The sequence below is a fragment of the Haplochromis burtoni genome, unplaced genomic scaffold (genome assembly GCF_018398535.1).
Source record: "Haplochromis burtoni strain Fernald_Lab_line unplaced genomic scaffold, NCSU_Asbu1 Contig_109, whole genome shotgun sequence".
Lineage (NCBI taxonomy): Eukaryota > Metazoa > Chordata > Actinopteri > Cichliformes > Cichlidae > Haplochromis > Haplochromis burtoni.
The window spans coordinates 987,715-1,095,652 of NW_024582470.1; the positions used below are offsets into that span (position 1 = coordinate 987,715).

At 41.5% G+C, this 107,938-nt stretch overlaps 1 protein-coding gene across 1 annotated transcript; it reads right to left on the reverse strand.

Annotated features, from left to right (window-relative positions):
- Positions 1-9,836: 9,836 nt before the first annotated feature.
- dchs1b (dachsous cadherin-related 1b) lies at positions 9,837-93,361 on the reverse strand. Its single transcript, XM_005928055.3, has 29 exons — positions 92,699-93,361; positions 78,802-79,647; positions 78,520-78,717; positions 77,082-77,855; positions 31,910-32,098; positions 29,927-30,158; positions 29,565-29,801; positions 27,951-29,012; positions 27,550-27,737; positions 27,231-27,327; positions 26,970-27,127; positions 24,353-24,793; positions 23,737-24,032; positions 23,530-23,645; positions 20,488-20,727; positions 18,829-18,954; positions 18,484-18,693; positions 17,731-17,987; positions 17,435-17,641; positions 16,950-17,346; positions 16,721-16,834; positions 16,382-16,593; positions 16,095-16,246; positions 15,796-15,926; positions 15,343-15,629; positions 14,693-14,834; positions 14,413-14,584; positions 13,917-14,326; positions 9,837-13,814 (listed from the first exon to the last, which is right to left on the reverse strand). The coding sequence occupies exons 2-29, from the start codon at positions 79,627-79,629 to the stop codon at positions 11,767-11,769; spliced, it is 9,921 nt and encodes a 3,306-aa protein (XP_005928117.1). The 5' UTR covers positions 79,630-79,647; positions 92,699-93,361; the 3' UTR covers positions 9,837-11,766.
- Between the last annotated feature and the right edge of the window lie 14,577 nt (positions 93,362-107,938).

Below are 107,938 nucleotides of genomic sequence, written 5' to 3' on the forward strand. Positions count from 1 at the left end.
CCGCCATACCCTGCCAGCACTTGTTTTTCCTCAATCAGCAAGTGTTTAAGCCTGTGTTTTTCCACAGGAGATATAATTCAAACTGACAGTGCACTGTGTGATACAAAAGGGCTTTGGAAAGGTGCAATACCCCAGTGTATCTATCTAAATCTCTATAACTATCAGAGTTTAGGGAGAAGGGAGGTAAAGGGAGTTAGCAGAAGAGGACACAGTAGAGGAGGTGACAGTGATGAGAGTGAACTCTTATGCTCAGGTTACGGGGGGAGTAAACTTACTGGACATGACAGGAAACATGGGAGCCATGGGGGACACCTCGAAGACATCCACAGCACCCCTGTAAATCTTCATCGCTCACAGCTCACTCCGCCTGATATCTCTATTATACAGTCGGTGGCTCTCATCGGTTAAGAAGCCAAACCAATTTTTCCGTTCATTAAAAGAAAACACTCAATTTTATCTCCAGCTACACCACCCACTTTGTCTGAAATAATCCTTTTACGTCTTTTGACCTTTTAAGCACCCCGAATGACTTCAGAATAAGCCCCCCCACCCCCCAAAAAAGTAATAAATCCGTGAAAATAATCCAGGTTTTTATTAGTCAGAAAACAATTTTTGGAAGTAGCCAAACCTTGTAAATTTATATGATTTCACATCTCTGCAGTACCACGGCTCTTCTCGCTTTCTAACTCCTTTCCGTGCGAGAGAGAAGAAATGTGGTTTCATTACTCATTTGGGCCAAAACAGATTGTCCTTGTTTTCCTGATTTTTCACCACAGAAACAGCCTATGAAAGAGTCCCTGGGAGCGGTGTAGCGCTCATACACACCGGGTTATAATCAAACACAGGAGCCACAGCATCCTGAGTCAGCTACTACTTCTACTGACAGCTGTGATGACTCAGGTTTTTCAAAGACATAGTTGAATGTCATTTCCAGTAATGATTTATTATATATTGGGCACACTGGATTAGTCAGTTTCCCTGCTGAGTTTTTTAAAAGTTGGTCTGTCTTCATTAGCTATACCTGAATTAAGATTACAATGACATAAAGGCAGGCCCATTGTGTATGGCATACACTCCTAGGTAAGTTTGTAATATCCTGTAATAGTATGTTATTATTTAGTATGGACCCAACTGTACAGTAAGTGTAATCAGTCTGACCAACAGTGGGCAAAATGGGGATCTCCAAGCAGAATTGTATTCTGTCGATCAGACAAACACTTAAATCAGAAGGGAAACAGTCTCGGCTACATTATTTAACATAGAAAAGTTAAGAGGGATAAACAGTCGAGTGTCCCACTTGCAAAAGGGACAGAACAGCCAGCTGTGCTGCAGGTCAGTCACCTTCTCTAGTATGCTGACAACCTCCACAGGGATCTGTGGGTCAGCCCAGCCTCAGCAGGCCAGCTCTGCCTCCAGTCTGCAGCCTGTAGAAGGCCTTGGTCTACACAAAGAAACAGGAAAACAGTATTCAGCTGGATCTTAACTGTACGACTCAGAGGACCACAAATAAGTGTCTGCTATGAAAGTATTGATTTTAATCTGAACAACCAGTCTAAACTGTATAACAGAACTGCAACGGAGAACCAGGAAAATGTGAGGGAAGTGCTCGCCGTGTGGTGCATAAAAAGACCAGCCTGAGCACATCCATTCACTACTAGCAGCTGTGAAATGCATACAAAAGCACTCCAAAAATCAACACTAATTGTCTATAGCCAATGTGAAGGTGAGCTACTGGGCAGATAATGCCAATCTACACTGTTACACCAGTGCGTACCTCAAACCCAATTCCAGAAGAGTTGGGAAAATCTCTCAAATGTAATCATTGATCCATATTTTATTCACAACAGAAAATTCATTAAGGTTCAAACTGAGAAAATGGACCATTTTAGGAAAAATATCAGCTAATTTTGAATTTGATGGCAGCAACATGTCTCAAAAGATTTGGGACAGGACCATGTGTACCACTGTGTAGCATCCCCTCTTCCTTTAACAACACTTGTAAATATCTTGGAACTGAGGAGACCAGTTGCCTAGAGAGGAATCTTGTCCCATTCTTTTCTGATGTTGGAATCTAGCGGCTAAACAGTCCTGAGTTTTCTTTCTCATATATTTCATTTTGATACTATGCAAGCTAACGCCATCCATCGATCTGTCCTCTTCCACTTATCAAAGTCAGGGTCACTGGAGGCTGAGAGGCAGGGAAACTGGTGATCTACCATATATTCAACTGATATTTATGTTGTTTGAGTCTCTCTCTTAACTCTAAACTCAGTCATTTTGCAAACATGATGTTGCTGTACATGTGTCTGTCATAATACGCTTTGCTTGACTTGTAGTCAATTTATTTAAGTGCAAATGGTGTGGATATAAGCCCTGCTGCTTAGCAATACGTCCCCCTTCAGCTTAATCTAAACAAAGCGTTGAGCAAGTTTTTCTGTGCCTAGAGTCCTTAAGTGTTCCTGTGCTATAAGCTGAAATGACAGGCAGTTGGCTTGTCTGAGTGATAAGTCCGATCCCCGTCTCTTCTTGGCTAAAATTCCCCCATACAACTGATCTCCCTCTTCCCATATTTTTCCTTAATTCCTTGTTTTTCTTCTCCACTTTGGACAGAATCCTCTAAAATGACATCGTGTATTAAGTGAAGAGAGAAAGACGCAACGGCTCTTCTCATTCAGCCATTAAAAAGTTTGCAGTAAGTTGCATTGAATATAAAATATAGCTTTTTCTGGTTCAAGCACAGAAAGGACACTTGTGAGATGAATCTGCTAATAATCATTTTAAATTCTTTAAAAAAAACCCAGCATCTTTGCTTTTCGATTGATACATAGAAATAATTTTATTTTGGAGAAACAAAAAAGGAAGTTTACTAAAATCGTAAGTAACCTGTGTTCTGTGGAGAGAAACTAAACAATGGTCTGTCTTCCATCGAGACATGTCGTTTTGCTTTTCATTGTCGAAACATTGCACTCTATTCCAGCATTAAACATAAAAATGCTTCTGCAGAATAGCTGCATATTAATGTAATTAATAGGAAGCATGTTTTGAAGAAAACAGGGTATTTGCTCTCACATTTCAACTCAGACTTGAATTGAAAAGAAGCAGAAATGTCAGTGAAGCCACAGCCCTGCGGATGCTTGCACTTGACTGATTGGGGATTTCATTCTATTTTCTCAATTTCAATTTTTGTTGATTAGAAATTTTTTTGTGAAAAAGTAAAAAACAATACAGCATGCAATGGTTTATTAAGCAAGCTAACTTTCATTATCTTCAACATGCGTGGATATTTATCACACTTGTTAAATACGAGTACAGGATGGACAGTTCTGGCGAGCTACCTTTTTACTGCTTTTATCTAATTCCACTCATAAAATTCCACTCTGATCAGTCTCTCGGAGAGTGTCTGCTGATGGGTACATGCCCGCCAAGCAGAAAATTTACATGTTCAGAAGGACAGATGTTGTTTACAAATGCCAAGGAATAAAATTTAAATAATTGTAGGAAAGCCATAATAGACCAGGGTGAACAGAAGTTGCCACAAAAGAATTCTGAAGGCCAGTTAACTCAGTGGAAACTAATTATTTATGGCTTAAGTTCCTGAATAAATTTGTGTCAGATAATGGTCATGGGAGATTAGAATGAAAAGAGAATTTATTCAAAAGGGAACTTGCAGAAAACTCTGTGACTATGTAAAAAAAAACACCACCTTCTGCAATTGTTTACACCGCATATGGCCAAAATGCAAAACAGCAAATGGGTGCACTGAGATCTGCTGTCCCCACTGATTTGCTCTGCTCTAATTGAATCCATTATGAAGATTTATATGCATGAGGTTTAGCTCAAGAGTTAGTATCGAAAATGCCTGAAAAGAAAAGTTTAAAAATGAAACTAACTGTTTTGGATTTTATGGGGAAAATCTGTGGAGGACAATGCCTGACATTTCGTACAAAGAGAGGAATCACTGACTGTTATACCTCCATGCAAAATCTGGGCTATCACAGAGCAGAATAAATAGCAGGTGTTCACGTGATCTGCAAAGCCGCTGGGAAATAAACCAACGACTGTGATGTTTTAACATGCTTTAGATATTCAATGCAGCAGTATAGACTGAATTTCTCCATGTAAGAAAAGGCTTGACCTGCAGTCTATCAATCTATCAATCATAAATCAGCATAATAGCTTGTAATGTGAAACATATTTTCACTTCAACTATAATCGCAGTTTTTTCCTTTTATGGGACGGCGCGGGGCCTTTTTTGTTTGCGATACCAGAGAGAAGTGGTTTTGTTGTCCTCTTGCTTTGCCCCGCTGCCTATGGTGTTGGTTTAACCTTCATGATTGAGGGCCAAGAGTGTTTTCTTAAGTTCTGTATCTCTGTCAGACCTTTGGCTCACATCTTGCACGCAAAAAAGAAGGCAGAAAATAAATTTGAGCTGTGAGAGAGAACGAGGGAGGAAGAAGGTAGTTTGACAGTGGAATAGATAGAGGAGAAGTAGAGACTGCCACACGACAATAGACTGAATGCAAGAAAAACTTTTGATAGGAAATTATACATGCATATATATGATTTTAGGAAAGCCCTCATGGACGGACAGGGCTGTTAGCAGAAGAGCTAAAACCAGTATCAGTTCCCCTGCTGCTTTTAGGTGCTGTGGAAATATGCAGTCACGGACAGAGTGAAGACAATGAAGAGACAAGGTAGAGAGAGGTACGGAGCCCATTAGACCTTTTGCGAGAAAATAATCCCAGCAATCACTCAGCCAACCTCCCTCCCTTTTCCTCCGTGCTTTCCAACTGGAAGCCATCCACATTACCTTTGAACCCAGTCTAAGCAGCTGTGGCCTTTAATTCATGTAAATAAAGAATTACTAACCAAAAATGTACTCCACCCATAATGTCTTGGCCAGTGACACCAAATCATACGCATGTTCAAGTGTCCTATTCTTGGTCAGACCATGAGATCTTGAATATGTGCTTTATTCTTCATAATGAGTAAAAGCAGACAGAAGTCTTGGGGATAGTGTCAAATGATGAGTGTATTTTGACCTTCTGCTGTCTGGTGAGTGTCTTATTCAACCTGCATCACACCTCAGGTGGGAAAACCACAGGGAAATTTGTGAAACGTAAGTCAAAATGCAAAAGACTATTAAAAGGATGGTTATTAGCAAAATATAAAAAGGGAGAATGGTTTGAAATAGCAAATTGATTTGGGTGTATTATCTCATCACTAGGAAGTCTTGCAGTCATGCATAAGAAATGGTCGAAATCTAATAAGCTCATTTAGGGTTTTGCAGTATGTTACTGTATACTGTAATGTTGCATTTAAATATCCATCCATATGTACAACCAATTTAAAATCACCTAACCCCATGCATATCTTTAGACTGTGGGAGGAAGCCAAAGTGCAAATAGAGAACCAGTGCACAGCCCCAGCCAGCCGATTGATTAAAACCCTGGACCCTTTTTTTGTGAGGCAACAATGCTGATTACTGCACCACCACGCTGTCCTGCTTAACTTCAACTGTGTCTGCCAAATTTTAAATGCTTAATATGTTAGTTTTCCTACTTAAAGGTAAACTTGACATCTGAAACCTTTGATATGAAAAAACATCTTTGTTGAAGTAAAGAAGGGATTTGATTGGTTCAGCTATGATGGCTCATGCTGGCAAACTTTAACTTGGTACAGATATGTGATGGAAATGGTCAATTTGCTGTCTTTATGACTACACTTTATGACGCTTTATGGCTATAAAACACTTTCTATGAGGCACTAAAACACACTGTTACTACTCTTGTGCTTTAATCACGAGAACAGTAAAATTAAAATTGCATAAACTGTAAAAAAAAACATCATACATCTCACACATCATACGAGGAAAAAAAAATAGACTGTTAGGTTGTATTGTCACATAAATGTAACAGACATTTGCAAAGATTTCCTGGAACAGCTTGGCATAGTTCATATATTATGCCTCGCTCAAGGTGCTTTCAGTCTTTTGAAAGCCAACAGATTGAATTACTGACCATAAAGGAAATGTTTGGACCCTCACCAGAATGTTTGACACCTGCACACTCTCACAAGGAAACATTCAGTTCAGGAGTTGGGGTGAAATGAGCTTTATTTCTCAGAAGCTCAGTGTATTTTTCATACTTTATACTTTACAGACTGATTGCTCTACACTGCAATCTAGAGAAGAGTTTATTTTTTCAGCATTTAAAATTAATTATTGCTGCGATTTTAACAATGTACAAACAACGTGCATTAAACACTCACTCAAAAATGTATTTAGAAAGGCTTGAACTGAACCCCAGTCTCTGTGGAATCATTCCCTTCAATCCTTGTAATTTCTCGCTAATTAACAGAGTAGCAGAGTTCAATCGCTGGCTTGTTATTCTGACTCTGGAACACAAACTTTCATTTGGTTTTTATGACCAAACAGGTACTGTGAGGTTTTTTGTTTTTTTGGACAGTCTCCCTTGCCATGTCCACAGCGCCCTCTCCTCCCCTCTACTTCACCCTCCTTTTTCCTGCAGTGTGAAGTGTGAGTGACACTAGTGAGGGAGTCCTGTAACACAAGGTCAGCACAAATGAGAACCAGCCTCACACTGACTCAGCTGGCTCATTTCTTCTGTCATTTTTCCTCTGCTTGACACCACAGAAAAAAAAGTGGAAACTCACTATAAATAGCAATTTGGAGGCCAAGAGCCAAATAGCCCCGGCGACTGTTTTCCCTCCATGGATCCTGTTAGTCATGAAAGTGGCACGACATAAATAGGAGGGAGAAATGAACTCTGCATAGGCAACAGAAATGAGTTCAATGTTGGCAAATTTTGCACTTAAAGTTTCGAGAATTCTGCAACTGTTTGTGGCTAATGAAAACCAGGTGAGGCACAGCAACCGATCAAGCTGATATTTGAAAGTTGATCACATGACAATGTGCTCAGAGATGAAAAACAGGGAGACAAACATCTCAGCCTTTCAACACATATGGGCAGGACACACATGCACAACGCTCCCTTACAGCAACAAGTGATGAACAGCATGAAACTGGATCTTGGAACCAAAGGAGCTCCTGTGAGGCTTCGAGTCACGAAACGTAGGGATGAGTGTGCGTTTACGGTAATTTCTCCAGGTCAGCCCTGACCTTGGAGTAAAAGCTGATTTAGCCAACTTCCACAAGTCCTCTTTGTAGTTCTGGGACTGTGTTCAAAGAGATCTCTGGTTAGATTGGACAGAATCAATTGAGTTATTCTTATAAAACCTTACATGGGACGATCAAATTGTTGACTCCAGTGAAGTGAAATGGAAAATGATGAGCCGATTTTATTCTGAATGCATCTCTTTCAGTTCTATAAATGTCTTTTTAAACAGGATTTCTTTTAAAGGCCATTCCAATGAGGATGAGAGGTTCCCAGTTTGGATTAAGCAGCAATAACCTTTCCCACAATGCCATTTAAAAAAAGACTGCTTCTTATATAGTGCTTTTCTGCCGTTCAGGAGCACTCAAAGTGCTTATGTGCCCATTTACACACATGGGCACATAAGCACATACAAACACTTTATTCTACATCTAAGTACTTTCTATCTAACATAGATACTCTAATGAATTCACTGGCAGAAACTCAGGGCTCAGTATTTGGCCCACGCCCAAGGTACGCACACTGTACCACCAACCATCCTGCTCTACCTCCTGATCCACAGCCACACTGGAAGTGTGAAGTTTGCTTCTTTCAAAACTCATGTTTCCATTTTATAATCTGTATATTTGTAATTTGTAGTGCTAAATTGTCCATGCAGAAAAAATAAAAGCTTTGGCCTTAAAAAAAGCACAACATTACTCATTGAGACCCATGAAAGAAATCATAACTATGGTAAAATGTTTTCATAGTCCGTCTGTTCACACTCGTGTTTCATGTGAAAAGTGGGCGCTGTGCTCCTTAAAATATTTGATCACCAAATATGTGCGTTGATTCACAATATAATAGGAAAACACAGTAGTTTGTTAGTTCGGGTCATAGGTTTTCATACTTTGCACTCATTTCCGAGTACAAGACAAAATAATTAATGTCTTTGAACTCTTCTCCCCCTTGGATGCCTACTTGGGGTAACCCGTGTTTTTACTATAATGCTCCAGTTGAGCCACAGATGCCTTGTTTTGGTCTTAATTTTCATTTTTAATCTTTCTTTGGTAAATAATAGTTTATACTGTAAATCCCTGAAAGAACTCAAAGCTAGTTAAAAGTTTCCCCCCTCTCTCTCTCTCTCTCTTTCTCTCTGCACTGACCTACATTAAAGAGTAATGCATCAACTGATAGAGTGCATTTATAGTGTCTCGTACTGTATACAGTACATCATCCTTACCAACAGCATGCATATCTTATTTTGAGGTATCAGTACATTTAGGTACATGTACCGATTCATCACTTAATGAAACCGAACTGATCAAAGTCAAAATGAGAGAGCACCTGGGTTTTAACTACAGTGTGGGCCAAGTTTAATATGATGTTTACAGGCTTGATTCCCATTGAGTGCAGCTGCAGATTACCCAGACCCACTGGAAGGAAAACAAAGTCTTTAACAGTGTGTACTTTCTTGGAATGTAATGAGTGGAGAGAATAAGATTTATCAAAGTTCCCGTTTGCCAGAGCTTCCAAACACTTGGGATCCCTTATCTGATAATTACAGTTTTATGTCAAAAAAACAGTCCAAATTTTCCTAAAACTTTTAGGCTTAAGCCTTAAGCTGGTCTCATTTTTCATCCATTGAATCTTAGAAGATGAGATTAGGCAAGACTGTCTTTATAGACCATTAACTCACAGCATGCCCAGTGTTCATTGTATACCTGTGAAGTTCTGAGGGGCCTTAAATCAATTTGAAGGGTAAATGTAAAGGAGGAAGTCAAATGGACATCAGTGATGATTCTGTGCATCTTTTAATTTTTATTTTCACGAGCTACTATTTCAGTTTTGATACTCTGAGATTTCTTGGGTTACAGGGCTTTCTTTTATCTAGTTTAAAGCATATTTAAATGCTGCATGTTGTTACGGCTCCAAAAAAGTCTAACAATATTTTATGACACAACAGTACTGTACCATGGATTTCAGACTTGGCTTACGTCTTGTCCTGCACTCGGCTCCGCGTAGATTTCTCCCAGATTTTGCAGCTTGAAGAACCAGCCAAGTATGTGCCTGTCGGAGCTGGATCGTAGCCAATATCAGCTGGGGCAGATTTGTTTTGGGCCATGCGTGTCACTGTGTAGTAGCCTCTAAGTACATGTGTGGTTGTGATTATTTGAAGTTGTGTGGGGTTAGTGAAGGAGTCTTGGGAGAGCAGGCTGTACACACAGCTGTGTGTGGAGGTGAACAGGCAAGCTGGGGCAGCAAGCCCCTTTATTTTTCTGGCAAGGCCACAGTTTGGGTTATATGTTTCATTTGCAAAGCAGCCAGATGAGCTACAGTTGTCTGTTTAATATCAGAAGAATGCATTTATCTGTGTGTAATTGCCCCTGTGATATGTTCAAGTGATCATGTTGAAGTGATCATCATCACCTCTCATTCGAGGCCTTGCATTTCTCTCCTACACTCAGGAGCTTCTGTCTCTGGCTCTTTCTCTTGGGCCTTGTCATAATCCATGTCTAGCTCCTTCTGTACATAGCAATAACAAAGAAATGCTGCGAGGCTGTGTGTGATGACCAAATGAGGCAGAAATCCCAAGCAGCTATGCAAACATGCCTATGCATCATATGAAATAAACATTTTGCAATTATTCATTCAGATCAGTCGCTTCTCAGTTCTCCTCTCACTGTCTTGACTCCTGAAAAAGATGAAGTACGACTCCAATTTGTCAAAAGAGATCAGTAGGAATTTATTATTTGCTTTAAAAAAAGAAATACAGCTTCTTCTTTTTTTCTTTCTGTCTTCCGTTGCTCCACTGATCAGTCACTGGCAGTCATCTCAAACTGAACTCCAAACTGCGGTTCTCAAACAAAGAAATGTTTCTGAAACAGCCAAAGAGCATGTAGTGCTGGAGCTGGGCTCGTGACATGAGTAACTTTAAGCTGGACCGGTGCCAGCTTTGCATGATGGGGATTTGCACGGTTGAACACAGAACAGAGGTAGAAACCAAATCTTGAAAACATCAGGACATCCAATCACTGCAATTAAAATGATGAGTTTGATGATGAGTATATATAAAGAATGAAAAACAAAAACAACATTTTAAGATTGTTAAAACTGAGTCTGAGCAGTGGGTGTGGGTGGGGGGGCTGGTGTAAAACACCTCATCATGCTACTGACATTCTCGATGTGTAAAGTCACAGACATAAAAAACAGCACTGGTGGCTAAATCCTTGTACATTCATTAGGGCTCATGTATTCAGCCTTTTGGTTGCCACTTGTCTGGCTCGTGTGCTACATCTCTCCGGGTTTTGCCATTTGAGAATCTCATCCTGTTCATCGTTGTTTTCTTTGTACTGAGATGAACAACTTCACAGTAAAACGCATTCAGGTGAATGAGTGATGTAACTGATTTTTAGGAAGCACTTTCTTTGAAAGACACAGAGGTGAACAGCAAACCGAGTTGTCCCTGAATAACAAAGGGAATCTTCTGTCACGGCGTGGCGCAAGTGCAAGTGCAAGTGCATGCCACGACAGTGCTGAACAGCTGCAAAGTGGAAATACAGACTGATCACAGATTTTTCTTCATCTGATTTATATGTGTTTGATTTAGGATGATCAACAGTTTGACAAAAAAAAAATCTCAACACAGCATAAAGTGAGCTGCTGATGGTTTCCAAAGCTTGTGGTTGAAAGTCCTCTTTTCTTATTATAAATAATGCTAAAAACACAAACGCCTCCCTGTCACTCAATTCTGAACAATCACAAGTCTCTATAAACCTAGGAGACACATACAGTACACATAATGTAGCCCACATACATACAAATACACATATATTCAAATACTCAAAAACAATAACCTCTTCATGTGAAATAATGGATCTGAAATCATAAATTTATATAAAAATATAAAATAAAGGTTAAATCCAAACGAGTGTTGTCCGAAAGGTGAGAAAAATAATAATCTCAATTGTTTTTTCACTATGCGATGCATTGGCAAATCAATGAATCAGTGTCTCTGTGAACACACACCGTTTGTCTGTCCATATGATCCGCCGGGTGCGTCCAGAGACCATTCTCAGAGTAGCCACTAGATGGGTTTAATACTGGAGGGTAAAAAAACAGAAGTCCACAGACACAAAGAGAGGAACGAGGTCCTTAGCTCTCTGGCCAGCCAGCGAGGTAACATGAAAACTACACATTTATCTATCTACACACTAAGGGATCTCTGACTGCAGGGCATGGTAAGTGCACATTTTCTATTTGGCTCTTAACCCCGATCAGTTCGTGGAGACCTGCGTCACTTTGTAGTGGATGGGTGGGCTGCTGCAGTCGAGCCCATCACACATATTCCTGCAAAGCTGCCGACACAATGGCAGTACAAGTATTCTACCAGGAGACAGACGCTAAGTATTTTTTGCGGGTATTGGTGTGCCCACCAAATGTCACTAGCGGGGAATTTGGGAAACCTTGATTTCTTTTTGTGGAATAAGACAAATGTTTTTGAGAATGACAATAAAACTGACACCATCACCGCTTGCTTTCTTTTGATCCATGCAAAAGAACATCCAAATGCTGGTCAGTCATGCTTTGTTCAGGTTGTCCGTCTTAGAGTTTCTCCTTAAATAGTAATGTCATGTTTCAAATGTTTCAATTATATTCTCATCTCATGATCGGGACTCTGTTCCAGTGAGGGCTCCCTGGTGCTGATCATGGACGCTGAGGGCCCTTGGTTGACTCCAAATGGAGAAACAGCTGGCGATCGAGCTGCCAGAGGGGACAGAGACGGGGAGAAGCTCGGTGACATCGCTGCTGATGAAATAGATCCCTCGTGACTGATGGGGGACCTGCGGAGTGAAGCCAAGTGGGGGAATGTCCGCCCAATTACAGGGACTTTGGGAGGAACTGACATGGCTCCTGGGTGGGCCACTGATGTGATGAGAGGTGGAGGATCAATTCTAGGTTTAGGATCCATTTTGGGCTTGGGCTGGAAGGGCTGGCGAGGGTTCTGACTTTGCTGAGCAGTTTCATCTTTCAGCCTGGCAATCTCTGTGAAGACATTTGCAAGAGGCTGGAACTGAGGGCACCAGTTGAGTAGATAATCCCAGTTATAGCTTCCACGGAGCTCCTCGTCACTGGCAACAATAGCTGTGAGGGAACCATCTACAGAAGGTTTACCATCCTCCGGAAAGGCATAATCCTTGGGGAGGGAAATATTGAGACCACGGCCCACTCCTAGGTAACCACCTCCCTCATCCCTGTAGACCGGGAGCTGTCCAGAGAGTAAGGTCCCACTGAGGCTGCCACCTAGCTTCTTTCCTTTGAACCAAGTGCTGCCCTCCAAAGCTGCAGGCTCACAGGAAATATCAGAAAGCTGGTCAGCATCCTGCTGGATTCCAGAGTCTGGTCCTCTGGCAGAGATGTGCTCCTGCATTGATGAGGTGATGGATGCAACGCGGGGATACTCATTTATCATCCTGATCTCATCATCCTCTGCTGCTTCAGCTGATCCTCTACCACTGGAGTGAGAAGGATCCAAAGACCCTCCTCTAGTGTAGGGTCCGCCACCAGCACCACCTTGGTCACCAGCATAGCCTGGCAAGGCCTGGTGGTAGATCCTTTCTCCCCCTGGCCCAGGGCTGCAATCATCCAGTTTTTGCAAGGCAGTTCCCGAGGCAACAGTTCTGTTTCCTGTCTCCTGGCCTTTCTTTCTCCTGCGTGACTTGACCAGGAACACAACCACTGCCATGACCACAAGCAATACGATAAAACCAAGAGACACAGCAACTATGCTAATAACCAGGATGTTGACGTCAGCGGCCAGGCCAAAGTTGGTGTTTGTCACATCGATGGAGACCTGGGCTGTAGTAGTGCGAGATGTATCCAGAGGGCTGTGAGCTTGCACATCTAAAGTCATAACTCTAGTTTCCCGTTTACTCCGACCCGACCCACTGCTGCTACTGCTGCCTGAACTGTCCAGCTTGAGAAAGACCACCCCAGTGGTTTTGTTTACATCAAAATATGGAGAGCTGGCAGCAAGAGAATAAAGAACAATACCATCCACCCCTTCATCCTCATCACTTGCCTGGACCTGGCCAATGCTTTGTCCTTTCTTGGCTCCCTCTGGAACTTCAAAGGAGAAATCAGAGGATGTGAAGAGTGGGTCATACTCATCCTCACCCGTGACAAACACCTGTACAGTCACAGTGGCTGAATGGTTGCCTGAATCCGCTGCCACTGCGACAAAACTGAAGGTGTTGACCTTCTCGAAGTCAAATGGAATTTTGCTTCTGATTTCTCCTGAGTTCTGGTCCACAGCAAAGCTTTCTTTTCCTGCCCCAGACCGTTCCAACATGTGATACTTCAGCTGGCCAAAAACCCCCGTATCGTGGTCTATCGCGTGCAGAACGGTCACCGCTGAGTTGGCTGGCTGGTTTTCTCTGATACTGGCTATCAGGACATCCACAGGGAAGAACGGATGGTTATCATTCACGTCTTTGACCTCAACAATGACTGGAGCTAGGGCGAAGTGACCCTGTCCATCTGTCGCTTGAACAATGACAACATGTGTGGGCTGGTGCTCGCGATCGAGTGCTCGCTGAAGCTTTAAGGCTCCACTCCACGGGTCCACAGTAAATAAGTTCACCTCATTCCCAGAGCTGATAGAATACTGGACTTCAGCATTAGGAGTTGAGTCAGGGTCTGTTAAAAAATACAACAACAGAGTTCAAGTATATAACTGAGAGACCAAACAAGACAGCGAGAAACATTTACAGGTGACTGGATGAAAGAAGGAACACCCACCTGTAGCAGTCAGTCGTATGATCTCAGTCCCAGCGGTAGCACCCTCAATCAGTGACACGGTGTATTCTGCTCTGGTGAACGCTGGAGGATTATCATTCACATCACCGATCGTTATCACCGCAGCAACACTAGAGCTCCTCTGCGGCACGCCGCGGTCTGACACTACCACAGTGAGGTTGTACAGTGACTTGGTTTCAAAGTCAACTCCCTCGGCCAACAGCAGAGTCCCAACCGTCTGAAAGCCCCGTCCCTCCAGGAAGCGCACGCTGCTTTCGATCTGGAATGCGTTTCCTTCATTCCCGCTGGCAATGGCAAAGTCGAATCCGCAGTTTTCTCGAGAGAGGTCGCTGTCGAAGGCTTCAAAAGTGAGAACTGTCGACCCTGGGATCGTGTCTTCAGAAACCGTAGCCCTGCAAACCAACCAAAGAGTATTATGTGAAGACGGCTGTTCGGGTTGCACCTCAATATGTCCAAATTCTAATGAGCACAGACTGACCTGTACTCCGACTGGTGAAACACAGGAGCATTGTCGTTGACGTCGGATATTTGAACTTGGACTGTAGTAAGAGAGGAGAGCGGGGGCAGGCCTCTGTCGCGAGCTTCAATGACAATGCTGACTGATGGACGCTCGGGGTCAAACTCAACTCTGTGATTGATGAACAGAGTTCCTGAAATCAGAAGGAAATGAGATGAACTTACTCATTGTGCCAAAAGTGTTATTAAAAATGAGCGCAGGGAAATAAAATAGAGCAGGAAGCAGCCAAGCTTATCTTTACCATTGCTCGGGTCAATGTAGAAACCCTCCTTGGTTGACGACATCACTTTATAGGTGATCCTGCCGTTCTCGCCGGAGTCCCTGTCAGTCGCTGTTACTGTGATAACTGCACTTCCTGGTGGTGTGTGCTCAGGAAGAGTAACCTAAGAGAAAAGAGACATTAATTCTAATATTTGGATACAGGAAACAAACACCCCAGCATTGGATCATATAAACCTATAACTCACTGTGTGGAGGGCAACAGGCACTGCCTTCATAGAGGGGAAAATACTTTTTATAATGTAGTTCCTTTATCCTGTGTGTGTTTTTCTTTATACTGAGGTCATTTCCTGAGACAGAGTAGTATATTTTTTACAGGCTCATCTCCACAATGGTCCCCAAGTTAATATTAGGCAGTTAAATTTTATCACACCCACTGTGTGCAAGTCAGAAGTGTACAAATGTGTATTCAATGTGTTTCAAGCCCACGAGTGCATTTAATGTTGTCTACTAGAAATAAACTGTTTCTGAAAATAATTCAGTTTCTTTTAAGATCTTATAATTTGTGAATACCTCAGACAAAAACACATTCAAGCAACTTTCTCTTTAGGTGCCTGTATGGATTTTTAGAAAATAACAACAAACACAATAAAAATAAAATTAACGGCATACCTGATAAAGATCGTGTGTAAATGCTGGTGCATTGTCATTAATATCTTCCACCAAAATTGTAATGTTGGCCTCAGTTTGGTGCTGGCTGTCAGTGGCTCTGACAGTCAGGGTGTACCACGTCTTCTCCTCAAAGTCCAGAGGGGCAGTGAGTGACACGCCTCCACTATAGCGGTGAATCCCAAACTTGCCTAGTGCTGTTGGGTCGAGCTGTAAAGAGTAGGAGAGGGCAGGACTGGAGTCGACGTCGTTGCCCGTCACGAGAGTGATTTCAGTGCCTATCAAAGTATCTAACAGAGAAAGAAAGTGGAAATGAACTTATTAGTTGCATTCAAACACACCACATTTATTGCACAGGCATGATTTGTTTGATGATGATCCTTACTGTTTGTAAATGTCAGCACTGGGTGTTAACCAGAAACTCCAACAATACCTTTTAAATTCAGCAAAACTTACTCTCTGGGATGCGGATTTCCTGGTGCATGGGAATAGTGGGACTGTTGTCATTCTGGTCAACAATAATGACCGTCAGTGTGGCTGAACCTGCGAGCCGTGGACTTCCTCTGTCAGTTGCTGTAACTACCAGCCTGTGGGTGAGAAGAGAAGGTGATAATCCAAACTGTCCTCTGTTATTACACTTTGGTGCTACATGAATAGAAATGAATTTAACTGGATTGAAAATTATGTGAATATTCCGTTTCAGACTGATCACATTTTGGTTACAAAAGCAAGAAAGTAAAAGTTGAAGTTCTTACTTAGCTTGAGTAAAGATCTCACGGTCCATGATGGCTGCTGTGGTAATGCTTCCTGTCACAGGATCAATCTTGAAGAGGCCACTCATCCTTGATGACTGGATGGAGTAGGTCACCTGACCATTTTGGCCCTGATCCACATCCTCAGCAACAACCTGGAAAGCGAGGACAGAAAGGGAAACAAAGAGGAGGAAATTTATTTGTAGCCTTTGTAGAACTCCAATAGACCAAATATCTCTGTAACTCTGTATTATTGTTATTATTATTATTATTTTAACATTTATGAGCACCTGTATGATTGGCATTTCATATCCTTGTGCTTCCTTCATGTAGGCCACATAATTCTGCAGCTGGAAGCGAGGAAGGTTGTCATTGACATCCTGCAGGATCAAGTTGAAAGCCATGTAAGATGTAGAGGACACAGTTTCAGCCTTCACGACAAGACGAAGTCTTGGGGTGTCTTCAAAGTCTAGTTCATTGGAGGTCTGCACCCTTATTTCACCTGTGGAACAAACAGTAGGAAGATTTGATTAAAAAATGAAGATCACAATATCCTCATACTAATTAACCATCTTGATAACACATTGCACGAGACATACTTTAAGAAACACTTAAAGGGTGAGCGTTACCTGTCGAAGAGCTGATACTGAAGGCCTGCTTTCTGTTCCCACTGAAGAGGCTATAGCTGATACCGTTACGAGAACCATCTGGGTACTGAGCTTGAGCCTGAGCCACAGTGGTACCTGAATTTTTTCAGTGGAGCAGAGAAAAAAAATGTGTTTGTAATTGTTTTAAAAAATGATATAGGAGAATTAAAACCTGGTGCACTACTTGCTATTCCTGATAACACTGCCCAACCTTTCTCTGCATTCTCCTGTATGCTGACATCTCTAGCATTCCTCGAGAAACGAATTCCGCTGTATTCCACCTCCTTCACATAAATGATCACAACACCCTGTGTCGACTGAGCTGGGCTGCCTTGGTCCATGGCCTCCACTATCAGGGTCCTTTGTGCCTGGGTGAGGTCCGCCAGTCGCTCAGTGGCCTGTATCTCCCCAGTTAGGGAGTTGATACTGAAGCCTTTCACTGGGGTGGCGAAACGGTAAAACACAGAACCATTTGCTCCAAAGTCCTTGTCCTCTGCTTTCATCGTAGCTAAAACCCGCTGGGATCGCCTGTTGGACACTTCAATGACCAGTGGATCTTGGATGAAGAAGGGGGTGTTGTCGTTGACATCCAGGACAGTTACTGTCACCTGTAAGGAAGATATCATGTCTGAAATTAGATTTCAGATCATAAATTCAAGCCCATTAAACACCTGAAACAGCTAACCTCTCATTTACCTGAGCAGACGAGTTCCTAGGTGCAGCTGGTGAAAGGTCAACAGCAAAAACCTGGAAGCTGTATGACGCCAGTTTTTCGCGATCCAGAGGGGCTGACGTGGTGATGCGACCATTGTGCTCAACTACACTGAATGCGCCATGCGCCTCTCGACTGAGGAAATACAGAACCTTCCCATTAAGGTCTTCATCAGCATCGGTGGCTGAAACCTAGATACATACAAAAAAAGTCAGATTATTAAAAACTTTTTTTCAAGTATTTACAATTTTTGAATATATTTATTTCCATTTCATCCCACCTCAAGAACCTGTGCTCCCTCTATAGCATCCTCTGAAATTTCCACCGAGTAGCTACTTTTGCTGAAGACGGGGTTGTTGTCATTGACGTCCAGCACGTTGACCTCCACTGTGACAGTAGCACTGAGAGCAGGGCTGCCTCGGTCTGTGGCCACCACCTCCAGAGTGTACTTTGCATGCGTCTCCCTGTCGAGCCTGCGAGACGTCGACAGGGCTCCTGTGCTGGCGTGGAGTTGAAAATCTCCATCAGGGTCCCCGGCTAGAAGAAGTGGATAGAAAAAAACCAAAAAACCAACCTGAATTCAATGCTGAAAGACGGAGAGGAATGGAGACATCTGTGCCAGCTCTGCACTTAGTCCAGATTTTCTCTCTAGAGAGGTAGTAGTGCTTTTGATAAGACTATATCAGGAGCAAACATTTGGCCACTCTGTGCAGGTTTTATTTGAGATATGGGAGAAACAGGGTCTAGTAAAACACAATAGGGTAAATTAGTCCAAAATCTCCTAGTCAGGACTAAACTCTTACAATAGAGTGGGTACAATATCAGCAAAAATGGGTCCAGGAGTCAATTTTAGTAACACATTAAAATCTCTAAATTCAAACTTTATGATTTTCTGGCCTCTAAAAAAACAACAAAAATGACAAAAATGTAATGTTTCTCCCAGTAAACAGCAATTACAGCAATTGTGGGGACCTAAATCACTCTTTAAAATCTAATAAAATACTTGGATTGGACACACAATGCAGTTTCTCACCAGCAATTCTGTACTCCAGCTCTCCACCAGGACCTGAGTCAGGGTCTGTGGCCTTGAGGATGCAAAGCTCTACAGGAGCCTGGTTCTCTGGCACTTCAAGTCCATAAAACGGCTTTGCAAAGATTGGAGCGTTGTCATTCACGTCCTGCACCTCCACTCGGACTACAGTCTTGGCAAAGTTAGGAGGGAGGCCTCCATCCCTGGCATATACTGATATGAGACAGAAATAAAAGAGATGTTAGAGTGAGTAAAGCAAGTTAAAATAAACTGTTCATATGAGCTGATGTATGCTTAAACTAACACATTAATTAAAGCATTTAAATAAACTCGTAAGGCATTTAATACCTGTAAGAGTGTAGTGATCCTGTAGCTCTGTGTCCAGTTCCTTTGTGGTGGTGATGGCTCCTGTCACAGGGTTGATTATAAAGCCTTCCTCTGATACTCCTCCGTATGTTATTTGTCCATTAGAACCTTCATGAAAAAAACAAGACGCAAATAGAAATAAAGGCACACAATGGACTTGGCTACATTAAATGTAATAAGGCAGTAATTTCAAAGAATTACAGCTGCAAGTGCCGGTGCCGTAAACTTATAAGGCTCTGGATGAAGATTGTGACCACACATTATCGTTAGCATCTGCATGTGATTGATTTAAAAAGATTTGGTTTCTCAAAACCATTTATGTGTGTGGTTTAGTTCTATGGTTTTAGGGTCTGATCGGCTTCCTTCTTACTCATTAAACCAGCACTGAAACTTGGAACCTTTTTTTCCTTCCATATCGTGACTTTCTTGGCATTATTCCTTTGGCCAAAAATAACAACTGTCTTCAATTTGTACAATTTGCTCTTCCTGAACTAAATGAGATCTTACTTTTTAAAGACGTTTTTGTCAGAGCCATGTATTAGCAATTGGAAAATGTCTCATTTTTAGGACACATTTATTTAATTTTAAAATACAATGCAAGCTGCTGCTGCACAGGTATCAAGCTAGTAGCTTACATAACACTCTGTCATATGTTAGTCACTGGGAACCTTTGTTCCCATAGGTGGTCCCTTCAAATTCGCACCTCAAAGTTTAGAGTAGTTCATTTCAATACAAGCTCACTTAACATAAACACAGAGCACTTAACAAAAGGTATAAAGATACGATACTCATGAAATATAAAGAAGAAGAAAATGAAGAATTTCAGTGAATGTCTTTGTTTAGCAAGTTACTACTTCATGATTTAGTTTAGTGTTTTAAAACATGATGATATAATAACTCATATTTTACACAGTGTGTATATTCTGTCATTAGAAATTGGTTTGTTGTTGTTTTTGAGGTTTATATCAGTAAGGAAGCTGGATAAATACAAACTTATGGAGAAGTGTTGCGATTGAAGAAAACCAATCAGAATAGATGGAGCAATATTGGGTGAATTTTACCTTATTTTTGTAAAGTATTTCTTTCTTTTCTTTTTTTACTAAATGATTTCTTTTTACTTTTACTAAATAAAACAAACTTTTTGCAGCTAATGCTTATGTTGGCTTATTTTCACATTCCTACTAGTCTAGTTCACTTAAAACATTAAACAGCAGTGAGAAAAATGTCACCCATCAGTCATGTGACTGAGATAAAGTGGTCTTGTCAAGTCATGATTGGTCTATTTTAATCTCTTGCTCTCCAACTCAAGCACTTCTCCCACCTCTCAGCTCAGCAGTCATGACTGAGATTAAGCTGAGTCTCTTAAACTCTCATTCATTTGTTATAGCTTCATATGTTCAGTCCCAATTATTTAAAAGAAAATTCACTTTCATTATAACCTCATATATCCTACTAGTGTTCACTGGCCATGTTTTTAGATGTCTAGCAAGTTGAGCGGACAAATTGAAGACATAAATTGCAGATATATTCTGCAGCAAACAGAACATATTTCTGCACATCCTCCCTGCCCTTTAAGCTCACTTCTTCTTATTGACTGCACATACTCTAAACTTAAAACTGTAATAAAACATTTAAACCAACCTTGGTCCCGGTCAGTGGCCGTTACTGTCAACACTGAGGCTCCTGGTCCTTGGTTTTCCATCACCTGTGCCTCGAACTCTGCCCGCAGGAACACTGGAGCCTCGTCATTCACGTCAATCACCTGCACGCACAGCACCTGAGAGGTGGAAAGCTGCGGTATTCCATGATCTTCTGCTACAATAGTGAGATTGAAGATTTCTTGCTCTTCACGGTCTAGGGATTTAAGGATGGAGAGAGAGCCTAGGAGGGAAAGAGAAGAATAATCAGAGAGTGCTGCATAACAGCTTTCGAAAACTTTCCCCCAAATACTTAAATTGAAACAGATACTCTAAAACAGATTTTGTTTTTGGCCTTTTTCTGTGTTCCTTGCTGTTTTTGTGTCTAAGTGTGTGTTTGGATTATTTTTGCGAACGTGCAATTTTCTGTACCTGTGATTTTCTGTATCTTTTATGCCTGAAGGACTTGTAAAAGCAAAAACCTTCACAGCTTTGCTTTATGAGATTTTCCACTGAAAGCCCAGAAAGTACAGCTACTTCATACCAGCTATTCAATTCTGGCACTTTGAACATGCATTGAAATGTGTATCTACTTATTATCACTTAACGTGTATGATTACTGTAAACACTGTAAAACAGGCACACAGGTAAACACACGCTTCTGTTCGAGCTGCAATCCCAAATCAACTCATGGCCTTGCCTTAGGTCAATATGCTTTTTTTTAATGCAACACGATCATATGTTTGCATTTAAGTCTGCAAGCCATTAACCGAAATGGGTATTTTATGTAAATCATACCAGTTTACACAGCGTCTGTGATTCAGACTCTTACCTAGATGTCACAAACCAGTCATCACCCTGACGTTCAAGGCAAAGTAAGAGGCCATATGAAGTGTGTGTGTGTGTGTGTGTGTGTGTGTGTGTATACTTTTCGCATGAGTCTACAAGCTTAGCCGGCATGCAGAAGCCTGAGAGACGTGTGTAATTTATAAATGTTACAGCTTGCCAAACATACATTGTGTGTAGAACTTTTTGTGAGGCTGAGGCTCTGATGTTTCTGTGAGGTCTCGCTAGCTGCCCTGTTTTAGTTAAAAGAAAACAGATGCAAACCATCTAGCGAACTATTGCATTACACACTCGAGCCTATTTTGCTTTACTGATACAGTATCGACCATATGATAAAGGCGGTGTTACCCTTTATCATCAAATGCCATATTAATTATAAGAAAATGTACATTAAAGAAAATGCAGTGCTGTAAAAAAGCCCTCATTTCTTTATATTTTGTTAGGAAAATGTGAAACAGGTGCAGCAATTTATTGAAACGTGTCGCCACACACAGAAACATATTATATAAGTAGGGCAAAAACAGTATATAAGGCAAAACAGTGTTTTGAACAGTTTTTATAACTCTAACAAACTTGAAAGTTAATATTTGGTCTGACCACCTTTATTCTTCAACATAGCCTGAATTCACTTGGGCAAGCCTTCTTAGAATTTCTTCAGTTAGTCTTGAATATTAGGCTTATTATTAGGCTTTAGAAAACACTAGTTTGATCAACTGAAGGGTCAGATGCAGGTCCTGTGTCAACTTTTTGTTGGATTTTTTCATATTGCTTTAAGACATGACTTTCATGTATTGTTCATATTCTATAAATAATTTTACAGGCCTGCCACATCTTTTTCACTGCACAGCATGGGAAGATATGCCAAGTTTTCAGCTAATAGCTCTTCGGGAGTCACATTGTTGTTGCAAAAATCTGATTTTATGTCTGTTAAAGTGTGTTATCCTTGGCATTTTTTGTAGATTCGACTAAAGAAATGGGGAAAAATATGTGTTATGTGACAGGCTGCTGGTAACAAAGCGCCTTAAGTTGTCTCTTATGCTTAGACAAAAAACTACTTCAATCATTCAATCTTTTGTGTGTTTGAATGATTCATAGGTCAGAGTTAAGTGTTTTAACAAAAACATTCCTTCGAAAATGCTCAGGCACAAGACTTGGACTGAAAACGAGGGGGGAAAAAGCAGCCAGTGTCCAAAGATGAACTTTGAAAGACCCTCACAAACCCTGGAGAATTATTCCTCAACGCCACTTTAAAAAGTTAGAAGAAAGCGTTGCTTCTTGGAAGCTAAATATAAACAAATCAGGGGTGGCTCAAAACTTTTGCAACGTACTGTATATAGAATATTTAATCCACAGCGCATAAATCACCCAAGTATCCATTTATCCAAGCATATTACTTAAATGATGCTCTAAATAGTCAGATATGGAACTTTATAGGCAATCAATAAAATGTAAATTGTAGTTCATAAAATAAAGTAATTGAAAATTAGAACAGCTTGCAGAGCAGATATATCACTTATAAGCAGTAATAAATCTAGTGATACCCTTCACATTAGCCCAGGGGTTTGGTGCATGTCTTCACAATACATGCTAATGTGTCACTACAGCTATTAATAACCAAAAGCCTAACACCAACACGCCTGAGAAACAAACCAGAGGTGAAATCACTCCCTGTTAAGGAGCCAGACACTTGACAGTAATGGCGTAAAGACTTTCTTCCATCTGGAAGCTACATTAAGTGTCTGTGTCATAGTTGTTAATCTCATCCCAGAAAGCGCTGAGCACGCCCACACCACCACGCTCCAACAATGAAGAGATCACATATGAAGAAAAAAAATATCAAGAGCTATCCACATCTCGAGCCCAAATAAAGATTGGTTCCCATGAACAAATCCATCAAGAAAAGGACACCAAGTATGATTCCAAAGAAATATTACACAGCAGCACTTCAGTGTCTAATTATGATCTTCTGGAAAGTTTTGTTCATCCAGGCGGCTTCCATCAATCATTAAATCCCAAAGAAAAAGGCCACAGGCTTGTCCTGCTGTGTTAGATCACTTAAAGCACAAGGAACTATGTGGTGAATTTTACTAGTTTTTTGATGGAGTGTAAATTGGATAGTCATGGAAAGTTCCCTACGTCTTGAGATATCGATTTCACATTACAGTATTTTCAAATGGTACGTCCCACCCTCAAAGCTCACCGGTGTCAGGGTTCAGGCTGAAGCGACCAGCGCTGTTGCCTGCCTGAATTCTGTATGATACTCTGCCATTTTCTCCTTCGTCTGAATCTCGAGCCATGACGTACAAAATCACAAACCTGTCAACGAAGACACAAACCAAACATCATCACGGAAATGCACTTGAGGATTCCAAAGATATTTTATTACCGACACTGATGTGACACTCACCCTACAGGCTGATCCTCCATGACGCTGACCGCAGATGGAGAGCTGAAGACCGGCGCGTTGTCGTTTTCGTCTGTCACGAACACTCGGGCGGTGACCGAACTCCAGCGTCTCTGAGAGATATCCACTGCCTGGTCTGTGGCTCGCACCACGAGGTAAAGGGAGGGTGTGGACTCACGGTCTAACTTCTGCCCCAGGGTGAGGACTCCGCTTGACGGGTCAAGGATGAGGAAGTCAGGAGTTTCAGGCCAGAAGTGCTCGATGGAATAGCGCAGCTCACTGTTGGGTCCACTGCCATCCTATAAAACAAAAAGAAAGAATAGATAAATTAGACAGGAAGTGGATAGATTATTCTCCTTCTACTTTTCTTCTGCAGAAAATTTAACAACGACAACAATGATAATGAATTGATCATTAAATTAATAAAATACTTTATTAGGATAAAACGATCAATTTGAAGATGTCAGTTCTGTTAACAGATAACAGCATAACTGATATTTTAGGATTAAACAATGACAAAAAACAGTGAATACAAAGCTGAAAAGAACATGAATAACAACATAACTCAGATTAACTGTGCTTTATTGAAAGCATATTGATCCCATACACTCTTTCCTACCTGATCCACAGCTTGGAAGGTGTATATGGAAGCCCCTGGTTCGATGTTCTCGTGGATCACAATGGTAACGGGGTCTTCAGTGAACTGGGGCGCATGGTCATTGCTGTCCTGCACGTTGATATCCAGTTTCACCAGGTGGCTGCTGGGAAATGCCTGAGAGAAGTCCGACACCTCGATGTGCAGGGTGTATCTTGAGCCCTTCTCATAGTCCAGCTCCCGGACCACGTACACATCGCCCTTTAAGTGGTCCACCATAAAGGTCCCATCGCGATCTGTCCCTCCCACGACCAGGTAGGTCACCTGGCCTTCCAATAGAGCAGATTCATGCTGATCAGGTGGACGGACTGAACCAATGACAGAGCCTGGAACTGCCCCTTCGACTGTGTTCAGGGTCATAGAGAGAACGTTGGGCTTGGGGCTGGACCTGGAAGAGCTGAGAACCTAAAGAAAAGGAAACTAGTGTCAAACAAACCAATTTTCTGAGTATTTGTGGTAAAGTCTTTCCAATAATAATTGTGATTTAAATTGCAGTGTAATTCATCCTTGAATCTGTCCCAAAACAGACTGAAACAACACTTCTCGGTAACAAAAAGGAGGAAAGCGGCAAGAAGCTGTATACGTGTGTTAAAGGATCTGATTTCCTCTGATATTCTGCAGACAATGCATCTATATGGCTCTCACCCCAACCCATCCCTAAACATAGCCTTGGGCTGTAGTCTGTTTCTGTTTTGTTGTTAATGCTATAATAACCTTCACAGGCACTCTCACTGTGCATGAAGGCATTACGTGTAATCCTTCCAGTAAATATCTTGACACTGCCGCATTCTGGCTTCAACTTGAGAGTCAGGCTTTGTGACCTGTGACAAAATAATGAAGGGTGTGATAGTAGGGAAAACTGTAAGTGTTCCAGTTCAAATAATTCAGAGCAATAAGCAACCTCCACATATGCTACAGGCTGCTCCAATGGGAAACAAATACGAGCCAGAGGGCCTTTGACACTTTGAACCACCTCAGGGTTCAACACTGCTCTGGGACGGATCAAAGAGCTCTGAGGAAATATAAGCAGATTTTCTGGTTTCATCATCATGAAATACACACACGGACACACACACTCCTTTGTCCTCAATACCTATAGCGATTAGTGGAGGTTTTTTTCCTCCATTAATTGGATTCAAACTAAAACTAAAAGAGGAGGGACATGATGTGGTTAAGTCTGACCACTTTTTGCACGTATTTGCAGGTGAAATGCGCTACTATCCACACGTTATCAAGGCCCATTTGCTACTACCTCACCCCCACTCACTCACAACTTGACCCATGAGACCTTTAATAACAACCTTTTAACTCTTACTCGTAAGAGTTAAATTCTTGGGGACTTTCCATCAGTTTTTAGAACTGAAAAAGCCTCTATCCTCTATCCTTGAAGCCTCCAGTTGCTATAACTCAAGTGCCTATAGGACTGCATCACTACTTTTGATCACTTTTTATTTAAAAAAAAACAAAAAAACAGCAGTAGAAGCAGAAGTATGTTGCAGCTTTTCCTCCGTGCTTGATTGTAGTGCCGACACAAACAATAACTGATTGCACTGAAATTCTGGGCTCAAGCTCCAAATGGATGACTACAGCTGGTGAAAGTCTGTTTTTTAAGTAATTTGCTTAAATGCACTTCCTCAGATCACATAATTTAATGAGCTGGCAGCACTAACAAATGTGCTGCACTGCACTACTTATACTTTTTCGCCTCATTTGCCTTTTCTCTGTACAGGCTAACTATCATGTGTACTGTAGTACATGTGGTGTACAACGGTATCCGTGTGTCTGATTTTACGCGCAGCTAAGGGAAATGTTATCTCAAAATCATTAACTGGAAACGTTACCTCATGCAAGTGTTTGAACGTGTCATTACAGCGAGCGTGTCTCTGTGCGTGCATGTATCACTGCTTGCTACTGTACTGCGGTGTATTCCCTTTCTCTCTGTGTGATTTGATGCAGCTGGCTTTCATCAGATCTCATCTGGGAGCATTTGATTCCAAGGTGCCTGTTTCCCCTCTGTCTAATCTCAGAGCCGCACAAGCAGTGCACAGGCGAAATCTAAGGCAAGCACTCCCATCGTAATTAGCATCCTTTTCCTTTCTGAAACCACATCGCACAAAAACACTGAGCTCCTAAGCTTTTTCTTTCCCTGTAGTTGAATTCCTGATATTGTATGTTGATATGGAGGACTGACCCTCCTCCAGAAAGTTCACAGTATTAGCTCAGTCTTTCGCACCATGGGTTCTAGTTACCCGTCTAACCTTTGGATCAGGAAACACCCACTAGATTGGATAGAGTTCTTTGTTTATAAAGGCACAGGTTCAGTTTCTCTCTTTCTCATATTTACCTCTTTTCCAAATTCCTTTGACAGTCAAACTGCTCACTGTTGTCCTCAGATTGAGGAAATTACAGCTTGTGTTACAAAAAGAAACGCAGAAGGACTGAGGTGAAGCACAGATGTTTAGGTTCGCTCACCAGACTTTGTGTCCAATCAGGAGACGTCACAGAATATTTTGGAAATTCAGTGCATATGAAGATGTTTGGCAGCTGGATGAGGATATGAAAATGTGCAGATTGTGTTTACTTGTATTCGTAGCTGGCAGGTGGAGCTGAGTGCCGGTGCGCCGTGGTCGGCAGCAGTCACAGTGAAGGCATACTCGGCTCGCTCTGTCAATCTCAGAGGGGAAGCGCTTCTAAGCTCACCGGTGGTTGGATTGATGGAGAAACGCTCTGCTCTGGAGCCTGAAGTAAATGAAACAAACATTAACGATGTATGTTATGTGGATGCCGTGGCAGGTGGAAAAATCTGTAAATTTGTGGCTATAAGATGAATTATGAGGCTCACCTGATAATGAGTAATAGATGGTGCCATTCTCTCCCTCGTCTGGATCTTTAGCTGCCAGCGTCCCTATGACTGTTCCTGATGGAAGCCCCTCAGTCACCTGCAAAGAAGTATTGTTACTCACCGGGAATGAACGCAACTGCAGATCCATTAAATCCTCACTTTTAGGGTAATTTGCTACGATACCACCTCTCTGTGGGTTTATGTCACACCTCACTAATAAAACCCCAGCATGCATAAAAGAAAATTAGATTCATTGATAGATAAGATTTATCCCCCAAAGCTGCTTGCTGATATAACTAATCTCCCCTTCCCTTCTCACCTGAAGCACCAGCTCCCTGTCAGGTCTGGCATGAATGAAACTGGGGGCGTGGTCATTTTCATCCAGCACAGTGATATGTGCAGTCCCTGTTGCACTGCGAGGGGGCGTACCCCCATCCTGTACAACCACAATAACCTGATAGCTGGACTGCTGCTCTCTGTCCAGTGCAAGGCGGGTGCTAATCTCACCTAAAGCAAAAAAAAGGACACGAGGGAAGCCGTTGAGTAATTACTGTGTTAATTTAATTTAATTGAGAAAGAGCAAATCATCAACTCCTCAGGGGAAATTATGCTGGTATTATCACTGCTTATGAAGTAACTACATTTCATGCTGTGCAGCACAGTTAAAAAAAAGTGTACTATTATCCCTATTTGTGTTATGGTTACGGTGTTTATTGTTACCTGTTTGTGAGTTAATCTGAAAATGCCTGTCTGTGTGCAGCAGCCTGTAGGTGAGTCGAGCATTTAGTCCTGCGTCTCTGTCCGTTGCAGAAACCCTGCCGAAGCCCGTTCCCGCGTGCAGGTTTTCTCTGACAGCCAGAAACACCCTCTCCTGGCTCAGTCGAGGGGAGTTGTCGTTTTCATCCGTCACTGTTACCCGGACGGTCGCGCTGCCGGTTCTTCCTGCACCTCCTGGGCCCGAGGTGGCAAGAACAGTCAACAGGAACATGTCTTTGACTTCTCGGTCTAAAGAGCTCCGAACAAACAGCCAACCGCTATCTGCCATGATGCCAAAACCTGCGGCATCACCATCAGGTCTGAGGCGGTAGGAAATAGAGGAGGAAGATGATGATGAGGAGGAGCTTCCACCATTTCCAGAAGCTTCTCTGTTAAGTGCACGGACCTGAAGGAAACGCGTGTTTAGAGGGGTGTTTTCACGTAGCTCCACGCGGTACGTAAGGGTATCAAAGTTTGGGCCTTGTGCGTCTTGTGCTTGGATGTGGACCACAAGGGTGAAGGTGGAGCTAAGTTGAGGGGCTCCACCATCCTTGGCAACCACCTGAAGGTCATAGCGAGGGACACTTTCATATGATAAACTCCCAATTAGGCGTACCTCCCCACTGCCCCTGTCGACGCCAAATGTCCTCTGGCCACTGCTGCCTGCGGCCCCAGCAGAGACTAGATCGAAGCTGAGCTGACCGTTATGGCCGGAGTCTTTGTCGGTGGCCTGAATACGGTAGATAATCGTCCCCATTTTGGTGATCTCGGGTAAAAGAAGGGACTCTGATGAGGATGGCAGGAAGGTAGGGGCATTGTCGTTGATGTCTGCAATGGTTATGTGTACCCGGCTGATTCCATATGCCGGAGGAGAGCCAAATCGTGCCTGGATCTCCAGGTCAAGACTGGGGCAGGTCTCGTGGTCCAGAGGAAGGGCTGTGCGAATGGTACCAGAGGCGCTGTCCACTGTAAAGTAGCCATGAGGGTCTCCAGATGAAATAGAGTAGAAAATATCCTTAGAGCCACCTGATGGAAGACAGAAGATGTAAGGAAATAGTGAGAAATTATGCCACATGGGATTTTCAAATGAAAATACAATAAAACAGAAAACAACTGAGGTTGAAATATTAAGTGTTTACTAAGAAATAATAATATGAAGACCAAGAATCAGATTCACTGAGAGCCTTGTATACCACCACAGCCATCTGTCCACTACACCACTGATTATTCTGACTCAAAATTACATCCCAATTAAAATCCATCATTAACCGTGAGAGAAAATAGGAGTGCGAGTAGAAAATAATCGCCAGTAAATTGTGCACCGTGAGGCGGATGTGATTTCTTAATGGAGTGTATACAATTGTTGCTTGGTTATTTCTACAACTACTCGAGAGATAAGGCATCATGCTGCAGCCCATTAGTGCATTTTTGTCCTGGTACTTGTCAGGAAGATGAAAATGGGCAAGCCGCACAGAACTGCTTCTCACTAGGGAAGTATGCAAGTGTTAAAAGCAAGCCTGAAATAACCAAAGCAGACCCAGGAATCCAATAAAGCATGTGAGCATACAAGGGCCTCACCTGTCTTAGCAGAAGCACGAACCACTCCCACTGCCGTCCCCCTGAGAACATCCTCCGACACGGTAAAGAAGTACTGTGCCTGTTCAAACACCGGAGACGCCACTGAGCCCCCGACGACGCTCACGTTCACTCTGGCATTTACCGGTGCTGTAAGACCGCCCCCATCCTCAGCCGATATGACCATGGAGATTACCGTGTTGGCTTTGCCATGGAGTGAGCGGGAGAGAGAGATGACACCTGCAAAAAATAGATACATACAGACAACAAGTTCATTTTTATGTGAGTCATTTTCACATGTCTTGGTTACGGTCGTAACATACATGATTGTGCTGCACATGCAATAATAATAAAACACTACACACCTGTGTCCTTATTAAGGGTAAAGAAACTAGATCCTCCTCCAGGTACAGTGCGGTAGTTTACTCTTCCGTTTTCTCCGACATCAGGGTCATTGGCTGTTACCTTGACGACAGACGTTCCTGGAGCACTATGGGTACTGAGACTGACCGTGTACAGGACTGGATAGAAGATGGGCCGGTTATCATTGATGTCCACCACCGTGACCCTCACACGGGCTACTGAACTTAGACCACCCTGTAAAGGAAATGTTAAAAAATGGTTTGATCTACTTTATTTGACTACAGAAAACCCTAAAGTATCAGCAAGCTAAGCCACCTTACATGAGGAGGCACAAAGAAGAAAAGGACAGTGCTAGACTGGATCAGCAGGAGGAATACTGTATTGTGCTGTGTAATCTGCTTTTTTAACCTGCTTTGCTGCTATCAACAGCCCAACAGCTCTATAAGTTTCTGAAAGTTATTTACTGTAGGTTATCAGGATTATCCACACATCAGTTGGTGACATCACAGAAGCTACATCCATGTTTTATGTGCTGTCTTTAGCAGAAACCACAACTCGAATGATATATCAGAGCTCTGCTGACTTGACTATTGACCCATAACTGGATGCTAAACCATAAGAAGTGCTAGTTAAGTTAAACCAACGTCTCCCTCCCTTCTAGCACAATGTAACAAGGAAAACAGCATTCACTCTGTGTATTACCCCCTAGTGAAAAGTAACAATGCAGGGCTTTTAAAGGTATTAAACTATTAGAACAGTTTCATCTCCATGCCGTTGAATGCATTAGTCAATGAGTTTGCACTCATTACACTATCTCTCTTTATGAGACCATTAAAAACAGAAACAGCTGAGACAAGGGGCAGACGCGAGCTGAGTATTTGGAAATGAGCAGGTAACACTACAGGACCACGATGACTAACAATAACAAATTTACAACAATTCTTGCGTTTCTATTACCTTATGTAAGCCAACAATGATCAAGAGATTCAATGGTTTATTACATGTGCTATCGAAATAGGAGTTTCAATTCCTATTTAAGTCAATCCTTTGGGAATAACTGATAGTTTAACCTTATCCCTCTTGGAGTTCCCTCTGATTGTTTTGCCCAGCTGCCGAGGAACTGGATAGTGTCCTCATTAAACACGTCCTGTCACTTTGATCAGATTTACTCGAGTGCAGCTTTAGACTTCTTTAATTTGCTTTAACCCTGTCACTTTGATCAGAAGAAATATTACATATGCAACAGGCAACGTGTTTTGTCATGAAGCATCTTCAATCAGCTGAAATATCCCTCATCTAGCTACAGAACTAATGCCGTGACTTTCGTTGAAGTTCGAGCCTTTGACTTTTTCCGTCTCCTTCAGAAGTCTATTTCAGTTACAAATAATTAGGCTTTGATTGCAAAAACATGCAAAGCATGAGGGATTACTTCAGCATTTAATGTGCTTTTGCTTTGACTCAAAGAGGTAGCTGAAATGCTCCATATGTAACTGTGGCTGGTTAGCTTAGCTTAGCACGAGGAACACATAAAAGCGCATTTTATTTTCTCTGAAAACAGGAATTTCCAACAGAATCTCTAAGGCTCACTAATTAACACATATGTCGTTACACTTTTTCTCACATTTAACATGCAGTTCTCACATCAGGAATGTAATTCTCACCAGTCTTAACGCAGTTCTTAAAACACCTACTGCTTCTTCTTCTTCCATCTGCTCCCTTTAAAGGATTATCTACCTCTGTTTTAACCTATCCCTAAGTCTCACTGTCCATCCATCCATCCATTCGCTTCCGCTTATCCTTTTCAGGGTCGCGGGGGGCGCTGGAGCCTATCCCAGCTGTCATAGGGCGAAAGGCGGGGTACACCCTGGACAGGTCGCCAGTCTGTCGCAGGGCCGAAAGGCGGGGTACACCCTGGACAGGTCGCCAGTCTGTCGCAGGGCATCTCAACCTTGAAGAGCTTACAACGATTTTCTGCAGTTACTTACGCCATCTGTTGCTGTGACAGTCAGGTCAAACTTGTCCAGTCCCTCATCCCGGTCCAGAGCTGTGCTGGTGCAAAGTTGGCCAGTCTCCTTGTTGATGGTAAACTGGGTTGGCAATGTGTTTCCAGAGCTTGAACCCAGGTTGTAGCTTATAGTACCAAAAGAACCACGGTCCTCATCTGTGGCTGATACCTGAGGGGAAAAGAGACCAATGTAAGACAGATGCTTCGCCAGTGCCAACTAGCCTAAGAGACACATAAGGATTTCAAAACCCATCACATCCAGCAGGTCCCACAATCTGCATGAAATAAATCCTACATGTGTCATGACTATTATATACGAGCTAAGGGCCTTTCTGTTATCACAATAATGTCCCATAACACAATCACCTCATAGGCCCATACATCTGCGCTTGTCCAAATATCACACACCATAGCACTACTTGTTATGATTTCCAGACTACTATAAAAACGAGCATCTGTGAGAGCAATTCTTTTTTATATACCGCAGATTGTGGTATGTAAAAAAGTAGATCTCCCCAATGGTGTGTTTGAAAAGCTGGCAAAAGAAACCATGCATATAGAGGGGAAGAGAAGAGAAGAGAAGAGAAGAGAAGAGAAGAGAAGAGAAGAGAAGAGAAGAGAAGGGAAGAGAAGAGAAGAGAAGAGAAGAGAAGAGTAGAGTATGTGGATGTTTATGGAGTCCAGCTTATGGCTTCAAACAAGACACTAATGGATGTGAAAAAGTCAAGTGGCACACGATGGCTTTCATATCACACTGAACTATGATTCAGACTGATACACACCCCGACTTGAGAACCACTTAAATACACCTCAGAAAATTTCTCTATTTCTTTCCTCTAAACAGGTCTGCATGGCCCAACCTCAGACCCATTTGCTCATATTTACCTAACAACCTTTTTGTTTTACCACACAAACTGAAAAGCACCCACCACATAAATATACATTAACCCGTATGTGCTGACAAATTCTATTAAAACATTTATAATACCACAAAGATTTCCTTGCAAAACACAAAAAAGGAAACGGCCTGTGTTCTCTGGGGTGCTGCTTCTGACTGAAGTTCTGCACGACTCCATAACTTTGTTTGGTGGCATTTATGGTCCTTGTTAAAAGTAACATTGTTGCTCAGATGTCCAAGCCTTGAAGGTGAGCCAAGATCCAGGAGGCCTCACGACATCGCTCCCTCTCAGTAGTACAGTCGCTTCTCTTACGGTAAATCAACAACAGTAACTTACAACATCTGAAATCTTGGATTTAGGTTTTTATTTTTTTCTGACCAAGGAAGCTTGTCTAAGACACAGTATTATATAGAAAAAAGCAGCTTTTATTTTCAGACTTGGAGAATATTGGATATTTTTTGTTTAAGAAATAAGCAGTAATTTTATAAGAAAACATTTTAGAAGTTACAGCCCTGGCTAACACCTGGTCTTACCACACTCAGTGCAGCCAGCAGATTTTTGGGCTAACACTTCCTGTTCTAGTCACTGCCTACTGATGAGGACAAAAAGCTATAAGAAAAAGCTAAACCAGTGTCAGATTATAGCTGATAATTTCAAAACTTAATTATGGTGGCTGCTGTCATTCTTTTGTCTCCACACAGATCCAGAACCCAGACTACAAACAGAAAACACACAGGTTATCAAACATGGCTACAATGACCAGTCAATATACATGGTAAATGGATTGGTATTTATATAGTGCCTTTCAACTCAATTGCAGCACTCAAAGCACTTTCTACTGCAAGTCTATTTCACCAGGTCCCACACATCCATACGGTGCTTTTATCTTCACCTAAGGACTTTTATCTAACACTCACACACACACAAAACTCAAGAGTTCAGTATCTTGCTCAAGGATACAGCAACACGTGGACAGGAGGATCAATCCACCAAACTTCTGACTGGTGAACAACCTGCTCTCCCACCTGAGCCACCACCATCCACAGCCATCAATTACAAATTTCATCATATAAACATTTCTGCATTTCTTCAGATATGTATGTTTTTGTGTTGGCACAGGATTTTCCCTCCCTGCTAGCTTCTCAAAAGTCATTTCAAATCATAAAATATGCAAGTAAAAGACACGTTCCTTATGTCTGTGCTTGTTATTTAATGACTTTGTCACACATCTGAATCTTGCATTCTGGCCCAGAACCCCACAGAGGACAGGACCACCGTAGCAGACATCCGGCTCGTCTTCCTTCCAACTCAGCAACACATGTCTTCATCATTACACTTACCTATTAGCTACAGATGAACACTACCACCTTGACTCATACTGTTTCTCATATAGGAAATTAAGACATGGTAATATTAGTAGAGCTCATTTACAGTTGCTGCATTACCATGGCGAGACAGTCGTGGATTTGAGGGGTTATACTGTGCCTCTTTTTTTTGGGCTGTGTTTACACCTAAGGGGGATTTAGATCATCGCTGGGACTTCCTATTGAGTACAATGTTGAGACTATGCTATCTTCAGGATCTAGGTTCATGTCTGAATGTTCATCATATCTTCCCAGCTGTCTGTGATGGATTAGCCACCTGTGGTCACAATATTTGGGCCATTGTCCACGTGCTTGTATATATGATGAGCCCAATTTTTTCACTAATTATAATTAAACATCCATGACCGCCCACTTGGACATGTCTATATTTACCCCAAAAGGTATGTCTCCATAAAGACAGGGCAGAGGATGTTCTACCATAAGTAGGGCAACACAGGAGGTGTAATTAAATTTGCTGGGCTTATATGACACACATGGGTTATAGTATTGAAATACTCTCTCTTTTTTTTTTTAATGGACTTGGACTGGAAAAAAACCTGCACAGGGAGTTTGGGAAGAAAAAGAAGAGCAGCACATTGATTCTCCACGCACTAAAATGTAAAAACCTAAACAGTATGGTATGGATTCTTCATGCTGGAAAAATATGCAAGACAAAAACACAAGACTGTGGTAGAAAATGGCTCCAAAGCTCACTTTCACATAAACCACGGGAGCTATAAAACAAAGACTAAATGATTTGTGCTTTCATGCTGCTACAAACCGTATACAGTACAGTGGCTGTTTTATTCAAAAGCCAGTGTGTGACAAAAAAAAAATGCAGAGTTAAAACTTTAAGAATGGAGCACATGACAATATCTTTAAATGAGATGTGTAGCATCAAATCAACAATCCTGAAAAGACATGAGCTTACAGAGTCATCTCTGTCATCAGTCATTTTTTCCTCTGTCAATCCATCTGACAGTATGGCACCGTGTTTAGTTTAGACTGCACAGGCCGGCAGGATGGATGCCATAAGATATCAGAAATTCCCCCTCCAATTTGTTGCCATAACCTACAGCTCTTATCTCGACTTACAAAAAAAGTAGCACAGGTTTAAAGCCAATAAGGTAATCTTGTAAACACACACACTCGACATGTCTTCATAAATCACGGGGTCTGGTAGGCCAGAAAAGGGTTGCTGCCAGGGACGAATCGCTCCAACGAGGGAGCCTGCTCTGTGCTCCATGAACAGCCTGCTTTGCCTCTGCTTAACTACTCCTTATCGTACATCCTGGAGGTAAACATGTAGCTACATAGTAACACAAAAACAGACACCCGTCTGTACCTTTTAACATCTAAGTCTCTCTGTGGGTTTGTGCATATTTAAAGTCAAGTTATTAGAGAATCTGTTTTGTAAACAAAAAGTCCAAAAAGATTCATTTCCTTTTTTTGTGAAGCTCTATAGCCAGACACAGAATTAAGAAGCACATATGGTGCTCGATATGACATGAAAGGACAATAATAGTGGTTTTGCAAGTTGATCTTTTACATTTTAGTGGAGCAAAGAGAAACTAATGGCTGCCTGGAAGGTGGTAAATGCCTGAACTGTGGTTCACTTTGGCAGTAATGCTAAGTATACACAATTTGCAGTTAATGGGCTAAATCTTGCAAAACCGCTAATGTGGTTACTTTCTTTGGGAACGCTGATATCACACCTGACGTATGAAAAGGCAGAAATTTTTAGAGAAAAGATTGAAAAAATAAGGCAGGAATTTACTGATAGCAGCGGGTTAAGATAACATAAATCAGCCATTAGTACGAGGAACCTCATACCAGGGCTCCGTGTGCAATAAAGCCGTTTGGATGGAAATATTCAACTGAGTGAAAAAAGCAGGCAACATGGCTAAAATGTCATTTTATTGTGACTAACCTCTAGATCTTGTATGTGAAGTCCTAAATGCTTTCCTCTGAAATTCCATATTTATAACTTCCTTTCTGGCTATGAGGATATGTACCAAAAGTCTTACAGAGCACTTAGCAGTGAAACACAAAATGACTTAAAAGAAACAAAAGAAACAATGCTTCACTTAAGCATCTGAATTTGAAATGCATCAAACACTGTTACACATAAAAACACAGTTTTGATTTGCCTATGGTGCAGTCCATTGACTGACTGTATATCTGTTAAAAGGCACAGCTGAAGTTTGAAGTAAAAGCCTGCCGAGGGCGATGTGAAAAACAGTCGCGAAGAGCGTGCCGAGTATCAGATTCACCCAGGACTGAGGCTGGGAGCTTTTTTGTCCACAGAGAGCCATTCATCCTTGGCTGGGACAGTAGAAGAGCGATCACTCACCGGAGCATTAGCAAAGAGCCAGACCTCATCATTCATTTGCCTCACTCTTCTTCACAACTGTTCCCTTTTTTGTGTCCCTCGTCTCTCTACCTTTCCACTTAGCTTTTCTGTTATGCGCCTACTGTCACTCTAATTCTCTCTGAAAAAGACTGGATGTCTCACCAAGGGTCCACTTAGATGTCAGATACACGCCTCACGCTCTGCCATTCAGCGCAGGCCATGAGTGAAAGAGATTTATCTGTCAGTATTAGTTTGTGATGCAGAGACGGAGCGGTCTCCTGTCTGGGGTGTGGTGTAAGCTAACAGGTAATGTTTAATGATACCAGTGGGTCAAAGCCTTTTTCTTTAGAACTGCCCATACTTTACTTTCACACCTCAATAGATACAAGTATTACATCAGCTGACCCCATTTCAGGTTTTATATGCTCTTACTTCTGTACTAGATTATGCTTTTCCTCTTTTCACCTTATTTTATGTCCTTTCTTTCATTATACTCATGACTTTATACCTTTTGCCATACTCTTTTTTTTTTTTTGCACTCTTTTCCAACCCATCTTTTTTCATCTTCTCCAGATGTGGGCGCAGGTCCAGATAGATCCTGCTGTTCTCTGCAGTTTGTCTCTGTAAAACATCAGCTAATGTCAAAGGGAGCTTGCGCACAGCTTCTCGGACACAGCTGCGGTTCTGCCGCAACTCAGGTTCTTTTACAGCTTCTCATGAGAGAGACAGAGAGGGAGAGAGAGCATCTATAAGCTTTGATGGTAAAACCTGTAAAACACAGAGAGCTGTCCTGATCTAATCTACTTTTTTTCCCTTCTGACTAGTGCCGGGCCTGAATGTTTATAAAGCCATCATCAGTGGTTGAGTCAGACGGGCCAAGAAGAAGCCTAATATCGATGCTCTACGATGATATCACTACTACAGCTACAGTCTAACTTATTAGCTTTGGCCACCATCTCCGTGGCATTTAACTGCCACTTATTCTTAGTCATGTTTACTTATTCTCTGACAGTTTTTTCCTCAGTTACATAAAAGAAAAACTGTTGTTCTTAGGATTTTTTTTCTAATCTTCATTTTCTAGTTTGGCAAAAGTGAGATTTTATTTATTTGAAAAAAACAAGCGGTTGACTGTTTACCATGACTTTCCATGGTCTTGCTCCTTTCCTTCATTAAACTTGTTTTAAGGATGTCACTGCACTGCCAGATTACAAAATTAGCTTTAATGAGCGCGAGCATATTATAGTCACTTTAAATAATGGCCCCCACAAAAAAAACCCTCTAAAATTATACCCGTGCTTAATAAAATGGAATTTTTCTTTACATGAACAGCAGTGACCATAAAAGAGCATACTGGATCTGGAGCTAGCTAGTGAGCAGAATGCATCACTGCTGGGTAATTGCACATACGCCGAAGCTGTTTGATTTAAAAGTTATTTAAAGGTTACGCCGTGTCAGATGGAGAGAAAGCATTCATTTAACTTGTGTTGCTCTTTTTCCACTCGTACATTCCTTTGCTCTCTAGTGAGCTGCATTCCTCATATTAGGCATTCTCGAGTCTCAGAATCAATCTCTGACTTGCTGTTGCCAATGAGCTAAGGCACTATGGGTACAATTAAGATATATGGAAGGGAAGGAGCGCAGGGAGGGGAAGGTGGGAGAGGGAAATGAAGGAGGGGAAATATCCTGGCAGAAGAACAAAAGGCTGGGCTAACGATAACACGAGACCTTGAAATGGGAAAGAGGAGGATTGAGGCCTCATCTCCCTTCTCCTTCAATATCTATTCCTCCCTTGACCTTTCCTTTTCTTTTATACAGTCTCGACTCTTTTCTGCCCTCTCTCTCGCTCTCCCTCTCTTTCACTCGTTCTTTCAGCACCCTATTACGCCAAGTACTTGTTGTCTTTCATGTGGAGTTCACGGCTGGAAATGATTAGGAACATCAAACCTCTGAAAGAAAGGGAAGGGGAGGGAGGTGAAAGAGACCGAGCAAGAGCGAGAGATTGATTTCTATATTTGGAAGAAAGAATGCTATTACTATTAATGAACATAATAAGGGGTGATGGTCACCAAAAACTCTGTTTTTCCTCTGTCTCCCACAAATGTGCATACATACTTGTATACACGCACACAGCGAGGCACATTTCTAAGATGGTCCACGCTGAAAGCTTAGCAGTAAAGTGTAGCGTGGGTAGAGCTTTAGCCTGTGGAGTTTAACATGCGGACATGTGGTGTTTGTTAGGAAGTTTATCTTTGGGATGCTTCACATGTTAAAGGACACCAGGAACGCTTTACCAGTGTTGGTTTACCAACGTGCTGTCACTCCCTGCTCATATTTAAAGCTTAGCGGCAGATGGGTCGTAGCAGAAATCTGTTCCTCTGAATGGGCGGCTCACTTCAGCACTTTGAAACAACAGAATGGTGATAGGAGTGGCCATTTGGCTTCACTGAAGTGCAATTATACATTGCTTAAAATCGTGGACAAGGCAGCGCAGCCGTAGGGTTCTGCTGACCGAAAGAGATCAAGACCACAATAAATGAAATGAGTTACGATCGAGCATATGATCACACCACTTTGTGGACATGATTACTTCAGATTTTCTTCAACTTCTCTTTCACTTAAGAAGCTAGAAACAAAGGCTACTTACTCTGATACATAAATTATCAAAACAATCGGCAGTTAGTTCTGACTGCTCCGTTGACTATTTTTATATGAGGTTGTTTTTTCCCCCTAAACACACTCAGAATATTACTTTAGATTTCGATTTTTAGTACCATATGACAACGTCAGCCATCAGAATCAAACTATCAAAACATGAGTCAAGAACAACTTCGCCATCTCTTTTCTGAAAAAAGGGTTGTGAATGGAGGTTAAAAGAGAGGTCAGCAGGAGATAAAAAGCTGTTTACAGGGATGGACAGTGATAGAGGAGCACAATGTGGGATGACATCACTGTACTGGATTCTGTGGAGTGATAAGAAACGCAGGAGATTTAGATGGTAGCGATCCTATCTTGTGCAAAGCCCTGCAATCTGGCTACTCTTGTGCAATTTTACGTGCGCTGTGTTCGTGTGTCTCTGTGCCTGCCTCTCCCCCTCCCTTTTTCAAAGTGAATTCGCTGGGCTCTGACTGACAGCTGGCTTTATCAGACCTATTTTTTACTTATTGTTAAATATTTATAGCCGTTTAAACCCCATCTCAGGCCTCAGTGCACTGACTCTGACTGGTGCGGCAGCTGCTAGCAAAAGACCTGCATATCTGCGAAATACCAGACATTTTATTGTGGCTAGCTGCTAACAAGAAAGCTAATGAGGAGACCGAGGTCAGATATTAAGATCAAAGAAGGAATGTTGTGTGTGCCACCCCAGAGATAAAAAGTAACTTTAACTTTCAGGGATGTCACAGCCTCACACCAAAAATTCAGTAGTTAGTACCATAGAAAATATAAGAGATGGATGTAGCTACCATGACTTTACTCACTGGTTTCTAAAATCTATTATGAAGCCACTGTCGCCATCTTGGTTGCATTTTTTAGCACATTTTTATACCACAGATAATCCTTAATTGTTGTTTGACTGATTAATGTTACTAGTCATTAAATTCATTTTGGCATTAAGGTACCATAACTATGAGTTCTGGTGACATCTGTTTTAACTTGTGGTCATTCAAATGAGCTTATTATGCTTTTTCTTTTTTTGTCATGTTTAAAACTGTGGATGCTCACATTAAGCCAGGACAGTGTTTTAAATAAAGAGGCTACCATATATGCAAATAACCCATGTGCGCCAAAGGTTTAGGCTTCACATAGCTCTAAACATTTGATTTCTGATGTTGTCAGGTAGAGGAGATATGCTTAAGCAGCAACCTGCTGTTAAAAAGATTCTCTGTTTTTAGATGGTGAACTGAGGGGATGCACCAATACCCGCAGTAAAGAAGAAAAATAAGGATTATTGTGAACTGTGAATCATGCAACGCCACTGTAGTGGAGCCCATGAAGAAAAACATGAAGTTTAAAATAAGCATAATCATTCCTATTTAAATGGTCCTGAGCCTGTGTACAATAGAAGCTGTATGTTCTGTAATTATCAAGAGTTTTCAATATTATAGCTGCTTTTAAGCATAATTAGGGAAATCAATATTGCACCCTTGCAAATGATCCTTATTCCGCAATCAAATTCAGACATTTGTGAACTTAATGAGGCTGAGCGCTGTTATGCTGCTGATCAACAGTGTAACTGTTCTGTTTTATCTCAAAGTTATCACACTACTGCATGAAAGTAAGTTTTTCAGGGCACCGTCTTTGATTTAAGCAGTAAGGTCTGTGATACAAAGCAACCAAAGATTGTCACTTATTGTCTTTCGGTTGCAAGTTTGCTTCAAAGATGAGAAGAAAACAGTAATTAAAAAGTAGAGCACAAAGACGGATAGGCGCTGGACCGGCTCAGATGTGGGACTGTTGTCTGAGACTGTCTGAACTGTTGGGCTTTTGAATGAATGAAAGGATGAATGATTGAGAGTGAGCGGCTCACAGTTGCCTCAGGGACACCACTCTGGGTAATTTTAAATCCTCCAGCGATCAAAAACAGCAGTATGTGTTTAAGAGGATGCATCTGTGTTTCTGCTCCAGCCTTTGTCTCAGAATGGGAGCAGACGTGTGTGTATATATATAAATTTTGGGCATTTCAGCGGTTTATCCAATAAAAACATGACAAAGAGAAAGATCTTGGAATTTCTTTCTTTCTTTTTTTTTTTTTCCTGAATTGCCACACCACAGGATTTTATTTTCTTGGGTGCTGAAAGTCAGTGCCTGGAATTTGAGGGTTAGCATCTGCTTGTTGATTACTGTTTCCAATTTGTATTTTATGTTCGTAGCGCATCTGCAAGGAAACAGAGAAACAGATAGAGACACGGTAATAACATTTGGAACTAGTCATATTACCACTTTCTTTATCCCTTTAGGACATCTGCTATCATGTTAAAGTATATACACAGCAAAAAATAAAATGTATTATCAAGTGAAAACAGTATTTCGGTGCTTTGTGAGACTCAGTAAAATCAGTTGTCTGTTCTGCTGGTCATTATTTCATTGTGTGGTTTTTGCAAACTAGAAGATGTGTATTCCTATATACAGTATTTTTGTGTGCCTGCGTTTTGTGGAAAGTCGCAGTGCACAGTGAGCAGTTCTGATTAAGGCTATTGATCAGTCCATCTGTGACAGCAAAAAGAAAGCACAGAAACGAGAAGATCAATAGGTGTGACTTGATCGATCTATCATGAAGACAGCTGCTGAGGGAGTAGAAAAGGATTTAAATCTTCTCTGGAGATCTAAAAGTATTTCTAAATAAGACTCTGTCATCAACAAAGTGAAGACAAAACATCTGAAAAAAAATGTGGTCCTAAGTCAGCCATGCTCTCTTGGAAGACCCATCTCCATGTTTATGTACTCCTGGTGCGCTTATCCTGACAAAGCTGATGTTTTACAGACTTAAAATAAACGTCTTTACCACCATCTTTTCATTAGTCTCAGATGTTTAGACAAACTTTTCTAATCTCGGGCCAGCAGGAAAAACTCCTGCCCTCTCAATAATACGGTTCAAGTTCATTCACAAATAGATACACACAATGACCTCTAAACACGCGACACAACGGTTCAGGTTTATCCTCATTGATTGCACAGCTTCGCTCCACTTAACCAAAATAGTGTCTATAAGCCTCTGCAACCCTCCGCCAATTTAGTCCAGTTTCCTGGATGTGATCCCTGTGGCCACTGGACAGATTCATCGTGGCCTCATCAGTCACGTGTCAACAGTGTTTCTGCAACACTAAGGACAATGGAGGTAAATTAATTAAGACCAGATGGCAGCTAAAATAAGGCACAGTTTTGATTATGGCAACTAGATTTTAATCACAAGAGCGCCTTACCGTCAACATTCATCCATCCTAATTCGGGCTGGGCCCTGATTCAATAGTGTCATGATGAATAAAACAATTTCCCATAAGTTTTCTTTACACACTGAAAAGCTTTGTCTGGTGAGAGACATCATTAGAAAAGGGTTTTTTGATTGTTTAACGCTGCATGTAACTTTGCATACATCTGACTGATTGTGAGATGAGATATTAAAAAAAACATGGCGTGTTAACATTGTAATTTTTGACCACAGTGCCACAAACTTGCAAAACACTTATTTCAAAAAGCTTTTTTTTTTTAAATTTTAGAGCAACTTGGGAATTTTTGGATGTATCAACTGACTGTGACCACCCTATAAAAAAAATTGTGTTGTGAGCTTTTGTTTGAAAAGAGAACCCAAACATGACTCACTGAAACGCCACGCACGTCTTTCCACTACTCCCCACTCTCCACCACAAAAAGAGTCAAAACAAGGCAGATAAAAATGGCTGGCCTCAAACAGCCACAGAGGTAAACTCCAAAAATCATTCATCACTGTCCCAGTGATTCCTAGTGTCACACGCCCACAGTGCCGCCTCATTGTCCCGCTTTGCCAGATGGAAGGCTTTAAAACAAAGGCTTACTACTACGCTATTTATCTATCACTATCTCCTGCCCGTGCGCTACGACTTGCTTAAATCTAGCCAAACTGGAGTTAAAGGATTCTATACTGACATGTTTCCAATTCAAACTAAATTGCGGGTGTGTAAAATAAATCTGATTGAACCCAAGTCCTCCCTTCGGTGGAGCAGCAGTCTTCGAATCCAGTCGAAGCCTGATTTTCTTCACATAAACATTTATGTTTCAGTGTCATTTTATTTCTCAATCTGTAAACCAACACGCAGCTATGTGGGAGGTTCGCTCTAATAAGGCGGAGTGTGTTTATCATTACAAGTGAGCTGGGTTTTATTGGGGACAGACTAAACCACCTCTGTTTGCCCTCCAGGAATGGTCGCTCATAGAGCCAATGCTCATTTGACAATATTAGTTTCAGGGACGAGGGTCATTCTAAACTGTGCGCCTGTGCTCAAGTGTGCGCTAAGCGCGTCTGTCTGTGATCAAATCAGCGAGCGTCTCAAGGGTCAAAGGTGAGACAGATTTCCAGCTGCGGCTCTCTTTTTTCTCTAACCTCCAGAGACCATGTGCATTCGTGTAACAGGTCAGCCGTAATGAGACTTGAATGTGTCACTGTCAAAACAGGGGAGAGAAACACCTGTTATCTTTGTACAAAAGGGGGAAAAATGGAGACTTGATTATAGGGAATCAAATTGTGTCATATTGGGCAAAATAAGTGTGTAATCAAAAACACAGATGATGTAATTCTGTACAGTTAATCTCACTTTTATTTTTCATTTCTTTCTTTTATATTAGAGCCACACAAATCGCTCAAGAGTGCACATGCGGGTTCACTTTCCCTGAACCCCTCGTCTATGTCTGTGCTTTCTCCAAGTCGCTTCGTGTTTCCCTTGTTCTTCCTGAGGTCGGGCGGTTACTGACCTCCACCTCAGGGAGGTGATAATAGTAAAAGATAGCAGGAGCACCCCCTGAGCTTTGAGCTTACATCTGGTATTGGGTTACTCTGATAGTTGTTGACAGCAGAGAGAGATAGAGAGGGAGAGAAAATCAGAGGGTTTGTGCAAATGCTGTTGTGTGATTTTATACACAATTTTATACCAAGTCTGCATAATTTATGTAGAAATCACAATAGAGAGGAAACACGTCTGTGCACAGGGTGATGTCACGGAACTGGGGACAATAAACATTGTTTAATATTATACAAAACAGCATTTAACAAAGGTGAAATCCAGGCCAGACATCAACTAACACTCCTGTATATGACAGCCACTGTAAAAGCTCACTCACGCTCTTCCTGTCTCTCTTTCACACACACTGTACGTACACCAGTATCCCTGTGCAGCCACATGCAGAAATTAATACAAATCCTCTGATTTTTTTTTCCCATGTTCACATCAAGTTAAGTCCTGCATGTCATGCATGATAGTAAAAATTATGATTTATAAACCTTTTATAACACTTGTAGTTGCACACTACTAAAATATAAGCAATGTTCTCAGGTCTCATAAAGGCAATCTTGGAAACAACCAACAATAGGACTTTTGGGGGGGGGACACTGAAATACAACCAGATGTTCTGTAGTTGACAACATTAGTCACACATTTTACTGCACAGATTAAACCTTGATGCCTTTTGTCCAATTTGGACATTTTCTGGCCACCTGGACCCAAAAACTACAAGTATTACTTCAGTTTTATTGCAATTCATCATTGCTCTTCAGGCTTCAAACAGAAATCACCACATTGTTGAATTCGTACGGTGGTCGCTTGCCCGAAAATGTTTGTATTCTGAGGTCATGCAGACATCTGTTACTTTAGAACTGATATGCAAAGAGGACGAGAACTTCACAAGCTAATAGTAAAATTGTGTAATGTGTGTGCATTCGTGCGGATCATTTCTGCAGCTAGATATCACCCTGACCTCGTGCAGTTACCGCATTTACATTTGCATCATGCTTGTCAAACAACAGGCAGCAAAGGTCAACGGGTGTTAATACTGGACCTCAGACTGACAATGGAGCTAAGTTGATTGTGCAGTTAGTAGTAACAGACAGCTAGTATAACTGGATTAGCTTGTCAATGACCTAGCTTGAACCACAGCCAGCATAAGAGATGGGTCACTTGCAGGTTACTATTGAGGGAAACAGAGACGTTCTTCTATCTTTGTTAATGCTCATCAGCATCTGAGTCTAAAGCTGAAATGAATCACGGTCTGCAAATTTAATACTGAGAAGGTAGTCTAACGACTGCAGATGGTGCTTGTTGGTCATTTAGAAAGTTAGACCCACTACGCACCCACACGAACACACAAACTGCTGAATGATCACCAAGCTATTACATCTTAATGAATTCTATTGATTAGCTTTTTTCTGCTGAAGGTTCAGGAGACAAACTCCGTCTGCTCTACACACACACCCACACACACACACACAGTTGTGCCTAATTGACCTGCAGAGACACAAGAAGCCTCCATGTGTCTGAGTAGAGAGTATTAGACACCGCGATTACAAATTCATACACAGCCTGGGGGGGTGAAAAACTAGCTTATACTTGTTAAATTAATTTCCTGACTCTGCGCATGTGAGGTGAATATGAGGAAGTGGTGAGAAACACAGTCCTGATTCCTAAAGCACCTGTTAAACCACAGTTCGTGCAGAACCAAAGCCTGATCCGGCAGAAATGCCGTGCTTCGATGAGGCAGCCAAGTTACTCTTGGGATAAACTGTTCTGTCCAAAGGTATTTCAGCTGCTTAAATCTTCCTTATCTTTCTGTTGTTTTCCCATTGATTCAGTCCTCGTGCTTTTCATCTGTTCTCATGAGTTTCGTGAGAGGGGATTAAAGTTAATTGTTCCTTTGTGTCGGCAACTTTCTCTCTCATTTGTTTCTCTGTCCCTCTGATATTGCCGCTTACTAAAGACAGCCACTGATGACACTGATGGCTCTGTCAAGCAGCAGGGAACCTCGCAGACTGAAGCAAGCAGCAGAGGGCTTTTAATATCTAATCATACTCGGTAAACCAGGTTGTCAGTGCTGTAGAACATCTATCAAATGTGTAGAGGTGCACAAACATGCATGTGGATGATGTTCCCCACAATTATCATTTCATCCTCCACGATCAGCTCAGCCAACTCAAATTTCCAAGAAAAACAGGTTGGCTATGCATGATGCAGCCCTGGGGTCAGAGATGCAGCCAGCTCATGCTGGGAGCAAATCAGGCAAGAAAAGGGGGGGTGGGGGGGTTAGTACAGTACAGTAAATGGGGCTATTGCTGCAATTCTACAGGCGTGCAGAAAGAAGACTTAAATCAGCTGCCATCCGCACTTCATCAATCAGCTCTCTGGGAAATAACTTCTCAACACAAAGACAGACCTGAAGCACAACACAGCAAAGCAGTAGCTTCAAACAAAAACATTGTGGACAAGAACCGGGGAGACGGAGTCTGAGCCACAGATTACTCCATTGTCTCCAATAAAACGCTATAAAAGCACACCACAGGTATTCAAAGGAATGCTGAATGCTTAGACAGTTACTTTATCTGAGTGTTGGGAAACTAAAAATCTTAATTGCTTGAACAGAAGTGTGGAAGCAAAGATAAGCGGGAATAAAGATTCATTTAAAGCTGACTAGTCTCTATACAGAGACACTTTGGCTTCAAACAAAGAAATAATAAGTCTCCGGCGACTGATAAGTTGAGGGGCTTTGTCTGTCTTCATCACTAAATCTTTCCTATTATTTGTATCTCAGCTGCTTTCATCCACAGCACTAAATCATTTTCACGCCATCTCTGACATCATCATAAAAAAAACTTTGTCCATTACCTCATGTCTCAGGCTGAAAGTTTTAGCTAATTTACCCACACACAAGACGTGGAAAAAAAGTCCTAATCAATTGTAAGGACAATTGACTGCAAATCGAAACTAACTAATATGTCCTATGACTACTGATATGTTGTCATCTAAAAATCCCATATATCGGCCAAAAATTTTTTCTTTCAGATACATAAACATAGATTTCCCTACCACTGTTACAAGTAGCTATTTATTTGAGTCCTTAAGAAGAAAACATGACAATACAGTTTAAAAACACTCTTCATTTGTGAACTTCTAGTCTGTTAATCAGCCGTAACTGTCTCTGTATCTTGTATCCTTACAGTTTATGGAAGCAGCTTGCTAACCAAGCTTGTTAGCATTAGCTTATCACTTAGCACTCCGCTAATGCTAACCAAGCTTGTTAGCATTAGCTTATCACTTAGCACTCCTCCTTCTTGTTGACATGTGGCAACTTTTGTCTCTAAAAAGCCAACATTGTGCCGACCAGACTGCGTCATGATTTCTAAAGCAAGACATTGTGTATCTCAGATCTTTTTTGGCCTTTTTTTGGCCTACCACAAAGCGACAGCAAGACTTTTTGTTTTCTTCACGCAGACAGTATGCTGTTTGAAACTAGGCGACTCACACCAATCTCAATGAATAAACAGCACTAAATGTCAGAAAAGCATGTGAACTTTTCCTTTGTGACTGTATAGAAAATGGTTTACATGGCTCATGGGTCAGGTAGGAGGGCCTCTACGCAGGAATTTGCTTAGCACTCCAGGGAGTTCGGGACAGGCTGCGATGAAGACCAAATAGAAATGTTGGACACGATCAGTTGCACTGTGCCGTATAAATCATAACACACTCATCATTGCCATCCGAGATAGGAAGAAAGGAGGTGTAAACAGAAGTCAGTCAGGAGTTAAAGGGATGGAAGAGCGATTACACTAATGTGTATGATGCTGAGAGATGAGGTGATGACGTGTAGTGAAAGTGTCGGTGTCAGGATGCGTTCAGAGGAGTGGAAATTGTTACACTAAGTGTGCGTGAGGAAAAGTGCATAAGAAGGGAGGGAGAGAGAGAGATGAACTAATGTGGTGTTTTGAAGATATGAGACAGGGGGAAGAAAGACAAAGCAGCGGGGAAAGACCAGAAAGTCAAAAGAAACAGGGGAAAAGTTTGCCTAAGGAAAATGGTGGTAGGATAAACTGTTATCATTGTGTAGACTTTTATTTGAAATGTGCTTACTAAATGGGAAGACTTAACTCTTTCAGTTGTCCATTTCGGCATCAAGTTCACCCACAAAGGAGGCGATGAAGGTTAGGAGGTTTAGCTAAGAGTTAGAGGGGGGATTAGCTTCAAGTCACGGGGTAAACAGACCTCCAACACAGTGAGTCAAGGGGTTCAACGTAGGAGGCGCTGACTAAGATGCACTAAGCCACACAGTAATGGGAAATGACGGGGTCCCAGCTATCACATGGCTGGTCACACTAAAGCTGCCTAGGAGTGGGATGAGAGGGGGCGGCGGACTACGGGTGGCGCAGATTATTACCCAGTTCAAAGCAAAGTTAGAGCAAATTAGGGTTTCAGTAATGAGAAAAAAGAGCCAATATGTGAGACGAAGGAATGATGAAGATGTAGAGATACAGTAAACAAGTTAACAGCTTAAATAATAACAACCTCTAGTCATTGCTCACCTCAGACTCCCACTTTTAGGTAAAGAAAACAGGTTTAAACAGGAAATGTGCATCTGCTGTGACAGATTTGCATCCCACTGCTCCCTACTTTCCCAACCCCCACTATACCATACTCCTGCCAAAAACAGCTTCTGCTCATGCTTCCTCTCTGTTAGCTCACCCTTAAGTGTATTTACTTGACCTCCAAAAGATATCAACATGATGATATTTTTCTCACTCCTAAACTCCCTCCCTACACACACGGCTCAGATAGCAGTATCGTGCCTTAGCCAGCAAAGCTTACCCTCGCCAGGGTCACATTTAGCTCAGCTCAGCACTTACAAAGGAGAACCACATAGGGACAACTGATACAACTGCAGAAGAGAGACAGTGGCGAGAGCAGAATAAGATATAACAGCAGAAAGGTAAAAAAAAAAAAGAGACAGGGATGGAGGGGCGAAGCTTACAACAAGCTAGCTTTGGGGGAAAGGGGGATCTGTGTTATCTTAAAAGGCTTATTGGTTTTTCTCCTTTATTACACAGCACGCCCGCTCCCTGTATTAGCTGCAACACCTTAACCAACACATCCATGTATGAGGAATCACTAAGTGCTAGCATGCGCAAATGTATCTTTTTAGCGCGTTATGTAGCAGCTACATGTCCATGGGACGTTCTACTCAGCAGCAAAAGTCCAGCATGCAGCTTTATGCCCCCATGTGACAAAAGGCCATCCCTTACAGGTATCAATGAAGCATGAAAGGAGGCTAATTTCAGTGACGGAAACGACGGCAGCTGCTTGAACATGTAGAAACAACATGCCACTGTAAATTTCCATCTCAAACACATTGCTCCCAAAGGGGCCAGTCAAAACAGACCCGTCAAACTCAGTTAGCAAGCCACTATAGACACACAATGGCGCCTTGTTTGGAGGGCCAACCAAAACTTCTCCCAGGTTCCCCCTTTCTGGCCCATCTCTTCACTGACAGGGTATTCACCTTTTAAGCTGCTTCCTTTTATACCTCAGTTTCCCCTGTATTATATCCCACTCTCCTACTCGAGTCCATTTTTCGATCCTGGTCACCCCAGTCTTACTTTCATGGTCTCTCTGTCTTCTGACTCTCTTTTATTGACAGCTTGTCTCCACTGCCTTGAGCTCTAAAGGCAGTGTGTGCAATATTCTTTGCTGCGAGTAAAACCCAGAAAGCCAGGGTAATTGCCTGTTAAACTACAAACTGATTTCTTTTCCTTCACCCCATCCTTAAATCAATTTTATTTAAAGTGAATGCAATCCATCTGTATTTTTAAATCTTTACATTTCTGTCCAAGTCATCTTTATAGAAGTGTTTCAGGTTTTAACATTTTGTGCATTTTTTTTATTCTGTTTTCAGTTTTGGTTACAGTGACAGGGTGTGTCGCATTCATTTTTGGGTGTTTTTTTTTTTTTTCCACTCTCATTTTGGTTTTGTCTGAGGAAGCGAACCCAAAAATATTTCTGGTTGAGTATTATTTTATTTTCAGGGTGCACTGTGTTTCCTCTGCTGTACATTCATCCAGCAGCGGCTGCACCGCACTGCGGGAAAAAGTCAGCCAAGCTGTAAGGAAACCTGACAGATAAGATACTAATCATCATCACTGTCCTCCCACAAACACAGCACTTTTTATGATTTTTTGAACTCCTGTGTAGTTTAATTTTAATAAAACTTTAAGCTCGTTATGTTTCTGTACTGCAACAAGCTCTGAAAGCGAAAATGGGATTGTCATCTCATTTTTTTGTCTTAAACAGACCACAAGCTAAAATTGACTCCAACTCCTGCTGTTCCCAAAGACACAGCACACAACCACCGTGCACACATACTGTAAACAATGTTAGTGATGAACAGATGGGGATGTTCAGTTGTCCCCCCCTACAAAACACTAGTTAGAAAAACAGGAAAACAGCTTCAGAATTACAGTTACTTCTGAGAAGAATACTAAAATATTTAAAGCTTCTAACCATTAGATTATTCCCATGATAATAATTTTATTCTTAAGATGGCACTGATATTATCTTTCAATCAATGTGACATTAACGAGGCTGTGAAAAGTCTAAGATTTAGTTTTTATGATGCACACAACTGTGCGCTGATGCCAACACTGATATGAATATTTGCATGTGACATCATCTGGCCCTAACCCACAAAGGGACTGCCAGAAACCCTTAAAAGCAGGAAAAATCTATTAAAGCCTTCCTCGGTCGTAACCTTGCCAGGCCTTTTCAACCCCCGGTAGTTTAAATCTTTGTTTTTGCCTCTTCCATCTTCTGCATCCCACTCCCCTCCTCCTCATTTTCTGCACACTTCAGTCAGTGCCAGCCTCTGCTCCCTTTGTTCTCTACTAGGTGTGGCCGATGACAGAAGGCTAGGGGGCAGTAGACTCAGCCACTGCTCGAACACCGCTTCACTGATTTGCTGCTTTGAAGCTTTCGCTAATCTCCAGCACTCGCTGTGGCACACACTGGCACAGAGATGTACAGCCCTGAGTACATGCACGCAGGCCTTCAAACATCTTTGTGAACGTCTCTGAACAAAGCATGCAAATAGAGTTATGCTGTGGCGTGTACAATAAGAATAAACACAGAGTTCTAAAGCAGACATCTGGAAAACCAAAATCTGCAGGTGCACAATTAGGATTCATAATTAGGATTACAACAGCTTCCATTAAAGAAATAGCCCCATCATTGTGTTTTAGAAAAATGGCAAACTGAGCAGCGTCAGGTTCAGAAAACAAAGAAGGCTGAGTGGGGTCACACACACACCCAAACTCAGCTGATTACTTCACTTAAAGGTATTCATCATTAACAGTGTCTCTGAATGGGCCAGCTAATAACAAAGCACAAAAATGAGGCATAATGGTTTGCTAAAGACTTCACTTTTCTCCTACACTTAACAAATCGCATGGATGGTGTAAGAAAGTTTTCTCCCAGATAAGATGAGATTTCAGCAATTTCGAAATGTTTTCTGACAAAATTCTGAATAAAAATCTGAAGAATGGAAACTGACATCTCTTTTACTGGAACATGAGCAGAATTTACCACAGCCGAAAGCAAAATGCCAATCTGAAATAGAAACCATGAGCACCCTGTGAGTCACTGTTTCGGTATCCTTGGACACAAAAAGTGTTGCCTCGTGGCATTCTCACTTCAAAACCCGATGCTCTGATTTGCTCTTTGGCACTCGGCTGATGCAGATATCTGTCTGCAATCATCGCAGGCTGTTTTTGTCTATGCTAACAGAAATAGACACATTCAATAAAATTCATACATATTTAGATTTGTGTCATATACAGAGCTATTTTGGTATCCGACCTTCGAGTCTGATGAACCCATCCATTCTGTAATTAGAGTAAAGTCATTCTACATTTCTGCTATGCCAGACTTTTTGATTATATATGATAGGAGCTAAAATGAGCCCAAAAAGTTGCACTCAATCAATGCATCATTGCTGCATGGCACTGCACGGATTTTTCCATTACATAAGTTTCCCAGGCTACGTGAAATGTATGACAAAAACAAAGTTCTGCACAACAATGAGCCATTCCAGTTTCCTCCATATCCCTGACATGAATGTGAGTGGGTGTTGCATGAATTAAAGCACTAGATTAACTTGTCACCAATGTGCAAGCAAGATGATAACTGAATCTACAGAAAAATGGCGAAGATAATAGTTTGACAGGCATAAAATTGTAGCTTTTGCATCAACAAGATTGACATTTCTTTGCATGGTGTCCAGTGTATCCTTAAAACAATGAAGCATAACAAATTGGACAAGTGGAGGACAAGAAATAACAGATCTGAAATAAATTATCTACAGCTGATAAACAATATCAGGAAAAATATCTGACACAGGACCTGAGATTCATCTGGAGGTTCAGTCGATCCATCTGCTGCTCACTGAAGCCTCATCAGAAAAGGTCTCAGTGGAAGGTTTGCTGTCAAGAAGCCATACTTAAGCAAGGGAAACAGGCAGAAATGGACTGAAAACAGTGGCAAACATGTCCTATAGAGTGATGAATTCAAAAATGTCTGAAGATTAGAGAGAGTTCAGGGTATGTTGAACAAGTGATGTTTAGATGTGCTAGATATGCTGACTGTAATGAGTTCATGTTTTCCTGCAGGTTATTGAGTGAACTGAAAAAGAGATTTTTGGTGAATTAAATCACAAATCAAAAAGTTGGACTATCTTTCAAAGACCTTTCAGCTTTTGCCCTGGCCTTGATTCCTTGTTTGGGGTAGTTATGGATTTCCAGTTTCTTGGACCGGACACTGTGGTGTGAGACTGTCTTAGAACTGAGACAGGAAATGATGCGATAACTCAGGAACTCGCCACTATTGTTAGGACCAAAAACCGGAAGCTCTGCTCAGGACGATATGCTCAAGAACTGGACGTCTGTGCTGAAATCACACAAGAAGCACATCCACATGGAGGCACCACAGAAAGAGAACAGACACACACCCTCAAATATTCTATGTGAACATAAAGATATGCTGATGATGATATTTCCTCAAAAAATTATCAAGAATTTAATGTGTTACATTTGAGTATAAATCTGTACATTTGAGAGTCTACATATCGGACAAAGTATTAATAAGAAAGAATAAAAAGCTGTCTGCGCATGCTGAGAAAAAAAACATTGGTTAATCAAGAACCCATGAAAGAACTATTAAAAATCTGATGACGATCCAGGTGAGGTGAACCTGAGTGCATGCTTTGCAAACAGAAAGGAAGAAGTCTTTTGCCAAACTGGATTTTGCACGTTTTCATCCCCCATGCTTTTTCTGAAACCTTGTGATTGAAGACGATAACCCCAGCAGTCACTTACTCACTAGACTGACTCAACAATTGCAGTTTGCTGACATGCATTTCACACCTCTCCTGCACAGAATCAATTAAACCCTCTTACTGTATAGCCCCAGGAGAATATGCACAACCCTCCTTCTCTCATCCCATCCTCTGTCACACACACAATACGATTTCCAATGTCCAAGTCTCTGTGTTGCACACAGCACTGGTTTACACATCTTAAACTCTTTATCAACATCCCAGATTCTCCAAATTTTCTCATACCAACCGAACATAGACGCGTAGGAAACAGAATTGGTAGACACAGCGTAGAGCCTTGAAATGGCCTCAAGGAAGCCAATGCTTAGCTATGTTGAGCATGCTCTCTTTGTATAGCTTTCTCTTTGCTCGTACAGATCTGCCATCTCCATTCACTCGGCGAGCCTCATTATAAACGAGAACAAAAAGATGCATGTCAGTCGGAACATGATGGAAAAAATGGAATTACTTCATGCTACCCGCAGCTACAGAGACACTGTGCTCAAATGTGCGTGAAAGTATAAATATGTGTACATAATTGAGCACCCAACAGTGACAGCGAGACTATATTAGGCGTTAGGGATTACATGTGAAAACCAATCTCGCCCAGCCATGACCAGTGCTCTGTAAAATAATAAAGAATAAAATCTTTGCAGACAGAAGCTGAGGTGGAATGGACATGTCGTTGGTTCATTATGGGAGTACACTCGCAGGAGGACACATCTGGATTCTTCATGCAGTCATATAGTGGTCTCTTTGCATTGGGACTTATATGCAGTTTGCAGTTTGTGTGTCAAGATCCATCAACTTTGAGATAGATAATAACTGACAAAGTTTTAATGGCCTTGCTGTGACATTAATAGGAATAATATTATTATAATATTATTAGCACAAGAATTTAATATACTGCCTTCCCATTGTTTGAATTAATCCATCTATCTTAATTAATGCAGCTGTTTTTCTATCCCCCGTTCCATCTTGGTCCTGTTATCCGAGTAAACAGTGGCGACAGCAGATAATATAAACCAAGCTTGTTGTTTGCTTGCGTCTATATCCCCATTGCGAAATGATTTGATTGCTCCCTTGATAAGGTAAAGCATAATATACAACAGCTCGTCGCTGTATGTGATATTCTCAGGCTCTCCAGTCACTGATTCAGAGGAGCTGGAAGGTTGCGCAAAAGCTTTGAAAGTAAAACGAAAGAGCCTTGATCAACATGCTGCTCACATATGATGGCATTAGACACAAAACAGAATTGTAAGGAAACTTTGATTTGATTCTGAAATATAAAGACCAGGTTTAGGGTACGGTCTGTTTCTGTTCCGTCAATACAACATCTAAAGTGTACCTCCTTCTGTCAGCTCAGGGAATGCACTGCCTGGAAGAAATGAATCGGTTGTCTTGACATTAGAGTGTAGGAGGGGGAAAAAATCTCCGAAGGAATTCAATTCCAGAAAATTATTTTCAGCATGGCAGAGTTCAGAAAGAGGGGGGATAACCCTGGTACTTGGCTTACCAAAGTTAGAGCTAGGCGTGCTGTGATGTAGGTAAAGTCTGAACAGCACAGACAGACCGTACAGCAAGTGGACATGTAGTATAAACATCTAGGGCCAACGCTTTGATGCATTCTGTCTGGTTTTGGGAAAGTGGTCCTCTAAACAGCACCTTCATACCAGCACATGATCAATAGGCCTGTAAATGTTGTAGCACTGACGCTACAAGGGGCATAAAATATTGAGGCGCAAGAGTGAAACACAATCTCCTGGGATATAGCATGGAGCAGGAGGGGGGTAACCCTAGAGAGCCAGGCAGCATTATAAACTACCCTCAGTTACTCTACACCAGCGTTTGAGGGAGGAGACAAAGACAGAGAACAGAGCCTGAGACTCTATCTCGATGATTTGATTGATCTTTAATTCAGTTTGTGATTGGTTCCCTGATATCATTTTCAGCACTTCATCAATAACACTTGTGACTGTCACAGGCAGTCGCTGGTAAAATGATCTGTCCTCACAAGACAAAATACACATAAACAGACTCAAGGAGATTATGTGTAATTTGTTTACATATAAACCATTACATAGCTCGAACACCGGCTTCCCATTCAACAACCGCTGACATGACAAATTACCTTTAAGCACTCCACTTCCACTCACCCGCATTCTTACAAACACTCTTCCCAACCCTGGCTCCACATGATTTACTTGCATGTATATACACCAAATGAAGTCGAACCCAATACGCACTGTATGCAGAATACATCTAGAGCATACACTTCAGGTAACTTCAAAATGCGGCCCATTGTGCAGTAGTGGAGCTGAACTCAGGTTACTGCGGGTGTTGAATGACAACTAGGCATGAATGAGCGAAAGTTAGGCCTGAATGCGAGTCCAGCTTTACGACACGAGTAACATGATAGGCTGTATTTACGACAAAGGAAGCTGACCTCTGCTCGGTAGGAAGCTGGGTCGAGGGAGAGGAGGCAATTCAAATATGACTGTTGGAATGCGGGTTCTAGCTTGTTACAGCTTTAATCCAGTGTTTCGTATGTTTATGCGACTTTTTTTGGTATGAAATAAACACAGAAACACTGATACAACAGGCAAGTTTACATTTTTTTTAAAGGGTTGAGAAGAGACAAACCCCTTCTGCCGCACATGTTCAACTCCAAATTACACCTTTCCTGATTTACGGACTTTGGAACTGCACTATTAACCCGAATGACCCCGTGAGGATCTCCAGCAAGGACACAGAAAAACATGCTAATGATCACTTTCTCAACGAAAGTGAGACCCTTCAATCAAAGTATCAAAACCTCAAAACCTATTCAACATGAGAATAGTTTACCTTGTTACCTAATTTTAACTATTTTTGCTCTGTTTAGCAATTGACAGGTGTAGCATATAATTTATCTTCCATTTCGACCCACTGATGACAAATAAAAGTCAAAACCTTGTGTCTGTGGCAAATTTCACAGGTGCCAGTGTGTGACGTACTACAAAAGAAGTTTATGCAGGCCATCTAACCCAATCTAACAGTACATTTTAGCATTATGTGACAGGGGTTTTCGCTCAAGGCTTGAGTAGTTTCACTTCCCCTCTACATCTTCTTGGACATTGTGCGAGAGAGATGGAGCTGACAGATGGCTTAAGGTCCCAACTCACCACCTTGCATGAGCAGCAGGTCCCAGGCTCAGCTCTTATCCCCCTCCCCAATCTTTATATCAGCCCCCACTCTTAACCTAATCAGCGAGATGTATAAACCAGACAAGCATATGTGAATATTTACATACGACTTCTACGTCTATCCCTAATGGTAAAAACGGCTAAGAGAAGGAGGCAGAGACAAAAAGAGTGAACTTAGTTGTGTAACACAGACAAAGAAACCGAGATAACAAAGCTCTCAAGATTTCTACCATCCTTTAGCCTAGTCAAAGTCTTCCTTGTGCCTTCTTTTATGCTACCAAGCCACTGCCATTGCAAATTCAAATCAGCAATTAGACTAATTTCCTCACAGCTGACTCACCCTGGAGGAGGTCAGCATTAAACTGTATGCCAGATGGAGAATACAGAGCTACAGTGCTGAGATCATTGTTGATAATTCACTCTTTCCCACCATTCAATATCTGAGGGGCAACACGAGGCGACGAAACATGTGACAGTGTTCATGTGGCTGTGCCAGATGACTTCCAAGTGTGTGTGAGGGGAGAAAATGAAGAAGATGTGACAAAAGTCAGAAATTAGTTTTCAGTTAAAGAAATAAATCGAGCCTCTGATGCGTAGAAAATGATTTTAATTTAAAGTGTGACGAGTGGAATCTGGATGCTATGCATGAAATACCAAACAGAAAAGTGATCATTGCGAAACCAGTGCACTGCAGATAGGCAGCACCCCTACTTGATATGCTGCCTGTGTTAGGCTACACTTCTGTCCAGGCCCTCCATCACAGAAAAATTAGGCAAGCAACTGCGCTTTACCATGACTAAAACGATTTAGGCAATGAGGTGAGAAGGGAACATAGTGGAGCTGAGGAAAGGAGGCGCCTCGCGTATAGCTGTAAATGATCAGTACTCTGGAGTTAGACTGAGAGGGTGCTGAAGTTTAAAACTGGGAGGGGTGGGTTACATGAGATTCTGACCTTAACCTCAGAGACCCTTAGGGGAAGTACTAGAGAAACCCATTTGTGTACACACATAGACTCAGAGGTTTATTGAATGTATAAACACGGCACATTCTCTGCTCTATATGGTGGGTTAAGTATTGAACTCCTCCATGTGTGTCTGGCTCACTTCACAAGTAGAAAAAGGCAAAGTGAAGAAGAGCAAAAAAGAGGAAAAAGAACAGAGCCAAAGACACAGGCGGAGAGCTTGGACTATTTGAGAGCTGTCCACAGTAAATCACCGTAATAGTTCTCTTTGAAAATTCCCATAAGAGCAGACCAGCAGAGCGACGCCACCAGCCAACTTAATAGTGCAGATTAAATCTCTATAGCTGGACTATAAAATGACTTTTCTCTGTTTCCATAGGTCTTCTATAGCCTGCATCTCACATTACCTCTGTCCTGACTCTGTGGTCTGCTGACTAACCAAACCTGACTCCTTACTCCCAAACCTGACTCCTGTCTCTCTCAGGTGTCATTAAGCCTAATGCAGTGGTTTCCAAACTGGAGACAAGGCACCATAAGCTAGCTAGAGGGGCCACTAAGGGGGTCTAAAGTAATATAAAAATAGTTTGGCACTCAGGTGCTGGAAATCATATTAATGATTCAATATGTCTACAAGAATTACTGTTTCAATTATTGCTTCAGTTTACCTGCGGTTATCTATCCACCTGATTCCCAGCTTTCACATTTAAATCCATGTAAAACTGGCCTAAAAAAACGTTCTTAGGTGAAGTCATCCTGGGAAACTGAATCTATGTCTCCACGATAGAGTCAATGACCAACACAAAACTGGAAAACAAATACAAAAGTATAGTCGCACTTCCTGTAGATAAATGGACTGGTTCTTACACAGTGCTTTACTTTACTTAAGCACTCAAAGCAGTTTTTGACAATATATCTCATGCACACACACATTCATGCAAGCACTTTTTCTATGTCTAAGTGCTTTCTACCTAACATTTATACACAATCACACTCGGGGTTCATTATCTTGCCTAGGGATACTTTAGCATGCAGACTGGAGCTGCCAGGGATCAAACCACCAACCTTCCAATTAGTAGATGACGTGCTTTACCTCCTGAACCACAGCTACCTCTCACCCAGCAAAAATGAGTTCAGGTTGTGCACAAATAATCAATAGATGTAAAAGTGTAATTTGAATATTAAAAATCAACCAGTTACCTTGTGCACACAGAAGGAGCTGAACTTATTTTAGGGCAATAAGCTCTTTAAAGTAGAGCTTTCAGGAGAAGGCTTGAACTGAGAAAATATACAATTTAATCTTTGGCTAATATATTTAAAGCTGTTAACCAAACAGCCAGGATGCTGAATTATCTATTTCAGATAATAAATGCTGTGGATTCCTTCACATATTTCTTTTCACTGCAAAATAACCTTGTTCTTCTAATATGAATATGAATTTGTGTGGCAGTTGTGGTTATGCCCCACAAATGGAACTGCCAGCTGTAATTCTGTCGCAGATGTTAAGAAGTAAATGTACCTTTGTCTCTCACGCCTGAGAAACCTACAATATCTGACATATCCATCCTGTTCTGCCCAGCTGAGCCCAACCCACTGCTGAGTGTAGCACACAGGCAGAACCCAACATCTCTTCTTCTGTGGTTTCCAAAAAGGAGAAGCGAGCGACTGATGGCTTAACCAGAGAGTGTGTTTACATCTCTGATTCAGGACTGTGATACCTACAGTAGTCTTCCATTGTTCCACCCAACAGTGGAATCCAGACGAGTCTGCCTTGGGCTGGGGACGAACCAGACGCATGAGCTGTGGAATTTCAGTGTCATACTTACTGTAAGTCACTTCATAAGTTTGCAGTCAGACATGAAATAAGTGTGTGTTTTGTTTTACGTCCATACACTCCAGCCAAGGTGATCTCTGAATGAGCGTGATTATACAAGCCTCTACATTTGTGAGACTGTGTGCTTATGTGTTTCTGTATATGTGTAAATGTGTGTGTACAAGTCAGCAGTGACCAGCTTGGGGAGAGGGTGCACAGTGAGAGCACACATACAAAATGAGTGAATGACTGATTTATTAGGTGTATAATTGCCACAGCTCTCCTCTATCTTGGCTGTAGATTTCTGCACGATGTCCAATGTGTGTGTGTGTGTGTGTGTGTGTGTGTGTGTGTGTGTGTGTGTGTGTGTGTGTGTCTGTGTGTGTGTGTGTGTATCGGAGTGGGCAATGTGCAGCAGAGTTGAATTAATGGAACACTCACCACGCTAACTCCATGCAGACCACCAGCATGGTGTTAACCTCATATAATGAGACGGAAAGGCCATGAAATTGTGTGTATAGCTGAATATGAGCCTGTTTGCTCCTCCACCTGCATGCTTGCCCGTTTATTCGGCATCTTCTTTTACTTTTATTTTTAACTCCTCATGCAGAGGCATAATTTTATCTGTAACACTGGTGACTCAGTGGATCTCATTTAGGATTTCAGCCAAATGGTCTCTGGTGTATGTCATGCCCCAGTGATGTTAAGTCAAAAGAGTGAGAAGGAGAGACGAAGAGCTCACATGCATGCACTCTCAGATGCCCAAAAAGCTGTGCCAGATGAAGTCTTATTCATCAAATTTGACCTTGTGAAAATGAAGACTTGAGTGGAGTTCTCTAAATCACAGAGATGAAATGGCAGAGGGAAGAAGGAGCCAAATCACTTTATTACACAGTGCACAGGCTGGTTTGTATTCAAGCCATGCCTGAAACCAAAACAGATGATGTAAAAAAAAAAAAAAGAGAAAGAAAGAAGGTGGTTAGGAAAAATGTTCCTCCAAAAATAGGAGGACCTGTTTTGCTTTTGGAATAAATATAGATCTAACCAAGGGATACAGATTTCTCACTGACAAATTCTTTGCCAGATAATATGATTATTTGTCTATTTAAACCCAAAATGTCTCCTTAAAGCCCTGCAAAATACTCCCAGTAGGCCCTACCTATGCCTTTATTCAGAAGTACTGAATGAGCCACTGATTGGATTTCAAGCCAAGGTTCAAGTCCTCGCTCTTTTGAATGTTAAACCACTAAAAGAAGCCTCTGAATTCTAAGCTTTAATTATGTGTCTTCAGGGCTGTGCAGCAGGGGGACATTAATTAAGCTAAATGATCCTTCCTCTACAAAACACTTTGCAGCATTCACGATGGAACAAGGAGCAGAATTGCTCCTGCAGCGTGAAATATAGGTGTGCTTTGTATGGAGCTGTGGGCAGCTCCATGGGGTTCACATCCACTCCACTGTGAAAGAGAAGCAGCTGCAAGAAAGGCCAAGCTAATTTGTAAAATGGTGGATGTGTGACTGGTCTGAGGACGGGAAATGAAAAAACACTACGAAACAATCAGCCACAAAAAAAAGGGATAACAGAAAGAGTCCACTCTATCCCATGTTTCAGTTTCCGTTTTCAAAGCCTATCCCTCCTTGCTCCGCCTTCATATTTCTCAGACACGGCTGGGATGGATGAAGCTCTTTAGTGGCACTCTGGGATTAGGCACACACATATAAACACATACAGACACGCATATGCATGCATGTCCTAAAATGTTCGCAAGTACTACACATGCTCACACACACGCACGGGCAAGATACTGGAGGCAGCTTGTGAGGTGATTGTTACCAGATGAGGCGGGTTGTCCATCCACCCTCGCTCAGAGATAGACAAAAGATTACGCTGACTTTTCCTCATCCCCGCCTGATTGTGCGTCCGTGTGCGCATGTGGATGTACAGATGTGTGTGTGAGACAGAAAAGGGGAATTTTCAAGCACCTTCAAGTTGTTTTTTTAGGGGGAAGGGGCCTTGTATCTTAATGAATGAATGCTAAACCCCCCTTTTTCCAATGGATGAGCTGGCAGCTGGCATATGTATGTCCCATTCAAATAGAGTGACATGTTTAATTTGACAATTAAGAAAACAATGGAATCCATTTAGACACACAGTTGGAACACAGTTGGAGGCTGTGTATACTTCGTGTGTGTGCCTGTGTGTGTCCCTCATCAGTTCTTTACAGAATTGAAAAAGACAGAAGGGGAAGTATAGTGGATGCAGTAGCCTAAAAAGCTGCAGTAAACCTGGACTGTCAGTTTAGATAAGCAAGAAAAGAAAAGAATCCATGAGTAAAAGCAGGCAAGACCAAAAAGCAAATTTATTTTTCTAATTCAAATCACTGGGTCTGAGCTGCTGCTGCTCTACCAGTCAACGGGGTGCATGCGTGGACTATTTATTGTTGTGGAAAGCAAAGTACTCATTACCTCAGTTTACCTCAAAACAGCAGCAGACCACAGCGATTTAAAGGTGATGTAAATAACGCCAGCGCGTGGTGTTTCTTTACAGCTGGCTGAGAATCATTAACCTCACATTATGTCACACTTCAGGTGCTGAGAAAGCAAGCTGGGGTTTTACTCATAGACACACGTAGTCTGCCCAGCAAGTGTGCGGTGAAATTATGTTACCCATAATCGCACACAAAACACAGGAAAAGTCCTACGTAAGTAGTTTCCTACAAGCTAAATAAAAAAGACTTCACCATTTCTGAAACGGCTCGAGTTAACTGTGAAGATTTAAGTACGTGTTTTTGCATATTCCAGGATATGAGGAACCACTAACTCATCTGAAGTGACTCCCCCCCCCATTTTGGCTCGACACCGCTTATCAGAAGATACAGACGGGTACCCCCCCATGCCTAATTCCTTCTGTCTCACCCTCTTTCTCCCCTTCCTCTACCACCTCCTCTCTTTTTCTTCCCTGTGGTCCTGAGAGTCCTGTTACCATGGTTACGGCTGAACGATGGCTCCAACCCTTTGAAAGCCACACACACATGCACACTTGCACATGCTATCTGTATGAAGTAATGGCAACCATCCTTCACGTGGCTGAGTGTTCGTACGAAGTCCGTCTGCCTGCTCCTCTCTGTGCCCAGTTACAATAACATGACCCCCTCTCCCCCTGACAGAGATGAAAAATATCACCAGGCAGAAGATTCATGTACATGCACAAGAGAGCCTATGCTACAGTCATTCTCAGCTAGTTGTTAAAATTTGCAAAGACAAAGTCCTCTGCAGCTATTATCCTCTAATGATAACATCTAGTGCAGCCTTGTGCCATTTTGGGATACCACTCTCAGTTCAGAAGTGCAGTGGAAAAGATAATAAAGTGAGTGACAGTCGACTTGAACATGAACAAGACTGAGATTGAAATATTTGTCTTCTTTCACTTTCCCTGCATGGCTCCCCTATCCACTACCCGTCTGCTCCACATCCAATCCTCCACTGCACTGCTCTGCTTCTTGATAAATATGTGCTTAAACGTGTCTGCAAGGAAGGTAGACCACAGACAAATAGCCTCCTTCAAGGGTACTGAGACAGATAGAGGTGAAAGCATGCACACAAACACGCACGCACACACACAGATACGAGCAATGGTGATGAATCGCTTTGGCCCCACCTCCCCTGTCCTCTTTCTACTTCTCTCATTGTCATGGTAACCATCAGCACCTCTACTGCATCCTGCATTCATGCTTTCACACCAGCCATCCTTTTCATCAGATTTTTTTTCCCTTATCCTCACTCCTTGTCTGAAATCTGCTGAGTTGCGTTCCTTTCAAAGCCTTTTATTTCTTTACTATGAATCATCCACCTTTTCATTAGGTGTTCACACAAAAACAGTACATGTGTTGTATATTTCATATAATACTATAATAATGTTCCACAAAGACCTTTTGTGAAGCTTTTCTTGTATGCTTGGACCAACTAGAGTTGTGCAGTGAAAGGGCTCCTTAGGAAACTGGATTTTTTTTTTTTTAACTTAATGGCGTTGCCATTGTACCTCTCAGCCATGCTCACACTACATCTGTCTTATGTAGCATCAATCAGCATCAAAGGCAGCTGAGCTGAAATTGTGATGTGACCTATTATGTCAGTTACTCCCTAATTTGCTTCATGATGATTCAATTCAAGGCCCACATTAGGTTCTACAATGACGTATAACCAACCCTCATTGTCAGAGAGGGAAAACAGCTCCATTTTGACATAGGGTGTCTATATCGTGACACACCAGGCCTCCCTCCAAACTTGTCATATATGAGCATTTGTAAAGGAACTTGGCCTTCACATCAAAATGAACTGAGTAAGAATCACTTTTTAGTGTGCTGGGTTAATGCTGTCAAGGGGCACATTTTTATCAAAATCACAAATCTTTTCCAAAACCAACAACAAGCAGCTGTGAGTGCCTGAAGCTAAAGAGCTAGATAAAAGGAAAAGGGAAAAGCAAGTGAACCACTGCCACCCTTTCAACCTCCAAATGCAAATTTACTCTTTAAAAAAGGACCTTTGACATTTGCTGCCGCATCCAAACAAGGGAAACCAATAAAACGGTGAAAAGGACAATTAAAAGGCTACAAAGGCTGAAATTTTGAATCTTCTCTTTTCATTTAGATTATTATTCAGCTTCAAGATTTTACACTCACTAATCCAAATGCGTTAACTCCCTTATGTGCACATTAGACACAAATAAAATTATCATATTGTAAGATAAGGTGCCAAATTTTGCATTTTATCAGCGGGCTTCACTGAAATGTTTATATTGTGTTATGTGTTATCGCCAAAATAAACATCACCTGCACTGCACTTCCTGTGATCTTGGACTCTTGATCTGTATGACTTGAAAGAGCTGTTCTTTAGATAAGAAACAAAGCCTTGAGAGAAGAAAATATCCTTTCAATGGATTCGCATTAGCCCTTGTATCCGGTATTAGAGGCGCAGATCTGGCACTCTGAGATCCTTGCAATCAAGCAGCTCCTCTGTAATCGTCCCCTGGAGCAGGGCACAAAATACTCTTTACAGCCTGCCAGCGGTGTGGGTGTTTACCAGAATGCACATGACTGCAGGGAAGCGTGTATGCATGGGTATACATAAAAGTGTGTGAGTCTGTATGTAGTTTGTGTATGTGAACACCACTTGACAGCATCAGAAATCACTTCCAGCTTTCTAAATTGATATTCCCCTACAGAGAGCTGGACAACGGCCAAGAGACCAGCGTCCCTGACTGCTGGGGACAGAGAAAGAGACTGCATCACCAACAGGAACGCTCTCCCTCTTTTACCAGTCTAGACTGGAAATAAATTATTTTTATAATCATATACAAATACAACTGCAGACTTTCTGTATTTTCACGCCTTGTATGTTCTACAAACCACGTGATTTAAAATATCTGGCTCGCCTGCAGACCATGATTCAGTCCTTGCATTCATTTGCTCTGAATGATGTTTAAAAAGAGCTTTAAAATCTATTTCTTTGCATTTTTTTTTTCAAAAGAGATGTACACTATTTCTGACATCTGGCTCTTTCATGGCTACAAACCAAAGCCATTTTTCTTCCTTTCTGTGTGAAAATGAATGAGTGGGATATCGGATTGAATAAAGCTATATCTCATTTCATCTTCCAACCATCCAACTGTTCCTGCCTGCCACAACAGTCCCGCTCTGCTGAGCCGTGATGTGAAAACATTACGCTGCGCTGAGTGACAGCAGCTAAGACACCAGATGTCGACATCTAAAGTCGGCCGGTGCGACTCCTTGTTACTTTTCCTTTTGTCAGTTCCTTTGATCATGAAACAGAAATTTCTTTAGCATATTGTGTAAAAATTCTAACTTTTCTGTCATTTAATTGTTTATCCATTACTTAATTACACTGGCGTAGTAACGGGTGGGAGTGTTCAAAGTCTATATGCACTCCTTCACATTTTCCAAAGCAGTCTGGTGTGCCAGAGTCTGTCAGGCCGAATTTGACCCCCAGGCCTAATGTTTGACATCCCTGGTTTACAGTAATACACACCTCATCTACCAGTTTTTTTAGATAGTACAGTTTGGCTTGAAAACATCATCCAGAGGCACTTTTACTGCTAAATTCCATATGACGGACATGTTATTTGAAAAAAGGGGGTGTTTTTTTCCAAGAACCTCCTAAACTGTACAACACATACCAGGGTGTGTTAGGCCAGAGTAAATCTAATCCAAAACCACAAAACTGTATTTTGTCTACATGCAGCAGAAATGTTGGTTATTGTAAATTGACATTAAATCTAACACATCCTTGCTTTAAAAGTGAAATCACTTACAGCAGCGAGACAAAACCTGGGCCAAAGCAGAGGATTTACCTAAGCTCAGCCAGCACCTATCGCCTAAGCCAAATGCCTGTAAATGTACTCGAGGTTAAAACATCACACACCGACTACTGTTTCTTGTCAAAAAGATTCATCTTGGAGTCCTTACGCGATTCCAACACTAACACCTTATGCATCATCTAACTTCTGTCGTGGACTTTGTAATTGCTAGACTTTTAATAAATTGCAACATGGGAATACTGACAGGCAAAGTGACAGGAGAGATGAAGGAACAATAGACCACCCCGAAGCAGCTAAAATGTGGGTTGAATTTTGAAATGCAGCCTGCAGAAGAAGATGTTTAAAGTTTTTAGACAAAGCGTGTCTCAACGAATCCTTCACATGACTTGGTTTCTATCACACAGCTGCTCCATCTGGTTGTTGACGGCCCAAAAACACTTCTGTTGTGTTTTGAGAGATTTTGTTTTTTTCTACTTCCAGTCTTTTCTTTTTTCTATTTCTGTTGTGTTTGATTTCACTTCTGTTGTACTTTTTTCTATTTGCTGTTGCTGTCTTTAGTTTGCAGTTCGTTAGTTTGCACCGTAGTTATGCTGTACAATAAACCCATACATATGGCACAGTGAGTTTATATCTGCACATATGTTTTATATTTGTTAAAAGTATGTAATAACTAAGTAACAAAGTTCAAAGAGGAAGCTTTGTGTACATATATATACTTATCAGTCCCAACTAATCACAAATAGCTAGGAGAAACATCCCAAACAAGAGCTCAGAAGTCTTGTGGGGGTTAAAGATATTTTGTAAATGTTGATATTTGAAGCTTTTTTTTTTTAATATTCCATCGAGGGCTTATTCACAACAACACTGATTTGGTCTAAAACTATAAGACCACCATCCATGAGGGATACATTTAGAGAGGGGACATTAAAGTCTGCCATAAGCACACTGTTGCCTTTGAAACAGTTTAATTCATGCCTCAGTACTTTTTTCATTTAAAAGGAAAAACGATAGGGAACATTATTCCTCATCTTAAGGCTGCGATTTGAATTGAGGTTCTGCTTGTCCTACATTGACGGGTTCACAGAGTGCACTAGGCTGCAGTGCAGAAAAACATCACCAACTCTGAACTCTGAAGATGGGACGTCTTCTGCTGATGGAGGAAAATTAATCATCAAACTCCATAAATCAAATTTCCTCGTGTTTACTGATTTTCTCTTCCAACCTTTCTGATCATTCCTCATTGAACCATTAGTCGTCATCACTCTTTCACTCATTCCTGTCCATTCGCGCTCGCAATTGAAGATTTGCACAGTTAATCCAAACAGATCACAGCAGTTGCCCATACAAACAGTAAAGCTATTTCCACTCGTGTAGTGCTTCCAGCCCTGTCTGACAGACCGCAGCCAGCAACCACAAACACTATGCATGTTCACATGTACAGAGGCCGACAGTGGAAATAACTCTTCCACTCACTGTGGTTTCTATCCTTAGAGCCCATGCTTTATGGTTTCATCATATGCTCCTTTTCTTTTTTCTTTTTTTTGCACATGCATTTTTCACTTAAAAAATAATTATTAGCTCTTTATCTAATTACAGCTATACAAAAGCAGCACAGAGTATGTGCATATAAAGTACCTCATTTCTGTATAGTTCAGGAACACCAGACAGGAGTTGAAAAAGAGGGAGAAAAAGCCAGTAACAGAGGTTAGTGTGGGCAGGTGAGAAATAGTAAAAGATCTCCTGTAAAAGATTCCACTATAGGGGAGTGGAAACTTTTTCCCACTCTTTTTGATGCCGCTCAAACCTTTAATAGTCATCTCATGGTGAGAGCCATCCTTGTAAAAACTGAAATCGGATGAAAAGACGATATAAGGTGCATGCATGACAGACGTGATGTGGACCATGCTGGATATAAAAACCATTTTACTGATGAGTGAGATTTCCGTGCTATCACATAGACTAAGCAAAACCAGCCACGTTGTGTAATGTTGGTTTTTCAAAGCACTATATCTGGAATACTAATATTCCCCCTCTCTGCTACTCTGAGCATCTCTCCATATTTGAGCTCCTGAGGTGAGAAGGAAGTAGAAGATGACAACAAATATCTACATATGTACACTATAACATATACGCAGACAACAAAATGCCCAACTAATGCGAAAAAGACAACAAGGCAAACTGGATTACACAAATTAAATCATCCATATATGACACAAACAAAGCCCTCAGAGAGAAAAATCATGGTCACACCCAACTGGGACTTCAATCTAAAATCTATCCCTCTGTAAAGCCGACAGAAACTGATATACTGGGAAACAAGCACTCATACTGCCCTTCTCCTCTAACTTATTGACCACCTGCTGTTCCAAACTGTAGAACCCCCTCCCAAAGCAAATATGACATAAAGATACACAGGAAGCATGCTAATTTACACCAACTCTACTCAGTGTGTCATGAAATTAGATTAGTGTGACCTAATGAACCTGCTGCTCACGTGCGTTTGTGCCCTTTTCTGTCACTTTGTATATGTGTGTGGCTGGGTTTTTTCCCTTTCCCTCTCAAACTCCACTGTCGGGTAGAGAAAAGGCAGATTCAACCAATAACAGACGTGACAGCAACAAAATGGATGCTCAGAGACAAAGTATGGACAAAAAATATTGCACAAAGGACAAAGCACGAGCTGCCCAGGAGAACTGGAATAAGGAGATAGTCCTAAGAGAGATAAAGAAATCGTGCATCTGAGTGTGAGTGTGGCTGCAGTTTTCTCTGTGTTCTGTATGGAGGATCCAGTGCCTGCAGATGTTTGATATCGGCCTGTTCACCAGACGACGGGAGCTATCTCGACTGTTTTCTTGCTAAAGCTGAATGCCTCTACCTTGTCTGTTTCAGACTGCTGATAGAAACCCTCTGCACTAAAGATAAGCTTCACATTTTACCATTGTGTCATGTATACCCCTTCATCCGTTGCAGAGACGATAAAATGGTATATGTTCAAGAACCCCTCAGTCAAGTATTGTTGAAATATTTGAAACATTGGAAAACATCATAACAACCAGCTGACAGTGTGAGAGAAGCTGCCCTTTCTCACACGTAGCACACAGCAATCGATAGTCTGCTTTAATCTCGTTCTCGTTTCCCTGGAAAATACCCTTGCTGATTTAGGCCGAGAGCAAGATAGAGCATGCAGGAGACAGTACACATGACATCCACTCACTAACTGTGAAGTCACCAGAGATATACCTGAGCTGTTCTCACATGAGCAAAACTGGACTTCAGACTGAACTTAGACTGAGAAGCTGACAGGTTAAAGACTGTTTTAACTCCCAGATGGCTAATTCAGGAATTCACATTCTTGCATGCTCCTCTTTCGGGTAACCTCTAGAACAGTTCATGGCAGCAAGATGTGCGTGTTTGCGTGAAAACACCTTTTGGTCAGATCCACAGTGTATCCACGCCAGAAAAGAAAAGTGAAAGGAAGTAGTCACTACCAGATGAGATGAATGCAAGAAAGAGAAAGCAGTCAGATTGGAGAGAGACAGAAAAAAGGGGTGAAAGAAGAAAAGCCCTCACTGCCATATGGTACAGAGTATTGGGCTTAATGAGGCGTGAGGCCATCCCCTCCACAGAGGCACTGGCCAGTGAGATCACACATGAATGAATACTCTGATAGGTTTACAACACAGCATATGCCAACAACTTGTGATATGGAATCAAACTAATGCTTGCATAAAAACAAAAAGAGAGAGAAAAATGAAAGCGTTCTGATAAGATTTCAACATTTTCAATCTGATTACAACCGAAAATATTCTAGCAGAAAGAGATACTGTCGAGATCAGAGGAAAATCTGAGGCTCTGAAGCTGTGCCACCATCAAATAGAGAACCACTTTAAATTGGCAGGGTTTACATTGTTAGGTTATATAGTGCAAGTCTTGTTATATGCATCACTTCCACTTCCTCTATATAACAGCAAGAGTGTTTTATGTAAACAGCTCCTGAAGTTCTTAGGAGGCTTAGGGTTGTCCATATCAAATCCCAGGAGCAGCATATATGCACTGTGAGGCCTCTCACCTGTAAATGCAAGAGGAGGAAGAAGAAGAACAGCACTTATCCATGTATAGGATCAAATTTATGATGGACTTAAAAATGCTGCCTGCTCAGTTAACTGAAAATAGGACCTTAAAAAACTCTCACAGCTCACAGATTTGCTTCTGCATGTAGTCCAATGCATCTATGCATTGAAAAGGTTCAATTGGACCATATCCCATCAAAGCTCAGCTCCACTTCCTGACATCCAAATCACACCCTGCTGGAACTGCTGGAGACATTTCCTTCATTACCACAGCACTACCAACTTGCACACATATCTTGAAATCTCCTTTTGGACACAATGTGGTCAGGATTCATTAAAAATGCCTCACCGAGTTGCTGAAAGGTACATAAAATACACAAACGAGGAAAAATGAGATGCTTTCAACAGCAGCATCCTGCTTAGTTGCATTTCCTTTATACATCTGAATCAGAAATATCACTAATGCCGGGTAAAAGGAAAGAATATCGTTTTGGGTAATATAATAATAAACTTTATTTATAAAGCACACTTAAAAACCAAGGGTATGCCAAGGTGCTTAACAAGTAAGATAGAGAATAGGAGGAGGATAATAAAAATAGAAATAGGACCAAAGCAAGTACTAAGTATGCAAGCAGATAACTGTCACTGATACATAGGAAAGCAACAGGTACAGAGCAAACAAGAATTTAAATGAGCATAAAAGTGCATGATATAAAATCATAAAAGAAATATTAACTAGAGGGAAAGGCAAGATTGAATAAGTGGGTTTTTAATCGTGATTTGAACAGTGCATTGGAATCAGATGCACGGAGGTCGAGAGGAAGGGTATTCCACAGTACCGGGGCAGCCAGAGCAAACGCACGGTCACCCCGGGACTTCAGTCGAGATCTGGGTTGGGTCAGAAGTAGTTGAGTGGCAGATCTGAGTGTTCTAGCAGGAGTATGTGGTTTGAGAAGTTCACTAAGATAACTTGGCGCTAATTTATTAATAGTTTTGAAAGTAAGGAGTAATATTTTAAATTGAATACAGTACTTTATGGGCAGCCAATGCAGGCTAGCTAGGACAGGAGTAATATGGCAAAATTTCTTGGTACCAGTCAAAAGGCGGGCTGCTGCATTTTGGACTGTTTGCAATCTAAGAAGAAGAGAAGAGGGAAGACCATAGTACAAGGAGTTACAATAATCCAACCTGGAGGTCACAAAAGCGTGAATAAGCCTCTCCAGGTCCTCGTGCGGAACATAATGCCTAGCCTTAGAGATAAGGCGCAGTTGGTGGAAGCTAGATCTCACTACAGCAGACACTTGCTTATGCTTAACTCATTCACTGCCAGCCATTGGCAGTGAATGAGTTAAACCCATTGACTCATACACTGCAATTGACGGCTTTAGACGTCAATGGCAGTGAATGAGTTAATATAATAAAATCACATAGAATCACATTAGATCTACTCTCCATTCGAGAAACAGTCGCTACAAAAAACGTCTGCAGAAATAACACCAGCTAAATAAAACCAGAACTCTATGATTATGACACAATTTGACACAAATCTTGCCTCTGTACACCACCACAGTGTATTTTAAACTAAACAATCAAAGTGTGATTTAATTTTTTTTTTGCAAAAAACAGCATCTAAGAGTGTCAGAACCATAATCAGCTCTTTTAACTCACCCAGAGGCTCTAAGGGGACACAACAGTACTACACAATAAATTCTAACATCAGCAGGCTAGCACCTTCACAAAGGCAATACTAGCATGTCGCTGCTAAACAGGGATCATTTATAACATGATCACCATTCTAGTTTGACATATTGTTTAATTATTATGCTATTACAGCTAAGGTTGGTGTTCAGGTCATTAGATTTGTATGCATGTGGTCAAAAACCAGCGTCCTGGCAATATGAAAGCTTGACCCAGTGATACCACTGTATGAAAATTCAAACCATCAAATCACAAACCGCTGATCCAACCAAGAATATGATTGAGTAGCATCAAATTTCAAATTACATCTATTCCGTGTTTTTTCATAGAAATAAATTCTCATTTTTGGGCTATAAAGCAAGCAACACCCACAGTCGTAGGGCTGATCTTTTAAATCACAACAACTAGATGCTTTACATTTTAATTTAAAGACAACCCCAACAATCAGATGGCCCCCTATGAGCAAGCACTGATGACTGATTAGGGATGAGGGGAAGGAGAGGGGACAAAAGACACACTGTGGCAGTAATCAATCTAATATATTCTGCAAAAAGGTGTCCAACAAAAGAAACCCTTGGGGGTAGCATATAACATTTATAAAACCAGAGAACCTCCCCTGAGTTCAGACCTTAGAAAGTTATTACTACAATAATTTTAAGAAGTAAAGCCCACCTCTTTATGCCAACAGTTTACAGGCACAAGTCGAAAACCAAAATGGATTTTCTTCATGGTATCTGAGCCTCCAGTAGCAAACAGGTGACGAATTCCCAGTGAGTGTTGATGGATGTTATGAGAATAGTTCACATAGCAGACACACCATCCTGATCCCTCGTCACACACATCCTGTCAACAACACCGGCAGCTGAGAGACGTGTGACTCGGAGAGAGAGAGGCCGAAAGAGGCAGAAATACTGTACCAGACAAAAAGCATATGAGAAGAGGGGCCAGCTGTTAACAGCATGAAACGATTCACCAACTTTTCAGTCTCGCTCGCGTCTTTGTGCAAAACCCAGCATTTGTTGTCGACTATCACCTGTTAAATGCAAATTGTGGCATGTGATGACAGCGAGCGCTGAAAACTCTTCTCTTTCTCCATTCAGCTATTGATCCAAGTAAATTCATCACACTGACAGATTAATCAAAACGCCCAAGTCACGGGCGAGAGTTTCAGCAGGCGCGGGCCTTATTAAAGACCAGCTACTGCTGTGCAAGAGCAAGAGTGAGGGAAGATGTCAAGCGGACAATAAATTTCATCTTCCTCACACTTTTTCAAGCTAAATAAAAAACTATAGTGTGTTTTGAGACTGGGCTGGAAAAGGGGAATTACCTCCAAGTGGAAGCTGTGGTTTGTTCTGGCTCTGGTTTCCATGGGGGTTAGATTCAGCGCAACACCAGCAGGAGACTGGGAGACTGGTTTGGTGTTACAGGAAGCTTATGCTGAATACGTTCCTGCTTTCAGTGAGTCACAATGTTTCTCTGGAGCTATTGCTATTGGTTTATCAAATGTGATTAGTCTCAGTGTGCATGTGTGTAAGCGTTCCTTATAGAGGCTGAATAGAATTTAGCTGTGGGATCTCTGACTTTGGACTTCACAACAAAAGGGCTGATTGCTCTGACAGATAGACACACTGTGTTTGCTTAAGTGGTTTTCTGGTAGGTTCAGAAAGACTAACTCCACCTGTTAAAAGAAACCTCCCCCACCTATATGTTTTTCACTTAGTTTCGGTTACCTTCAAAGGCATGCCCATATGTGCTTGTGTGAGTTGCTGTGACAGCACAGAAAAAAGACTCCAGCCAGCTGATGGATTTGAACTCAAGAACTTCTTGGTCTCAGGTGATGGTGCAACTACCGCACAACTATGCCTCAAACAATGACCCAAACTTCTCAAGCGTGATAAGGCAATATTAAACGACAGTCACAGAGTCATATGGTGGCAACATTCAAATTACATTTTTAACAGTTTGGGGTACTGGATCCAGCTGACTGACCTGAGACATCTAAAATTTATTCGGGAAAGCGTTAAGGAGTTGGTGTTACATTATTTTGTAAACTAAGTTTTCATCACAGGGCGTTACCCTACCAGCGTGTTAAATTACAGCACGCAATTGCTGTAATTCAAAGATATATTGTCCAGTCTGCACAAAACTTAACAGGTTTGATGAGAGTCGTGCGTCAAACACATAGTAGTAAGAAACTTTTAGAGCGCCTCAAAGTGGAAACAGGAAATGTCATGTTTTATATTGTACTGTACTGTATGCACCTCAAAGTGGTCTGAATGAACTTCAGAATATTTTGGTGTCTAAGCCTAACAAAAAGTGTCCACTTAGGAGTGACAGCGTTTTGGATTAGTGAGACTGTCATAAAATCATCATGTTCTCAGTTGCCTGAAGCCAGCAGCTCTAATTTTATAACTCGAGTTTACTAAGCAGATTTGTGTATTTGGGCTGTGGTACTAGAGCGCTTCACTGCTTTTGTAGAGCAATGCCAACAAGCCATTTCCCATCTCTTCATATAGTACATTTCCCAGAAGAGCACATCTGCGTCTGTCTGGATGAGTGTTTTTCAACAGCCCTGACCAGGAAACCACATGCTGAACATCACAGGGGAGATCACCTGCTGAAAGTGAGGTCACATACACATACACAGACATACTGGATGACATACGGACATGCGCATACTCGTATATACACGCACAAAAAAAACTTGTGCTTTCCGCTTTGTTGTTTTGTTTTTAACTATCGAAGCTAATTTATCTTTTTGTTTTGAAATCATCATTTCACTTTTATTTAATTTGGACTTGATTTGCTTTAGTCTTTAATCAAAGCAAAGCATCAATTCGCTGATGTCCGTTCGGGCTGTTTTGGAGCTACGACCAGAGTGTGCGTGCTACTGCTTGTGAGATTAACAGTGCCTTTCCAGCAGTCAGGTTATGCTGGAACTCAGCATGTCATTGGATTTGACAGAGGCTCTGCAAGGAACAACCCACACAGATGGGAAAAATGCTTTAACTCTGAAAAACACAAATTTTAAACGAGTAAGAAATCTGAAAGTAATCATATGCACTCAGTAGAAGTAGCAGTCATTCAGAAAGAATGATGACATGAGATCAGATGATTTCAGCGACCTTCACATGCAAATTTTTTGTTTTTAAGGACTAACTTTGCTTGCTTTTCACCACCAGTTACAATCTCCAATGTTCTCATGACCTTTACCTTCTCAGGTTGTGAACCCGATTCCGGCGAATGTGTATGCTACACACTCGCACACACACAAACACACACAGCCACTTTTTAACCTCACCAGCCTGGGAAATACTTTAAGGAAGCGGAAGAAAAGGAAAGCGAGGAAACTGAGAAATAAATAACCCCTTTGTGCCGTGGCCATATAAACAGTGCAGCACATTACAGAATACTAGAGTGGCCAAACTGATAAGAAGCTTCCTACACACTGCATGTACTATATTTGTGTGTATGTGTAGGTGAAGAGTGAGCGAAAGCAAAATCAACCTATGGAGAAAGATGTAACGGGACAGAAACAAGGGAAAAACTGGGAGAAAACAAATGACAATGAAAATAAAGATATGACAAAACAAAAAGCAAATTGTGGGACTCAGGAAAGACTGGAAGAAAAGCAGCATATAGAACGTTCTTCATACATGTCTCCTGATAACACATTTCCTTGTTTAGATATTAAACATTAGTTGATTTCCCCCCATTTTTAAGTGTCCGAAATCCAAACTTAGCCAGCCGGGCCAGCGTAGTAATTCCAAACTCCAAACAGTGATTGCTAAATATTGTAAATATTTGTACAATTCTGCCATTGTCTTGACTGTGCGGAGCGTGACAAATCTCACAAACGGCTAATCTGTGCCAAATAACACCGCAAGAAAATATGTAAACTGAATCCAAGCAGGCCAGCTGACCCAAATCTCGACTTTCCCACTAGCTGACAGTGTAAAAAAAATGATGCTAGTAAATCACAATAATTAAATGATCAGTTCAAAACAAATCTGGAACAGGATTCATTAAGCTATGATGTCAGGTCTCAGATTATTTCGTGCGCTTGTGTGTCCATGTTGCACTGGCCAAGAAAAAAGTTAACACCAGCTGCCATTATACTGAAAAACTGCAGCTCTTGTGGGGAGACTCTCGCCTGGAGTTTCTCGGCACAGATGAAGCAAGCATTGAGGAACGTGCCGGAATGACTAAATCAAACCTTATTCAATCTCTCTGGCACACTGGAAAACTACCCGTGATGTCTGGCATGGGATTAGCCTGCACCTAGTGCCAGAATAACTGCCGGCTAGGATTAGAAAGAAAAAAAATCAGTAACAGTTGATTACAACTGTTGCAACAACTGGAATGAGGGTCTAGAGGGTTCATTTAGTTGGTTAAGGGATGTAATAATAATGCAAAAGGGCAAGCTAACTGAGGACAAAGTACAGGGTTCAGACAAAATCACCGCCTGGATCTGACTGTGAAAACATTTAAAGGTTCCATCTGTGCATTTCTTGTTCTTTCTACATATCAATCCCTCTCTCCTCTGCTGTTTTACTTCATTTACATCTTATAGTCCTCATTACATTTCGTCACGTCTCATGTCTTCCCAAAGGAGCCAGCCCATATGCCAGCTTTTCCAATGCATGATAAGTGAACCTACAAGAACATGAAACTCTACTAGTCTTTCTGGTTTTAATACGGCACCAGAGCCTTTTATTAGAATCTCAGTGGTGTTTTAGGCCCAGCAGTGAGCTATCTTAAAATTTTTGAAAAAGGGGTGGGGTGGGGGGGGGGGGTTCCTGCCTCATGTCAAAGCGTTTAAAACTGGCTTGTAAAATCTGCTGGTCTGATCTGTGCACGATGCCATGTTAAGACCTTTCTGGAAGACAATCTAGCTCTCCTTTTTAATCAGGCGAGGTCCGCCTCATATATGAAAGCTGCCGAAATTGTGACGAAAACAAGACAGTTAAGCCGAAGCGAGGTACTGCACCGATACCAAGGGCTCACCCCACATTTCTGGCTAAGTTACCATGGCAATCCTACGAGGTGAGAGAGAGGCCACACCAGAAGAGAGTAAATCTCCTCAAAGGAGCTTCAGGAATTCAGGTAAAGACTCCCTCCCTGCTTTTCTTTTTCTTCTTTCTGTTAGATATAGTTTCCCTTTAAATGAGATCATTGAATATCCCAGACTTTATGAATCACATCACAATGTGTCAGTGCTTCCAAGTGCCCCATCCATTGTGAAGCAGGATTTTGAGACTGCTTTTCACTTCAGACGTGACTTTGATTTCCAGACCACTTTATATTGATGTATAAATCAGGCCTTTGCCAGGGGAGTAATCATAGTGGGTTTTACGGGGAGTGTGTTTGTGAAAAGAGAGAGGGAATAAAGAGATGAGAGGACTGGGAAGACAGTGAATACTAGGTTTTGGCTGCGTAAGTAGGACAATAGTTTTGTGTTCAACACACTGCAAGATAGAGCTCTCAAAGAATTAAAAATGTCAGTTCCTCTACAAAATGAAGACAAGTAGAGAGAAAAATAGATAAAAGATTTATAAGTTAGAAGGAGAAGCAAAAGGCTGAAGAGAAAACTTTCTCTGTCAGGGTTTCTCCTACCTCTAAGAAGCAAGTCCCCGCTGGGGTGTTTTCCTTGATGGAGGTATTGTAGAAGTTGCTGGAGAACACCGGCGTGTTGTCATTAACATCCTGCAGCACAATGTCCACTTTCGCTGTCGATGACAGCGGCGGGCGTCCGCTATCCATCGCAACCACAGTCACACTAGGCGCTGGCTCTGATTCAAAATCCAGAGCAGTTGCTGTGGTAATGATCCCAGTAACTGGATCGATCGAAAACCAATCAGAGTGAGAGTTTTTGCCCTTTAGCAGGCTATATCGCACATCCCCATTGGGGCCCTGGTCCTTGTCCCTGGCAGTAACCTGAAGAACAAAGGATCCAGGATAGACAACCTCAGGAATGGTTTGTCTGTACGCCTGCTGGTCAAACAGAGGGGGGTTGTCATTGACATCAGTCACCTGGATGGTGAAAGAGGACTCTGCTCTGAGCGGGGGTGTGCCAGAATCTGTGGCCATCACCCTTAGGTCATACGAATCCCGCTCTTCTCTGTCCAAGACCTGGTCAACATATATAAGGTAAATGATACTGTCCTTGGTTGTAAGAGCAAACTTCCCATCACCACCCTCAAGAGACACATTGACGTTGGCGTACTCTCCATAATCTGGGTCGGTGACAGATATCCGAGCTACATATTGGCCAGGCTGGGCTCCTTCTGAGATTCTTGGAGAACCATCCTCACTGAGGAAGATGATGGTCATAGTAGGCTGATTATCATTGTAGTCACGGACATGAATAGTCACAAATGCATTGGTCACCTGTGAAAACAAGTTATAGGATTTAGATAATTCTTCTACTGGGAATTCATCAGCGCAGCACAAGTTCTTCACATTCATTATATTAGTTTGTACTGTTGGTATGCTTAAATCGACCATTTAAGACTAATTTAGGCTAAACATGTTAGTGGCCAGGAAAACAAGCTCCAGCAACACTTCATCATGTCACCACGTGTTGACACTGATGAAGGCTACAGACTGAAATGTGTTGGTCAAGCAATAAAGTTGTGCTTCATACTAGAGGTGCTACTAGGCCTATAGTCACTCTTCTAAACCAAAGTGATGGAAAAACAAATTAGCTTTGACCTGATGATGGTGATAGAGGAAACTCAGGGGATCACAAATCCTGAAACAGACTAGATAGCAATGCCATACAATATTTGTCTTAAAAAAGGTGAAACCAACCACAATGTGTCACTGACATTCATCGTCTGGGAACCACAAAATTGAATGGAACCAGCGAGGAATCCATGTCTAGATAATAATGAATTTGGACCATCAGTATCAATCAATAGGATTCGTGCTCTTTGCGGCTCATTAGCAATTTCTATCTAATATAAGTATATAATACGATATGCTACAACCTATTAAACACACTGCACGGCTTTGTTAATGCACTATAATGAAGGGGCCACAATGCAGTTACCTCAGGGTGGCTGGCATTATCCCTGGCCTGGACCACCAGTTCATGAACCCTCTTAAGCTCATAGTCCAGGGGTTTATTCAGAGTGATGACCCCAGACTTTACATCAATGACAAAGTAGTGTTCAGGGTCACTCTGACGTCGGTTGATTTCATAAAGCACCAGCCCATTATCACCTTCATCCTCATCTGTGGCAAACACCTGCACAGACAGCAAAAACAAAATCCTGATGAATGTGGAGTCAAAAACATTATTTTAGAACCAAATTAGAGCACAAAAACTAACCTGGAGGATACTGCTTCCCTGTGGGAGACTTTCAGAGATAATAGAGTGGTATCTGCTTTGATTGAAGACTGGCGCGTGGTCATTTATGTCAGTCACAGTCACCTCCAGGGTCATAGATCCCATCTTCCTAGGTGAACCCCCATCAAAAGCCTCTATTACCAGGGTGTACGATGAGCGTTTTTCCCTGTCAAGCAGTCCATTGACTACCAGGTCTAGATATAGCACCTTGTTAGCACCTCTCTTGGTCTCAAGTTTGAATGTCTGGCCTACATTGCCCTCACGAATAGCATAGCCTTGGGTGGTCAGCTGGTCCTTGTCTGCATCGGTCGCTGGCTCCAGAGAAAACCTTGTGCCCACAGCTGTGTGCTCAGGGATCTTAAGAACAGCACTCTTTTTTGGGAACACAGGTGCGTGGTCATTGATGTCGTTGACAGTGATTGACACTTCAATAGTGACCCCGGTCATTGTAACAGCAATGAAGCTATAGTGGTCCCTCTGTTCACGATCCAGACGGCGTGCAGTGGTAATGATGCCTGTGGTCTCGTCAATATTGAGGTCATTGCTGACACCTGTGCTTTCGTGGTCCGAGATGAAATAAAGACTTGCAGTTTCACCAGGCGGTAACCCAGCACTGATGTCCCCAACAATGGTCCCTGCCGGTTGCTCTTCATCCAGCTGGAGTTCTAGTGCACCGAGAACAGTTGTTGTCTGGACCAGAACAAGGATGACACAGAAATAAAAATAGACCTTCTGATGCCAAAGGCGTGAACGCACACAGGGTTCACTGACCCAAAACCTCCCTCTTGACCCTTTACTTGTTATCGGCATGGCTGGGTTCTAAAACTCCTGGAAGAAAAGAAGAGAGGGAAGAAAATATTAGCCACAAAAATATGACTTTTTAAAAGTGCAGGTATATTTTATGAAACCTGAATTGAGCAAGTGTACAGCGCTTTTCATTCTCTATTGAAAATTCCCTCTTGAAAATTCGCTGTTTTGCATGAAACAAAAAGAGAATGTTCATCTCTTTTTTATTTTCACTGAGTATGTATCTTAAATCCCCGCATGACAAGGTGCTAACACATTTATAGTGGTATAGAACAGATATTAAAGACACTGCCTGATGAATTTCAGCTTTTTCCCCATAAAATAGATATATGTAACATTTTAGACAGAAGTTTCCAGCTGGATCTGGAAGCACTGAAAGAGCATGACAATGGACGTCTGAGTCTGTCCAGGATCCACAGTGGGTGGACCAAACTGAGGACAGTAATAACTTATAATTATCCACAGGATAACAACTTTTATCCACTGGGTGACAATATCTTAAAGTGGGCAGAACATAACACACTGGGAATTAAGATCTGTTTGTCAAATATTTTATAGATAGCACAGATCAGAACAGCAAATGCTTACAATAACGCAGAAAGCCTGGGAAAGTATGCCTATAGCTTAGCCTCTTAGCCTCTCTGGTTCCCCAAACTTTAAATCATGCACGCTTCCATAAAGTATCCTCCTCGTGCTAATGCCAAATCAATGGAAGTAATGATGAACAACTGTCCACAAACCCCTGCAGAGTCACACGCTTCTTGCCAGCAACTGTTTATGCTTAGCCTCTTGTGACAGAAAGCGGTACGGTGACATGTCGACAGCAGGAACCTTAATCACAAGATTTTCGAAGTCAAACTAAAACTCACCTGACAGTGTTTTAAGCTAACCTGCAGCATAACCACCATCTGGTTCTTTCAGCAAGTTAAAACAAACACCAATAATTATCTGCAAATGGAAACTGACCCAGTTTTGACACATACTTTTGCATACTAGCATAAAATCCTGGAAATACGCTCATAAATGTTCTGGCAAGTTTAACCGAACAAGTTTAACTGGCCTCTCACGAGATAGATGCACGTTTTACCCCTTGGCGAAGTCTACAAATATTTAGATTACTTTCAAAATGAGACCAATTGTTTATGCACGTTTCACTCGTATTTATAAGGGAAGATTTATTGAGCATATAACTCTTCAAAACATCCTGCAATGAGGAGAACCGTCCAGCCCTGACACAACTCATTCATCACACTTTTGAGACCGGAGAGATGATGCTTTAACAATATTCTACGGCGATCGGAACATTAATGCCTAAACTCTCTGCAATGTGAATGATTCCTGCCCCTGTTGCTGTTAAATTATCAAAACTATAAATGTGCGATGCAGGCAAAAGGCCAGTAGCAAACTAGAGACAAGTTTTCAATGGCGGGCGGTGGCCCTTGCTGGATGGCCATATTCACCAAAAAAAATCACTCCCATAGTGCATGTATAATCTGGACAGTTAACTTTAGGAATGTCTTTCACCTCTAGAGAAAAAGCCAGCCTGCTGCTGGCTGCAGATTTCGCACATACATTAAACTAAAGAATTCATAGTCTCACACACAAAAAGGACCATACACTTACCCTTTTGAATGACTGCTATCTCATATACAATAATCAGAAGGAAATGAGTTTCTTGCTAGTAGTTTAGATTTACAAGTCTCCTTAAAAACTTTTAAGTATGCATATGACACAAATAAAACATAAAACAATATTTTATGTGATGAATCCTTGTGCTATCATCCACTTTACCAGTCTTTCTACTGACTCTGACCTGCGGTCATTTATGAGGCCTCTGAGGAGGAAAGATTAATAAAGGCTATAGCTCCACGGGGACTGGGGAAGGGGACACTGATACTGGCCCCTCTGACTGACCCCTACATCTGGTACACATGGCTGCTCTGGACAGTTGCTGCACTCCTACACAATGCTCAGGCTGAGCACATGTCTCCACACAAAGCCCTTCTTTTGTTGTCTCTGTGTTTCAAAGTAGTTGTCAGTGTTTGTGTCTGTCTGAAACAAGACGAAAAGAGAGGAGAGAGAGAAGTTGAAAGAGGCCTGGGAGACAATTAGGGGTGTGATGAAAAAACAAAGCCTTTTAACTGCAGTGAGGGAAACTCAGAGTCATAGCTTGGGCCTTTTGAGACGTCGCTCTGATGAAATTAACTCAGTACCATAACACAGCCATTGAGCAGACCAAGGAGAACAGCATGAAAAGAACAAAGCAGAGACGTGGAAAAAGCAGATTTGGAACACAATAGCAAAAGTAACATTCATTGCAGTTTGCTTTGGCTTGGCAGGCCTGTTGCCTTTAGAGACCACTGGACTGTGCAGGCAGAACTTATGATGTCAGAAAGGGTGTATTCCAGTCTTTTTACGTCTTTTCTCTCTCACTGCTTCAGTTGAGTGTCAGTGAAAGGTAATATTGATGAACTGATCGCATGGCTGCAATCTGTCACTGTCAATGAGCAGTCTGTCCATGACATCATCTCCACCTTTGACATGGGCTGCAATACACTTGTGTTTGCTTTGGACAACACGAGCCGACGAGGGATGGAGAGTGCAGGGGCTAAAATAGAGCTCGTATTGAAAGTACTCTGGCTTTAACAAAGAGTCAGCGGAGTAAAAGACAATCACCTGATACACTCCCTCTAGTGGCTCTCTTTAAAATTATGATGAATTATGCACGGCCAATTTAAAGAGGTTTGGAATTTCTCCTAATCTTAAAAAAAAACAGAAAAGTAAGACATAAACGGGTTCAAGCAGCACAACAAGCAAGATTCAACCTGTCTGCAGGCTTTCATGTGTGCATGACATGTGCATGCAAGCAGTGACATCATCTGTGTGCGACCACATTGACAGACAGGGCAGACCCTTAGGGCTCCACGCAGTCTCAGCCACATTATATCTGGCATTGCACCCCCATAATCTCCTTCTGCTGTGTGCAGCCCTCAAAGCCTCAAATGCATGGGCCTCCGCTCTTAAGCGCTGCAGCCAAATAATAGAAAACCATAGCGTTTTCTATATGTGACCATTTAAAGCAGTACGGTATGTGCGCGAGGATGTGTGTAAATGTGTTTATACTATCGAAACTCAGTTGTCAGGAATAGCTTCTCCACGTGCGGTGCCATCTCCCAATCCCTTGCATGTTCTACTCCTCCTCCTCCTTCCCTCTGTCCGTTCCCTCTAATGTATTTAGCAGATCTGGCTGGGCACGCCATAGTTACGCTCAGCCAAGCCAAACAGGACTCAAAGTCACAAAGTTCCAAGTAAAAACAGGCCACTCTGTATCACCGATATCTATGCCATCTTGTGCTTTGATGGAACAGCAAAAGGGTTGCATTAAGCTGGTTTCTCAGTGGTTAAAGGGTAGGGCTTTGCCTATAGATACTTGTCACTCCTGGAACTGCTTCCGTGTCACTCAGAACGTTGGCCAAACTTTGTGATTGACAGTCAAGACAGAAAGAGAAGAGAATAAAAGGAAAAGGTTTCATGCTGTGTCAAAAGTCAACAATAAAATGTGCCACAAAGACAGAACACTGGATACAACCATCTTTTTGCATTTTTGAAACCCCATCTGTTAAAATCTAGTGTATCATCAGGCACAAGACCTGCATGCTTGATAACCCCAACATGGCAATGCTCTGGTTTGTAAAAGTATGACAAAGCATTTTCTATGCAAGTATACGGTTACATTTAAATGACTGAGAATGAAAGGTTAGGTCAGTTTGTAGTGAAACAGGCTGCAGCGGTCTGCAGTGCCAAAAAAGCTTTGTGGGACAAGGGAAGGAGGGCTGAGTCTTGCAGGGGGTATAGGATGGAGGAAAGCTTTGTTCTTCAGTTTTCATGTCACTTGGGTTGTGTGTATGTGTGCGCGTGTGTGTGTTTAGGAGCACAAAAACAATGACTGCTGTGTCCCCTTGAGTTGCCTTGCCATGCATATCTGGATATAGACGTCCTATTTCTAACCCCAGCTGTCACCAGCAGTAGGCACATGTGCGTGTGAGCCGTCTGTGTGTCTTTGTGCATATTACGTGTAATTCCCTGGCTCCGCTTTTACTTTTCCTCAATTTAAGAACCTACACTAAAGGTGGATATCAATTTCAATTCATTTCCACAACTGAATCAACCCCCACCCAGTGATTCTGAAGGATAACAGCACCATGCTCTCAGACAACCAGACGGCCACTGTCTGGAAAGTTGCACACACACTGAAATATACATGTTTGTGCTACACCAAAACACAATCAATATTAATACTACTACTCATAGAGCGAGTTCATGACTGTGTCATATGACTGGAGTACATCACCCAAGGGATGCATGTAATTGTAAAAGCTCTCACAACCAGTGAAACGCAGCCTAATTCCAGTGTGAAGACTGGTAAGCCCTTGGTAAGTACATTTAAATTAATTATGCTGGAATAAGAACCAGTTCTTTTGTTCTCCTCTGCTTTAGCCGTCAGTCCTAATCCCTCCACAACCAGATAGTGTAAAAAAAGTGAAAGAGAACATGCTAAAACTGGTCGGGCGTTGGTCTCCTGTGGATAGTGTCGTAATTCATCTCACATATCTTATTATAATTTGAATAAAATTTCTGACTTTTAATTCTCTTCTTATCAAATTGTTACTAAGAGCTAAAAGCTCAATTACAAACTCTCTTATAAGGACTCATTTATTACATATTTATCTCAACTTTATGAAAGGTTTTGGTTTGTTTTTTAAATTTTGTCCATAAAACGTTGCTCTGGAGTTTGATTTTATCACCTTTTTCCTATGTCGAGTGACATGAGCATGGCTGCAGAGGGTGGGCAAGGGGAAGTGAGTTCACAGAGAGCACAGCGGTCTGTGCCAGGAACCTACTGAGAATAAGAATGAAGTCCATAATCTGTTTTCATTTGTGGCTTTCATGCCAAATCAAATAGAAAATGAAAAAGTTCAAACAATAGGCTTTCTGATTGAGGATGTAAATATAAGAGAAAAAAACTGTCTAATCCAAAGGTATTTGGAAAGTTAGTTATTTGCCTCCACACTCTTATTTGGATATAAAACCATGTCATGACTTATTTAAAGGTGCAATCTGTAAGAACTTTAAAATAGATTTTGAAAAATGAAAACACAGTTATTGTTATCGCCAGAATGTGAAGACTTAACAGCTACGAAGTTATGACAAACATGTGCAGTGCTGCAGAGATTTCTACTGAAGTTAGCATGTCAATCAGTTAGCGCTGGTCCAGGTGGGCTAATGAGTCAATGTAGCACTTGGTCTGCTTTCAGTCCAAAATGAGAGAAAGGAGCACCTTCAGACAAGGAGACTGCATTTCCCTTTGCTAACACATGAATGTTTAAAAGGAGGCTACCCAGTCTGGCTTGTATACTTTGTCTTTCTTGAGTCTCACAGTGCACAGCCTACATTTGAGCCAGGAGAGAAAACAGCTCCATTCACACGAGAGATTGTCTGGTTGTTGGCGATTTTTCTGTGTTATTGTAGACTTTTCACCTTACATTATCAAGTGCAATTTGGCGTGATATAAATAAAATTGAATTTAATAAAATTCACAGGTGACACTGGTGGATCGGAGATAGCGGTACTCAAAAAATGATTGCTTATTCTCTTTACCAAATAGTAATAGTATCCAAATCTTAAAACTGAAAACTAAATTGGCAATAGTCTATCATTTGGATCTGGCTCTACATATATATACTTTCTATTTTGCTTTGTTGTCAATGTATCAGGTCACATCCCAAAAATACACTCACACACACATTCTTCTATGAGCTGGGGCAGAATAAAAGCAATAACAGCTCTTGGGAATCACTGCCTAGCTACATATTCTGAGCATTACTTAGACTTACTTATCTGTAATTGTGCTAAATTCCTAGAAGTCATTACTGGCTAAAGTTACGAGTCCATTTCAATTTAGTATGCTGCTCCAAAAATAGACAAGTTACGCTTTAATTTTTGCACATTACTACTCAAATTCTTACTTCAATGGGGATACCAGCTGAAGCAAAAAAAAAAAGACTGCAAAAGACATAGAACTCTGCAGCACCAAGATGACAATTCAAAGCTAGTGTGATGACTCAAGATTTGTTTATTTACTCTCACAGAGGCTGTCAAGCCAGAATGCAGACACACGCAGTTACAAACTACACCAGGTCCCCAGTGACAAAACGTCCTAGATTTTACCGGCCGACAGAGAACGGCGCCGTGCAGATGGAAAGAGCAGAGAAAGAAAAGAAAATAGAGATGCAGCAGAAGAAAAGTTTGATTCAGAATAGGATTTCTTTAAAGAAAACTAAACAAAAAGGTTAGTGTGAGCAAACGCACAAATGCAGACTGACATGTACACACATAAATAATGTACCCTGTGGACCATCTGTGAAGCCATGGAGCAAGTGAAAACACAGCCGGAGCTGCTTCGCTCACTTCTTAACCTTCAAGGCCAAGTGAACGTGCAGTGAGCTTAGCTCTTCTGATGAATATGTGTGTTTTTTCTCAAGGTTTTAAAGGTTTTCTGAAAAGTTTTTTCAAAAAAGAGCAGCATAAGAGAGAATTCAGTATGAAAATAAGACAAAAGACAGAGGGGGAAGAAAGCAAACAAAAAAGATTATGTGGTGAAACGTTTAATAAAGTGAAGCAGCAGCTGCCACCTACATCACTCGCTGCCCCTCACCAGCAGAGCATGTTTAATATCCCATATGGGCAAGCTGTCGAGCTGAACCTTATCCATGACTATGTCAAACAATATTACACTGCAGGTGAAATGAAAAAAAAATACCATGACAGGAGCTCATGCATTCCTTTTTTTTATTCATGGTTTGCATTTTGAACTCTGTACGTGAGAAGAACATCTATTTTGTCCAGTGAAAAGAAAACACTGACTGGAAGCAATTAAACATCAGGAATTATTGTTGAATGTGGAAGACATTGTAACAACAGCTACTTAATGAGTCCATTTGGTTGCATAATGCTCTAAACCATAGTGCTCGGTTGCAGAAATATTGTTACACTGGAAGTTTTTATTCATAGTTTGTATGTTTTATTCATTATTTCTGGATGTTATTATTAAGTAAATCCATATAATTACCAATCACTGTACACTTTATTATGTTTAAATGAAAACCTGAACAAATAAATTCCATTGTTGATTTATATATATGTGTGTCTATCACTAACACCCACACATACTTGTGAGAACACTTCATTGACTTACTTTAATTCTCTAGAGGCTTATCCTAACCTTAAATGCCTAACCCGACCTTTAACCCCTCTTCAACCCAGTCGTAATTCTTTAAAATGAATCTTAAACCTTCTGAGGATTAAACCTGGTCCCTGTAAGGGAGGTGTACGAGGCAGACTTTTGTCCCAACAAGTGATGAAGCGCAGAGTGTTATATCAGAAGACTCACAGAATCAGCTAATGAAGAAAAGATGAAGAAAAAAAGGAAAAGTCCAAAGACAAAACACCCAGCTGGTAGCCAAAACATGGTTAGTAAAAGGGAAACGGCACACTGTCTTGCAACTTAAACATACACAATGAGATACACAAGCGAGTGCACACTTTAATCTCCTTCTGTATTCCATCCAATGAAATAATCAGAGACATGGCCTAACGGCAAGCCAGGCACAAAGTCGTATCAGGTCATGTTATTGTTTCAGAAAACACATAAATATTAATCATGGTGATAAAAATGTTTTGTTGAAAACCTCGCCAGCTATCAGAGCAATTTCTTAGGGTGAAGAAAGGTCAGTATCTTTGTTAAAAATTTAAAAAAAACAACCTAAAGAGAAACATTGAACTTTCTTGTCTGGCGACTTATCTGGGAAACTATCAAAATGTGTAATTACTCATCTGTAGCTGAGGACAGCGCCTTGGCCTATAAGTTATTAATTTCTCCATCAACTCTTGGGCTGGTGGTGCGCCGGCAGCTGTTCTCCAAAGAAAATGCCTTTGTATCATGTTTCTCCATTATATTTCTTGTGGTAAGCCTGGGAATTAAAACTGTCTATCTTTTGTTTTCAATTTGTTCAACACAGTTGAACAGACATCCAAACACATCAATTATATGACGCTAATACGACAAAATTAAACACTGACAAAAAAAAATCTGATGAGATAGACAGCTTGAGGCTTCAATAGAAAGCTTAATGCATGAAGCTCACTCTTTGACATAAAAGTTAACAACAGACAACATTTTTCACAACCTTCAAGGCTGCTTTTCAAATTTTTCAAACTTCATCAAATTCTCATTAACTGAGCTCAAAATCTTGTAAATGGTAAATGGACTGGTACTTATAAAGTGCTTTTCTAATTTAATTGAGCCCTCAAAGCACTTTATGCTACCCTTTATTCACCCAATCACACACTGATTTGTGCAAGGTCCTTTTTCAGAGGTGTGTAAGTGTGTGCAAACGTCTCAAATTTGCACATGCACTCACACGGATGCTTCAGGTGCCACTCGGGGTTCAGTATCTTGTCTAAGGATGCGTTGATGCACAGACTAGACTAGACAGGGATCAAACCCCCGACCTGGTAGATGCCCCACTCTACCTCCACTCCCACACTCCTGCACCTTCTACCTAGGAACCGTCTACTGATGTGGATCCAGATTCCTTTTCACATAGTTCACATATAAAAAGTGTCTAAGTTATCAAGAGCCCCAAAAACTTTCTTCCCAGCCAACTTTTTTTTCTTCCCTCCTTTTTGTTCCAAACCGCCCACACACACATCCAGCAATGAATCCCTTAGCTTGCATAACACATTGCTTCACCTGAGCTGCGATGCCCTACACAGCTCTCAGCTCGCCGCAAGTGTTTGAAGTTACCAGAAGCTCAGATCATCTCACTTACTTCATTAAAAACACATGAGACGCTACACAGACAGCTTCTCTCTTCTTCCCCGCTCGGCGTGCTTGACTCTGAGCGCAGACACTCCTTATCCATAAAGCGCTCACATGGGCAGGAGCCAGTTACCGCATTTCATTCATCTTTGTTCAGAGCCTAAATTCATCCCTTCGTGTGTCTAATGAAATGAATACATCACTTCATTCCAATACATGTGAGTAGAAGTGGAGCATTTGCCAGTACTAATCATCTCCTCACTGAGGGAGAATCAATAAAACAATCTCAGCAGAAATCTTTCTGCTATTATCTAAGGCTACAGTGCTGCAAAGATAACAAATTACCTAACTGCCACTAATAGTGTTATACACATATGTACATGAACGAAGTTTAAGTTTTGGACTGTTGAGTATTAGAATATTGGAAATTATAGAAGGGTTTTCTAGTAGTTTCTGACAGATTAAATGGTTACTGTGTTAGTTAAGAAAACAGCTGAGAGATTAATTGCTAATTGCAAATAGTGATTAGTTACTCCCCTAATGAGAGATCTCAGCTATAGCCACACACTGACTTTCGTGCACACACGCATGCATTTACCCATTCATCTGCTACAACAACAAGGCACTCAGATTTCCAGTGGTCTGGCCACACTTCTGGAAGTCAGTGTCACACCAACTTGAAACTTGAGACAACATAAAGCTTTAGAGGTTTCCATCTGCAGCTTCAATCAGGAATATAGCAACCCATTCAAAGCAGTCAGTCTTCTAGGTCTTAATCATGAATCAGCTAAAAGCCACTCAGTTTATGGGATAATGTTTGATGTTGAATTTTAAGATGAGAGTGTAGCAAGGTAATGCATTTCAAGCTTAGCGCTTTGGTAAAGTAGGGAAACTGGTCCAAAAGCCATGCAGAAAGCCTCTTCTTTTTTTCTCCCCATTTGTCTGTAATCTTTCATGTTCGGTTTATCATTACAGTAGGATCCCCACTGCCAGGACAAAGACCATGAATGAAGACAGCAGTTCAAAATATGGGTTTCAGAACAAACCAAAAGCTCAGCGTCTGACAGGAGAGTCAAGCCATTTCCTTTGAATGGTTGAGACTGTCCTACAGTAATATCTTCTCCAGTGCCACAGATAAATGGATTTTCATTCCATACATTGAAAGGTAAGATCTGTATTTCCCAAAGGGGGACAGACTACAGAGAACTCTGAAAATAGTTTTCAGTGTGAGCTCAAAGATGAGGCAAGACTTTGGATGACTGACTAACGGGGGTTTGATGAAGTTTGCTAGTATATTCATAAGATAAGCAAGTCTATGACCACACAGTGGGAAGAATAATCTTGTACTTCATAACTCAAAAATGATCTTCCGCAGTTGCAGCAGCAAGAATGCGGCTGTTCTACACAGAACTGTGATTTTCATTTTGGGTAATCCATGCACATGTAAGCCAGGATTTAAAGTGGGAAAACTTCACAAATCATAATGATAACAAGATGACCAACTTGGCGATTGTAGCTGTTAATCAAGACGTGGGATTATAACAAAGAACAATCGAGGAGTAGTTAGCAGATGAGACTCCTGATCAGCAGAAATCTTGCTTCTAACTCTACTAGTAAAGCTATTAATAACAGTCTGGCCTTCCTGTGTGGATGGTGATGCAAACAAGAAGTGACTTTCCAGGAAAACAGAGCTACTCCCTCACACAGCACTGCAGCCTACAACTGCTTATGGTCTACACCCTCCGTAATAAATTAAGATGGCATTAAAGTCCCAAAATATTGGGTCTTTGGCTTATGTTATGTCTACGATGGCAGACTGAGAGGTAAATAAAAACACCGACACAGTCTCGAGGCAGCAGCAGCATGCAGTGAGTAAAAAGATGGAGGGTAAATATTTAACACACGAGCTACTCATCGTGGAGCCAGAGAGAATTGAAACAACCTTTGCTGTTTATGTTTGTGTTTGTGTTTTGCTGGCTGGTAGTGCGTCTGCATCATATTTGCATACCTGAGAGAACACGAGTCTAACTTGGCATTTATCACGTGTTAGGGTTTGTTGTGTATTTGTGTGTGAGTGTGCGTGCAAGAGGAAGAGTTAGATGGAGAGGAGTCTGTGAGTCACTTTCCGATATTTGTGCTCAGACACTGATTTCACATGCTTGAGAAACAAAAACCCAGGAAAAAACAGTTCTGGGATACAATTAGATTTTTTTTTGCTTCAGAGGCATCATTTGGATGGGGAAGATATTTTCAGTTTTTCTCACTTCGCTCTCCCTCATTGGCAGCACTTGGTGGTTTGAGATGATGAGCTGAAACACAAAAGATTTACCCGCTACAGTTTTCTCCGCAATACTGTATGTGTATTGTTTTCGCAATCTTTTTTTTTTTTTTTTTTAAATCAGACAGTGAGAAAAGAGTTATGGGATTAAATCACGCAAGTAATGAAACCTGACTGGGAAAAGAGCTATTTTTCTTTCTTATGTGGCTTTTGTGGGAGTTGCAAAGAGGACAATGGTGTATACAGTACTAACAGAATTTCAGTGTCAATGTGGGTGGCAAATGCACAATTTGATTACCCTGTGTATTTCAGGGTAAACTCCCAAACATTGCTTGAGATTTGCAAAAAAGGAATAAAGCGGTAGCTTGGACATTCCCTTAAGGAAGAGCATTAGAATGAACAAGGAAAAAGAAATTGATGACAGCTCAAAAACTGAAATGGAACAATATTTGGCTGTATGTCAGTGTGATTCAGATGTAGGATTTCAAGATTGAAGAAACAGAATGAGCCCCACCCAGCATCAAATTAAAATCTAATCCAGCCTCCAGATATACTCCTCTTGCATCAGGGAACATGAATTTACCAGGACGAGATAAAAACAACTGTGAAAATAACCCGGGTTGTTTAAAATCCTTCTCCTGTGAAGAAGGATCTGTTCTGCCGAGCAGCTGATGTGAATAATTATAAGTTGTTAGTATAAACTGAGGCTCTGCTCAGTTGTAGCTACTAGTGGCACTAGATATGCATATGGTTCCTGTTAGAAAAATGTCTTGCTGCACGCCTCATCACTCTGCAAGAAACCAAACTCTTGCTGTTTTTATGCAGACCAGAGGCTGTCTCTGAGGTCAGTGTACTCCAAGGCTGGAGCACATGGGACAATGTAAGTGGATAGTGCAATAATGCAAACATCAGTATCCCCTGCATGCAGCAGAAAACCAAGTGCCGAGGACCTCAGTGGACACCAGATATGACTGGAATAAGTATTGTGGTTAGGAGTTCAAATATGCCTGTGGGTTCCCATTTTTAGCTTTTGGCCATGTAAACATATACAGACAGAAATGGCTGAAATAACAACACTTTTATGTTAGAGGGGGAAAAAGTTAGATTGAGTCAAAATCTGTTTGCCGCATAACAAAACTGCCATGAGCAGTCCAAACTAAACTAAAGTATACAGTCCATGTCTACTGAGAGAGTCCTGCTCCAGTCTGAGGTTCTGTTTTCATAATCAGAAAAGCAGAAATGAGGAGCTACAGCAGCATTTGCAGAGCAGACCCTATGCTTTTAAGGCACACATAGGGTCTGCTGCTCAGTGGTACACAGCAATATTTAAAATTCTTTCCGCTAGTGATGCCTTGCGGGCATTTTTCATTGTCACACCAGTTGGTCTCCCTGAGAAATACTTTTAACAAACGCTGACCCAGTTTGTGCACTTCATGGTGTTTCCCATTAAGTGGTTCTGTCGTCCCTCCAAAATAAAAAGAGTAGCTACTCTGAGCCTGCCAACACTGTGGAAGAAACCACTGACTTGCCGTTACCAGCTCCATAAAGCGTAATTAGCTTGTGTGGTAGTCGACTGGATTGGCCGCTTTTTCATTTCAAATGGGGATGAATCACTCTTTTTTTCCATCCTCTCTGACTGGGAATCAATAATCAATATTAAGTTACAGTGCATCACTGTGATGCGCTGATCTTGTGCTACTTTTGAGTCTCTCTAGTATAGCCTTCCACAGCACAGTACAGAGATCAGCTATCAGCCCATGCACGCAAGGTGCAAATGCAGGGTGCATACCCCTCTGCATGGGAAACCACCAGCCTCCTCCCAGTAAGAGACTGTCTGCCTGCACTTATTCTTTTTTCTTATTCCGTGAATGAGACATCACTGTTTAGATAAGAAGTAAAAAGCGATCACTTACACTCATCGGACCCCCGCTGCTCTGGATGTGCACCCTGGATATCCCCTTCACAACCTGATTAGTATGCAAACGGGTTTCCAGTCCCTCACAAACGACAGACAATCCGCCAGGACAGAATCTTGAATGGAACCTTGCTGGCCAGCTGGACTAGGCTTTTTGATGTTCCATAATATCAACAGAAAACGCCAGTAGTGCTAATTCCACAGATGCTCTAATCCCGCTGACCGACAGGTTGGGTATTCCACAGGGAAGGGTTTTTATGCGTCTCCGTCCCCGAGAGTCAGGTGAGCGCGTTTGGATCAGCTGGGAAGCTGCACGGCTTCTTCACTATCTGCAGCAGAAAGGAGACGCTTGTGGTCCTCTGCACAGTCTCTCGTTGATCTTCAGTGTTTCACTTTTCGCTTCTCTCTCGCTCCCTCTCGCTCTCTCTCTCTCTCTCAGCATCCAGTCATTGAGACACGGTGCTTTTTGGATGTGTGTCTGTGCGTGTTGAGACAGAGTCGCTTCAGGGTACAGTGCACCTCACCAACCGAAAGCCGAATCGTCCGCCACAAGGCCCAGCCCCCTACTCAGCTCCATACCCTCCTCCACCTCTTCCTTCCTCCTTCACTTACTTGGATTGCTAATTTATTCGGGTAGCTACACAAAAGGGGGGACAGACGTGAGGGAGGCTGTGAAATACAGTAGGGAGGAAGACTGGAGAGCAGACTTTGGTGCCCCCCAGCTCCGTTCAGTGGAAGTGGCCAAGTCTTTGAAACAAAGAAGCGCACCATGCGCCATCAAAGCACTAGTCATTATGCAGGTCCCTGTATATATTTTTCCATTTTAACCTTTCTGATCCTTTTTATTAATGACGAAAAATTAGAATCATAGCCCATGTGATGGTGATTCGGGAATGCGGCGTTCTCATGAATATCTAATTGTACTAGCATTTAAATTCCAAGTTAAAATGGTAATAATAAAATTATTATAGTTTACAGTTAAATAAAATTACCAATTACTTATATTTATGCAATTGAATGACACTTTTACACTTCACAACAATGCCTTAAATCCTTTTTTTTTCATATGGGAGGAAATACTGTTACATATGTAACCAAATTTATTTTTTGAAGTTGTGTTTAGGGTAATTGATGAGATTTTACAGGCATCTTAAAGCTTGTGACTATAACCTGCAGCAGATCAGGCTGGGCTGAGGTTCAGACACATATAGACCACACAACCATCACCCATGCATGTACACGCACACACACACTGCTAGAATCAGCAAGATGAGAGTCATTCATCACCCCAGATTTTAGGTCAAGCCTCTACCTGCATCACTGAAGCAGAGCAATGGAGGAGAGGTAGATGAGGGAGAGCTGTGTCGCAGGAGAATGTGTGAAAAGGGGGCTCGTGGGAGTGGTGGTGGTGTCAAGGACAGCAATCAGTCAGTCCCCTCTTGGTTTAGGAGTCCACCAGAGATAGATGTGTTGTTGCAGTCAGTATAGGGGAAGTGGTACTTTAACATTTTTACCACTAAGTGCTATATTTAACCACAGCGAGTGGGACATGATGGCCAGACACCATGGACTCAAACCCAGTGAACTCTACAACAGACCCAATTTACACTAAAAACTGTTTGGTTAATGGCTAAAGCAGGCAACAGTGATTTATGAAACACAAACAAGCATAATCTCCCCATATTATGATGTTTGTCACTTTGTGATTGAACCATAAGTCATGACAGTAGTGCAGTGTGCTAACGTTAAAGTATTATCTTATACCAGAGGGAAGGAGAAGAGGACGAGAACATAAGAAATTCACCTATCACATTTTATGATGTTGTTTGAGTGTTAGGTAAAAGAACCAGTTGATCCCGTGTAAAAAAGAAATGTATTTTTACCTCCTGGCTGAATCCGAGACCACAAAATCACTTGAACTGGATATGACACGGGATATAAAAATCTATAAAAACAGGCACAATTGTTGCCTGGAAGTTATGAGCTCAGTACTTACCATGCTGGGTTTGAAAAGCATTACCTGGCAGAAAAGCTCTGACAAGTTTAAAAGGTGCAAAGTCGTGAACGGTTCAGACAAAGGTTTGCTCGCTGAGAATTAACTTGAAACTGTTAGGAAAATGATACTGGTGGCTACTGGGCAGCATATATGTGGACACAAATATGTGGGTTATAAACCACTATTGACCAACCAAAGTCCAACTCTACTGTAACCATATTCTAGGTGTTTGTGAGTGAATTCATTTAGCCTTGATTCTGCTGCATGAACACTTGCCTCAGCCTAACAATTACACAGTTTTAACCAAGAGCAGATGGTTTGGGTGTGACACTTTTGGTGGGACTCACCACCATGGTGGAGACCACTGCGAGATTTACGTCATTGCCACACACGTTAATAAATGTAATATCTCAGTCAAATACTGACACCCACGTACGCACAGACACATACTCCTACATGCAAACATGCATCGTGACCATGGAATATCGTGAAAGGATTTATTTGGCTCCTGTGTCTATCCTGTCTGTCATTTCCTCCCTCTAACCACAAAATCGACATCCTGACTATGATAACCACAATCAGCTGGAGTTCATCAATTTGGGGGTTATCAATTTATAGAACGTCAACACTTAGATAAGCTTTGTATTCATTCCAAGTCTGTACATCCATAGCAAAACGGATTAAACCAGCATCCACAGAAAGGAATAAATTCATATTTCTGTTATGTCTACTAATTTTCATTATCTGTGAATAAAAAACCCCAATCTATAAACACACTACAGAAATACATATAATGTGGTGGTTAGCTTATAACTACTTACTAGCTGTGAGGTCTTGCATCGTTGGGAGCTAATGGAGGGGCCTGTCTATATTGGCTGTACCACTGGGCTCATTGGCAGGGTACCTCTATCCTATACAAACACTCATGCACAGTTGACTGCAGCTCACTTAGTTTCTTTGAAACTTACTGGAACAAGCTGATGCTATCAGTAAGTAACGGATAACATAAATGTAACAACTTCAACACTATAAATTATTTTTTTTTCCCTTTGTTTTGAGGTATGAGGTAAATGTGTCTGTTTCCATTTTATGTTATTCCCACTTTCACACACATCAAAATGTTTTCATTGCAGTCCTTATGTTGGTACCTAATATCGTCTGTGCACAAGTTCACAAGTTCTTGTTTTTTGGCACTTCTCTCTGTGAGTCTCTCAGTCACACACACTGTGTCTCTGCAGGTGCCGACCCCGGCTATCTGATCCACCTTTCCTGTGCAACAGGATGGGATGAGGTCACCGCGTCACTCTGTGACTCTGTGCCAAAAGAGGAAAGAGCAGTGCTTTACTCAGACCTTCCTTTCCCATGGCCAAAACACCACTGATCCCCTTAATGGGGGACTTCTGTAATTCAAAAAGTTCACTTTGGAGTATTTTTGATTTCTTTAAAAAAGGCATAAAAATCGTATATCTTATATATAAGACTTTGTCGACAAAGTCTATAAGATTAAAAAAAAATCATGTTTCTTTTATTTTAAATAGATTCAGGGATTTCAACTGATTGTCTGTTTCTGCTCATAATTTGTCTGGACATCGCATATGACTAGGAATTTAAGGGAAACTACTTTTTGATTCAATTTCACAATAAAAATACTTCGAATCTCTTTTTTTTCTAATGACATACATAGCGGAGATGACAAAGTTTACTTTGGCTTTGACTATATGGCTTTGTTTGGGCCAGTTTATGTATTTTAGATGTATTTTAGATATCAGTGCCTAGACATCATAAAACGTCTTGCAGTCACTAACGGTTAAACAAATGTACCGCTTACTCCCATCAGTTAAAGTCTGGTACCCGGTTGTTTTCAAAAATGACTCTCAATTCCTCTTACAGATGAATGAAAGTTCTATGACAAGGCTCAAAATAAATCAGATTGGAATCAACGCTACAGATAACGCCGAGAAGTAGTGAATCATTGAGACATGGCGAGTCTTTTCTTCATTTTGGGCTTTGTATTTGTCGAAAATTGGAAAAGAAATACAGACTAATGCTAGTGTTATCCTTTAAAATCTTTAATTAGCTTCCAAGCAAAATGTAGCCAGACTTTTAAAATCCTGGACATTACAAAATTTTACAGAATAAGTGCCCTTTCTTTTAACTCCAGCAAGACTTTCACTAATACTGTCTTTCTTCTGTTTTCCAAAGTACACCGTCTAAAGTTGTCTTTGTCCACATCTGTGCCTCTAGGGTATTCTTAGAGAGATTTTTATAGCTTACTTTGCTTTGAGGCCATTCTCCAAACCATGCAACCACACACCAGGCCGGTGGATTTCACTCTTCTTTCAAAACTTCTACATTGTCCATTTGTGCTGATCCCACTTAAAAGGAAGTAAAAGTTGAATTGAATATAAATTTAGTGGAGATGCTTTGTTTTTGAAGTTTTGCCATTTTGCTGGGTGTTGGCATCACACTTCCTGTTGGTTATGTGTGGTTTCCGCTTGCCTTTTTTTTAGGTTCAGTGATTTTTACTGGTGCATTGTTTAGGTGAGTTTTCCGCATGGACATGTGCAGCTTCAGGACTATTTTTAGGGAAAGACTGCGACGATAAATAGAATGATAAATGACAGAGCAGGAAAAGGGCATTGTTACTAGGAGATGTGAGAGATGGAGCTCCGAAGAACCAAATCACGTATAATGTCTTCCATCCAAAAGGAAATGATGTCTGAAATGAAATGTTTTGACTTGAGATATCACCGTGGCAGCTACTTACCCCTGAAATATCTCCTATATTTAATTCAGTGCTTTCCAAAATCCCTCACTAAATCCTCTTTTCATTTAGTGAAGATTTCCACTAATTCTAAGCTTCATATTTAGCCCTTATCTCGAACTACGTCACCACCATAACATGCTTACAGTTGAAGAAATGTTAAAAACTTTATCATCTATGTCTGAACTGTTATAAGTCTGGAGACTCGATTTCACAGCCTGGCCTTTTTCCACTTGGCAGGCCTCACCTCAACAAGACCTCCCAGCATTAACTAAACATTAACTTACACATTCACACATGATGATTGCATTTTTTTTTATTGGTAATTTTTTTATTCCTGACATAAAGAGTCCAAACAGGAAAGTGGCAGTTTAACTTTTGAACAGCTACAATGCCCCTGACACTTTGCATATCTTTACATGGAGGCTGATATCAGAGCAGTTCCTCTGACGAGCTTCCAGGTTTTGTTTAGCGAAGAAAATGAATCGGGTGCAATCTATCTGAGGCTGTTGCATGCTGTTGGGAAGATCACCAGAATCCCTTCTCTTATATCTCTCGAGGAGTTCTCCCTTTTCCCTTATTATTTCCTGCTCCAGCCATTATCTCAATCGACCTTCTTTGCACAACTTGGACATCACATCAACACAATACCTGCACGCTGCATCCTCCTCTCCTTCGAACCTGCCTCCCCCTCCTCATTAATTTATCTCTGCATGACACCTCCCTTCCTCCTTCTTCCTCCCACTATCAGAATGTTTTATTGTCACAAAACAAATGCACCAAGCAGGCTGATACAGTAAAAGTACGACAGCCTCGATTTAAGACCTAAAATTGTTTAGGTTTTGAGGAAACTATTTAGCCTCTGGCTGACAGACATGCTATAAAACCTTGCCGACCATAAAGCATGGACTTAACAGTTTTATCATTGTTATGCTGATGAACATTAAAACTTGTGCGTACAATAGCCGCAGTTGATTGGCTCCACCGTGCCGTGTGGTCATAGGAAACTGTTTAGTTGGAGTAACTCAAGACACGTTCCATAGAAATAAAATGAGCAGAAGTTCTACTAAAAATGTTTAATGTGTGCATTTAGTAGAGACTGAGATACTGCTGCTGGAACAGTTGCTTCCACTGTCGCATGAAGGTTTGTTACACTTAGTGATTTTCTTCTGAAAAGCTCCTTCTACCACACAATGTGCTTCTAATACAAGCTCCTAGCAAACAGGAAGTAGCCAAAGCTGAGAACTTCCTGTATAAGCCCATTTAGGGCCCAGCTTCTGCACTATGGGCACAGGAGGTTCCTGAATGTGTCTTAAGTGTGTGTGTGTGTGTGTGTGTGTGTGGTGATTAGTGTGGGGTGGGTGGGTGTGGTGTGGTGTTTGCCATTCAGTATTCCATCTCCGCTGCTTCCTCCACCACCGCCCCCTCCCCCCCCCCCCCCCACACAAAACACACACTTCAGCGTGCTGATGCACGGCATCGTGGGAAAGAGTGAGTCGCACTTCCACACACCGAGCTGGCTCAGTCACCAAACACATAAAACAGCAGAGACGGGGGCAGATTTAGTGGGTGTTGTGAACCAGATGTGATGCCATGTTGCACAACTATAGTGACATTTTGCTGTGAATGTGCCACCATGAGTCTATATATAGTGTTAATGACAGACAAGTCTGCGTGCTGGAGACTGAAAAAAAGAAAGAAAAAAGAGAGATGAAAAAAAGGCGCTACGTTACCCGAAACCTTACATTGCTACATTCTTTGCAGGGTGGAGGAGAATGTTCTGGATCAAATTTATACCCCCCAGAAGGATAATGCTACACAGACACACACCATCCCCTCGCTTTGTTTCATCATCTATAGTTTTCCAAAATGAAATTTGCAGCTTCATGCGACAGCAGTGACTGCTTTGTTTATGTGTGTACGTGTCTTGCGCACGTGTTATGGGATTTCTGAACCTTGGCCTAGCCTGTGAGGTGTGTGCTGGACACTTCAGAGGAAGAGGAAGATGACAAGGTCAAGTGCGCCGGGGGAGATAAGTTGTCACTCAAGTCGGCCTTCTGGATCAGCTGCTTCCTGTTTATTGCTGCACTGATGCGTTGTTCTACGAGGCTTTGGCCTTTGACTCCACCGGAACAGAAGCACATCCTGCGACGGATAGCCGTACTGGTCACTACACTGTCACGCCTCGTCACATGACCACTCTGACCTGACGTTTACTCACATTTAGATGGTGCAAGTTTATTAGACATCTTTGGAAGCTAATGAGCAAAGACTATTGCATTTAATTAGGATTTTTGGATTATTTTCTCACCCAAAAATAATCACTTTAATTGTTTGTTGTTTATTTGTTTGTTTGATCGGTTGCTTTGTTTAAGCTGTGTACGTTTACCCCGAGACAATAGAGTTGATAGATTATATTCACAGCTTTGCCTGTCTTCTTGGAATCATAAACCAGAAACCTAAGGCTACTTTGTGTTTGGAAGTTGATCAAGAAGAAGTCCAAAATCAGCTCTGTAACTCTCACAGCTGTCTGCGAATGGAGCCAGGGCAGAAGCTGGAGATTTCTTTTACGGCTTTCCTTGAGTGTGATTTATACGTCCAGTCCTGTCTTCTCCTCCTGTTCCAGCTTTCTTTGATTGTTTGTTTCTTTGGAAGCATTTAGATGTCTTTTCCAAAAAAAATAGCCCTCCACAAAAGGACAATAATCAAGATAAGGTAATGCCGGTTTCCCAACTAGTGCCACACACAGTACAGGCCACAATATGTTTACATTATGGACTGCTGTCTGAGCTTTTAGAGGGATTAGGTCCAGGAGATGGAATGGCTCCAACAGAGTTCACATTTGTTCATAAAGATACTGAGGCTAGTCTGGCAAAATGACAGAACTACACAGAGGCTTGGAGAAAGATGGAACGCAATACTGAAGGCATGTAGAGGCGGTACCACACGTGGGGAACAAACTAGAGTAGCTTAGGTTCTGCACATGAGTAAAAATGTAAGGGAGTTGAACGGTGTAGTTCAAAAGTTTATTTTATATCTTCTGGGCTGCTGTCATAGAAAGGACACTGTTAACAGAATATGAGGATGATCGCGTGAGGATGTTGAAGAAACGGGAGTGAAAAAAAATCCAGTTCAACAAGCTGAGACTGATTTACTTGTAGTTCTTGAATCCCTCACAGCACCGCAGAACTTCTCTATTAGATCTACTCGGGAACATTCGAGGCATGTCAGCCTGCACAGAGGGGTTTATTCATATCATCGAGTCCATCTCTACCAATGTGGAGCCTCTCAACATGTGATCCAGATCTGCATCTCTCAAAGTCTTCTTAAAAAAAGTGGTTTGTGAAAGGCGGTCTAAAGAAAAAGAGACAAATAATTTTTAAAACAAATTTAGACGGTGCAGAGTAAATATGGTAAACAAAGTTAAGTCTAGACTGCACACTGATAAGAGCTGGAGACAGGCACAAGGGTTCCTGATGATGTGGTAGTTTCTTATGACTGCATCGTTTCTTCCTAAAAGTACATTGCTAACGAAACGTAATTTTAAAGTAAGTGGTCTTGTCTCCTTACTTTTTTCTTTTATTTAGCAGATTATTTACAGATAATCAAAGAAAGTTTTGTAATAAAAACTCAACAAGTACATTTAAAAGCAGGCTCACTTTTGAACATATCATAGTTTAAAGATTAGCTTTGTGATATCATGCCAATTAATATGACAATTAGCACTGAGCTCATGTTGTGTTTTGCCCTGTGAGCCAGTCCTTGTGTTCTCTTCTCCAATGGCAGCTGGGCAGTCTGTGAGACCCAAATATTTACAGTGCCTTGTCTGTCATCTAAACACCCTTTCTACATGACACATTTATTCAATTATGCTTCATTTCACAGAGACAAAAACGAGTCCCGGCCAAGTTGTGAGCATTTTTCCACCAACAACTGTATAGTCCCAATGGTTTTGATTCAAAACAGGCCGAGAGAACTTCTGGACCCACGTATGACATTTGTTAAATCCTCCCTGTAAACCATTTTGACTGGTGAGGAAATCATAAACACTACTTTTGCACGATTCGAGGGCCAGGTACGGCGCTTGGAGCTCGCAATATGGTGAGGTGTTTTTTGGAAGCAGGCCTGTGGATTTTACAAAGAGCACTGTATGAGCTACCAGTGATTACCTACCACAAGGGAGGTATTCTCCAATTTACAGCCGTATTTCTCTGTTATTGGACTTTTTCTTTTTTCTTTTTTTTTTTACCACGCATATATTTTAAAAGTTCAGCCCACAAGTACTGAGCATTCCTCCCTGCAGCATAAAAATGTCAAAATTCACCAAAATATTTATTTACAACCTTGGAATAGGTCCTCCGATCATTGCAACAGCTATTGGGTTTTACACCTCTTTTAAATACAGACAATTACAATCACTGGCCAAAAAGCTCCAACATTGGAAAATGTTTCTTTCAGCCCCGGTGCCCTTTGATTATACATGTGCTGCAGGAAAATTATAGTGACTTTAGGTTCATCTCTTTGCATATATCATCTGTTTACATCACAACAATGAGTGTGACTGTGTAGAATTACAGGAAGGTTCTGCCTAGTGTTGCACATTGACTATTCAGATCAATAGGATGAAGTTGCTAGCTATGTTGGATGTTTGAAGCAGTTTTCTATTTTTTGTTAATCCTTCCAAGCTCTCGAGAATTGATTTCCCCCCTTTTGTGTCGTCCCGTGTGATTTCTATAAGGCTTATTTCACAAAACAACTACCACCTTCTGTTTTTCAGTTCTTCGGAAGAAATCCAGCTGTTTCTCAAGCCCTTCCACGAAACATAATGACCCAGTCTTCATTTACCCGTTTTCTGTATTGCAATAATGGTGCCTATCAGGCAGACAGTGAGGTGCCAAGGACCTTTTAGTACAAGGTTGACATCATAATGATTTCATTTTTGCCTGCTCTCTGGTTTTCAAAGTCAGTCAAAGAGTTCTGTAAACCTGGATGCTCAGGGGTGCTGACATTTCTTATACGACCCAATCTCAGCTGGCAAACTTCTCTTTTTGTCTCCCTTTCACTCATTCCCCTCCTTTCTTAACCTAATTGCTACTTTTCTTTTTGAGTTTGCCTCAAAGGCAAGATTTAATACTTTCCTCTGAAATATCCGCGTGCCTGTGCAGAGGCTGGCTGTTTTATGTTGGTGGAGTGTGTCGGGTGCTGGGTGCAGGGATTTTGGGGATATTGAGGTTGTGGTAAGGGGTGGTGGGGGTGGACGGTACTGTTTTATTCCTAAATTTTCCATGCATTAGACTTATTGTTTTACTGCTTCGAGTATCGTTACACTCACACTCTATACACATGCACGTGCCATGGAAGCAGGTCTTAGCACAGGGACCAAATGGCCACTGTGTTTCCCATCACTTTGTGCGCACAGATAGCCGTAAATTGAAAAGCAAGGTGGCGTGTGTGTCGGTGTGTGTATGTGTGCAGCCACAACCAGAAAATCTGCTACTCTGCTTAAGTTGCCCACGGGCTGTCCACATCACAGTGACCACAGATTTTTGAGCTTTGTAATCATGATACACAGGACTATTTTAGTGCAATCTGACTATGGATTAGACAGCAATTTGCCAGGGATGGTAAATGTTTCCATGGAGAGGGTAGTAGTTGCTTGTAAGGAATAATAAACAGAGATTCAGATTGGACTTGACGATCTGAGAGCAGCAGCAGCTGGCGGAGGGCCTTTATTCCAAGGCATAAAAAGGAGAGCGAGAGGGTTTTACATGGGACACAACACTAGAAAACAGAGCAAAGAAAAAATATTTCAGTATTATACTAAATCATCCCCATTTGTGCATGTCTAACTTGTGACTTCTTCCTTATAAACTATTAATCAGTTGGGCGTAATGACAAGCCGACATAGCCATAAATGTTTATACTCTGTCAAGCTTACACATATGTGCCCAAGGTCCACAAACTTGTCACAAGTCTTCTCAAAGCTGTATTCATTACAGAGTTTGTGGTTGCAGCTGTCAGGAAAGTCAACTTGACCCAGCAATTATCCCCTTTAATGAATAAAAACCCCAAAACTCTGTCAGAATCCCTCCAGTCTTAAACACTCAATCATGTTGCTGAGAGACCAGCATGCGACTCAGCCACACATGCAAACACAACAGCTATAGATGGCATCGGAACATCATGAAAATAAACTATATATCCCGGTTAGACAAAAAAGAAGCATTCTGAACTAGAAGCATGGTTTCTTTGGACATTGCAGTATGTCCTCACAGTTGTTTCCTATTGACTAAAAAGACTCCTCTCTCACAAATCACATCAGCATGTTTCAGTGGGAACAATTGAAGAAGACGCACATCTTTTTCTATTTTTAAGTAGAATTCTTTCTAAAGTGGTGATGAAATTTGGTGCTATTTTGCTCTCAAATTTATATAAAGGCATGTCAGAGCTCATTTTCAAGACAAAGCATCCAGAGCACTTGTAGAAAATGTGTGAAAAGCACGTATGCAGATGGTATGTAAATCTTGCCAAAGAGGACAAATCTGCACTGGCTCTATCAGTGATAGTGGTGTAAATCACTAAAGTTATAACATCACTGTACAATAATTCATGTCAGCAGCAGCAGTGCTGAAAAAGCCAATATGTTACGTTTCTCTCATGAGGTCATTCAGAGAGTTTGTTTTTGTTACTCATCAGTGTCCCAAAAAACACGCACACACACAAAGAAACAGTTTTATCAAATGAAATGCAAGAGTTCATTCCTCCTTTATTAAGTGTTGGAAACTAAAGTAGAACACTGACACTTACTAAACCCCAAATCCCCCCATCCATCTTTTTATAGTTCACTTAAACTGGTCATGAAGCAGCGATGCTGTACAAAAGTCTTGAGTCGCTCTACATGCATTATGCTTGCAAGGAGCCAGGCTTTCTTGTAAGTTTTGAAAAGTGGTCTTGAGAAATAGTTCTCCGGGCTTTCTGAAGGTCTTTCAAAGTTTTTCTTTGGACATTGTCTGTTTTTTCACTTTTTTTTAGCCCAGTCCATTTTCAGAGGAAGGTTTTCTTGTTTGTTTAGCCATTTAACACTGACCTATGAATCATTCAAGCACAAAAAGGCATCTCTCTCATGGGATCAATCAGTATCTACAAATAACAACTTGTCAACGAAACTGTATTTTTGCACCAACAAGGTGAATCCCAAAGGGCTATTAGCTAAATTTTGGGCACATGTTGGAATGGTGTACCTTGAAAAAAATTTGAGGAAACTGGATAAGTGGAGGACAAAAGAATAATAATGGATTGCATTTATATAGCGCTTTTCTAGGCACCCAAAGTGCTTTACAATTCCACTATTCATTCACTCTCACACACTGGTGCAGGCAAACCACAGTTGTAGTCACAGCTGCCCTGGAGCAGACTGACAGAAGCGAGGCTGCCATATCGTGCCATCGGCCCCTCTGGCCAACACCAGTAGGCGATAGGGTAAAGTGTCTTACCCAAGGACACAATGACCAGGACAGAGAGAGCTGGGGGATCGAACCGGAAACCTTCTGGTTACAGATGAGCTTTCCAACCACGGTCGCCCCCAGAAGCGGAATCCTTAAATGTAGCCTCATCAGGAATTGTCTCAGTGGACAGCTGGGTGGGAAACTGAGAGAAAAGACTGAGGTACACCAAATTACACAAGAACTGGACTGAAAATAAATGGCAACGTGAAATTTTGTATACATCACTCCATATAGAGAGGCAGCCAAGAGAAAGTTACAACAGTGAGTGCCTCCACCTGTAAAACACAGCAGCGGCTCTGTAAAGATTTGGGACTGCGTTGCATTTCAGCCAGTGGTATTGGGAATCGGACAAGTACCATCAGATCTTGATCCACCATGCAATACTATCAGGAAAGCATCTGATCAACTGCACACATCCCGAACGTATGGAATGCATGGAATAAAAGCATACATGGATAGACAAACACAAAATCTATCATGGTTTGGCCTCCCCAGCGCCCGGACCTCAATTTTATTTAAGTAGCCAGGGATCATTTTTAGAAGAAAGCTTCAAATACCAAATATTGTCTTTCAAGCTCGTTAGAATAATACAAACTATGTTCACACATGAAAAAAAAAGGTTGCACCATGTCCCATTTTCCTAGAAAAATACAAAAAATAAATGAGGCGTGGCTCAAGACTTTTGCACGTCATTGTACATGTTAATAATTATGACCGCTGCCTTAGATGAGTGATGAGTGTTTCTTTTAGTTTTTGATCACATTTCCCAACAGCCAGCTTGGCTTCGAAACACTTCTAAAGCCTAAGCAGCGCACGCTCTCACCTGCACTCCAAATGGTTAATTTCCTGAACATCAGAGAGAGTTGGCAACAAAGACAGGAAAGAGTCTGAAAAACTGGGGGGCTTTGATAGTTACGAGGTTATTGTGCTTTGCTAAGCACTCTTTCTGTGTGTGCGTGTATGTGAAATATGGGTGCCATGTGGGGTTGAAGGTGTAAGAGGAAGCCTAGCAGTCCTTCTCATTAGATCCGCTGGCACATGCTGCTTTGATGACTGTTTGTGAACTTCACAGCGAGTTCCAGGTGTTCAGGGTGTGACCATAAAAAGACAGTGAACACAGTAGTGCTTGTTCACACCATGAGAATATCTCAATAATATTTCATTTTGCAATATTTCAATTAGTCCCACAGATTTCCTGTGAAGATTTACCAGGCTACTATTTATTTTCACAGTTGCTATGATGATTGCATTTCAGGGAGCTGAGATTTTTATGAGAGCCTTCACATGGCTTGTGGCTCTTCTTGTTCTTTCTTTCATTCCATCCATCTTTCAACATGCTGTATATGCCAGCATTGTTCAGTTCTGGATTACAGTAAAGGCTGGCGCCCACTGATGTGGGAGTTGTGTGACGAGATCTGGACTGGGGGAACAAGTACGATTTCTGATTGTTCTCGGTAGGAGGAAAGTAAACAGTGACTTTAAGGGATTTTATCAGAAATGTACACTAAGACCCGGAGTAATTCCTGTGTTCTTTGCATGTGCTGCTGTCGTGTGAATGTTAATATACAGCAGTTTTAGTTTTGCACAGTTCCCCTTCTCTGCTGTGTAGCTATCGGTTAGTGTGAGAGAGCCTAATTTGAAGCCGATTCCCTAGAGTAAACATGAGCCACCCGGGGACACTGTGATCAGTCCCAGGCTACAGCGAAGATTTGGGGGTTGCTTCAGTGATCCTTATTTGCAGGTGGTTTTCATTTAAGTGACAGTATCATCTTTAGATTCTTGTCCTTAAGTTCTCTTCACATGGCCCCACCCTCTTTTTCCATGTGCCTTAACACTTGTGTCCCGACTTGACCTCACCAAACTTCTTTTTTTTCTTTTTTGTTTTGTTTTGTTTGTTTTTTTTATCCATTTTTGCAAGTCTCTTCCTAAGTCTCTGGCACGGCAGTAAAAGAAGACAGCACTCTTTAGAAGGCAGTCGTGAGTCATCCCAAATAAAAACACATTCAAACGCTTTATCATCTAATTGATGCCAAATGTAGCATTTTTACACAAGATTATTTTTTTAATGCTTTTTATAATTACAGCAATTAGAAATAAAGCATAATTACTTTAGTCTTGCTGCTGAGACACTGGCAGTATATATCAGGCCACTGAATGTGAATTTGCTTGCTAATCCTCAGCCTATCCTGGGAGTGCAAATTTTCAGAACTAATCTAAATAAATAAATAAAATAAAAACTGTGAGCAACTAAAAAGCTTTGTTCCCAGTTTTTTCCTAGCATGCTCCTTTACCTTTATTATTTCCTTCTTTTGATTCAAAGGGATGTTAAAAGGCACCAACTCTGTCCAGGTGCAATACATGCATAGAGATTACAATTTGTATAGTAAATAAAACGAATATGATCATCTCTAACATCAGTGTATGGAAGAGAATGATCATAGCAGGAAGGCAGTTTGCGAAGTCAGCCACATAAAACGTCTTCGTTATTGGTTCAAGGACCTCTTATCTCATGCAGAGCTTCACTTTTAAACCAGATAACGAGGAGATTTTAGTGGTTTTTCAGTGGTTTTTACATCTGCACGGATTAGACACTTTTGGTGAAAACAGCTGAGAGAACACTGAGGAAATCTACCAAGTGATGGGCGTGGGTCTTTTTCAACTCTGTGTCCCAGAGTCAAACTTTCCTTTAAAATGTAATGTGTAAGGCATTTTAATTTGCAGCTTTTCTGATGCCACTGATTACCAACACATCAGGATCACAGTAGTGTTTAGCTGCTCCAGATGTCTCTGCCCTCTTTAAACACCACCATCATCGTTTGAATGATATCAGCAGGATATTATATACCAACACTGATGATCTCAACAAACCTCAGTGCACTTCATATGTAGTGTGTGTGTGTGTGTGTGTGTGTGTGTGTGTGTGTGTGTGTGTGTGTGTGTGTGTGTGTGTGTGTGTGTGTGTGTGTGTGTGTG

What these genes read in the sequence shown, in the direction of transcription:
- dchs1b (XM_005928055.3), bottom strand. Translation starts at nt 79,629, where the DNA reads ATGCCGATAACAAGTAAAGGGTCAAGAGGGAGGTTTTGGGTCAGTGAA. An exon ending in AGGGAGCACAGGTTCTTGAG is followed by an intron (nt 17,642 to 17,730) that starts GTGGGATGAAAT and finishes GTATGTATCTAG; the next exon opens with GTTTCAGCCACCGATGCTGA. An exon ending in GGAAATCCGCATCCCAGAGA is followed by an intron (nt 15,630 to 15,795) that starts GTAAGTTTTGCT and finishes TTTCTCTGTTAG; the next exon opens with ATACTTTGATAGGCACTGAA.